Below are 144,179 nucleotides of genomic sequence, written 5' to 3'. Positions count from 1 at the left end.
ACGCATTAATCTGACCTGTAATTTCAACCATCCACCTTGCAAAAATCATCGTAGAAATTAGGGTTTCCTTCGCATGACTTTTGGTACGTTCAGTCAACTTTCTGGTAGACGCCGCAAACCACTGTTATCCAGCGGCGGGCCGAATATGCGCAAATACCCCAACTCGCTCCATACTTACCAAGAATGCACCCCATTGTAAGCTAATTTACACCTTAATATGGGTGTAATTTTCTATAACTCGCCCCCTTACATCAAGGGAGTGTGGGTGTAAGTTGTAGAGTAATTTACACTCATCATAAGGGTGTACATTTTGTCTAACTCTTTCCCTTATGTTAAGGGTGTATAGGTGGAAGATGTAAACTGATTTACACTCTTCCCAAGGGTGTAAATTTTCTATAACTCACTCTCTTACATCAAGGGAGTGTGGGTATGAGTTGTAGGCCGATTTATAACCCTTATTCACTTTTAAGGGTGTAAATTAGTTTACAGTGCGGGGCACTCTCTTCTCAACGCGTTTTAGTTAGCCCAGACAACCCGCTCTGCCGTCCCGACCCCTGGAAGAGCTCCTCCGCAAGGCCTGCTTTGTAGACAATGGCCACTGCTAGGGGTTCGCATTAAAAAAAAACGTCAATAGGTCCAGGCAAACGGAGTCATCACCAATAATGTGGACCCAGCTGGACATTGACAGCGATGACTGGGACTGAGAGTTATTGAGAAACAAAGTTTCTCTACAGCAGTTGTTTCTTTCTTTGAGAGGAAGCTTTAGCTCTGGCCCAGCTCTGATACGCCGTCTATACAAATATGTGTAAAACGCAGAAGTGTTTTTTTAAAATAAGCTCTGGCCCTCTGTTTTAAGGAAATTCGTTGCATTTGAGAGAGAAAGTTATGTTCTAGCGACTGTTAGAATCAAAATTTTGATTTAGGACGTGATTTTTTTTTTACAGTTATAGCCACAAATCCGTAAGTTCAAAAGAAAAATCCGTAACTCAGCACGAATCAAAGATATCGCAGTTCTGTAAACTTCATCACTTCGAACATCTAAAGCAGACAAATTTCATACAATAATTTATATCGTACAAGATTTCACTACAACTTTTACGAGGGTTTTGCAATATTCCTAGTCGCATATCAGGGACATATTTAGGAGCCATGTATTATACTTCAATTTGGTCCGCTTTAGATGTTGTATTAGGTTCAACTTACAAAATTGATATAGCATTGTTGATTGCTGCATTACAGCGTTACATACTTTATAGATTTGCTTTCTGAAGAATTTGCGATTTTCAACAATTTTTATTTTCTTAAAAATGACTCCCTAAATCAAAAACATGCTTTCACGAGTCGCTAGACTCAAACGTTCTTTTCTTTTAAAAGCAAAACACTTCATCAAATGTGGTGCTCTGCTTGCCTTGAAAAAAAAATGATTTCTCTTTTACCATGCATTTGGATAGGAGTGCTCCAGCTAAATCTTCCTTTAAGCAGGACGACCCACGAGCCTTCACAGAAGACTATGACACAATGCACTCGACCGTCAGCCACCCAGAAAGCCACGAAAGCCATCAGAACGGCATCATAACTTCCAGAGGAATGGGCGGGGGGCGGGGGGAGCTCATTACAACGTTAAATGAGATAATTGTTATGTCGCGGACTGTGCGAACTCCCGAATGCACTCGCTGTGGCTTCGACTACGGACCTGTCTACCTCGATGAGAGGCGGCTTTATTGTACCGTCTGTGGCTGAGCGTTGCTTTTGCAAACAATAATAAGTAGGCGTAGCATAGAAAATTACCAGAACCAACACAGTAAGACATGGAGAAAGACACCAAGAGGGGCGCCGCCTACGCTTCTGCACATCTCTCGCTGAAGTTCGACATGGGGAGCCCTATTTATTTTTATTGCTATTTTTGTGATAGGATGCAACGTTATGTGCTGAGGGCCTATGACGGTGCGCTTGCGCAACAAATGTTTAGAATGCCGTGCTTCATCAGAGATTATAAGCCAGTACTCCGCGTGATAAATTTGGAGTACTCCCGCTACTTCATTTCTCCGTCGGTCATATGCACCTGTTCGTACTCTGCGTTCTTTTTTTCAAACTGGAGCCCGACGTTGAGTTGAAAATAGCTAGGCCGTAACAAGCGTGTCATAAACAACTTCGCTGCGTTTGTCTTCTGCTGCCCACTTCTCCATGTATTATTGTCCTTTTTTTCTCTACACCTGCAGTACGAATGACGATGCGTGTACGGAGTGACGTAAGTAGTACGGCCTAGAATAAATAGAAACTTCGCGGACAAGTTAGTGAAAGAAATATGGCTTTTTCCGGAACATCAGACACGGACCGATATGTATGCACTGCACGCAGCGCGTCACCTGCCCGCGATAGCAGTTATTGGAAATGGTCTCACCCTCATCCTCCTCGTCCGCCATTTGGAAAAGAAAAGTGACCAATAAATAAATAATATGGAATAAGCGAAATACATTAATTAACTCCTGCTCGCTGCTCCTAATTTTTCGAATTCTCCATGTCTACTTGTCCTGCTGTGAGTCACAACCCCCCCCCCCCCGCGCCTCACTCTAGATTTTAGTAATAACGACATGGGGTCGTCCAACTCGTGCTATCCTCCTTCAACGAGAGCGAGCTTCTACGCCAACCTCCCCCCCCCCCTACCCTTTCGACATGCTATCCTGGATCAGCGCCTCGTCACCCTGCCACGCAAGCACTATGCTCAAATTCAGTTCCTTTATGCAGTGATCCAATCCGCTACCGTATTTGAAGATATTAAAAAACTGAAATAAAGAAAAGACACAGCATGTTCAATTGCTATTTTTTATTTCTTTTTACCCGAAAGTACACCAACGACAGTATAACGGCGTTCTCGATTATTGCTATCATCGACATCGACACCTTGAACAATGCCGCAGCTGATGTATGCCGTGAAAGATACTTCCTTCATACAGAACCTCTGAAGAAGCGCGAAAATAAACAGTTAAGAAGGGGAAAAAGACAGATAAAAAAAAATAAACGCGCTGGAACGCCGGGGCGCCCTTAAAGCACGCGGCAGGCTCTCGGCCGCGCGTGCTCGCATCTCGCTCGCTTGTCTCTCGCCGGGGGTCCTGACTCGTGTCTCCCTCGTAGGCGGACAGCCGCGTGTCGCTGAGGAAATCCAGATCCACCGCCGAGTCGGACGGCGTGGCCCGCCGGTCTCTCCCCCTCGCGGCGACACCAGGAGGAACATCGCCACACTGAAGCACGCGCACAAATACTCTCTCTCTCTCTCTATCTCTGTCTGTCTGCCTCTCCCCATCTCCCCTTCACCCTTCCTCCTTCACCTCGCTTACCAGTTCCGTGCAGCGCAACGAAGCCTCCCCTATTAGTTTAGTTCCGCACATGTTCGACTAAGTTAAATATTGTTTTTTTTTTTGCAAATATGTTTTTGTTTATATCGTCGAACGTATGGTTGAACGAGATCGAGAGTGTAGGGCTCGCGTCACTTGAAGGGCACTGACACAATATTTCCGAGTCATTTTCTTTGTTTTTTTTTTCTTGTTGCTTTGATTGAAAATCTGGCACCTGTAAACCCCAGAAGATACGGTCACGAGCTTCGCAGCATGCTAAATAATTTGTTACAGCGTAGTTGTTAGCGTCTCGGGGGTCGGCATCGTTCGTGTCCGTCCGTGAACAAAAATTATCTCCATCAGCAATGGCTCGAAACCCCCTCAACGAGAAAAATTCACATGACTCATCCCCCTCCTATTGCAGAAGCTACGAGCACTCGGCAAAGTGAAGCGAACAGTGGATACGTGCATTGCAATCACGCGTACAACGTACAGAACAGCGTACATTTCAATAAAGGAGCTCAAAACGAGCATCCGAACCTTCAAAAAAGCATTGCATACCCGCCTAAGAATTCTAGTGGTGGTTTTGCAACAAACAGGTGCGCTTGACATCCAGTCTGATAAGGACCGAGAAGAGTTGATAAGGGTTGGATCGTGTTTGCCAAGGTTGATAACGGCCGATGAGGGTCGATAAGAGTTTATGCTGGTCGAATCAAGTATCATAACGTTGACAATGACACCGGGCCGCGCGGAGATGACCAAGTGGCACAATGCTTACTCATACTTAAAGGGTCACTAAAGTGAAAAATGATTTCTTCTGCATCAGTAAATTACCCTTCTACAACACCAAAAAAACCACTCTTACAACGATAAGACGTTTGGTAAGCCAGAAAAAGCGCAAGAACGAAGTACGGGTGGCGACGCCTACTTAAGTTCCCGCACCTGGGGGCTGTGACGTCTTGGATTTTGACGGCATCTTCTAGGGCCTACTAAATGTATATAGTGGTGCAGACTGACTACATTACATTGTGTTCTAAAGGAACGAAATATTAAACATCGCAAGTTTCGGGAACCTTTATTCAGCCAACGCGGCCCAAACGCGAAAACGTACTTTGGAATCCCTGACGTCACGCTGACGTACCGGCGCTGGGGTTTCGGCGCGAAATTCAAATACTGATACTTGGACCTTCATTTTCTCATCTGATAATCAAAGTATCTTTTTTTTAAATGAATGCCTGCAGGGTTCTCAAACAATGCTTCATTAGTCTAAACTGATTTCTTGTTTCGCTTTAGTGTCCCTTTAAACAACTCCCGGACCAGTTTCTGCGTGATTTTTTTTTATGGTAGCGTTTCTACAGCCAGTTTCGGCTTCGTTTCCACGCTGTCCAGACGTAGTGTGTGGTCACTTCCAAGGGAACAGGACATTGCGACGTTTCGACAATTACTCCGGCTCGCTCAGTCGCCTCGTGGAATGCTATACATCGGACCCCACAGTGAGCAGCAGGATACTTTTTATTTAGCGGAACCTTTTATTTGGGGCCTTAATTTTTTTTACAAAAATTGCTCTGCATAGGTAACCAAAAATAATAAACCTAAACCAAAAAACTTTGGAAATCCCGAACTATGTACCAACAACAGAAATCGCTGTTTAAGCTTCTGTTTAAAATCTGCTTAAGCTTCTCAAGCGGGAAAAATTTATGCTTAATTTTAGAGCTTACGCGAAATCACCAGATTGCTTATGAGGTTTAAGAGCGCTGTGTGATACGTCAGTCTTATCCAGTTTATACGTTTCAATAAGTGCAGTGATTTTAAATTCTGGGGTCGTTTTTCATTGGTCAGGTACCGGGTGACAAACTTGATACTTCAGTCCGTTTTTTTCTCATTTTGCAACTATAAAGATTTTTTTCCCTTGAAGTTGATGTCCGAAATCAAAAATGCACTCCTACAGTCGGTGGACTTTACCTTTAGCTTTTAAACGCAACGAGCGTGATAACATATCGGTGCAATGAATGCCTGTAGAGAGAGAGGAATGGGATGGGAAAGGAATGGATGTTAACCGGAAGAGCTTCTCTACTCGGCTAAGAGGAAGGGAGAAAGAAAGAAGGAAGATATTGCGGGGAAGTAAAGCAAACGTGTGAACAAGGAAAGAGAAGGTGGGAAACGTCTAAGAGAAGTACAGTCTCCCTGATGGGCCACTCAAACGTAAAAGCTTCCAAGACCTATATACTTGGAGTGTGAAGACTGTATCCGCCGGCGTTCCAGGACTGTCCGCTCCGAAAGCGGCTTGCGTTTCTGCTTCATTGGCGCGAGACCCACCCTTGCAATAAAAATGCTTGGTATTCGATTGCATTTCAATAGAAAGTCCGTTGAATGCAATAAGAAGTTCATCACTAAAAAAAATCTACACAATACCTAAGACGGCATTTTTTTAAAGGCACAGTTTTCGCTGAACTGCACGGATTGGTTAAGTTGGAGCATACAGCCTACTCTTCGAGTCTTCGCTGTCTATTCGCTTACGAGCGTGTTTGTGACTTTGTTTCTTGTGGACTCTAGCAGCAGTAGCACGAACAGCTACAGGATGTGCACGATTCATCGTCGCCCCTCGACCGTATCAGCGTCCATTCTAACCACCCGCGACTGATGTGGCGGCCCCCCGTGTGCGTTTCCTGTGTCTCTCTTTACGCTGAGCACAAGGTCGCAGGTTCGTTTACCAACTGCCTCAGCCACATTGCGATGGGCTGTTACCGAGTCGTGACGGCTAGTTAAAGAAAAACGTCAGGCGGGCGCAACTTGTCCGAAGTTGCCATGAACCTTAATCGAGAAGGCAAAAGTCGCTGGAGACGCCTTGTGAAGGTTTCAAACGGTGTTCATGTTACGTATATATGAGTGAACCGTACATCGTTTTATATTGAAGTGAACTCATATCAAGGAAATGAAAGACAAAATGCTGACTAAAGGGGTGTGAACCAAGCGGTTAGGAAAGGTTCCGGCTTGCACACGGAAGCCTTGTTCATGACGCCTGCAGTATATACGGTATACCATGCGTTCCACGTAAATTGTGCCAAAACGTTCACATATGCAAGTGCCACGTAGCTGGACAGAATCAAGCTAATGTTGGGTGCCGTCGCTTGGAGCAAGTCGCACTAATTTTTATATTTCGCCTACCTAGTTAATGAGTGATCAACTGCTCATATATTATATTCTGATCAAAAGTATCCATGCCAAAATTGTAGACCGTATTGAAAAATTACCGATTCAACTTTCCGTTGCCCAATACGTGCTGCATAAAGTGTTTTCCGAGCCTGAAAAAAAAAAAAAAAAAGCCCGCGGAACACATGACTTACGTGGGTAACATTGCATATATGGCGTGACGAGATGTAATTCTGTCGGTTTCTAGGGCGATAGGGATGACTGAGAATACACACTTTAGTAGCTCTAGGAAAACTCTTAGTACAGCCATCGAACAAAAGCAGAATCAGCTGATAGGGAAGCGCTAAACGAGCTCAAATGTTGAGGAATGCAATCGTTAGCTGGTGCTGGAGCCTTGAGCAAGACAACTCTTGTCAACAGAAGGTATATAAATTCCCCATACGTATTAAGGAAAGGACTCTGAGTGCCTACCCAAGTAGTGTGGACAAATGTATTAGAAGACGTTTCGGCTTCTTTCATTCCTTCTTTCTTTGTTTGCTTTTCTTTCTTTCCTTAATATATGCGTCTTCATTTAACTCCCACTGAAAGGGTGACTTTGGTTAAGGCTCCAGTACCAACTAAAACTTCCATCTGTCAATACTTCGTGTTATTTAGGGCTCTCAGATGACTCTGCTTTTCGCGTATAGCTGTGATAAGAACTTCCCTCGATCTGCTAAAGGGCTTACTGCCTAAGTTTCCCCATTGCCCGCCCTAGAAACGGTCCAAACGGTGGATCGTCACGCCATGTTGCGGTCGTCATGAACTCCTCTTCTGAACGCCGCGTCACATCAAAAAAAAAAAGAAGCTACACAAAAAACTTTCGGAGTGCTAACGGTGCAGGAAAATGTCGATCCAGCGGCCTCAGTGGGGGGCGCAATACGCCGTCGCAACATTCGCGCGGGAAAAAAAAAAAAATCGCGGACACGGTGTACGCATAGCCTGCACTACACGGTCGCACGTGTACAAAAAGCTCCCCTACCACGAACGAGCAGCTGAAAGGGCCGCGTCTGATCGTCGCATATCGAAGTCTCTCTAGCTGTCGTTCCACTATACGTATGCCTATCTTTTCTTTCTCATTTCGTTCTCCCGCATTTGTATATACGGCGGGATAAGCGTTTGCTCACGCCTCCCCAATCGCCCTCTGCCCGCACGCCCGCCTTCGTTTGGCTCTTGTGTAGCTGCAACCGCCCACCACACGTTTGCACGGTTTGTCATCGCGCGTGCGCGCTGTGCCCCCCCCCTCCCCCTCCTGCCCCTTGTCGCATTCACGCTGACTGCTCACTTCCCCCTCCTGCAGCGCCTCCGCTGCTCGCGCCCAGTGTACACAGTCCCTGTGCTCGCGGGAGAACGCCGTAAAACCGTGCAGCGTCTGCAAAGCTACACGAGGCGTGCGTGCAGAAGCACCGACAGTGATGCGCTCGAGAATATAGTGCCGAGTTCTCGGCAGAAAACATCTGTGAACCTTTCAAATTAGAGCTCCGTGGGCGCCGCAATCCGCGTTTGTCAGTTGCAAGAGTCCGTGACTGCCTGTTTTAGAGCACTATAGCGAGGGCCACATTGGACCCGCCTTTAGCACCTCTGCAATGCTTACAGCAGTCTGAAACGCGTGTGTTCTCGCGTCAGACGGTGAGTGGTGGAAAGGCTTGTATATACTTCACGCGGTGCTCGGATGTGTCCGACAGTGCCGGATTTGAGTTACAAAGTTTAACGGGTGTTCCATTCGAATCGAACGCTCAAATGTACGCGAGCTTTACTATACTGAAAGCTGTACATAGATAATCGCAGTCAATGCACTACGCCCTTCTCTGTGCAATGGTTGGTCCTTTTATTACTTTGGCCCCTACACGAGCATTCGGCTGTCACTTGTAAGAGTTTGCCCTCCAAAAGTCCCTTGTCCAATGTATGGCACGTTGACTACAATATTTCTAAAGAAATGAAAGTTAACGCAGAAGCTAATACCTCAAATACTCATTCTGGATATGAATTCCGGAGCAGGTGGAACTGTACAGAAGTGGTTTACTCATATTCTTGTGGCCCGCTTTGGAGAAATTCGACACTTAATTGATCTAGACCTCTGTGTTGTCGCAGATGGCTGAAAGCAACCTTGAAGTGTGTTTCGAATTCTTCGAGATTGCCTGAAGCTCGATGATGTAGCAGCACGACAATATACTGCAGGTGGTTTCATCTTCATATCTGTGTTCAGGCTGTGTTTGGGTCTCAGGAGGTTACGGACAAGCAGAAACAAAAAAAAAAAATTAAATGCGGCACCAGGGTTTGCTTCAATGTGTATCTCGTGCAACATAGCCGCGCAGTCGGCTTCTGAATAGAGTGTATCCTCTGTACCCTTTGTTAAAGACTTCATCGCGTTACTATCACAAACGCTGGACAATATGAAAACGCAAAGGTAGTTTGTAGTCGGGTATACGTATGGCTCTGCGGGCCTGGCAATCTATACTAGTGGTTATCGTCGGCTATCGTTCGAAGCAGACACTCACCAAATTAGTACTTCCGTACGTCGCCGCGACATTTGCAAAACTCCGTACGTTTTCCCCAACACGCGGCGACGCGACGTGGCATCGAATGCCTATATCACCGCGCGGAGGAATATGCGCGCCATCGCGAACAGAATACGTATAGCTACCTATGCTTGCACCGCGGAGTAATACGTTGCTCGCGAGGTTTTCGCTCGGCCGTTCTGCACCTATTCTTACTGCACGGTATTAGCGAGGCTATAGAGCGTGTGGACGAGGCCGCGCGAAGGTGCGATTTCCCGAGTGTTACGCGCCATTGAATTCGCGTATATGGCCGTGGAATTGCGCACTTACAGAGAGACCATACGCGCGTGAAGTTGCGCCGGGGTGCGAGGAATATATATCGAGCCCGTGTCTGTGTGTCGTTTGGGCGGCCTTTTTTCGAGCGCAGATTGGACCCATTGACGGCTTCATAACACGCGCTTTCCGCGTCAATTTTCCCCGTCCCATTCCGCAGTCGCTCTGGGAGTCCTCACCGCACCGTCATTGAGCTCGGTGCTCCATCCGACTGCAGGGCCAGAAGAATTCTATAGCTGAGCTCTAGGCTCGTGCATGTATTCCATGTTCCCCCCTTTTCTTTCTTTTTGCTTCTTCAACGTTGGCATTTTGTATAAACCCGAGCGTTGCGATTGCTCGTGTGGCTAAAATGTGATAAAAATTTACCCATAAGAATCTAACCATGCGTGAGTTCGTCGTCACGGTCAGCTGACGTGAGGACGCTATATAACGGGTAGTCGGGGCCCGCATATTGTTTTTGCGTCTTTTCTTATTTAAAAAAGAAAAAAAAATACTTACTGTTTTCGTAGTTTGGAAGGACAAATAACTCACTAATCCAGCTCACCTTATTCTATTTAGTGCCCCTTTAACTTGGAACGAAAGGCAGCCGGTCTCATGGAGAGCGTTCTCCATTGAGTCGTAACAATCGATTGCTCTTGATTACCTTTGGCTCGTAACATTCGCAGCACGTGTAGACAAATATATGTAGCATTCGTGCTGCAAATGCGAGCAGCATGTGCCTCGCCACAGTCGTCGTCGTTCGCTTAGCATAATCTATGGCCGCACGGCGCCCGACGAGACCCGACGCGCATCGACTCGGCGATCTTGAGGCACCGAACCAGAGCGAGCGCGGTCGTTATCCGGCGCCAGGCGGCCTGGCAAGAACGCGAGCCGCCGTGCCAAAACAGCCCCTGACGCGATGTGATAATCAATTCCGCCCATCGACCGAGACCCACCTCCGTATGGGTGGGTTATAGACGCGCTTGGCCGAGCAGGTTCGAGGGAACGCGGCAACGGATTTCGCGCTGAGAATGCGCTCGAGTGAGTGAGTGAGTGAGTAAGTGAGTGAGGGAGGGAGGGAGGGAGGGAGGGAGTGAGTGACGTGGGAGTGGGTGAGAGAGTGAGTGAGGATGACGAGAGTTGGTATAAATGGCTTTGAGCGACTGAGTAACGGGCGACTGTTGATTCAGTGGTCACTCATATATCGGCAACCTCTGTTTACATACGCAGAGCGCGGCTTCTCAGCATTGCAAACCACTTTACATGCCCTGGAATCAACGACATTTTCTGTGTTAGGAAAGGCGCATATAGGGTGCTAGTTGGAACATAGTGAACTTGTGTCTATATACGCAAATATTTGTACTGATTCTCATCACCGCGTAACGTCCACTTTTCAGCTTCGCCCTACTGGCAAACAAAGGCTTCTTCGGTCATCCTGCCCCGCCTTGTTTTGATTAATTAGTAAAGGAAATGATATAAAATCGACATTTTTGTATTGACCACTGCTTTGAAGGTAGGAGACGTGTGCGCCAACAAGCGTACGTCTAAGGCTAAATCATCAATTGGCGGAGTTTGCTCTTGTTTGTTGGTTCGTCTCCGGCGTAGCGAATAATATGCAATTGAGTGGGTTGCATTTTGAAACGTACTTATCATAGGTTTCACAGCTATGAGCGCCAGGAAAAAGTCCCGTGCATTGGGGGCACGTTAAGATCCCCATGTGGTCAAAACTAATCCGGAGTCTCCAACTACGGCCTTCCGCATAATCAAATCGTGGTTATCGCCACATAAAACCCTACAATTCAGTGCCAGGGAAAGTGGGAACGCTTGCAGGTGGTGTAACAATATTAGGAGGTTTGCAGGCATAGTACCGAATTACGTTTCCCACCATATACACGTGACATTAAACTGCCGCAGTTAGAGAATCGCTAGGAGTTGGGGGGGGGGGGGAGGGGGGGTTCGCCTTGCCATGCAGTGGACATGAAATAGACCGAGGATGATCATGACAAAGGAATTAACGCAACCCTAAGAGGAATACACTCACTACTCTCTCTCTCTCTCTCTCTCTCTCTCTATATATATATATATATATATATATATATATATATATATATATATATATATATATATATATATATATATATATATATATATATATATATTCCTCTCACTGCCATTTTTTTGTCCTCATCCTTGACTTCTATTCTGCGCTTCTCGTTTCGGAAAAAAAAAATCCGTCGTATAAGGCTCCCCACTAACAATGCACCGGCCGCGCGGTCTTTCCGCATAAAGAAGACAGTTTCGCAGTGCTGAGCAACGAACACTTCACCCGCGCGCAACAATGCTCCCTACTTCAAGAAACGACGTTAGGTTCCTATTTGCGTTCTCCCAAAAGAAACGTCTATACCACAGCACACCGCATATAGCAGACATGCTGTCCGATCGAGCGAGTGCCACGGCCACCAATATATGCAATGTTCCTATACGGCCGGGTGACGGGACGCACACTGTGGTGCGTTGACGGCTCGCCCATACACGAGCCCGGCCGCCGCATGCACGTATGTTCCGCTGCGCTGTTCGCTCGACATATGGCGGGCACGGGGCTTCTCCCCGAACGCATCGTCGTGGGTGCGCGAGCCCGCTGTGGACTTTTCTTCTGCCTCCGACACGACCGACCCCGAAAGCGACTGTGGGTGCCGTCGACACGGGTGGCCTGTCTCGTCACGCCTGCCATCTCCCGGTTCCATCTAGAAGAGAGAATGACGTATAGGAAGGGAAGGGAGGGGCGCATCTGGGTGATGACGTAGAAAGAAGGATGGGAACAAAAATGAGCAGCAACCTGCCGGGTGCATCCTTGCATTGAACGCGTAATCGCTATTGAATCGCTAAATTCGCCTTTTCGCTTCGCTTTTTCACAATCTTTCTCTCTCTCATACTTTGCCGTCTATAAGGAAACTGTGGCGTACGCTTGAACGTCAGTAAAACTTCTGTAAGGGTGAGTTGGCGAGTCCAGTAAAAGAGGGAGAATAGCTTGAAACCGGGACGACCACAAAAAGTCAGAGGGACACGCACGCTTCTGTGTGTGTCGCTCTCACTTTTTATGGTCGTCCTGGGTTGAGCTATTCTCTCTTTTACTAAGCTTGAATGGGCTACGGCCACGCAATAGAAAGTGGCAGTGTACGGTATATGCTAAGTCTTCACCCAAAGTTTCGAATTCTGTACTAACTAGTTATAAATGGAACAGCCTAACTGGAACCATTAGTATCGGAACAGTGAAACTACATACTTAGTTACGTAGTTTCTATACCCATTCAAGTATCGTTTTAGAAAAGTTTGACTTGTCGTTCTCGCCGATTAGTCGCTTGTAAAATTTCTGTCCCACTTCTGTTGCGGTTTTGCGGGGGCTTTTGGGCGACCGAGGTTCATTTATCCGATTAGAGTTGTTTTGATCTGTACTGCTTATTACGGACGCTTTACGCTTTCTTAACTATTAATGACCGCAATGAGAATGGGGTGACTGCTTCGAGTTTTATTGCTGCACATGTCACATTAGTCGGTGAACGTGATTTACTGTATACGTTCATTATAAAATATGAAGACGCCAAATAAACGGACACACACAAGAGAAGAGAACGGGACAGGGCGCCACTCACAACGGTTTTATTTACAGAACGCAGGCACATATATACCGTGAGTCAACACATGCGAACGGTATATATGTGCCTGCGTTCTGTGAATAAAACAGTTGTGAGTGGCGCCCTGTCCCGTTCTCTTCTCTTGTGTGTGTCCGTTTATTTGGCGCCTTCATATTTTATAATGAACAGCTACCAACTAGCCCAACAGGAAGTGCTTTTTATTACTGTATACGCTTGTGCAGCGATACTGTTAGGCGCCTACGAAGGGGAGGAGGTGCGGATATCTGAATGATCAGTTCGCGTATCGATTTGCATCGATAGTATGAACAAAGAAACACGTATGGATTACACAAGAATGCTCAGACGTACAATTGCAACCACAGACTCCACCTTTCGGGGCATTCCGGTTGGTCTTGAATATTATAGCCTGGATAGCGACGCAGATAAAATATATGGGTAAATATGCAAACACAAGCTGGTTTGAACGCGCGTGACCCTTGCAAAAGAGTAACCTATTAGTTGTCTATTCAAGCTCATGTACGTTCCAGATCGCGCAGCAACGACCTACCTGATCTCTTTTTAAATTTACGAAGTTATACCGATATAGTCAGCTTGCGTAACTTGTAGTTTTGCTTCCTTCGCAGTGGTTTTGTTTTGAGATTTTTCTCCCGCGTACGCAGTAATATAATTGGCAGCCTTAAAAGTGAATAAGGGTGTAAATCAAAGTATAACTCACACACTTACACCCAAAAAGGGTGTATGTGAGTGAGTCATATACCAATTTACACCCTCAACCTATAACCCAAGCCCTTACACCCAAAAAGGGTGTAAGTGAGTGTGGTATAGGCCAGTTTACAGCCTTGTTCACTTTTAAAGGGTTTTATTCATTTTAGCGTACGTTCGAGAAAGGTGGAAGCGTGTCTCTCAGCACGAGCTAATTAGCCGGCCTCAGATCATTGTTCGCAAGACGGGCAGAAAGCGCTCGGCGGATCGTAGTTAAGGGACGCAGGCACTTCGAATCATGTATTTAGAGACCTCGAAGCGACGTCTAGAACCCGACACGTGATCACCGCTTGTGTGTGTACATAAGTCCACGAAGATGAAGTCATCGTGCTTCAAGTGGCGTGCACTCCACAAGCAGTCCCCTTCGCCATAATTTTCTCTTGACACCTTTCGACGCGTTTGACAGCTGCTAACGTGCCGTTAAGTTGTATTTTTTTTTTTTACGAGCAACGCGTGAAGAAAATGGTTACCAACAAGCGAACACAAATCGGCATGTTTTCCTTGCTCATAACTGCTCTTCCCAGTAAGACAACTTCATACCCTATACGTTAAGGCTCGGGTAATTGTCATCCTTACATCTTGGATTTCACAACCCGTGTATGGTTGGAAGTGTAGAAGTAGACCTTGGGAAAGTTCAGCTTCACGATATCTATTATAGGTTACAAAAAAAAAAAGAAAAGCATCCTGCGTGTGCCCCTTACAAGGAGGTTTAAAGAAAGTTCTGGAGTGGAGATAATGTCCTGACGGTGAAGCCAATCCACCGCCATCTTACTCGGGGCACGAAGACACATGAGGGAATAGTCGAATACAGCAAACGCCTTCTTTTACACCTCTTTCATGTTTGAGATGGCTAATTTCGCAATAGGGATACTACTAAACGAATATCTTCGTTTCACTGGTTTTAGGAGGCGAAACCTGAATGCCGTGTTACATTTTCTTTTTCTTGTTTTTAGAGTTGTTGATATCAACACTGAGCCAAATATAATATTTTAGCTAGAAACAACGAGCTTTCATTTTCCAGCTACCGTATAGCGTTTACTTTCGAAAAGCAATAGCACTTAAGCTGTGAGCGTCCTGCGCCGCACTCTTTCAGAGGTGAAGTCAGGCCAAGTACTCGCATCACCTCTGCTGGTAAGCAGTAGCGAGCGCTGCCACTCCAGAATCTTTTTTTTTAAGGCTCTTCGGTTCGTTATGAGCACACGGTGGAACTGTCCGGCGCTCGCATTGTGTCCCTGCTACGCAGAAGATCGGTGACGCGATAGGAACCGCGCGGCCCCGCGGTGAAGTGGAAAGGAAGTACGGCACTGGGGAAAAGAGAGAGAGAGAGGGTGACGGTAAGTGGCGAGAAAGGCAATCAGGGAAGGGAGGGAGGAGGGAGGAGTGCTAATCCCACAGGGGGATCCCGGGCTTTCCTGCGCGGCGCGGTTTATCGCGATGAACGGCCCCTGCTCGCGTCTCAGATAGCGATCGTCAAATTGGCACGATGTGACATGCGCCCTTGTCGACGCTTCGGGGCCGCGTCCCGTCAAACTGAGAGCGGCGGTCCGGGCGAAACGGGGCTTTTGCGCTGTCCGGACGGGGGGGACTCGTTCGCGCACCCGGGCGCGCCGCGGAGCTAACAGAAAAAAGTTTGCATTTCCTCTCTGTGGTTGAGTGGAGAGGCCGTGGCGGTGGAGGCCGAGGGCCCGAGCCTGACGTGAGAGAGTGACATCCGGTTCTATACACCAGTTGTGGCCGGTACCTTAAGGTTCTCTACTAAAGTTACTGGAACGAACTCTGGTTGTGCGATCGTTCAACTGCCAGGGTAACATCGATTTCTCTAGATCTTCGTGCTTTCGTGCTTGTGGTTTCAGGCATTCTTGCGGATTCTATTTACTACTCTTTGTCTGCCTTTATTGTCTGCCTTGGCTTGCCAAACGCATAAGGGAATAATAATCGGTGCACGTGCATAATCACTGCGAATCGTGGCTTTTTATGGCGCGATGCCTTCTTGGAAACGAGCAGCTAGGTTGCGTTGTGACAGTGCCGTTTGAGGCCATAAGTGCGAAGTTTAGGCAGGTTATCGCTGAACTTGCGTGCATTGAAATTTGCGTGCGTTTTACTGGAAAACATGCCCGTAGGCACAACAAGCGCCTGAGATGCCAGGCAACCCTAGGCGACGAGACCGGCTAGCAGGGTTCATCACAACCAGGCTATGGCGGTGACACGGCATAAACTGCGACAGCAGTCTTCTTGCGGCTGGCATGTTATGACAAGGAAACAGTACGAAATCAAGTGCTAAGTGGTAGACCATGGCACCTTGCAAAAACAAAAAGAAAGCCACACACCAGAACAACGGAAATCAACACACATCAGTGGCAAGATGATGATGTATAGATGAGGAAGACATCCTCTTCCCATGTCGTAATCAGCTACCAGCCTTCCTAAGTGTCGACGAGTACCTCGACTCGTCGGAGCTCTCGGTGGGACTATAGGAAATTTCTACAAAGACGGATAGCCTAACGGCCATCCCACCAACTCCTATACGGTCTACCTCCTGCCTATATACTTCTCCGGTCGAACCCACGGCCCTCTGATGCTGCTGAGACGACCCTCTACCTTTCTCCCTCCTACCCTGTCTCTCTTTTAATCCCATCTCCACCGCCCTGCTGGCGCTGAGCCGTGCTCCCGCATGGGTTGCAGAAGATAGTGCTAGCCTTTGCTCCTTCCCAAGAAGAACTACTTCTCTCTCTCTCTAAAATTGAGATTCCCTCATTTGAAAACTCTTTGTTTACATAGTATTGATTTAAGAAGTCTTGAATTGGCTATCTATATTATTAAAACTTGACCCACTCATTATAGGAATGCAACTTCGATTACCTCCATTGCAGAACACCCAAAGCCTCCGAAACGATCTGACGAATATGCAATAAATAAACTCTGACAGGAAAATGGCATTGTCTGTTTGCACTTTTATCTCCTCGTGTAACAATACAATACTGTTAACAAGCCGGCATGACAACGGTACCGATGTTTCCCATCATTATTGTCATCATCGCCATATTTTATGCACAAAGCAGAACGAAGGACTTTTCCAGCAGTTTCCGATTACTTTTTCTTGCATCGGTCGAGTTCATTCTGTGCCTGAGCATTTCCTAATCTCATCACGCTATCTAATCTACTGCTGTCCCCAACTGTATTTACCTTCCCTCCTTCCCTCCATTATTTTATTCTATAAGACCACGAAAATCTGCTCTATTCTGCTCTACTTATTTCATAACCCTCCCAGCGGTCAACTTCCTTTCTTTTTTTCATTTGATAGCATATAGGCAAACCTCACCTACTTTGGAGATATCAACAGCATAGCGCCGATACGATGGTTTCAAAATCGAACAAACGTGACCACCAATCGTCTCTTTGGGAAGTTGGTGCCTGACCGGGGAGCTCATTCTTATCGCCTCATATCTCACCGGTCTCGGCTCTTCGTATGAGTGTCATATCTTGTGGAAAAGATTATACAATGACAGTTACCACCATATCTAATATCATCAAATCAATCGGTCGATCAATCAAAGGATGCTTGCTCTTTTATGACGGCACACAATGAAAGTTGGGTCCTCCTCAGCCGTGAAAAGGGTGCTTGTGTCAATTGCGCGTTTTAAACACATGTGGTGCGTTCATTCGTGGTCCATGAGGGTGCCGACGGGCTTGATATTCTTCCGGTTCGTAAAAGTCTGACACAGCGGCGCCTCAGTGGTGAAATAGTACATCGGTGTCTACGGGAAAGGACAATCATTAGCAGACCTGGTCCCGTATTCACAAAGCTTATGCTACGTAAGTACCATCCACGATTGGCCACTGCCGTGGCGATGGTGCTGTTCCCACGCCAGTCGTGTCAAGTGCAATGCAATTGACCATGATAAGCAAGTGATCTTACGTAAGGTAACCTTCTTTATTACGGAACATTGCGCGTTGCCTTGGAACACTAATTATCGTGCCAGTGTGACCGCACGTTAGAGCTCCAGGCATCCTAATGGAAAGACGAAGCTGTCAGAAACACGGCAAACACGTCATAAAATTCCTACGTGTGCCACAATAATGTTTTACGAGATATCAAGGAGTATGAGCGTCTCGTTACAACCTCGTGCTCGGAAACGGAGGGTTTAAGCCATGTAGCAATAGCTTCGTAATTTGGCCGCATGCGGCTGGTGCGGACTGTTTGGCAAACGGCTGTAGTCGGTGAGCCAACACCAGGGACATTTCGCTCTACCTTCGTCTGCTGCGATTTCAAAGGAGCTGTCTATTCGGTGCGCTTCGTGTTCTGTGGTGCCATTTGTGTCCTCTTCATTTAGACGGCATGTATCGTTAGATGCAAAAAGCGAGGATAAGATTTTGCCAACGGTTGGTAGACTGCCGCACGTAAATGCGAAAACGACCAACCGAAGCTTCTCTATTTCCACCGCTGTGCCGCGCGCATACGACCTCACCAAGCGGCGAAGGCAGTTGCTCTTTTTTTGCCGTTCGAAACAAGGCCGGAACATTTGCGGGAGGGGGTTAGAGGGGGTCGGCATCGAGGTAAGCTGAAGAGGTGTCCCCTATTGAAGGAAACAGGCCTTCTCCTTTCTTCACCTCTTGTACCCACAATGTCCCCTAGGGATTGGATTTGTGAAGAGGGGGCTCACGAAGTGGGGCGGAGAGGGACGCACGGTCTATTGTGCTCCACACAGTGTGCGCACCGTTCTCTGTACCATGCGTGTCCGTGAGCAGCTTGTGGGGGAACACCCGTCGCGCCTTTGCCCCGGGGTTAACAAGCCTCCTTTATTTCCCCGTCGGCTAGACATGCACCCCGGGGATTGGCTTATCGCGACTCCTGATCTTCATTGGGGACGCCCTTCCCCTCCGCAGCGCCACCACGCGGCCGCGCGCGCCTCGATCGCGCAGCAGCGCGGCCGCTCTGCGTGCAGCCAGCCAAGCTAGCGCCACCGGGTGTGGAGCGCCAACCTTTGTGTGCCACAAAATAGCGGCGTCGCGCGCCGGGATCGTTCTGCGCAGCCGCAGTGCCTCCCAGTTGACCAACGGGCGTGCGGCCGTGCGCGCGGGGTCAGCCAGACTCGCGCTATGCTTGCACGGCGGAGTACGGGATGGAAGTTTGCGCATTTCCGTGCTTATTTGGATTATCTTGAGCTATTAAGGGCAACTCCGGCTGCTTTTCTATGTCCACTGATCTTAATAAAATTTTGAGTATACGTACTCTTTTACACTATGATTATCTGTGCCAAGCAATATTACTGCAAGTCATTCAGTTTTCCCGAAAATGAATTTTAAAGATTGGTTGCGTTCCCTACTCATGACGATTAACTGGCCACCCTGTGTTTCTGACGTAAGAGACTACACTGCCATTGTCGCTGAAATCGTCGCTGAAATCGCCGCTGTCTAGTTCGCAAAATCTGTAAAAGCTCCCTGTGATGTCAGCAGACATTACCAGCTTCGCCTCTTTGGCGTAAGCGCCAAGTGTACTGCAAGCTTAGCGCGTGTTCTGCGTGTTTACATTATGGTTGTGTAGGATATGACGTCATCGACTGATCGTGACGTCACACAATGAATCTACCCGTTTTGGTTTCGGTATCTCGTTTATTGGTTATTTAACATTACTGATGAATTTCTAAGCAAATTGAACCACCCTACCGGTGACAGTACTGTCAATGCCATTTGAAAATGACAATATCCGAAGATGGTCAAAAATATGCCGGAGTTGACCTGTAAATGGTCCCTGAAACAGTTTTGTTAACATAGTAAGAAACCGTGGCCGATCTGTACACGAGGCTCCTGCGAAAGTGTTAGTCAATTAATATTCCACCACATGCAGCAGGGAACTTATAACGTCGTTTCAAAAACAGTCAAACATCGCTCGCTGTCTACTTCGCAATGTCGTCATGTAGTCACGTCACAAGCACCCAAGCCCGCCGGCAGCTATTTGCACATTTCGTGATCACGACAACGTTCTCAGTAATACCATATTTGCTAATTTTCGCTTAGATAAATGAAAAATACGCATGTCTAGCTGCGATTGAAAAAAAAAAAGTATTTCATCTTTGAACTTCCGGTCTACGCACGCCAGTTGCGAGTACCTGCGTCTGCTGAGTGTGGCCTTCGAGATCGTACCGCCGTGGTGTGTAGCGTAGATACCGCCGCTGCCACGAGGTGGCGCGACGACTCCTCTCATCGGCGAACCTCTATAGTTCACTATAGATGAGGCAATCAGACAGCCGCGTGCGTTGACTGGTCTCTGTAAGTGACGTAGTTCTAGGAACCTGAGCCCTCCTCTCGCGTTGAGAATACGCCGAACCTGTCTGAGCCTGAAGTAGCATCGCAAAGAAAAAAAAAGTAATCGAAAAATCAAATCTTCCGTGCAGGGCCTTGGCCCCTTGTCACCCCCCATCCTCCCTTCCTGTGTAGCTTCCAGAACGCTATAAGAGACGAAAAGAAAGCGGAACGTTAGAGTGATAACTATCTCTATAGCCCCGCTTACACTTGAAGGATACGAAAAATTTTCGCGGCGGGAGGTTCGTGAGGCAACGTTTTTAATAATGAGGATATTCTGTGATTAGTTAGAAACGTGTTTCAGGGCGCCCTTAAAGGCACGCTAGAGAGAGAAAAATGTATTGGACTGTATTGGTAAATTGCCCTTCTACCATACCAGGAAGGGAGAGAGATTCAAATGAGAGCAAGGCAGGGAGGTTAACCAGACTTAAAACGTCCGGTTTGCTACCCTGCACTAGGGGAAGGGAAAGGGGAAGTAAAGACGGAAAGAAGAGCGTAACAAAAATAAAAGCAAAAAAAAAGATGAAAAGGGACGAAATGGGGACATTACAGTCTTTCTAAAAGGCCACTGTCACGTAGAAAAGTCAACAGAGCCTTGACCGACTTTTGCTGTGACGACAGTTCACGTCGGCATTCCAAAACTGACTGTTCTGAAAGTGGCCTGTCGTCAAGGCGTGCCAACGCGGTCGCTAGTAACAGCCGGTGCGCGCTGTATCGAGGACAGTGGCAAAGCACGTGTTCGATAGTCTCTTCGCCACCGCAGTGTCTGCAAGCCGCGCTGTCGTCCATACCGACTCGGAAGGCGAAGGATCTTGTGTAGGCGACACCAAGCCACAGTCGGCAAAGTACTGCTGTTTCGAGTCGAGAGAGTCCAGGTGGGGGTCGCAGTCGAAGGGATGGGTCCAGTCGGTGTAGACGTGTATGTTTTAAGCTGGGTGTGTTCCATAAACTTTTGATGGCTTCATTCATACCAGGAAATTCGCTCTTACCGGAACAGGAGGTTTGTTAAGGCGAGAGCACAAGAAGGAAATGCAGGTGGCGAAGCCGATATTGAAGTTCCCGAACGAACTCGCCGTGAAGTCATGTATTTCAACGGCGTCTGTCGGCCGGCTCAATCAAATTTCACTTGGTAAATGTTCGCTAAATGTTATTCAGAAAGGGGCAAAAATTTAGCTTGCCAAGCTTCAACAACCTTTACTGTACCGCAATGACCCGCGTACAAAAAAGAATTATCACATCATACAAAAGAATAAAAACGGGTTGGAGTGCAAGGGAAGGCTTTACCAAATCCTGACTGGGAGCTTGCCTCTGTCGTTGAAAAGAAATGTGTACAATCATTCCATTCTACGGTGCTAACATACGGGGCGGAAACTTGGAGGTTCACAAAGAAGCTCCAGAACAAGTTAAGGACTGCGCAAAGGGCGACAAGGGAAAAATGTTAGGCGTAACGTTAAAAGAAAAAGAATGGAGCTGCGCAGGCCATTCAATAATTAGGGTAGGTAACCGGTCGACCATTGAAGTTACAGCATGGGTGCCAAGAGAATCGAAGCGCAGTCGAGGATAGCCGAAAATTAGGTAGGGTGATGAAATAGATAGATATTGGAAAGTACTTGTAGCACCCTTTATAGAATGGTAACCGATATATATAAAGCAGGTGCTTTATTTTAATGTGGTTAGCATTCCTAAGGTAATTCATGCACTTTCCGGGGGCTGACTTTCTATCTACTTATCTATCCATGTCTCTAACCGTTTTCCCACCAACCTGGATCACTGAGTAGTCCATAGTCTAATAATTACATCATCGGGCTGCCCTACTAAGGGAACCAGGTGCACCAGACCAATCGTGGGGCCAACTTCAGTCATAGTTTTGTGATATTCGATATGTCCCGCTCATCAGTTGTCACCCGTTTCACGCCAACTTGTGTGACTGGGCATGCTCTATTGCTGATGTGCCGCTCTTCATGAAGCTCTTTTTTTTACCCCAAAATTGGTCACTGGGTATGCGCAACTGGGTATGTACCGATCGTCAAAAAAAAAACCTTTTTTACGACCATGTCTTCGATGGCTGGGTGTGTGCCAATGGGTATGTGCATCAAGGCATGTGCTGCTCTTCAATAAACCTGTTTCGTGCCAATTTGTGTCGCTGGTTGTGCCACATGATTAACGTGCCGCTCCTCGGTGAACGTCCTTTACGCCAACTTGGGGCCACTAATGCAAATGCACATGTGGCGCTCTTCAAGGACAAAAAGTAGATAGCCTTAATTTGCCTAGTGTTGGTCGGTGTCGAATCCACGTCGTACATACATACATACATACATACATACATACATACATACATACATACATACATACATACATACATACATACATATTCTCTGGATATGTCTACACACATGCGCCACGCGGGTCACTTCGCCGCCGTGGCGATAGATGGCGCAGCGTGCCCAGAGAGAAGGGCGAGGGAGGAGCGCGGCTGCCCACGCGCCTCCTACGTGCACGCGTTTCGGCGGCTGCAGCACCATCTGTCGATACATTCATCGTGAGATGGGATCTGCAGGATCTTTTTTTTTATATATATTGACACCCAATTCCCCTTCATTTTTGAGATTTTCGTTCCTTCGTTTACTTTCTTTTAATCATTCGTCGCTCCGAGTTGCCCTTCGAAGAAATAACGGAGGCGCGTCAGCGTCCGAGCCAATGGCGGAGAGCGAAAAGGTTATAAACGGGCGGCAAAACCAGCGAAAAGGTAAAGCACAGAGAGTAGAAGGTTGAAAAAAGGTGACCGATTTCGCCGATTTAGAATGCCTGTTTATGTGCTCGTGTACGTTAGGTAGCTCTATTTCCGTCAATATAGCGGTGGTTAGTTCTCTGTCACAAGAGAAAGCGAAGGTCAACAAGCGTGACAAAGCCGGCTTATAGGTAATAGTTCATTAAAGACAGTTGAGCGCATGGAAACACGTGGGCCAAAGAAGATAGGCTGGTCACGTTGATGCTACTAACAACGTTGGTGTTTATTTCCTTCTCCGAGCCGAGCAAAAGTGCCTTCAGTAAACAACGTCACATATCACGTGAACCTCCTTTTACTAGGCATGACATATCTATAATATTCATTGCCACACGAGGAGTTGTTACGGTGTATTGAGTAATGTACAGATGAATGCGGGAATCTGGAGTTTTCTCGTGTGGCAAAAAGTGTATCAGTAAAAAGCTTTTTGTAATTACTTGGTTTTTGTCTATCTTCGACGTTTATTCAAAGGAACATTCCTTTTTACAAAGAAACCCGCCGTGGTTGCTCAGTGGCTATGGTGTTGGGCTGCTGAGCACGAGTTCGCGGGATTGAATCCCGGCCACGGCGGCCGCATTTCGATGGGGGCGAAATGCGAAAACACCCGTGTGCTTAGATTTAGGTGCACGTTAAAGAACCCCAGGTGGTCAAAATTTCCGGAGTCCTCCACTACGGCGTGCCTCATAATCAGAAAGTGGTTTTGGCACGTAAAACCCCAAATATTATTATTATTATTTTACAAAGAAAAAGTGTGTGTTAGCCTCCTGTCTGGCTCCCATTTTAAGCACTTTATCTTTATCTAAGATTGACCAACATGTCCCAGCGCCTATAGAGGGACATAAGTGCATAAATTTTGTTGAGATATTCGGGCGATTATTGTGTTCATCGATTGTACATTTGAATGTTTCCAACGTGACGGTGATGATAGTGTGTTGATCATACGCATTGGTCTCTGTCCCATCGTTTTTTGGAAATGAAATGCCAGTACATGGAATCAATAGATTCTTAGACGTTAAATCATTGTTCACTGATCGCCTTACCGGCTGGTGTTATGAATAAACTCGTGGCAAATAAGGCACTTCTCGCCTTCCATTTCGGCCATTCAAAGTTGCTTAGAAGGGGCATCACTAACGTGTGCTGTAACAGTGCACCTGACAAGGCTCGCCAGTATTTAAAGGACGCAAGTTTTAAGCAGGAAGCGAAGGCCTCGATAGAAAGCGCATGTTAAAGTGAATAGCTTTCCCTTGCTTCTAAGCCCCGTTTTCGTGGCATTCGGGTTTTCGCCGCGACAGGAAAGCACCAATGCATGCGGGGTCCTGAAATCGACTTGCGGAAGCGTTCGTCGCCGATCGCGAAATTATTAACAGCTCTTTGAGGCGCGTGTCTCAAATGTAGCCCGAATGTCCAGCTAAATGAAATGCCGGATAGCGGGCTTTTAGACTCGTTGGACATTGATCGAGACTCGTTAAGTGTTCCTTCTCAGGTTGATCTTCCGTCTCGCTTGGCATTCGGCGTCGCTGGACATTCCGTCTCGGTTGCACATTACTTCTTGGTTGACGTTCGGTTTCGCCGGTCGTGAGATCCCCTTGCGCATTCTGTCTCGTTGGGCAATCGGTTTCGTTCGTCATTCACGCCCTCAATAGTACTAATGCACGTGCCTGAGTACGTGTTTTTCTCTACCTTTATTTTACTCTCTTAAGAGGACAAATGAAGAGAGCGTCGCAGAAGAATACTTCCCCAATAGACTCGTTTCGTAACGTTCTTTATATTGTTCCTCTAGTGAACCGCCATCTCGCAACTGCACGCGATATCTGCGCCTGCATTCTTTTCCCCGCCGAGTCTCGCGTGTCGAGAGAGCCGCTTGCTCCGTGGTTCGGCGATAAGCATCACCCACTTCGCTGTGTTAACGGAGCGCTTGTTTTCGCGTGCCCCAACCGTATATATGCGTAGAGTGCCGACAGGGACCAGACCCCTCGCACGAAAAGGAATGAGAGAGAATGAGGGTGAGCGGCCGATCGCTTGTCGTCGCCGGGAAACTACGACCCGAAACTCGCATTGTTGTACAAATCGAGAGCCTCCCCATCTCCTCTTCCCCCGTCTTTGTGTCTTTTGTTCTCGCGCGTTTCCTTATCATAAACATGATCGCACAGCGGCGCGGACCGTTTAAAGCCGCCAGCTGTATTAGAAGGCGCACGGGGGCGCTACGGACGGCTCGTGCTTTTGGCCGTCTGGCTGGTGCGCGAAGTGTGGGGGTGCAGCGCGCGCCATCTATCGAATTGCACAGCAGTTCGATCGGCCCCTTTCATCGCCTTTCCCTAAATACCTTCTCTCCTTCTTCCGCCGTTTTTGTGTCTTGAAACCCGAGCTTGCGGCTACGTGTACGAAACCCCGTTAGCCGCACCGATGTTCAGACCACGGCTTGACAGCTTAGCTCGCATCGAATGTCTGCGGAGGGCGTCGTATTCACGGTGGACCGACGCGAGGAAGGGATTTCCAGGTACATGCACCAGACTGTCAAAGCGTTCTTTGCCTCTTGTATTGACGGGAAGAAGTATCACGTTGCATTTTCTTGAATCACATCTGTATCAAGCATCAGGAAGTCATACTAACTGAAGTATAGCCGCCGGTGCTGTATGTGTAACGTAACCGTCGTTTAAATGGACGTTAATAAACAGGCATCTCAGGCTGTGCTTGATCGGTAAATTACACTTCTCGAATTCTGGAACGCTCACGCTATAACACGACCGGAGGCTTCGCATAAGCCAGCAATTCGCAAAAACAGAGGACGCCAACTTGACGCTCTCGCGCTCTCTACTTGTGGCCATCGCTGAGTTATGCTCAACTGTCAACTTCAGATTGTTCAAGTTGTTGGGTTGAGTTTAGTGGTTGTAGGCTACTGGTGGGATTAGCCTTGCAGTTGCTGCCGGCAATTGCTCCACCGTAGCGACACTTAAAATAAATAAATCACCTAAATCAGACACAGACCTCACAATTACAGATAGCCACTCCTAAGGTCACCATGTGGAGGCCAAATCCGTGTCCTGCAGGTAATTTAAAAGAAGGCGAGAAACCTCCTTCCTAAACAACTGGTTCCCGCGCGGGAAAACGGTGTCCTGAAGAGCACTGTGAGGAACTCCTGTCTTCGTGAGGGACCCGAATAAAACGCTCCTTTCTGGGTTATACAAATTGTTCAATTCAACTCTGTTGAAATCAGCTCGATGTTCTAGTACAGCGTTCTGCTCAACTTCGCATTGTCATCGAGTTTGACTCTACAAGTAGTTGTAACGACACGTGATGCGGAGTTACACGAGAGCTGGTAGCTGTGCGAATTGTTGCGGATTGAGTTTAGAAAGGACGCCACAGAAAAAAGAAAAATACGCACACGAAATAGGACCTTGCGCGTACTCGCGCTTCTGTCATCGTGTCAGTTCGTGTCCGTGTTTTTTTTTTTTTTCTGTGGCGCCTTGACTTTACGAGGTCGCTCACATTCGCTATATGACTCATTCCGATTCAGAGTCGCACATAACTATGTACGATTCACTTCCAACCACTCGGACTTACACCCACTCGTACACACTTCGAATCGCCACAAACACAAGCAGGCACTGGTGGCTTCTAAGTCTGAGTGAGTCACCGATAAACAAATATGCTCTCTGTATACAACCGCGTGCGAGGGCCTCACAGAAAAACGTTCGCACACTTTATCATCGGCAAATGGTAAAACGCACCGTGTCCGCGGCTTAACCATTAACCTAACCATTAACGATCGATGTTCTACGTTAATGAGTTAATGTTTGTCTGCACGATTGCTTCTCTTCAATTGGCTGCAATGCGTCTCTCGGGCTTTGCGGAAGGCAGACATATAGAAAACATATATATGGCCCTCATGATCAGTGTGCTTACACGCAGACCTACCGCTGACTAAAATTTCCTTTTTCGAATCGCACGCGCTTTGATTCTGGTTTGCACGATCGGAGGAAGTAACGAAATTACAGTTTCTTTCTTTCACTTAGTTTTGTAGAGACCACGCCCGTAAAGTTTATCTCCTTTGCTTTCTGTTATTTCTCGCGGAGCGCGACTGCACAAATGAAACTGTGAAGCTGTTAGAAAATTGGCGTCCACATAGTTTTTTTTTTTTCGTCACGTATTCTTATCGTACGCCTTTGCGGTTGTGAGGGAAATCGCAGACGAGCGCGGTCACTCGAACCGCCTACAAGCCCGACTGCGCGTATGCGCGAAGGCGCAATTAAACGCAAGGCGAAAATGGGGTCTGCTCCTGCGTTAATCGACTGATTGCGCATGCACTAACAAAAAAAGAAAGAAATGCTACGCTCAGCTCGCCAATAAGCTCGCTTTGATCCGCTTGAGAAGCCGCGCGAAACGCGCCCGTTGCCTTCTCTGTATGCCCTGTATGTATACATCTATATGTACGAGTCTATTACACGTATGATGTATGTTGTATGCACGTACGTTCAGTACGTGCGTGCATGTGGATGTACGCATGCGTGCGTGTACATGTATGTATGTATGTATGTATTTATGTATGTATGTATGTATGTATGTATGTATGTATGTATGTATGTATGTATGTATGTATGTATGTATGTATGTATGTATGTATGTATGTATGTATGTATGTATGTATGTATGTATGTATGTATGTATGGTGTACGCCATGTTCATGCACGCTTAACAAGCACAACTCAGCTATGTTGCGTTCAGCTTCTGTAGCGGATCGGAGCAGAAAATCGGTCCCTCGAATAGTTCGTTTCGTTCGGCGTGATACATGTCATCTAATATGCAAATTATTCTGCTCGTACGCGTGCACAGACACAAACATGCTGAATAGATCTATACAAATACGTGCGTGCACGCATTGCATTCACATAAGCGCACATGCGGCCATGCATGCGTAGAAAAAAAATGCACGCACACTCGCACTCGTGTGCGTAAGCGCAGCCGCGAGTCCTTCTTGCACCTCCAATTTGGGATCTCCTTTATGCAGCCGCTGGGTGGTCGTCATCCCACGTTTCGGTTGGCAGGCTTCCCAACATCCAAGTGGCGCGCGGTTCTAATTACTTTTGAGAGCAGCGTCTCTCTCTAATGGAGTACCCCGAAATGTTCCCCTTCCGAGGTGGCTGTATACGGCTCATTCACGCCTGAAGGTATATACACACCCTATACCAGCAGTGGCAGTTTCGCCAGCGTTACACTTGCCGCGGAACCTATTTGGGCGAGAACATTAGCACAGATGGAGATCCTTTTTAATATACACGACGTGTCCAAGTGGCCACGTCGGTGGATTATCAGTAATGCCAGCAATAAGGACAGCTGGGACAAGGAACGCAAACGCAGAAATATGTCGTAGAAGAGAGTAGGTAGAATAAGAACAGCAGTGAGATTAGCAAGACTAAAAGAAACAAAGAAATAAATAAAAAAGATACAATGTTCCCCATTGAACCTAGGTGTACCGCAAAGTTCCGCGTTCGGCGGTCAGCCTCTCTTGCCTACATCCATAGACGTTCGCGTGTGGTTTGCGCTGGCATCGCTACTAGTAACGCAGCAACGAAAATTTCAGACTCATTGCATTCAGATTATAGCCTCGTTTCTGCCACCCCTGCGTGTCGCCGACAGTGCAGAACGCCGTTATACACTTCCGTGTTTGTCGCGGCTGTCGCCCGTTATATATGTTTGACGCATAGTGAAGTTGCTGTCCTGTCGTGCCTTGCGGGAAGTTCTTGCAAAGTTTCGCACTTCGAAAATTGTCTGAAGAGTTACTGTTCTATATAAATCTCGGACCGCACCGCGCACCTCATGAGGCACACAGCCTCCAGACGCAAAACTTCATCTTTTTGTTCCTCTACTGATTCTGCTACTTAGGTATTTAGTTAGTTAGCTAGTTAGTTAGTTAGTTAGTTAGTTAGTTAGTTAGTGAGTTAGTTAGTTACTACTACTAGTACTACTACTACTACTATTAGTAGTAGCAGTAGTAGTAGTAGTAGTAGTAGTAGTAGTAGTAGTAGTAGTAGTAGTAGTAGTGTCATTGCTAACACTAGTGTGGAAGATAAATCTGGCGCAGCAATTGCTCCGGCTTCATGGGCCATGAGTTTGTCTGTAACATGCCTTTGTCTATAGGTCTTTTTTTGAGCTGCACCAAACTTTGAAAAATTGCCTGTGGCAATAGGGCAATACAAGCCCTTCATAGGAATTACTCGATGAGGCAGTAATTACTCCTTTGAAAAGTCAAGTGTTTAATTGAAAAATTAACACAGCTAGGTACGCTAATTAAAATTTTGTTGATTTACTTTACGGCGCATATTTCAATCTACAAATTGTGGCTAATGAGTTTGCAAGGCATACAGACTTGAAACGACTTCAGAGGATGGCACTCGCTTCGATATACGTGCTATCAAAGTTGCAGTAAAAATGCACTGTTGTCCCACTTTCTTTCTTTAATAAAACGTCGTTTCATGCACTGAAGCACAAATGTGACTGAAATGCCCGTGCATTTCGTTGGACACACCGAAAATTAATGTCTCGAAAATGGCGGAGTCATGAGAATCCGTTCTGAGTGGATATGGCTTGCGAGCTCACCGGCTACGATTCCTGTATTGAAATACGTGCCATGAAGTAAATACCTGTAAAGTTCATTACCGCAATTATGTTACTTATTCAATTGGGCACTTTGATTTCTCGTATAAGTAATGCCCGCCTCACCGAGTAATCTAGGTCAAGGGTGATAACTGTGCTAACTGGCGCAGAAAACTTTCAAAGATTTGGCCCAGCGAAATATATATATATATATATATATATATATATATATATATATATATATATATATAAATAAAGAACACACACACACAGAACCCTGATAACTTACGGGCCACGGAAAGTAAAGAGGATGCTATTAAAGAGAAGGTTTCTTTACCATAATTTCAGCATTGCGTATAATTTTCGTGGTCTTTACATACAAAAGCCATGATACGATTGTTCCAAGTGGTCAACGCTAACATAGCAGAGCGTGGGTGAAGGCCAGTCGGTGATTCATGATTTTGGGAAGTTACCGTCAGCAAAACACGATACTTTATAGAAAGGGACAACACAAACCGCTTCGTCCTGTCCCTTTCTTCAAGTCTCGTGTTTTGCTGGCGGTAACTTCCCAAAATCATCGTTAACTGTGAGGCGAATCTGCCCACGGAAAAGTCCCACATTCGATACCACATTCGTTTGGGGTATCTATCTATCTATCTATCTATCTATCTATCTATCTATCTATCTATCTATCTATCTATCTATCTATCTATCTATCTATCTATCTATCTATCTATCTGTCTATCTATCTATCTATCTATCTATCTACTTTTGTCCATCACATCGATTGCTAATAGCGTTAAAGTCGTCATTCAGCTCTAAAGGATGGATGCACTGCCATTCTTTATTATTATTATTATTATTATTATTATTATTATTATTATTATTATTATTATTATTATTATTATTATTATTCGTCGTTACAAGGTTATGATGATAATTGTCATTTCTTATCGCAGGCAAGCGCATGGTTTTGGATGAGACGCGGCTTGAAAACTTTGTCGCGAAGCGGGCCTTAATTAGCCTTTCGCTGGAAAAGTGGACCAGCTTGCTGCGCTAGATTGAGCTACGGGCCCTGCAGGGGAGATTGAGTGATAATTAAGGCAATAGAGGTGAAAGGCAACACGTCAACACGTGCGTTATAACGACTTAACGTCAACCAATGGAGGATTAAACGCGTCCGCAGAAGTCTCTTGCTCCTAAAGGAGCAGCAATCATGAGTATAATTTAACACATATGCAAAAACAATGTGGCCACCCTTACTTTGATGGGGGCCTTGGAAAGCTAGATAAAACGCACGCAAATATGGAAAAGCGGGTGACGACGCCCCATAGTGTTCCCGCAGCAGCTTGCATTCCGTGACGTCACGGACTTTGGAAGCGTCTCCTTTGTTCTAGCTATAGTTATTTGTTCATCGGTAAAGGATGTGCCACGTAGCATTCAGAAAGAAACAAATAATTATCAAATTGCACGTCGCGAGAGGGCTCTCAGTTATCCAGAACGCTTTAGTGGAGGGATCCGGATTGGTTTCGACCACCTGGGACTTTTTTTTTTTAACGCGCGCCAGAAGCACTGTACACGAGCGTTTCGCGGCGGCGGCGCTAGGGGGCGCCACGCGTTGGTAAAGCACTAGAGAGGAGTCCGGCTACAGTACGTGCCTCATGCATAACTCGTTTCGACGATGTCAATACGTTGTGTTGCCATATCGATTCAATGCTAAACCCATTACCGTCGACAGTCGTCGTGAATTGATTCTGCTGATTTCCTTCTTTTTTTCTTTCTGTGCCAAAACCGTTCCCAGGTTCGAGCTTGAAATACGTGAGCCTGAAGTCCGTGAGGTCGCATGATTCGCTATCATTTCGGTGGGAAGTTCAAGAAACGCAAGTTTGACCCTAGTTTTGGTCAATGATAATGAGCCTCCCGCCGCAAGATGAATGAAAACGGAGTTGTATAAAAATATTTTGCCAATCTAAAATTATTTTTTGTCGCTCTCTGGTGTTATAGCTTAGGATGCGTTGCAGCGCCTTCGTCGCCATCTGCTTTATAACGTACAATGACGCAAGAATAAAAAAAAATTGCTGAAGGTAAGGTACATGTAACATATTAAAGCTATTGTAGGATAACTTACATGCGCGTTTTATCGGTTTTACAGAAAAGTACAGTTAATAAGGAAATCGCATAGCCCCACAGTCCGAGGGTTCCATGCATAGCCATAGGTGTTTTGTAAAGGTTGCAGGTGGTGAAGAAGGGCTAGCAAAGTCGTGCGTGATGGTCAACTCTAATTGAAGCAGCGAGGAGAGCAAGCATGAGTGCCAATTCTTTACCTGAAGCACATCATTTTGTTTTAAAGCGTATAATTTTAGGACTGCACTGAGAAACAAAATGGCAGGTGTAATTTCTATCTTGCGCATGTTGTTTTGTGTGTCGCAACGTTGTCCAAACATTCTGCGCCAGAAATCTAAATCTTAGCATTTCTAACCATCCCCGACCAACGTTTTTATATAAATAAATTTCAATTTTGCTAAATTGCTTATAAAAGAGCAGTGTATCTATATGACGCTATTGAAGGCAATATTGGCGTATTAGCAGGGCTGGTAATTGTCCATTTTTTGTTAGCAGCGTTTATTTTAAATGGCACCTAAGCAGAGAGGCGATGGTTAGCGGATGTGAGGAAAATCCCAGATCATAACTTCCAAGATTTTCAGCGAACTGCGGGTGCAGCCTATAATCTCTGAGGTCATGCCGAGGGATGACACTGTTTGTCAACGTTCTGGATTTTGCGCCATTTCTGGCGAGTGGTAACGGCACCCCATTTTCTGGCGTTGTTTTTTTCCGTTTCGACATCTAAAACGCCTATTCTTACGAACTTCCTGTGACGCGCAACTCGCACGTAGATCTTAAAACATCACGGAGTTCTCTCTATGATTACATTATCTGAAACTAAAGGCTTCTTGCGCGGTCCCAAAATTTTGTTGCAGTTGTCCTTTAATGGATTTTGTCGCTCTTACTTCCTGTAAAGCTGAACAAACAAAGCATTTCCATTAGATAGCCGTATAGGGCTTTTCCGTGTGTACTGCCTCTCTGCGCTCGTACTGGTGGGTCCTTGCGTTAAACTTGTGAACGCGACATAATCTCCCGCGGGCTTGAACTTCTTTACTGGTTCGATGGACGCTTCCAGCAGCCAAAGGGCACACGTACACTTGGAGGTGTGGTCTTCGGTTCGACGCAAATGAGGCGTTTCCTGTCATAACGTAAATACTCTGTATGTCTTCGTGCGGTCGACGCCCTTCTAGGCTCAGCCCGCGCTTGGGGACGCTTAACCCTGCAAGCGTACGTCTTGACGACCTTGACTTCGGTCCGTGCGCCGTTTTGCCGTCTCATTCCGGTGGCGGACGTGAAAAATGAGCTCCGCTAATTGCAACGACGCGGTCGGCGTAGCGCAGTTTATCACCCGACGTGTCGTGCACATCTGCGAGAAATGATTTCGATTCTTATTTCCCCGCCGAATATAATTGTGAGCTCTGTGTGTGTGTGTGTGCTGCTGCTGGCCTTCTGGTATGCGTGTGTAATTAGAGTGAGAAACGTCGCAACGCGATGTTGTGCTACCATTTATTTTCTTTGCGAAAAACAGCTCCGCTGCGACTCATGTTGGTGGTCCTCTCACGTGCACTGCACGTGGTGCGACCCCCCCCCCCCCCGCTTTCGTTATGCGTGCTGCGTTTCGATGTGTTGCAGATGGTGTGCCGATGTCGCAGCATTCATGGTGACTGGTGGTGGCGCTCGTGGTAGCTGTGTTTACATGCACAGCTAAAAGGCCTTGCTACTTAAGGCCTGAGCGGGCTGCCTGAGTATGTAGTCGGCTCGGCGCATTGTTGTGGAATGCCAAGACGTATTCACCCAGCCAGCACCGTAAGCCATGTCCACCTTCCAGAAGCGCTGAAGTCGATAGCCGATAGGAGTGTCAAGCAGTCAGCCGTAGAAATAAGCAAGACACGTTCAGAACGTTGGTGTTGGAAAAGAAAAACAGGGAACAGATGGACTTGGAGGCGTTATCATCGTAGGTAACTTCACAATGAAGAGATCGAGGAAGAACGGCGGACTGGGCGAGTTGGTGGTTTTCCATGGTGTTTAAACACATCGCTAACGACACGGGACGCAGAAAAGATGATGGAAAACAGACATGGTGGGAGCAACTCTGGACCGAAATAAAGTTACTTCACTCACTCACTCACTGTGAAAAGAAAGAGAGGAAGAATAGGAAAGAACACAGCCTGTAAAATAAACCATGATAAGAAGCCCGTTCCCGGTAAGATAGCCGTTGTCCATCAAATCCCTTTGCCCAGCTGTCTTACGGCCATCGGAGCACCAGAATTCCTTAGTCAAGAAATGTACAAACCTGGCAGGAAAGTTTTTACTACTTCATTGGTCTGTCAGCAGCCTGTGATCTTGAATGTATGTTTTGTATATTCACAGCGTTACTCACTGATAAGCTCTCTTTAGCACACATCGCAAAGATGTCCCCCCCGGGCCCGGGAGACATCTCGACCCAAAACGGGTGGGTTTCCACTGGGATTCACGTTGGAACCCAGTACCTCATGCATCCTAGGCGGATATCCAACCACAAGGCCAACGCTTCGGTTACAATGGAGCCTATACCGGTGTCACGGCGGCAATCACCAGCTGGTGGTTGTTGCTGAGCGTCGATGTCCCCACGAAGTGTCCGAACACGAGTAGCGTGCCGCTGCCTATTAGCGCGATAGCGTTAAGGAGCTCGTGTCGCAGAAAAGCCGGTGTCGTCGGCGTCGGTGTCGGCGTCCGCGGCGTTGGCCGTGAGCGATAAATCACGGCAGGCACTTCATAAATAAAAATTGGAGGACGCTTAAGCTTCGCCTTCAAGAGTGGAACGCGACAGCGTTCCCGTCGACCCGCCAAGGGGTGCAAGACAGTGGGCTACGGCGCAGCGACTACGCGCCCCGCATCGGACGCGGTGAGCGTCGAGCAACGCAGCGTTCGGCGCGACAACGAAATGTGCGCCTGAGCAAGCGACGCACGCCTGAGCCTTAGAAACAGCTCGTTTCTAAGGCAACACCGCGTTCACTAGAGGCGCTTTTGTACCGTTTTGAAGCATCGAACTCGTGGCTCAGTGGTAACGCCTCCGTCTCACACTCCGGAGACCCTGGTTCGATTCCCACCCAGCCCATCTTGGAAGTTGCTTTTTATTTATGAAGTGCCTGCCGTGATTTATCGCTCACGGCCAACGCCGCGGACGCCGACAACACCGGCTTTTCTGCGACACGAGCTCCTTAACGCTATCGCGTTAAAAAGCAACTTGCAAGATGGGCTCGGTGGGAATCGAACCAGGGTCTCCGGAGTGTGAGACGGAGACGTTACCACTGAGCCACGAGTTCGATGCTTCAAAGCGGTACAAAAGCGCCTCTAGTGAACGCGGTGTTGCCTTAGAAACGAGCTGTTTCTAAGGCTCAGGCGTGCGTCGCTTGCTCAGGCGCACATTTCGTTGTCGCGCCGAACGCTGCGTTGCTCGACGCTCACCGCGTCCGATGTGGGGCGCGTAGTCGCTGCGCCGTAGCCCATTGTCTTACACCCCTTGGCGGGTCGACGGGAACGCTGTCGCGTTCCACTCTTGAAGGCGAAGCTTAAGCGTCCTCCAATTTTTTTACCGGTACAGGTGCCCGGCGACGATTGCGTCTCAAAGCGCCTCTCATCCGCCCACGGCGGGTGCTCGACCCTAGGCTGTTCGTGGTTGGACAGGAGATTCCCAGCCCGAGCCCATCAAGTGGTCTGTCACCCAGAGACGGAGCCGGTATGGGTCGACAGCAAGACCTGCCGTTTCTGCGAGCGCAGGAAGTGCAGTTCCTGCAGTTGCCGCGCAATTCGTGCCCATAATTGCAACCACGCCCACAACAGGCCCAATTCGGATCAATCCCCAACGCGTTTCGTTCGCATGCGAGAGCTGATTTTCATTGGCCCACCTCGTTCGTTAAAAAAAAGAAAAGAAAAAGAAGTACGTCCAGTATGACGATTCGCTGGCACCTGTTCTCAGGGATAGTCCTAAGAACTCCGCGAATATATGGGCCCAGCAGGTTCTTTATGGCTCCGAGCGTCGTTCCCTCTAGCAATTCGTTCCCCGTTAACGACGTTTTCCCTTGCACGTCCAGTGAGGCTCTCTCAACAGCCTATACACTACACCAAGAGGTTCTCCTGCAGTTATAAGCGGGTTGTGTGTTAATCCGGACGGCGCAGTTTCGTTGTTCTCGTAATGACATTGCGGACCCCGAGACACATCTTTAGTCTGCTGCATAAGGGACATACAGCTAGTGCAAGTCGATTCTCACTCCCGGAGAACGATTCGAAAGCTTGCGCTCACGGGGGTACCGAATGGGGCTGAATGTATAGTGTGTGGCCGTTCCAGCGCGAGCAGGATGCTTTGGACTGCGTTTTCGAGAATTCCGCGAGGACTGACGTGTATATATTGAACGACATGGCGATACATGTGTGAGAGCGAACGCGCGTTTATAGCGCGAGTGATGACTATAACGTCGTCGCGTAAATTATCCGCAGCGGGGCGCATTGTTTCAGTGCAGTCGATGACGATGCTGCCGTAATAACGATCCCATACGCTGGAGAGATAATCGTAACGTAGAGAGCAGTTACGGAGAATGGTTCGGTCGAACGTGCATCGCCTATATAGTGTTTGTTGCTCGTGTATATAGATATGGCCCCAAGCAGCAGGGGCCGACGATGAGATTTATATAACACTACTAAACGAGGCGCTCGCACTTCAAGTGCTAGCATGCAGCGGGAAGTTGCGGGGAGCTTGATAACGTTGCGGCGGGGGCGAAAACGTGCCAGGGGGGTGGGGGTGGGGAGTGTTTCGAAGGCTCGTTAGCTCTGATTTATTTGTTTACCTTGGCGGGACAGCAGGAAATGCGTGTATACGTATAGCTCGCGAGACAATACATTCCGGGGGAAGAGGCATCAACGTTTTAACTGCGTGCAGGGCGGTTTGGGCCTGCGAATTTCTCGTAACGGCGCGTTCATGAATAGCCGAACTTCGTCCCTCCTGCTCAGATCTGCAGCAATGTGGATTCGTTACTTACGCGTACTGGCGTTATGACGACGACGTATAATTCTGGAAGCTACGCAGATATATCAACAAGAAAAAAAAAAACAGTCGTTTGTCTTCTTGTATACGCGAGCAGTACATAAATGTGCAAGAGCGAAAGTACTGATTGCAGTTGTTTCGATGAATGCATATACCCATGCAGCAGACGCAGGGTGGGTTTGAGAGTCTTGCTACATGTAGTGGACTTAAGTTTCAGGCGTTTATTATATTACCGCTGTCCGATGAGTCCGCCTTTGCGTTGGTAGAAAGCGATTCAGCTTACCGCATGAATGTATGTAGGCTTACGGCAGTGTTTTCTTTATTGTGTAATCTTGCTTGCATCGTTCCTAATTGCCCTTATAAGACAAGCTTTTAAGCCCTCCTGGCAGCTGCTTCTGCCTGCCGAATAGCTCAGAGATAGCACTCATATATTGCTCTTACATATAGCTAGCTACCTATACTACCACTGCAGACGTGCTGGATTAACAACTGTTTTCTCCCCGCCATTAACGCAGTGAAACAACAAAAGGTACCTAAATACATTCTGTGGAAGAAATATGGGCCATCAAGTGTGTTTAATTATTTTTTTATTAAAGCATCTATGCCTTTCTTTCCCGGGGCTCGGCGTGTCTGCTTTGCCAGCCACTTGCAGAATAAGGTGGCCCGGTCCTGGAGGTATTCCAATAGTAAACGGCGCTGATCCCGGAGATAGTGTGATGAATTATAGTGAGAATTATAGTGAATTATATATATATATATATATATATATATATATATATATATATATATATATATATATATATATATATATATGTGTGTGTGTGTGTGTGTGTGTGTGTGTGTGTGTGTGTGTGTGTGTGTGTGTGATTTCCCCTCTATTACATTTACGATGTCTACCTGGACCCACCGTGCTTGCTTAGTGGCTGTGGTGTTAAGCTGCTAAGCACGAGGCCGCGGGATCGAATCCCGTTTACGGACGGCTGCGTTTCGATGGGGGCGAAATGCGAGGACACCAGTGTACTAAGATATAGGCGCACGCTTAAGATCCCCAGGTGGTCCAAATCTCTGGACTGCCCTACTACGGCGCGCCTCAAAATGAGATAGTGGTTTTGGCACCTAAAAGCCCATAACGTTTAATGTCTACCCGCAAACGCTGCCTGTATGCTCTATAGGCTTTCGTGCGAACACTAGTGACTGACGCGCGTTAAGCATCATAATCATTCACACCATAATCGACTAACGTGTAGACGGAAAGGAGATATATATAAAAAAAAATCTGAGTGCGCTGCCACTTCAATGCACTACGCACGTTCGTCAATGTATCGGCTTAAATTTACATCTTGCGAGCGAATTCCGTACCGCGCCGCGCCTCTGGCTGGCCGCCAGCTTCTCGACCAACTGATAAATGGCAGGGAATCAACAGTCCGCGTCATTGGAGGTCCCGGGTTTCGAAGGGCGCAGCAGAAAACGGACGGCGCAAGCCAGCGGCCGCACCGGAAGGGGGGCAAGAAAACGAAACAAAGAAACCTCGTTAGCACGTTCTCCGTGCCCTCTCTGCACCAAGAGGCGTCAAAGTGTTCGTTATAATGGAGAGCGACGGGATAGCGCCGTCCATACATTGCCGTCGCCGCTGGGCGGCCGGAGGAACCACCGTGACCCAAAGACACCACCGAACACGGCTACGGAGAAGGCGAGAAAGAGAGAGAGAGGGGTAGTGAGGAGTCGGCCTGTTATACTTCACGCAGCATGCGACGGCCGTATGCCAGCCGCGAACTTGCAAGTTATACGCACACACTATACACTACACACAGAGACACACACACACCCTCGCGCGCGCAGCACGTCTCGCTCATAGACGACTACCCGGGTGGCCGGCCAGCGATACCGGGGACATCCATCTTTGCTGACACACAACACCCAAGACACCCACGCCGACGGCGAGCGCGGTATCCATGGGTGCCTGGCGTGCGCGCAGGCGCAAAGCCGAAGCCGAGCCAAAGAAAGCCGCGAGGCCACACACAAAAAAAAGAAACAGACACGCAGAGACAAAGACTCGAATGTTGGTGCTCGATGAACCGCAAATACCAATAAGCAATTGTATGTGTGCACTCGCAGGGGTGCCTCTTCTTGCAGAGGGGCGACGGACGTCTCGGCGAAAGAAAAATGGCGCCCCAGCCTTCGCTTGTCCATACCAGCCTCTGATTATTGCGCTTGAGAGTCTTGTGTAGGTGCCGGGTGCGGCTCCCCTTTTTTACCCCGCTTTTGTCTGTTCGTTGTTTTCCCCGTCTCCGCGTGTTGCCGAAAGTCGGGACGAGACAGTATACAGTGTGGCAGGTATACGAGGAGATGGGATGCCGAAGCCGTTAGAGCGAGAACGTGTTTAACGGCTGCCAGGTGTGATGTCGTTCCTTTCGGAGCGAGCTCTATTCGCTCCATATGGCGGCGCCGTCTGGCGGCTCGCTCGAGAACTGGCGTCGCGGCGCTCCTGCATAGCCTGGCCGCATCGTGCAGCTCGCTCTGGACGCTTATTGTGGCACGCTGATCGCGCATGGCTTGCGTGATCAGCGCAGGGCTTACTGATCACGCAGAGCTTACCTGATGTGTCCGGTAAAGCGTTCAGTAGTTTTCGATAAAGAAACTGTATACCTGCCTTGTGGGCGTGGCAACAAAGATAGCGATGACAATGATGACGAAAGCAAAATGACAGGAAGGGGTGACGTCACAACCACGATAGCGGAGCGATGACGACCTTTCGGTATCGACGTTGATAGCTTGGCGGAAACAAGGACGACGGCTGGCATGTCACGAACGCAAGAACGAATAGCGACAACTGAAGATATAAGGTTCTGGCGATGTTAGCTAAACCGCGTACGCTGACGTACGTATGTACGAATGAATAAAAAAAATTGTGGCGAAGCTATCGAGGATTGTCAGTGTTAGTGAACAGACCAGCCGACCGACCGACCAGCCGACCGACCGACCGACCGACCGACCGACCGAACGAACGAACGAACGAACGAACGAACGAACGAACGAACGAACGAACGAACGAACGAACGAACGAACGAACGAACGAACGAACGAGCGAGCGAGCGAACGAGCGAACGAACGAGCGAACGAACGAATGAACGAACGAACGAACGAACGAACGAACGATTTCCTTACCGAGTCCGACCATCGGCCATCGACCAATTACGAAAACGGGTGAAAGATATTAAGAAAGCTATTCGCTTTAAAATGTCAGTTACGTCGGACGCAGCGTCGCAACCATAGTAACGTTTTCTATTAGTGCAGAGAGGTCATAACAGCTGGCGATGAAGACCCCATCAAGCCAGTTGCATTGGGGTTAGTTGGATAATAATAGGGAGTTTTAGAAATCGGACACCCAAAGTTAGGGAACAGCTACCGGCGGCACGCACTAAACGCATAAGGAGTGCGCAGTTGGGTCACGCACTGCGCATGCGTATCGCGCCACTGATGTTACTCTTCAGATATGCACAAATTCGCTTAGTATACCCTGTTTCTAAAACTCCCTTTCGAAGAGGCGGCAGTAAATGCTAGGAGAAACGGCGACGTGGCGGTCAGCTTCGGCTTTCTCCGAGATCGTTCGATTGCTCAGCTTTTAGCCGGTGGCACGACGCGGTTCCCTCTTTCGCCCGCTGTGTTAATTGAACCGGCACCCGCGGCACCCTATACGCGTCCCGGGACAAATGAGAAATGAGAGCGTCCTGGCTGCGCCAAGTCGATACCACCTGGCAAGGCCCTCTGTCGTGCGCGTGTGGCCGCCTATAAACATGGGCGCGCTGTCTAAAAGAAGGGCTCGACAGCGGGGAGCTCTCGGATGTCCTTTTTCCAGGGACCACTTCCATTTCCAATCCACCGCCATCGTGAGAAGAATGAAAAGAAGAGCTGGCTCTGCTTCTTATTAACTGCTCTAGACGTGCGGCAGAGCCTAAAGGCTCTCTTCTATATAGTTCTACCCGTATGTATGTGCCGAAGCCAAGTCGACCGTATAAGTACGCTGGTTTTGAAATCGTAGTTCCATGCAGAACCCTCTAAGGTGAGATCGAAAAAGATCAAAGAAAGGAGAAAGGAAATAATGAACTAAGAAAAGAAGGAAGGAACGAAGGAAGGAGGGAATGAGTGAAGGAGAAAGTTGATCAATTAAAAGAACGGAGCCATTTGGAATTAAAGAACGGATGAAGTAAGACAGCGAGTAAGGAGGAAATGAAATGAATGAAGAAGAAAGAAAGGAAGCAAGTAATTTAGAGAAGCAAGCAAGCAGGCAAAGAATGGAGATAGTAAGAAAGCAAGCAGGGAAGGGAGGACGGAAGCAAACCGGTAGCGTGAAATTTTTAGGAACTGTGCCCTAAGTGCGCACGTATGGGTGTACCTACACAACATTATTTACGATGATTTAGGTTTACACGCGACACAGAAGGAGTGGCATACTTGGTACAGCAGAGACTGACAAGCAACATAGCGCTTTTCGATGAGTGCCTTTTTCAGCGAATTTAGTAACGCTGATTTCACCTGCTTCAGGAACTTGTCTGAATAAACTTGCTCGAACCAATGGAGCAGCGTTCGCGTATATGGCGTCTAGCAAGGAGGCGGCGTAGCTACGACCGCAATTATTATTATTTTTGCATGGGTTTCTTACTAGCTCGCACCGGCCCCATCTTTCGAAACCTTTAAACTTTTTTCGTGAATCTAATTTTTTTTCTCGTAAACCATGACGTAAGATTCGTAAAATCGTAGAATGGGCCCGAATTCTTAAAGCTTACCAAAATTTTCGGTGTTGGAAGGGGGCTTGGGAATTATGTAGTACATTTATATCTTAAGAATTGTGAATACAAAGAGGCCACTGCTCCCTGACCTCGCGTTCCTCGTTGATCCTTCCACATTTCGTTGCGTTCGCCAAGAGTCGACCGAATCCGAAACTTCCAGCGCACTCGCCAACACGAAACGCGGTATTACGAAGTAATCGACGAAGGGTACGTTTGAGCGCGACGCATTGCAGTCAACTCGGCCGGGGGCGACGACGCTCTCTCTCCGGGCGCACCTCGTGAGAGAGGCTCGCATTATAGAAGCGAGGCGGTTTCCAGTGTACGGGAACTGCGACACGCTGGCGGCGGCGGCGGTGGTACCGCTCGGCGGCACACACAGTCGTCCCCCCTCCTGTAAGCCAGGCGCAAAGATTGCGAGGCGCTAAACGAGTTGCTAAATCAATAACGACCCCCAACGGGAGACCGCGTGAGAGGCGACTGGGACGCGATGAATTCGACTGCGGCAAACCGCCGGCCGTTTGGTTCTCCCTCCCCCCCTCCTCTCCCTCTCCCTCCCTGCTTCTCTCGCGAGAGTGGTTTTATTAATGAGTCCCAGCGGGGGGTTTTGCTGGGGGTACGCGGCGTCCGCAGGGTCTTCTCCCTCGTTCACTCTACGGGTTGTCTCTACGGGTTGTCTCTCTAGGTTGGTTCGCGCGTGCGGGGAGGGTTTTACACGCGCATGTATACACCGCCACCTCACCTCTATACAATGGATGTGTGGGCAGCCCGCGTGGTGTATCCTATAGTGCGTATATACCTTTTGGAAAAGGAGATGCTTCTGTTGCCCCGGCCCACCCCTGTGTCCCTCTGTCTTGCTGGCTTCGCGCAGCCGTCGTCGGTGTGTCCGCGGGCGACAGCTGCCGAAACATGCGATGTGTGCGTGAGTGTGGATGTTATACATGTTCAGCGGCGCCCGTTTGGTACGCACTTTGCCTCGCGGGCTATCTCGGCATGGCCGAGCGAGAGCAATACGAGCTGGCGAGTTAAAAGGTCGAAAACGTGGTTCCCCGCGTTCGCCCTATATATGGCAGTTCCGCATGCGCGCGCGATGCGAAACCTCGCGTAACGACGGGGGGTCCGGTGCGGTGATAGTTAGTTACTCGGACGCGAGGAATTCGGAAACTGCCGCGCGAACGAGTTGTTTCGACCGCTTATATAGGCCGGAATATATGGGGACACTCTGGTAGTTCGCGTACGGTGCGCACGGATTGTGTGGCAGGTCCTGTGCGAGTATGAACCGGGAGGGAAGGGTCGAGCACGTGATCGCAATACCTATAGTGTGGGACCCCCTCGTGAATTCCGCGGGACAGACTTATGACGGCGGGTTGCCCGGTCCAGACCGAATATTTCAACGTGTGACGGATATAAAGTAAAAAAAAAAAAAGATTACGCGGGTTTTCTTGTTCAGCTCCGGCGTACGTACTTATCTGCCCGACTTCAGGCACGCCCTGGTCGTATACGTTGAATGCGTGCTTCACCTGCGAACTCTCTCAGGGAAGAGTCGCTAGTTCATTCGAATAGATGGATGACAGCGCCTTGCTTTGGTCCAAGGTTGCCCATGAGCATGACATTTCAAAGTTACTTATGAAAAGGCGGAGCCTTAACAAACGCTGTGGAAGCTGACATGTCTGAGGCAGTCTATAGCGATTCTGTTGTGTAGACAAAATCGTGGCCCCTGGCAGTTAACGAGTGTGGACGCCTAGACACTGGTAGGAGGCAAGCGTCCGCTACATGCTCAAAAGGCTGCGTCGTTTGCGTGCGCGCAAGTTTGCGACGACAGACTGCGAATCAGGCACGTGTGCAGTTCGAAAGCCGGTTGCCGCTTGCAGCGAAGTTTCGCGGGATGACCAGTCTGTCCTGCCAGTATGTGGTCCCCCTGCATTAACGGTCGCCGCGTTGTCTATTGTGACGCCTTCAACATTTCGTTCACTTTTGAATTAGTTGCGTGAAAAGATCGTTTGGTGGCGTCAGCGACAGGGCAGCAGGTATTAATTATGAAATTACAGAAAATGAGGACGATTTGTACGTATCAGGTCGTTACTGGAGAACATTTTAATATTGCAGAAATATGAGAGATACCGCGCAAACAGCACTGCTCTGTCCTTGCGGCTTTTGTCTGCCTCGAGTATTTGCATGCGCTATAGTTTTTCAAGCATGTCATAAAACTAACCCGCAGGCGCTCCATAAGAAAACTCACTCCACATACAATGTTGCGCTTTATGAATCTGAAGGTCGTGTTAGCGACATGGCAAAGTTAATGAAAGTTGTACGTAACAGCGACTCCACGTAGTATTTAGACCTGGCTGGGAGAAATATACGCATATCGAGGCGTTTTTTTTTTTATTCATATGATATAAGGAGATGTTGGCGCGCAATTTAAGGCGCCGGCTACTCCTTATCTCTTGGGTGGTTCCGTCATACATCATTCAGGGTGCACGGTTACATATCAAATAGTCTTTTCACACAAGCACACCTATGGCTCCACACCTACGTAGTCAAAAGTCTCAAAAGTACAAACGATACTGTCGCCTAATAACACTGTCGCCTAATAACACTTAGCACACTATGTCTCCACACCTATTGTTTGGATCGCACCGCTGGTACGATCGGTTGTTGGGAACTCGGCGCTGACGCCCGTGGTTGTACCTGGGTCGCAAGCCCCAAGGGTAGCGTTGGCCTGGCGGCCTGGGGTACAACTGGAAGCATCCGAAGGTCCCGGCAAAGCATGAGTCGACTGGTAACAACAAAACAACTTGTTTATTTTAACATCGCAAAGAGTTGGCGGTCAGGTTGACCGAAGTAGAGAGACGGGAGAGCACTTTACTCAACAGAAGAAATCGGAGCCCTCCTTTTGGCGTCCGGGGGCAGCTGTTTTTATACTCTCGCAGTTGAGGGCAAGAAGGAACCCCTCAAAAGACGAGCACGTGAATGTACAATGGGCTAATGGTGACGCACACTGTCGTAGCGCTGCCGTAGCACCATGTCGAGCACGATCTCGTAGCACCCTGTCGTAGCGCTGCCGTAGCACCATGTCGAGCACGATCTCGTAGCACCCTGTCGTAGCGCTGCCGGTCGGGCACAATGACTGTAATGAGAGGATGATCCCTGCTTTCGCATCGCCTGGTTCGGGCACAATGACTGGAATGAGAGGGTGATCCTTTGCGGTCGCATCGCCGCAGTCGCGCCTGGAAACACCTGCCGATGAGCGTTGCGGCGACGACGATCGGGCCAAAATGTCTGCCGCCCCGCCGCAGTCGCGCCGGCAAAACCACGTGTCGCAGGCGAAACGCAACAGACCGCCCCGCCGGGGGAAGGAGATACCGATGGACAGGGGACTGCATCCGCTGTCCGGAGGGATGTCGCTCGATGATGCTCATAACCGAAGTCGGGCGTCCCTCGACGTTTCTTGAGCGCAGCGCACAGAGAAGGCCTCGTTCTCTCGTTCAGGTTCGCACGGGACACTGCAAAGTGACTTCGGGAGAGTTCACATTTTTGTTCTCGTTCCCGGCAAGCGTTAGAACTACGCTGAAACTCAACCGCTCAGTCAGCAAGCACGGCACAACCCTCACTAAGCCCTGCCAGGCTCTTTCCCCTTTTTATACCACTGCCTAGTTCCTTACAGTAGTCTAGCATCACTCAGAACGCGTCCACAAATTGGAAAATTGCACTAGAAAGCATATCATCACTTTGAAACACTAAACAAAAGCAATATGTTAAAAAAAAATCCTGCCTCAGGAAGAAAAACATCAGTAACCAACAATTTTGAGGCTGATTCTTACGTTAGGGGCTTCGACTTAAGCCATCGGCGTTACCGTTGAGACTCCCCTTTTTGTAACGCACCTCAAAGGAATATTGTTGTAAAGCGAGGCTCCAGCGCAGGAGGCGGCCATTTTTGGGAGAGATGGTCTGCAGCCATTGGAGAGGGCAGTGATCCGTCTCAATGATAAACCTCGAGCCGGCTAGATAGCATGACAATTTCTGAACGGCCCACACGAGACACGCACACTCTTTCTCGGTGGCGCTATACGCCTGCTCACGACTGGTCAGCTTACGACTAGCACACAGGACGGGGTGTTCTACTTCTCCATTTTCCCGTTGGCACAGTACAACGCCCATGCCTCGCTCACTAGCATCGCACTGAACAATGAACCCTGTTGTATAGTCTGGCGATCGTAGCACAGGCTGGTTTGTTAGGGCACTCTTTAGGGCGCTAAAAGCTCTTTCCTTTGTCTCGTCCCAGACGACTGTTTGAGGCTCTGTTTTTCTTAGAGCATCCGTCAGGGGAGCCGCGATATCAGAGTACCTAGGGATGTACCTCTGATAGTAGCCGGCGACACCCAAGAACGACCGAATATCGGTCTTGGTGCGCGGTTGCGGAAAGTCTCGCACAGCGGCCACTTTTATTTCAGAGGGGCGGCGACGACCCTGACCAATCACGTGACCGAGGTAGACAACCTCGGCCTGTGCTAACTGGCACTTAGGAGCCTTGACTGTCAAGCCCGCTTCGCGCAGGCGGGTTAGCACTGCCCGCAAGTGTGCCATATGCTCAGACCAGGATGCGGAGAATATCGCTACGTCGTCTAGATACGGTAAAGCGAATTCTTGCTGTCCCCGCAACACTTTATCCATGAGACTTGAAAAACAGTATGGCGCGTTCTTCAAACCAAAACTCAACACTTTAGGACGGAATGTTCCCATTGGTGAAATGAACGCCGCATACCTACTAGCCTCTTCTGTAAGTGGAACCTGCCAATAACCCCTGACAAGATCTAGGGTGGAAATAAACTGAGCGCTACTAACTTTCTCAAGGCGCTCCTCGATGTTAGGGATCGGATAAATTTGATCCTTAGTGATGGAATTAAGCCTGCGGTAGTCGACGCAAGGACGAGGTTCCTTGCCCGGTACCTCAACTAAAATCAAAGGGGAGGTATAATCACTCTCACCTGCCTCAATAACACCGAGCTGTAGCATTTTCTTTACCTCAGCCTCCATAATATCGCTCTGGCGGGGTGACACCCGATACGCCTTGGATCGTACTGGCTCTGTGGAGGTAAGTTCTATATCATGAGTAAGTACAGAAGTCCTACCAGGCCTCTCAGAGAACAGACCTTGAAACTCTTGTAATAGCTGGTGTAGTTCGGTTTTCTGCTCGGGCGACAGCGGTGCTTTACTGATAAGGTCACTAATGACTTGACCGGTGTCTTCCCTGTTCGTCACTGAGCCTAGTCCCGGAAGCTCGACCGGAAGCTCTTCAGGAACGTTTACCATCATGCACACCACTGCTTCCCTTTGTCTATAAGGTTTGAGCAGATTACAGTGGTAAACTTGCTGTGCTTTCCGCTTTCCTGGCAGACTTACCACGTAGTTAACGTCCGACAGTTTCTGAACAATTCGTGCTGGGCCCTCCCACTGCACGTCTAGTTTGTTGTTTAGCGATGTGCGCAATATCATGACCTCATCGCCAACCTCAAAACGACGGGCCCTGGCTGTCCGATCATAATAAACCTTGGCCCTCTGCTGGGCCTTTGTCATTGCTTCACCTGACAACTCCTGTGCCCTTCTTAAGCGTTCGAGGAGCTTAAGCACGTACTCCACCACGACTGGGTCGTCGCCCCTACCTTCCCACGATTCTCGAAGCATGCGAAACGGAGATCGAAGCGAGCGACCGTACACCAGTTCAGCTGGCGAAAACCCCGTAGCCGCATGCGGCGCGGTCCTTAAAGCAAACATCACCCCAGGCAGACACAGCTCCCAGTCAGTTCGATGTTCAAAACACAACGCTCTCAACACGCGCTTCATGACGGAGTGGAGCTTCTCAACGGAATTCGACTGTGGGTGGTACACTGAGCTGTGTAGCAGCTTTACCCCACACCTTTCGAGAAAAGTTGTCGTCAAAGCGCTAGTAAACACTGTGCCCTGATCTGATTGGATTTCCGCAGGGAAACCAACTCGCGCAAATATGGACAGTAGTGCATTAACTATCTCAACTGAGCTGAGTTCTTTAAGCGGCACTGCTTCAGGGAACTTTGTCGCTGGGCAGATCACAGTCAAAATGTGTCTGTACCCCGTGGCTGTTACCGGCAGAGGTCCCACAGTATCAATAACGAGCCGTCTAAAAGGCTCCGTAATGCTAGGTACCAATTTCAACGGCGCCCTCGATTTGTCCCCTGGTTTGCCCACCCGCTGACAAGTGTCACATGTCCTCACGAAATGGTCTGCGTCCCGAAAACACCCTGGCCAATAGTACTCTTGCAAGAGACGGTCCTTAGTTTTCTTAACTCCAAGGTGTCCGGACCACGAACCCCCATGCGTCAAGCGCAACAGATCCTGACGATAGCATTGAGGCACGATCAGCTGATCGAACTCCACTCCTCTGCGGTCTAGATACTTCCGGTACAGGACTCCACCTCTTTCCACAAAACGCGCAGTTTTCCTGGCGATACCTTCTTTGACATTGCAGCGCACGTTTTCCAGGCTGCCATCCTTTTTTTGCTCGGCTATCAAAGCCGACCGGCTGACTTTCAGCAACCTATCAAGTCCGTCTGACGTAGGCGCGATGAGCAAATCAGTAGATAGCTCTTCTAACTTTCCCGTGTCGGGCGTTTCCTCTCCAGTATCTGGCGCCTTTAACGTTACAGACTCAAGTTTATTCAGTTCGGGCGTGCTCTGAATATCAGCTTGCTGCGCCTCTGACCCTTTTTCGTTGTTTGATAACGTCGGCCCCGCAACTACCGCCTTTGCAGCGAGCTCCCGAACCTTCGACCTGGTTAAGGCCTGAACACTAGCTTCACCAAACAAAAGCCCCTTCTCGCGCAGGAGGTGATCGGACCTGTTTGAAAATAGGTACGGGTACTGGGGGGGCAGCATAGATGACACTGCCGCCTCCGTCTCAAGCGCTCCGAAAGGTCCTTCAATAAGCACTTTTGCTACCGGCAGACACACGCTATGAGCTTCCACGGCTTGCTTGATCCATGCGCACTCGCCCGTGAACATATGGGGTTCTACATAAGACGGGTGAACTACATCCATCGTAGCTGCGGAATCGCGAAGCACTCGGCACTCTTTCCCGTTCACGAGGAGGTCTCGCATGTAAGGCTCGAGAAGCTTCATGTTCTCGTCAGTGCTGCCTATTGAAAAAAACACAACTTTTGGTGTTGTTTCCGGACACTGCGCCGAAAAGTGACCCGGCTTCTGGCACGTATAACAAACGCCCGCTCGCCTCATCTCGAACAGCTTTCTGCGTTTGGCTGCCGCCGTCTCTTTACGTCTGGTCGGACTGCTTTCACTCGCATCCGCACTACGCGTGTCCCCCTTTAATCTCATGGGTGTGAACTTCGGCCTCTCAAACTTCGAGCCAAATTCACCCTTTTGACCGTCCTTAGCTCCGCGAGCCCGACGCGTCACAAACTCCTCGGCTAGCTCAGCGGCTTTAGCCACCGTACAAACGTCTGGCCTATCCAAGACCCAGTATCGCACGTTCTCCGGTAACCGACTATAAAACTGTTCTAGCCCGAAACACTGCAGAACTTTATCGTGGTCACCAAACGCTTTCTCTTCTTTGAGCCACTCCTGCATGTTCGACATAAGCCTATACGCAAACTCTGTATATGACTCACTTCTGCCTTTCTCATTTTCCCGAAACTTCCGACGGAACGCCTCCGCAGACAGCCGGTACTTTTTTAGCAGACTCGATTTTACTTTGTCGAAATCCTCTGCTTCCTCTCTATCCAAGCGAGCGACTACGTCGGCCGCCTCGCCGGGTAACAAAGTGAGCAAGCGCTGTGGCCACGTTTCCCGAGAGAACCCCTGCTTCTCGCACGTTCGCTCAAAGTTAACCAGGAACAAACCAATGTCCTCTCCAAGCTTAAACGGCCGCATTAGGTCAGTCATTTTGAACAATACGCGTTCTCCTGCACCGTGTGCCTGACTTCCATTACGAGCGCGTTCCATCTCTACCTCAAGACGCTTCATTTCCAAAGCGTGTTGACGGTCACGCTCTTGTTGCTCTCGCTCTTTCTGTTCTTTACGTTCACGCTCTTCTTTTTCTTTTGCAGTCTCCCTCTCTTCAATGGTCTCAAGGCATTCCGACAGCTCGTCATCCTCAGCCTCTAACTCAAGAATAGCCTTTAGCAGTTCAGGTTTTCTGAGTTTGTCCGAGACATCCAGACCCAACTCTCTTGCAAGCTCCAACAATTTCGGTTTGCGCAACGACTTCAAATCCATGGCTGCTCTGAATGCTGCTTTCTCTACTGCTTACTATTGTCTTGCCGCAAACTAACCCGGCAGCAACGACAACCACAATTACCAGCTCTGTTTCTGACACTAACAAAAGCCTGGCAAAGCTCAGAAGAAGAAAGTCCCGCACTCACCAAACCTCGCAGTCAAGAGTTCAGCGCAGTCGTTCCGCTGCAGGCAACCAGTCATCACACAGGGCTCGTTGCACTGCTCCCGGATCGTCGTTGAGCTGCTCAGCATACAGTCAACTGCATCTCTTTGCTGCTGGCCTCCGTTGTCGCGATCTCACCGCTGGCAGACAGTTATTTGAAGTCGGAGGCGATCTCACCGCTGCCAACCAGATGTTTGGATCGCACCGCTGGTACGATCGGTTGTTGGGAACTCGGCGCTGACGCCCGTGGTTGTACCTGGGTCGCAAGCCCCAAGGGTAGCGTTGGCCTGGCGGCCTGGGGTACAACTGGAAGCATCCGAAGGTCCCGGCAAAGCATGAGTCGACTGGTAACAACAAAACAACTTGTTTATTTTAACATCGCAAAGAGTTGGCGGTCAGGTTGACCGAAGTAGATAGACGGGAGAGCACTTTACTCAACAGAAGAAATCGGAGCCCTCCTTTTGGCGTCCGGGGGCAGCTGTTTTTATACTCTCGCAGTTGAGGGCAAGAAGGAACCCCTCAAAAGACGAGCACGTGAATGTACAATGGGCTAATGGTGACGCACACTGTCGTAGCGCTGCCGTAGCACCATGTCGAGCACGATCTCGTAGCACCCTGTCGTAGCGCTGCCGTAGCACCATGTCGAGCACGATCTCGTAGCACCCTGTCGTAGCGCTGCCGGTCGGGCACAATGACTGTAATGAGAGGATGATCCCTGCTTTCGCATCGCCTGGTTCGGGCACAATGACTGGAATGAGAGGGTGATCCTTTGCGGTCGCATCGCCGCAGTCGCGCCTGGAAACACCTGCCGATGAGCGTTGCGGCGACGACGATCGGGCCAAAATGTCTGCCGCCCCGCCGCAGTCGCGCCGGCAAAACCACGTGTCGCAGGCGAAACGCAACACTATGTAGTCGAAAGTCTCAATAGTACAAACGATACTGTCGCCTAATAGCACATTTTCTAGTCAGCGGGTCAGCGGGTACATACAATATACATGGCAAATGTCTTCACACTTATGTAGTCGAAAGTCTCAAAAGTACAATCGATACTGTCGCCTAATAACACGTTGTCTAGTGAGCGGGTGGTATATACATCGTGTTAAAATATTAGCACATACAGTCACAACAAAGCAGTCAACATAACATAATTCCCAAACTGATGGATATATAGAGTGACATTCAAATGAACAGAACAATGAAAGCACTAATAACGTCCAACGATGCCACTGTCTTTAAAAAAAGTCTTTAGTGCTTTTAAAGCGCTCTTCTGCAAGGCCGTTGTTGGCCAAGGGCCCAAAAGTTTCCTTAAACTGAAAGGTCTGCGGTCTAATTTACTTAGCGCTGATTTAAGTCGGCATCTTGGTGTGTCGTGATGTGGGCAATCTAGAAGGAGGTGATATATATCTTCATCTACAAATCCACAATCACATTCGGGGGTTTCCGCTCGGCCAATTCTGTGTAAGAAATGCTTTGTGTAGGCAGTGCCTAGCCGTAATCGATGAATAAGCGTTTCCATAGTTCTATCTAATGACAATGAAAATTTGAATTCAATAAATGGATCAATATGATATAAGTCAGAGCTCTTAGAATTTTGGTCAAACCAAGTGTTTCTAGACATGGTGACAGACGTTGTCCTTATAATGCAGCGTAATTCATTTTTTGATATTGGGAGCGGAGCCGTATCATCTTTCAGGTGCGCTTGTCGTGCTGCTTCATCGGCTGCTGTGTTGCCAGGAATGTTGCAATGCCCTGGTATCCACTGGAATGCTATTGCATGTTTCGCTTCGCTTGCCTTTGTGAGGTTTTTAAGTGTTTCATAAATTATACTGTCGCTGAATGCTTTCCCCTTTGTGCTGCAGAGTGATGTTAGAGCCGCCTGTGAATCGCTGAAAATCACCCATTTTTGCGCTTCTGTTACTGACAATATAAATTTTACCGCGCATAGGATTGCGAACAGTTAAGCCGTTGTGGACGAAGTCGCACGAGATAACTTAAATGATTCTTGTTTGTTGAGGTGCGGTATAATGAATGATGAAGTTGAAGAGGTTGCTGTACTGGAGCCGTCTGTATAGACGTGTGTGTATCCTGAATACCGCATATATATCTGGTATAGTGCGAGTTGTTGAGCAGCTTGAATGAACATGTCTCTTTTGCTGAATATTCCTTCTACTGACAATTCGATTTTTGGAACTGTAAGCAGCCATGGAGGATATTCGATGTCTGAGTTCCAAAATTCATTTCCTGGCAATATGTGAAGATTTTTTTGAATTTCTATATGAACATAACTTCTATCTCGTTTCATTATGTCTAGAGCCAATGGGTGGTTTTTATGCTGGGTTTGAAGACGGAAATAATGCCGGCATGTTTCTGTAGTTCGCATAACTGGAAATGGTGATTGGCGAGCCTCAGCTATTACAAGAGAACTCGAAGTCGCTCGTGGAACTCCTAGACATAGGCGTAGTCCTCTAGCTAAAAGTCTTTGAAGTCTCTCTTCTGACGTGTGGGAAAGTCCGTGTAAGATGGGCGCGGAATATGCAATTTTTTGTCTTATTAATGCATTGTAAACAGTCAGCATGGACGATACTGATCCGCCCCATGATGTGCCTGCAAGTCTGCGAAGTACAGTCACTGTGGCATTGACCTCGTTTTCGAGTTTTTTTAAGTGGGGTGCCCAGGATAGCTGCCTATCAAGTATTACGCCAAGAAATCGATGCTGTGTGGCGTTCTTTCAGCAGACGGTAGTTTGGGCACCCACTGCTCTTACAGGCGTTCTTGTAAATGTCATAACATCAAGGTCAATTGTGAGCAAGATACATACCTCAGGCATGTAAGGGGTATGCTGCAAGCAACGTATGCGCCTGGAATACGACAATAACTGGCAATGCGATTATTGGAAATGCGAAAAGCCTGATTTCCTGTTCTAGCCTGCGAACTGAATTACGAATTGAAAGGAACATGCCTGCAAGGTCAATGTCTGTGCGCTTCTATGCATTGTATACGTATGTTCCTACGAAATAGACTCTCGTTTTCCGTGATTACCATGTTTGTAAAATATTAAATGTCAGGCTCACGTGCGAAACGACACCGATAATCGCAATAATCATGGCTACGTTACCAAATGAAAAGAATCTGATAACACGACTTCTAATGGGATCTTTATTGATTCAAGCGACAGACTAGAGCATCTACAGAACCGATGGAAATCTGCCAGCTACCTATGCACCTATGCATACACCTATACATATTGGCCTACAAAAACGACACAGGGCTGTAACCTACACAGATACAGTAAGGTGATCCCACATACATATCGCGGCATCTGCCCCTGGTGCGGCGACACACGCCCTACACTCTTTCACATATCGTGGGGGTTCGGGGGCAAATCTCAACACTTAAAGACGCCTAGCATGTCATTTGAGCGGTGGGAGCTACAGCTGACCGGCGATACCCTGGCGGGACAAGAAGCTCTCGTCCAGCAAGTACATCGAGCAGCCATGGACAGTGGAGCCCTGGAATGAAGACACCACCCACTCGACCTCAAGAGTAACCACCTCGATGGTCCGAATAAACGTTTTCTCTCTCTCTCTCTCTCTTGCCCGCTTTATAGTTTGATCAAGGAACCCGTACGGGTACTGAAACTTCTCTGCATGTTTTTTTCCACCTCAATAAGGCTCTGTGTTAAATTTTTCGGCTAATCTATATCGTACGCACAAGACGTGTAAATCCAGCGATCTCGTTTTTTTTTTTTGTGCCCCATCAATGATAGCTACACTACGGATCTCTGATTCTATCCGCAGGCAATCGGGACGTACCTTATCATCGCAGCGTCTCTCCCATGCACTGAGCATCGTATACCTGCGGTGTGATTCGGCTGCGCTGAGCCAGACACGTGATGCTCGGTCGCTCGATCGCGCACTTTTAACGACAACTCACACAAGTGCGTTATTATTAACACTATGCACAGTAATCTCCGAATGCTGTTTCCTGAACGTGCCCGTGGATGTAAGTGAGCGATCATCTCTTATATAATATGCGTCGACGACCACAACAGCAGAAAGGAATGAAACAGTCGGCCATCAGCTCACTCTTGTGCGTGGTTGTCTCGTCCCTACATAATTCTTCTAGATTCCCGCAGAAGAGCTGCTGCGTTTGTTCAGATGCATCAACCTACATATGTGACAGTTTGTGACGAACCAAACGACATACCCTTCATTATGTGTGTATGCGTGTGTATTGTGAACTCTCCAGCTTATACTCATCTTTCAGTCCCCTTTCCCCCGTGCAGAGTAGCTTACCGGGCTCAGCCTGCATAGTTAACCCTTTCTTGTAGAAATAGTAATGTTTTACGCCTGTTGCATTCAGCATTGCACGCGCATGTTTGAATGTAATGGCCAATAGCGCCGAGTGCAGTGCCTGCGATGTCGAGGAGTCTATAGATGAAACCTTCTGTGCTGCGCTGCCCATGTTTTGAACATGAAAGACATGACCCCTGCGAAGCTCTAAATCAGGTGGGTAGAAAATCGTCCGCCTTGAAGAAGATCTTGGCACCATGGGCTCGCATATCGCAGCTACAAGACGTCACAAAACGCACTGCTGCGATTTTTGAAGGCTATCAGATTGAGTGACCGTCTCAGACGCAGATCAGAAAACCGCTACTATACGTCGCGATATCAATGGCGGACTTTCTCTTCTATTCTTAATACTTCCCTCTCCTTTTCCCTTTCCCAAGTCCAGGGTATAGCCAACCTGGCTCGGTCCTGGTTACCTCCCTGCTTTTCATTTATAATTTTCTCTGTCTGTCTGTCCGTCTGTCTATCTGTCTGTCTGTCTGTCTGTCTGTCTGTCTGTCTGTCTGTCTGTCTGTCTGTCTGTCTGTCTGTCTGTCTGCCCTCTCTCTCTCTCTCTCTCTCTCTCTAAGAAATAGTTTACGCGTAGAAAAACAAATGCTCAACCTAATCTAAAAATTCTGAGCGCAATGATCTCTGATTGCATCGCATCGATTTGAGTCGGCGCATAAACATGGTTTTCCCCGGTATTTCACGAATGCCCATGCGACGCTTCACACAGACGATAGGTGCATGCGCTTTATTTTAGGAACCGGCTGTCTATGAGTCATATCACCTGCCTTGGGTGTTGCAAGATTTACAGTCAGCGTATTTGCGACCGAAACTCGCACCATTGTGATTGTGAACTAAGAAATACGAAGAACCATGGGCAACGTCCGAAGCCTTTAGTTGTTGGCAATTCCTAAGTAAAACCTTAGTTACGTTTCCAAAAAATCTACTGGGGAATTGCTGCACTATAGTTCTGCCTATATTTTATCACTCAGATGCACGAAATACGTATATTTTTTCTTACTTCCGTAATAAAATTGGGACCAGAAAATGTTAACCTCCCTACCGTTCCCATATACCACCGATTTCTCATCACGCAGTTATGAATGCCGCATGCATAAGCCGGTGGCGATAAAATTCCAAGACGTACCGTCTTCCATGCGCTCGCCTAATCTACGCGATGAAGACTGCAACACAGGCGACGTTGAACTTTACGGTCGCAACTGCTTTCCGCTCTTGCAAGATAATTAACGCCGCGCAGCTCCGCGCCCATGCCCCAAGGTTCAGCACGCCCTATCGGGTTTCGCAGCGCGTACTACTCAGCTCTCCCGCCACTCCCTGTTGTGCTCCTCGCCGGTCCCGTAAAAAGCAATCGACCACGGTGCGGCCACGGCGAACGCGTGGTTCTCCCATCTAACCTCGGTGTACTATAGTGTTTAATGACGGACGCGCGTGCCAGCGAAAATGAACGCGTTCTGTGTGAACGGTGCCCGGCGAAATGAGGGAGGAAAACTTCTCAATCTTCTGAAACCCGAGCAGTCCACGCTGTCTCCCTCCTTCATCTTCTCGCGGGGCGGACACACACACACGTGCGCGAAAAGAAAATCCAGTGCAAACTAGCAGGCGCACAAAAAAAAAAAGAAAATTATGTGCTCGGCCGTCAATGTGCGACCGCCTTTCTCTGCGTTCATGCAATAAAATAATGTACACAACAAAAAAAAAGAACGAAAGAACACCGTTTTTGGCGTGTATTCCGCGCTCTCGGACTCCCTTGTGCCATCGTAGAAGACAATACCAGCGCCTTCAGTCACACCTGAAAGAAGGAAGGAAGGAAGAACAAAGGAAAGAAAGAATTCGCACTGAGCGAATCTGCTCGCCCGCATTGCGAAGGTCGCGTTGCTGGCGCCTCCATGACTGTATCCCGCCTTGTGCAAAGCATTTGGTGGAACAGAACACGGCAGAGGTTCGAAGATTGATTTGTGAAGTCGAAATGAGGCAATGAGACCGTGTTACTGCCTGCATGTCATCCTAATGTATGTGAATGGTAGAATACAGAATGACATCCTGCCAAAGGTGCTAAATGCCTTCGTGCAAACGTCACGTGACTTCCGGTATTGCCTGCCTCGTGCTAGGCACTTTTCAGTTAGCGGGTACAGACAATTCACTTGTGAATTTCGTCAAGAACTAAGGCGCAAGTCTTCGAGCTATATGAGCACTAACAGAAACTTACTCGTAGGTATGTATGTAAAAGCTAAGGTATGACGAGTAGTTGCGATTTTTTGTAGATCTAAATGAAAATACTTAAATTTCAGTGCAAGCCAGTTACAATATGGAGGTCGTTCTGAACTTAACTGGAGCTGTGCAAAAGTTCGTCCGAGTCCCATTCCGCTGTATTGGTTTTTTTTTTAGCAAACGCCAATGCAGTGCGCCGTTCTGCCCGCGCCAGCGCGTGGACAACCTCTCGTCGCGGGAGCAATAACCGCCTAAATTGCCTGCCTTCTTATATTAACACAGCCTCGAAGCACTTTGTTACATCCATTATCTCCGCTCCTGCGAACCCGCGTTACGACGGGGTGTCAACCACGCGCGCGCGCGGCTCGCGGAAGCAAAAATGGCGGTCAGGCCCGCGCGCGGAGTGGCCCTGCTCATATGGCGTGGTCCCGCAGCGTGCGAGAACACGCGCTCCCCCTGGCGGTCGCGCCCTGTCACGCCTTCCTATCACGCGTTCGTTGCAGCGGCGGCGGCAGCGGCAAATAGCCTGCGAGGTGTGGCCGCGGCCATTGCTGCCGCGAGATAGAATGGCAAACTATATCATCGCTGACCGCGCGTACAAAGCGTAAGGCACACAGGCCCGCTCGCGCGCGTATACGTATATGGCAGCGGAGGCTATGCCTGCTTTGCCCGTGTTATGCAGTGCAGTATAAGATAGGAGCGCCGCCTTGTGTTCCTCGAGGTAATTTGAGACACTCCCTCCCACGGGTTTTCTTTCTCGGCGACGGATTCTTTTTCTCTTTTTTCTTTTTTTCGCAGAGATTGCCCCAACGCTGACCAGTCGCCTGCCGACAGAAACAAAGTGCGCGCGGACCTGCGAGCCGAGTCTCGCTTTCATTAGGCGCTGTCCGTGACTCGATCGCGGTAATGGTCCTCGGTCGTTCGGGCAGCCCGCTAATGCGGATTCCTGGAGTTTCTCGCGCTGCGTTCTGTATTAGGTGCCCCGAGAAAGGTGCTTGCACGTGTCTCGACGAGGCGCGGTGAAGTGCGGTGTGCTATTGCCCGGCTTATCATCAGTGGCGCTGTGGACGCCCCTTTACAAGTTACCCGCCCACGCTGTCACTCTGTCACTTTTTCTGTCTCTCTACTTTCATTCCCAGCTACACACCGAAGCGACCTGCCCTATCACATCGGCGAAATCGCCTGCCCATGCGCGTTTGCAGATACCATGGATATTCGTTGTCATGCCATAAAGAATATGGTGTATTCATGTGTATTCGTGCAAATTTATATGTTCATGTATCCTTTTTCGGTGTAGCTTCGGGTCCTTTATATAGGGGTACATATGTAGACCCCACCACTTATGTAATACCCCTCCAATCAAGACTAAAGAAGAAGAAAAAGAAAGAAGCCGTGGAACGGAAAGTAATATGGGCATCCAAGACGTCACGTAAATTGAACTGTGAGTCTCTGGGATTCGTGCCGGCATGTTGTGACGGCTATGACACGAGAAAGTGCAGCGTCACTTTAATCCCACTTACTTCGCTCCTGATGGTCAGAGTTTTTGTTGACGCGGAGACAGTGTAGTCAACGATAGCCTAAAGGATGCTCACAATGGCTTTCTGGCCCTATAAGCACGAGGTAGCGGGCTCGATTCCAAGCTACGGCGAGAGCATTGCGATGGATGTGATTGCAAAACGCACTCGTGCACTTTAGTGTCAACGCTTGTTCGCGACACCCAACTTTTTAGAGCGCAGCTCTTTGGCGTCCGTTCCTGGGTTTCGCGTCGTCGTCGTCGTCGGCCTCGTAACCAGCTCCGCCCCCCTTTCATCCCCCCAGCGCTAGCAGCGACCGACTGATACCGCTGGATGCCGCTGACGCCGCTAGAGAGTCAAGATAACGTGACTGCATAGAACACCGTCGCCGCCATGCAGAAAGAGGAGGAAAGGGTCCACCCCCCCTGTTCTTGTGTGGCGGATAGGGTGCTCTTCAGTTGCCGACGCGCCGGTTATTCGTTGTCCCTGAAACCAACTCCGCAGCTGGGGTTGACTCACTATCGGCGTCAGCGGCATCAGTCAGTCGCTGCTATCTCTTCCCTCCTCCCTTTATCGTGTTGTCCGCTTACTGCGCGCGCTTCTGCCCCCATCGTTTGCCGCTGGGTGTACACGCCGCCCCCCTCCCCCCTCTTCCTGCGAGTCTCCGGTTGTCAAAGCGCCGGCTCGAACTTAATTCCTTTCTTCGCTCCTCCTCCAATGCAACCCCTGTGCGGTGGCAATCAGAGAGCCAGATCGGTGGCGGCGGATCTGTATATGTGCACCGCCCGAGCCGAAATTGCCGCTGCCGTTCGCCCTGTGTGGTGGCAATCAGAGAGCCAGATCGGTGGCGGCTTGACATAAAGACAAACAGCAATTTCCTAACACTTATGCGGGAGAACATCCCGTTCCTCTCGCTCGTAACGCGTCCCACGGCTGTGACAACCTCGCGAGGCACTTGTATACATCTCGTCTTTGAGAATCAAGCATTGGTGTACCAAGTCGAACATACATCAGTCTATTTCTCCGACCACAAAGCTTCCTTCATGACTGTCAAGAACTGTTAGTGGAGTCTTTGTTAAAGGAATACGTGTGAAAAATAAAAAAAAAATTCTGTGATAGCGCATACATGTGTTGCTCGATTTCTTTGCCTCAATCTATCGAAAAGGTGAAACAGCTTATTTGCTGCGCTCAAACTTCGCATTAGGAAGTAACGTAATCGTCGGTAATTTTTTTTTAAGTTAACGAGAGACGAGCAGGCGCCTCAGATTCTACAGCCCAGGCTCTTGAGGCTCTTTTACGGTTACGTTTACGAGACACGGCCTCTGGGGCGACGTCTGACCGAAGACACAGGCACTCTGCACACTGACTTGTCCAATCGACGTCCATTGAAATTTATACCAAGGAAAGTAACCGACCGAGAACACGGTCTGTTCAGGGCCAACAAACTGTCGTTACCAATGTAGATACATGTCCCCAAATTAAGGGACTTCACTATTACATTTTATCTACTAGGGACATCCTAAGGCAAGGTGTAGGAACCTCACAGCGTCTGGCATCGTTGACATAATATACTCGGTTTAGTGGCTTTCGAAAATCATATAGCCATTGATTAATTTTTAGTAGCTATTGCTTACCTAATGGCAGCGCAAGTTGTTCTCCATTTGAGGACTCCATTTGTTGACAAAAATGTTGCGCGGTTACATCTCTGGCGCCTGTAATGCGCCAAGAACTTGAAGTGAGATGAGCTCATCATTCATCATGAGTAATATAAGAAGTTGATCAAATCATTTTGTTCAAGACAATCTCACGGATGTCCTCCCCATATTATTGTCATTGCTGTATTGCAGTGCACAATTCGTTTCTTTCGTGAAAAAGCATGGAGGTCGGCCGAGACATTTCTTTATAAGTTATTCGCTAGCACTGCATGGTGACTATTTAGGAATGGTGGGCCGGTTTGTGGCAAAAGTAATGGTGCGCATTTCCGTTTGTTATATTCATTTTCTCCCAGAACTATCATGATTTACGAACGGAAACCCGTGATGGCAAGTGTCATTGTGGTGTTCTAGTTCACAGAAAAAGTCAGTATTTATAGAGAGCCTATCCTTGTTACTTTCGTTGTTCCATAAATTATCGCTTCCTCAATGCGGGTCGGAGGCCCAAAAACTAATGGCTCTGGGTGTTTTGTTTAATGAAGAAGCCTCGCACAAAGCAATACCAGCTGCTCCGAATTTCCCAGTACCACATAGCATTGGCGCAGGCAGCAATAAATTGCAGCGTGCAGCTGCTGGAGCGTGAATTACGACTGTCAGACCGGTACGCAATAGATAATTTTGAATTAAAACGCCGACACTGCTTTAGGTGGGAAATGCACAGCTTTAGAGCACCTATGTGCTGTGTGGTCACACAAACGCGCTGTATCACGTGTGACAAGGGCGGCGCGAAAGTCGCGATGCCTGACTATATCTAAAGCTGGTTTATCGCAGTTAAGCGAGCCCAGCTACTCGCCGGTGTACGACACGTCGCCAGCTTGCATATATAGCTGAAACTCGTCGTCAGTGCATTGCTTCGTCAGGCAACGTTGACGCTCGAGCGCACGACGAGATTGATGAAAACTTTGCCTCCAGACTTAGAAAGCCCTTTTCATCTTATAGGGTGGTTGCTTAGCACAGATCCAGCTATCGTTGGATTCGGGCAACGAGGTGCTTCCGGCATTTGGCGATGTCGCTTGGGGCCAGCCAACCCCGCCAGGCCAATCAGGCCCCATGTCAGTCAACTGTACGGACGTTAGCTATACGCAACCACATCGAGCGTATTAGCGCCGCGTTTTTCTACGTCAGGGCAACAGTATCGCGCTTCGCGTAGTGACAGGCCTGTTATCGTGACCGAGTAAAACGTATATAAGAGTGGCTTGCGCATGCTTTCCCGTAACATCGCAGTGCCGATTTCTTCAAGTACGTCGCAGACGCGTTCCATATATTTGGCATTTGAGGGTCTCGTCGCGGAAGAGACTTGTGCTGCACCCAACTCGCCAGGAGGAAAGAAATGCCAACATCGTAAGCAATAAAATTAAAAGCAATGCTAAGATCCGATTTCCCAGCAGAAAATTTTGGAACAGCATATCGGTACGGTGTGTGTGTGTGTGCGCGCGCACGCGCGCGCACACACACACACACCGTACCGATATGCACACACACACGCACACACACACGCATCGTACCGCGCGCGCGCGCGCGCACACACACACACACACACACACACACACACACACACACACACACACACACACACACACACACACACACACACACACACACACACACACACACACACACACACACACACACACACGCACGCACGCACACACACACACACACACACACACACACACACACACACACACACACACACACACACACACACACACACACACACACACACACGCACGCACGCACGCACACACACACACACACACACACACACACACACACACACTAAGCCCTTCACGCTGACCGACAGAGCATTGCCAGTTAGCACACTTACGCTCTGCGTAGTTCTCACGTAAAACCTGCCATGCCAGCTTATCTCTAAAGCACTCCTACCTCTTAATGCGATAGCGCATTATATTGAACAGATTCTTTGATTTACTTGATTTTATGTTATTTAGCCGTTTGAGATATGCCGTTATCGGCGTGTGCGCCCATTCTTGGGCAATCTCATGCAGAATGAATATATGCGCCTCTGTGACGGAAGTGGCACAGAATCCTTAAACGTCGCACCGGTCCCATTGGCCCTATAAATCTCTCATAAATTCCATTCCTCATAAATCCCCATTCCTCGTCATGTCTCGGCGTATAGGTGTCTCACTCTGTGGCCTGATTTGTTGCTTGAAATTTCGACATCGCTATATGAGCAGCGTAGTGCATAAACACAAATGTCGCACGTAATCAAAGCATTGGCGTTTGCGCTGGATTACGCTGATACACTTAAGGAAAATACACATTCCATAGGATGCAAGTAAACGCAGTTGTACACATTGGCATTCGTTGCATAGAGTTTAATTCACCGCTTCGATAAACCTTTGCTTCACATCGATTCCGACGTAGGCGTTAGATGTAGATATTTTTTTATCACGCTTTCCTCGCTTCACTCCAACCCTTGCCGCACTGTATGGACGGTTCCGTGTGTACTGCTTGTAACTGACGGCTACGTTATTACAGTATTACTGTACATTATTACCCGAAGCTTATCCGAAGGTTCGTAGGTTCGTGGTCAAGTTGGTTGATATCTTAGCGCTATATGACACATGGCTACTTACGTAAGCAATAACAACACTCGATACAGCAGCAACACTCACAAGTTTTGAGCCTACCAGGGGGAGCTTTAGCTCGGGTGCTCCTATCTAAATACACGTAAGAGGAGAATACATTTTTCTCGGCAACCACCGCACGAAATTTGACGAGGTTTGTTACATTTAAAAGAAAAACTTAAAATCTAGTGACTGCTGGTTTCGAATGTTTTTTAGGTAGTCAGTTTTTTATTAGGAACTGGCAAAATCTGAAATTTTCAGAAGACGGAACTATAAATTTTACAACTCTGTAACTCGACAATGACAAGTGATATCATAGTTATACGAATTGCTTCTAATAGTAAATCTAAAGCGGACAAAATTGATCTGTTACACATCAATATAAAGAAGTAGTAATATGAAAACACAGCTCTTGCATGATCCTTGATGAGTCCAGTTTACAGAACCGTGATATCTGTTCTTGTTGCAGAGCTATTAATTTGTAAACTTCGTGCTTCTATTTTTTCAAACTCTCGAATGCGTAATTTTTTTTTAACAAAATGCACGCCCTTAATCGAAATTCCGCTTCCAACAGTCAATAAAAATTTAACTTTTTCTCTCAAGTGTAACAAATTTCATTAATATAGGTCCAAGGGATTATCTCAGAAAAGCGTTTCTGCGTTTTACATGTATTTGAGTAGGCCGCGTCGGCTTATTCAGAAAACAGAAAACAAATGCAAGACAGGTCTCGTATTGTTAGTTTCAGTCTTCCTTCATTTTTTTTTCTTTTTTAACTTCTGCAAATCACCTTGAATCTCGCGTCCAAATATTTGGAGTGGTCTCGCCCTATTTAGGCGCAAATAGGTCTTGCCAACTTTACTTGTACCGTGCAATCCACTGTAAAAGGGAACACGTGACTGCAGAGCGCGTGCAAAACTTTCCCTCCTGAAATTGCACTGTCAGCAGGCTTTGCAGCAGGTCACTCATGCTTGGTGGCGCAGACCACTTTCTTCTGCTCGCCCGTGGAGTGCATTTACCTATGGCGTCCGCGGGCACTTGGTGATAGGACATCAACAAAGTGAGAGTCGCACGTTGCAGTGTTTTCTTCAGCAGCAGGCGACACTGTGCGTCTGACTTGGCTGTATCTTCCTCGTGCTCAATCGCCGACTCCAGGCCGTAATACAACGAAATGGCGAAAACGAAACTACCCAAATCTTGCACATAGCAAAAGCTATAGGTGGACCTTATTTATGCGTATCCGTGCCATCGCCACGGGAGGCCTTTCGTAGACGTCTTGATCTAATTAGACCAAGAAGGAGCACTTCTGTGTTGATAACATAACCTGTGGGATTTTCCGAAGTCGTAATACCCAATTTTCCGTGAACGCTCCTTTCGCTGCGGCAGACTTGAGCCCCCCTTTTGCAGATGATCGCTCTAGCTTCAGAAACACTATAAAATAACACATGGTCTGGCTTTTTACATCGAATAAGTTGTCCTTACATTAGCAGCTTAGTGTTATGTTTTTGGTGTAGTGAGAATTTTCCTAAACCAACAGTCTGAAGTTCTGACTATTTATATTCTTTGCTACCCGTATTGGGTTCCTTATACGATTTTTAGAGTCCGGGCTTCAAAATCACTCATTTACTCATTTTTCTCAGTAACATAATTTTCCTGTTCTTTCGCGGTAACTAAATAACGAACAGCACACACGCACCCACAGAAGCAAGCAAACAAACAAACAAATACCAGGGTTCGTTTTCACCCATCCATTTATTTATACTATCGTTTCCCTATTTACAAAAAGGAAAAAAAAGGTATGGAGAAAGAGGCATGTACACTGTTTTGACAGAGACGTGTTGGCACACACGCAAACTCCATATATAACTCTCGTAAGTCTATTTATAATATTCGCGCGTACACACTCATCGCGTACGCTTTATTCACCGACCGTACAACATGGCCGCCACGCCTCCTATCTTGTCACTTTCCTCCTAACCAGCTAATGAAAGAAATGAAAGCGCACTTTCGTACCCTTATTACAGTGTGAGAGCTTCGTAATGCGCTTTCCGTAGCCTGCAAAGTGGACATATCACGTGCATTTCCTGGGACACTAAGGATAAACACTAAACCGGTATAGACAGACCGGCGGATTATCCTTTCAGAGCTATACCAACAGTTTCTAGGCCAGACAAAGCCGAAAAGCATATTTTTTTACAAGTGCAGAAAACTAACGGAAATCTTCTTCAATTTCGCGTTCAGACTTCGGTCACAATGACGTAAGTGTGACGTCACGTGCTTCTGGCAATATCTACCCGGGTTCCTACCGCCTTCGAGCAGGAAAACAATTGCCAAAAAGTTGGTCGGCTTTACTTTCGTGAGCAACCTAATCTTCCTTAGTGAACGAACCTTGTCCCGAGCTTACAATAACAGAATTTGTTATGTCAAGGCAAATTGCCGTGGGAATTGTGGTATGGCGGTGCTTCTGCGTGCTTTCTTCCTTATTAAAGCTTCCGCTGCGATCGCAATAAGTTTACTAATTTCCTGTTCTATAGATATAGGCTACGAATCTAGCAGTAACTCAATTATTCTTTCTCATTATTATCCATTCAATGGTTTTGTGTGCTGTTATCTTGCTATCTCTATGTTCTTTCTCCGCGTTTACCCAGCATGAATAATTTAACCCTGAAAGACCCTGTTTATTAAGTAACATTAACACTCTTCTATTGGGAAATTTCGATCAGTGGTTACGTAACCATTATTAGACAGGTGAACCGTGCGCTGTCATTCGCCTGCAAATAAATTTCTATTTCAATAAAGCTTTTCGAGCTTATAGTAAACCTTCATTTGGGCCTAGTTGGAACATAATTCTGAACTTAAACTTGCAGCGCAAACACCTAAGATGGACCACAAAAGGAAGATACGACATACACTGGCGCTGACTAACTTCTTTATTTCTTCGTCGTCGAGTGTGTCGTATCTTCCTTTTGTGGTCAGTCTTAGGTGTTTGCGCTGTAAGTTTAAGTTCAGAGCTTAGAGTATTCGAATGGTGCGCTAATCCCAATGCTGATATCATTGCGACGAAAAAGATTAGGCAACTCGCACGCTCTTTGATCTTAACAACGCAAAACCGTTTGCTGCCGCAACGTAGGCAGCAGTCGAATATTACTCTCGCAGTCTAGCACGCGCAACGCGACCAATGCGCGCGTTCGAGCGAGCCCGCAAACAAAAAAGGACAGATAAAAAAAAAACGTTGTGCCTTGGAATATTACTTTACACCGCTATCACAACAGCTGGAAACCTGAAAGTGCGACGAAAATGAAGAAAAGATTCGAGAAATGAAAGCGCAAGAGAGAGAGAGAGAGAGATAAAAGAAAACAACAGCACAAAAATATTGTGATCGCTTGCACGCGTCGAGATTTTTTTTTTTTTTGCCGAAAAACAAAATGGTGTGAAAGTGACGTCATGAAACACGAAACAACCAAAACGTTCGACAGCGACTACATAGCGAGCTTTTCCTTCTGCACACAGGATTGTAGAAAAAAAGTTTTTTCCCTCGGTATCGCTATACAGTGGAATTGCAATATAAAAACCGTTGGTATAACGAACTATTTCATAAAATCAACTGAATGTAAAATTTCATTGCATAATGCATGGATAGCCTTCAGCAGCTGTAATTGAATTGAAAATATAAGGCTCCATAAAGTACAGTGAAGTAAATTTTTCTGTCTAGCAGTTTGGGATGCATCAGATGGCTGCCGAAGTTATTCATTATAAGTGTCTCAACAACTGCGTCGGCTTCACTGATCGAGTTCTCAAGGTATCTACCTTAGGTTATGGCACGCTTTGTTTTCTGCCACTATAGTGGTAGAAAACACCCTGCGTGACACCCTGCAAAACACCCTGCAAAACACCCTGCAAAACACCCTGCAAAACACCCTGCAAACTGCGTGACCACGCAACGCTTTGCCTTCAAGTTTCTTCAGCGAGAGCGTTTCAACTAGATTTGTTCAGCCAACTCATGTGTTTACCTTTATAACGAATATTGGATACAGCGAAACAATTATATGCTACGTTTATAACGAATATTGGATACAGCGAAACAAATCTATGCCTACAATGCGACTTTGTTATGGTCAGGTTCAGCTGCATTTGGACAAACTGTCATCAGACACTCGTTAAAACTGACGCTATTGAGGCTCGTTCTGTCACGACAGAGATTTTGGTCACTAACGCAGAAAAAGAAAAGAACCGGAAAGAAAAGAAAGAAAGCCTGTTTATACCTGCCAGCAGTTGCGTGCTACAGGGCGACGTCGTATACGTTCCAGCACTGGCGGCACCAAAGTCAACGCTGTGGTGATCGTACGAAACAATAAAAATAAGTGTATTTCATTCGTGCGCTTGCCGTCAGCGCTGACTGGTGCTGGTTTCGCGCTGACCTGAACAACTAGATTCGGCTATTGCTTCGGGTCGCCACTCGCATTCTTTCTTGTTTTTTTTTCCGTGTCGAGTGAAAGTGTTGTTCAAGAATCTGCGCAGATGCCTTGCACGTGACGTCACAACGAAACCTGCACAGGTTACGGCCGAGTCGTGAGAAATTCCCATTGATCTTCGCAATATTCTAGATATCTGCATGGAGTAGTGAATAGCGCGCAATCATTTCATTGTAGTAGCTTAGCTTGTTTCAAGATCCTTTAATTTCTAAAAGCAATCACTAATATTGCGGCGCTGACGATGAGGCGCGGCTAAATTGAACCTTTGTGGACAGTCTAAACTGCATCATCACGGTGACATCTACGGAGGGCCCATAAGTACCGGCCTCGGAGATCTCCGGTGGTGAGCAAAACAGTTGGCCAGGGAGCTCAGAGGCGCTGTAGCAGTAAAGCTGTACGAATTGTAGAGTTTCCCGACAAACATAGGTACCATTACAGTAGAGTGCTCCTCTCCCAGGTTGTAATGCTGACTGGAGTGGCGCTTCTCACTGTGCAGGCCACACCGTGTGAATGAATAAACGCGGAATAAGCAGGTACTGTTTAAAATATAAATGGGGGGGGGGGGCAGCTATAACCATAAAAGACATGGCTGGGAACTAGCGTTTGCCATTTGTAATCTTTACCTACGGAGCCTAAACTCATGTTACGTAGCATGAACGAAAGTTCATAATGCTCGTTTCCGTATCTCTAGGTGGCAGACGGGCGAGAATTCTTTGAGGAGTCCCTCGTATTTGAGTAGAAGTCGTCGTGACGTCAGTGAGAGGCATCTGCACGCGATTGGTGGCGCACGCGTTCGCGATGTCTTAGACAGACAAGCGGCAAAAGCGACGTGCTGTCATTGCACGTGACGTGATCTCTCGTCTGAGAGAGCGAAAGACTAGAATCTATACACGGAACGAAGGTGGGAAAAAGGGAGGAGGAGGCTTGCTGTGAGCCATATGTCAATAATAACCACATTTTCGTGCAAAAGCGTTCCAAGTCGAGAGTCCAAATTCTCTCCTGCTGCCCCGCACAAACGCGTACATGCACACATAAAACACTGGGCAGAGTGTCCAATATCTTTTCTGGAACGATGAAAGGAAACGGTCCAGGGTTGTCGTCGTCAGAATGATGGTCAAATCTGTACACCGTCTCTCTCTACGTGGTCCTGCTATCGTTATTCCCGTAGAGTTGGCTTTGGGAAGAACCTCCTGGTCCTCGCTGACGACGCCGGGACATCTGTGTTTTGCTGTGAGGCGCGCAAGTTCCCTCGCCTCTTTGGTTCCGCACGTCAGCGCACATCACCGCAAACCACCACAACACCACTGATTTCTGTTCCGGAGCACATAGCACCGCGTCGAAGCCATCTGCTTGAAGTGAACGTTTTGTTAGCGCAGCCTCGTTTCCAACGCAAGGGTCCTTTTTTTTTGCCGGTTTTGAAGCAATCGTTGTCGCTGAGCTCACAATGTAGACACACCGAACGCAATGCTAACTGTCCCCTTGCTTGCACACTCCTCGCAAAATTACATGGGTCAGGAACAACCACAAGAGTGTTAAGAGCAGTGTGCTGGATGAGTGAGCATGAATGTCCCGACACAGCTTGCGGGGCACTCACACAAAACCACACAATGTCTCTTCGCTTCAAAGCACAGCTGTCGATTGATTTGCATCCACCGCCACACTTCTGTCAATCATTCGCGCACAATCACACATTCATCCACAACGGTGCACACACAATGTCGTTTCCCATGGACGACTCACCTTGGCAAACCTCCGAGCTTAACACTTAAAGACTAGCATGCTCGGGAACGGCTGAACAATCCACCCAACGTTTCAATGCTGGAGTCACTCCAATTTCTGGCTTACGTAGTGGCAGGCAAGCTTTCACTGTACACTGGCAGGTATGTCACGGAGGCAGCCCGCTAGAGGCGATGGCAAAGCTGGCAGGTTGTTGTGGACATTGCTTGCTCTCGTAAACCTCCTGATCGTCTGAACCTTTTTATCCCACAATTATATCTTGATTCGGCAAGTGAGATTGTAAGAAGTGGAAACCACGAAGCCGAATTCGTTATTGCGTGAACGAAAACAGATTTTGATTTCTTTTTTTAAAAGAAAATGGGCATTTTCATTGCCTTTAAGCTAGCGTAGGTGGTGCCCCGGAAGGGCCATTCCTAGGTCAGGAGTAGTTTGTTCTGTGAACATGGGTATGCGTTGCAATGTAGCACGCTTTGACGAAGGGAGTTTTCTTGACCGCATATAGAAGCGGCTATTCTTACGGTTCTGAAACTTGCGATTGTCGCCGTGGGCATTTCTCCACCGTCTTGACACACCTCGCAGTCGTCGATACCGTTTCTCAACTGAATATCGCACAAGCAAGTCCAGCGCATACCCCTTTTCACTGTTTACTGGGTTTTTAGTACCCAGCGTCGTAGTCATACCGGTGACCACACAAAAGACGTGCACCGTCACATCTGGCAAAGCGCCTGTCTCCATTGTCGCTGTTGCGCCTTTCTTCCAAACACCGTCGCTAGGCGAGCGACATGTGAGCGGTTTCAAGAATCTGCCCACGAGTAGCCTTTCCTGCTGCATAAGGCCGGTGTCATCCCGATTGCGCTACGGCGAGGGCAAAGTCGTGGTCCTTTGCACAGGGCCTCCGTGAGCTCCAGGACGTGGGGGGGGGGGGTGCGTTCCCTTGTCCAGTAGCTGCGCGTTGTTCATATAGACGACTGCACGAGTCTGGCCTGGTTACGTGCAGAACATGGATTCGGTCCTGGCCGCAGCCGCAGCGGCCGCGGCTCCCCTGGACTGCGCCGCCATCAGGTGCGGTTCCGGGGGGAGCAGGCAAAGCGGGGACCACGCCGACTCTCCGGCGGCGGTCCCCGCGACTGATTGTCATAAGGCCTGGTAGTCGGGCGTCAGGCCCAGGCTGAGGTCGCTCAACGCCGCGGCCGAAACCAGCGGATGCCCGAGCCGAAAGCCACTCGCCCCGGTGCCCGGCAGCACGGAACTGGGGTCCCCTCCTCCGGAAGCTGCCGCGGCCGCCGCTGCGGCGGCGGCTGCCGTCAGCGTGGACGTTGGGTGCACCGAAGGCGCGAGAACTGGAGCGCCCGTCGAAGAAGAGCTCTTGAGGTCCGAGCCGAAGAGGCCGTTCATGCTGTGCGGGTGGTGCAGTGACAGTTCGGTGGTGGGCGTGACGGGGCTGCCCGGAAGCCCGCCCAAGTGCAAGTGGTGGGGCACGCCGCCGGAAGTGACGATGGAGGAAGGAGGCGGAGGAGAAGCCTTGTTGCTTCCGCCGTGATGCCGGTCCGACTTGAGCAAGGTGCTGCTGTCCGGGGGACTCATGCAGCCGCCGGAGTCCGAGCCCGACTTGCTCGAGTGGTTGCTGTTGCCCGAACCTTTGGTGGGCAGCTTGTCGTTAGGGTCCCTGCGCAGACAGGAAAAGAAAGCGAAGGGGCGGAGCCCTTTGTCAGAATGGAGTGTATAACGGGAATTATAAGATAAATGCTTAGCTCTAGCGACGTGTCTGCGTGCAGGAATGCTTCTAGGAAGGAGGGAAGGAAAACAAGCGGTGAAAGGGCAGACAGGTTAACCAGATTAAGTGTCCGGTTGGCTACTCTGCACAGGGGGATAGTATAAGGGGCAGAAAAAGTTTAAAAGAGATGATTAAAAAAAAGGAAAGCGTCAGTTAGCACATTTAGGTTTTTCAATGAATCCCGTTTCCTTTAAAAAGCACAGTAGCTCTTTTGAAGCACATTCAAATGAGGAGAAAGCTGATAATTCTTTCTCTTCATTGACTAGTAAGTACTAAGTAAGTACTAGTACCTCTATTACTAGTAAGCAACCTAATAAATTGAAGCTCACCGTATATATATATATATATATATATATATATATATATATATATATATATATATATATATATCAAACCGTTCCCTCTTTCACATACCACTTATTTTATGTACAAGAGTGTAGCTGCTGCCTGTGTCTTGTAATTGCAGAACAAAAAAAAAATAGATTTTGCGCCAGCGTTTACAAAATAGCAAGTAGGAGCTCGGAGAGCTGCGAACGACCACATCTATTCGCCCTAGAATACGTGTGCATGAAGACACGCAGGGAACAGAAGCTATTACTTATCGCAAGGCTCTATGAAGCTTGGGACATGCAACACATTATTGTTATTATTACTGTTACTTTATTATTATTATTATTATTATTATTATTATTATTATTATTATTATTATTATTATTATTATTATTATTATTCATTTTGCGCGCAACATCCAACAGCGGGCCTTGAGAACTTCTTCGTGATAGCACTGCTGGCCGGATGTCTGCGCTGTCGCCTGACAAGTCGTACGTTCAATCGGGAACACCCGGCGTAAAAAAAAAAAAAGGAAAGGAAAAGATATACGCTACACGTTTTCTGCGCTAGCGTATACGTTAAATCCTCGAGCACGCCCTCTTTCGGATACGGCCGCCAGGTCAGGCTTAGCTGCGGGAGCCCCGCGCCTCCGGTTCATCCCTACACCAACGAGCGACCCGAACGAACCAAAAGGCAAATACAGACGCGGAAATAAACCAGTGGAACACTCGTATATACTAGCCTTCTGCTCCGTCTGGCGTGTGCGTCCGTTCTCTCGTATGCACCACGCCTCTCGCTTCGTCTACGAGACTTTCTTCGCTTCGCCCCCTTCGTCTGCTGCGGTTCTGCCCATTCGGCGAGATATCCTCGACGGCCGCTTCGCCGCCTCAATCGCCACTTCTTTCCGGCATGATTTATTTACGGCGCCCTCCTGCGGCCTTTATAACGCGCGCTGCCCCCACTTCTCGCCTTCGCTCCTTCTAGCCTCCTCTCCTTTCTAGGCTTCCCGCGCCCTCTCCTTGCTCTCTTCCTCTGTTAGCGTGGTCTCATCAGGCCCTCTTCCTAAACGTCCTCTCTCTCCTCCCTTCGCTCCTCCTCCCCCGTTTTCTGACAGTTGCCTCCCCAGCGCCCCCTGTTCTGCCCCGCGCCTTTGATTCATTCAAGGATTCGCGCCGGCTCGGTGCGACGGCGATATAGCGTTCGCCCTTGTCTCGAGGCGCGCCTGTGCCACATCGCCGAGTTCATATTTGCCGTTGCTTTGCGCTTCGTTCGGTCACCCTTTTCTTTGCTTTTTTTTTTCTTTGCCCGGTCGGCTTTCCCGCTTCCCGCGTAGTACTTCCCCCCTCCCCTCGCCCCATCGTCGCCCGTAGTGCGTTTGGGCGCCGTCTCGAACGCATCCGTGCAGCGCCACCGAAGTCTGAGGTGAAGACCGCGGTCGAGCCCTGCTGCTCTTCCGCATATTACCGCGACGAGCTAACATATTCACTAAGTTATACATTTACTAAGACAACTAAACCTAAATACTAAGCAACCTAAGGATGTCAGAATATTGCTACAAAGTTCTATACGGATTTCGTTGGTGCGAAAGTGGGTGGTTATTGGCGGCAAAAATGACGGCCATGTCGCAGAACGCTTAGCTGGCCAATCTTCCCGCTCTTTCATGCAAACTGCGGAACCGATGAGCTCGTCAGGCTGACGCCACGGATTGTTGTGTTGGGTGACTTTACGTACGCAAGTTTAAATTATTTCTTGGGCACGCGTGTAATGTGTATGCTGCAAGGTACGATGTGAAAAATAAATTGTGCTTGCGTATTCCACACTTTCCAACTCCGATATAGGCTTATACATTCTGCAGGATTCAGCAATAAACGTCAACTGATAACCACCGCTCTGTCTTCTCTTGGTGATTTGACTGTCTCGTTTCTGCGCTAGAATATAGCATGGATATCGAGTATTTTCTTGCATTTGGTACTGTTTTACGCGGAAAGAGTTCCTTAAAGCTATTACGATGAGTCTTAGATTACACAAATACGCAGTGCAACGATATTTATTTCTAGTAAATTATCGTGAAACGGACGTTGCGAACATTTGTGACGTCACCGGATGACGCTGCGGCAATATTGATCCATTGACGTGGTGTAATTTGTTTTAATTTTTTGTGTTCCATAACTGGTTTATGAAGCTTTCACCAATATAACATCTCGCTTAATCACAATTCAGAAAGTGCAGACGGCCACACTTGTGTCTAGAGCGCCGAAACGGTACGAATCGGTACGCAACTCAGAGATATCGATATCTCTGAGTTGTTAACTGGTTTGAAAAACGATGCCTGCGATTAGTTGAAGTAACAATGACACCCTGGCAACGCATTATTCACCCCGGTACCTTGAACCTGGCAGCTGTTGTGTCATTGCTGTACTTTCCCACGGCAGCTCAGCGCTCGAGCGCTCCAGGCAGAAGTGTGGGCGACAATACAACCGAAAATTCATCTTGAGTTGATGTTTTCACTTAGTATCTCTTTCAAGGAACACTAAGGCTAAAGTAATACGAGCCGTATGATTGAATTACCCTCCTACAGGCTCGATAAGTGAGAAAACTTCCAAGTTCCTGCAGCAGAGAGCCGTGATGTCATGCGGTATGAGAGTGTGAGTTCAGACGTAGTTCAGGTGGACTACAGTAAAACATCGTTATAACGAAGTTGCAAGAGCAAGAATTACTACGTTATATCGTTTATTGCATGGACCGCACTACGAATCCAAACGAGCATTTCAAGGAGAATTTCGCTTCTTGATATCTATTATTTTGTTATAGCTCGTTTCGTTATAAAGAGGTTTGGCTCACATTGTATCCCAAAGGCCTGCCGCGGACGCCCTGTGCGTATGGCGTTCTGTACCTGTGTACGAGGTCGCGGGTTCAATTTCCGACGGCTGGGGCCGCATTGTGAAGTTCGAACGCGAAATTAAAAAAAAAATGAGATGTTGACCGTGACTTTAACAACCTGTTACTGCGGAATCAAGAAGACATATCTTCGAAACAATACTTTATAAAGCACTATATTAGCATCAGCCTAACCTGATATAACATATCTCCTTAGTCTCTGTTTAAGGACACTGTGAGGGAGTCCCTTTCATTTTGAACGAGTACCTCTGTTTGAAAGATGGCTGGTATTGAACAGAGTCACCGTCCATGAAAGGTAGCCAAATAGGGGGCTCTGTCGCCGGGCGTAAGCAGCAGCACTGCTGTAGTTCTCGCAGCGTGGGTTTTCGGCACGCTGCACCGAACTGTTTCGACGGATAAAGCCACGGGTGCGTCGTATTTTGCTCAGGGATGACGTCTTCGTGAACGCAGACGCCACCGCTTCGCCCATGTCTCGCGTTTTCGCCTGCTCAGCTAACCCCTGCTGCACCGCGTCTCTTCCTATCTGTTTTGCGTATGCACTATAACCGTGATGCTTTGTTTTTTTCGCCATAATCTCTTGCCGGGAACGCAAAAGGAAACGCTGCTAATATCGTGACGGAATTGCTCGTAGACTGTGTACCACATTTAGACATTATTATAGTAGCAGAGGCTGTGTCTTTTTTTGAAGGTCATATCTTGGCAACGTTTAGGACACATTCGCGATTGATATATATATATATATATATATATATGTTTGTGTGTGTATATAGTGTAACTGACGGTGGTCCGGAGCAGACCAGCGTCAGCTGCATTTCGCTCCTCGACGTATGTCGAGTGAGCTCTTGAAAACGCTTTGCAGTGTCCTGAACGTGTTTTCAATCGTGGATCCGGGACATCAAAGAGCTGCGACGTAATGCTACCGCATTTCTCTCGCGTTCTGCGGCTAAATCACCAGTCAATGTTCTTTTTTCATCATGTGACAACACATGGACTGGTCGCCTTCCCGAAGGCACCTGCACACAAATCCCTTACCGAATACCTTCAATAACAACACGTCAGCAATTGCGTCACACTCTCAGATTAAGATTAACTTGGCTTTCATTCGTCGTTATGCATACCTTAATAGCAGCGCTGTCGTGTTCATTCCTTAATGCGAGGAGTGAACACTTTGAGAGGCCAGGGAACGTGGTATCGATTCAGTTTGCGTTTACGAAACAGGACGACACCTCGCACTAACTTTTGCTGCGTGTCCGCCACCGCATGCACCGTTAGAAAAATTTCATATTATATACTATTTCTGCAGAGTTTCTATAGCCTTCAATAGACACGTTTTAGAAAATTCAGTTGAATTTCAGTTCGGAGGTTTGTTCATACTGAGACTTTTGTTCCGGACTAGACTATTGTTGAGCTTAGGTTCAAACGTCACTCCTCTGCGCAACTTTGCAAGCGCGTCGAGCTGCTTAGAGGAATAACTTCTGAACTTCAGGAACAGTTTGCACGTATGGCTTAATCGTACAGGACAACAACGCAAGAAATGGGACCCGAAAGAGCAAACCGGTATTCATAATCATTTCCCCTTGCTGGCGCTGTTTCGCAGGCATAAGTTTTAGCCTGAGCGTGTTTTGAACGCATAGTGCCTTCTAGCTTCCCGCTTGAAAATGATCTTGACTTCCCTTTAAGCGATATAGCGTTCGGACGGATGCCAGCAGTGTATACCTCTTCTCTCATTAAGCGCCTTCGTAATCTAGTCCCACCCGTAAATGCATCAGACGGCTAAGATCTTGCAGAACTGCGTAATCTTAACAAAAGACTAACGTGTCCTCATTCGGCCCCTGGCACCCGTGCACGTGATCACATATTGAAAGTGCGCGCATGTATAACACGTGTGTTTCATTAATCCCCAGCTGTCAGGACAGACTCCACCGGAATTGTGCGAAGGAAAGCCGGAAATGCTCTCCGTCTGACCGCCACGCCGATTACCCCGTGCATCCTCTCGGATTTAGATACGGGCTCGGCCCACCTGTCGGCCTCGCCGTGTCCGCGTGATGCTACGGTGGAGAGTTCGCGAAGCGCGCCACTGTTGGCGATGTAACGTGGTCGGGCCAATGTCGAGAATTCGCGGTTACTAAAGGCGCTGTCCTGTAATTCGAAACCTTAAAAGAAGCCACTTCGTGCGTGAAGCACACACTCCAATATCGACTCCCGGGAAGAATTCGAACTCGCTGTTGTTCATCTTTTCCCTCAGTAAGTGATCTAAATCTATATCTAAATCTATATCAACGTCCACACGGTGTTCCTGGCAGAAAAGCAGTGAGCGCCATGCGGTAAATGGAGGATGTGCGCGCAAGATTAAAGATGATTAATTTTGGGCGTCGAGTTAAGCCGGATACAAAGGGTGTAAAAGTTTTCTAGAGCACCCGTTACTATTAAAGAAAATGCAAGATTATAAAAGTGCTCAATATGATAGGGTGCTTTTGTTGAGCTGCTCCAAATTAAAACAAAAGTTGTCTGCGAGAGATAGCAGAATTCTAACTAACCCTTGGGCTAAATTACTCGATGAGGCGGCCATTACTTCTACGAGAAATCAGAATGCTTAACTGAATAATTAGCATAATTGGACGACCTAGCTTTTCATTGGTTACATTAGGGCACGTATTTAAATTGGTTACATTAGGGCACGTGCTGTATTTAATTGTACAATTCATAGCCGGTCCGTTCGCAAGGCGTATCCATGTGGAACGAGTTCTCAACACTGCAAAAGTTTCGAGGTATTAATTTCCAAAATTTCCACCAAAATGCCTTGGCGTTCCAGTTACTTTTCTTGAGAAAACGCTATTTATGCATTGGAGCACATAGGATACGCCTTGCGAACTTACCGGCTATAATCGGCAGATTGAAATTTGTACGGTAATGTAATTAATTAAATACTTAATTAGCCTAATTATGATACTTGTTCACTTATATAGTATGATTCGTAGAAGTAACCGTCGCCTCATCGATTAATATAGATCAAGGGCTAAAATTGTGCTCTCTGCCACGTGCAATATTTAAAGATGTGGAGGAGCTAAAGAAAGAACGTCCTGCATATATTACGTGTGAGACAAATTTATATATATATATATATATATATATATATATATATATATATATATATATTATATGCTGTGACACTCTACAGAAAATATTACATTTTCTTGGCAAGTTCTGTAAATGGTGTATAGTTAGTCTGCGCATGAGTTGCTTTACACATTCTTCCCGTCTAATATATGTGCACTTGTGCAGGCAAGCAGTTCATACACATCTGTGGACCACAGCATACCAAAGTAAGTGAATTTTTATCGACTCGTCACTGCAAAGAGTGCGTGAACCTTAAATAATCAAAAATGAGATGTTTGTAAGGCGAAGTGGCTTACAAGAAAGAAAGATGGAAATTTAACCAGAAGCTTGTCTTCGATATGGTGTATGTAGAGCCGATGGAAGGAGCAATACGCGTATAAACTCCTGTATGAACGCAAGGGAGTGCTGGCTATTCCGCCTGCTGGAGTAGTGGCATGTGCGTCATTTGACTCCCTTCCATCTAGATGTTTAGTACCTCCCGATGGAGTGCGTTTACTCCTTTTCATAAGCACACGGGAACCTACTCCATAGAGGAGTGTGAAAACTCTCGTAAGTGGAGTTAAACTCAGCAGTCAATTATTTACACCAAGAATCACATTTTAAGTTACATTATATATATATATATATATATATATATATATATATATATATATATATATATATATATACACACAATGACAGAGAGCGAAAATAAATTCAGGTTGGCTAAAGGAAAACTCGTCTCAATGTTTGCTCGATGAATCTCAGCCAGTGTAAAACAAACGACGGCGGCAGAGTCAAAACGATATTATACGGTGCATTGATGGTAGACATTAATATGACAGAGAATGCGTGCCAGTAGTGTTAACACGAAATGGCTTTCATAGCTAATGCTTATACTAAGTAATACAATCAGAAACAATAGCCAGAATGAAAAACATAATGGTCAGTGTAGATTGCGTGGCAGGTCAATGTATTATGACAACGCTTGCAAGTGTGTCAAGACCATCGAGGAAGCGAAAATGCAGTGCAAGTGCTATAAGATGGAACAGCGCGACGCCGACGCTATAGACTGCCATACAGCATAACAGAGTACAATCGATGTATGTAATGTAACTTTGTTGAGAGGCACTTAAGAAGTAACAAAGAAGATTACCCACCAAGTGAACTTGTGTTATAGTCTACAAATGCCTCACCTAATTCATGCAACAGGCTTTCATTTTAACTCTTGGCGCAGAAACAGCTGAGGGCTCTGTAAATCGTCGCTTAGCATGTGAGAACCATGACCCATTTCAGAATATACCGTTTCTTGTAACTGTGACCTAACTAGTCTCTTCCGGTCCTCATTTTCTCATTCACGCCAGAGTTATGTGTGCTCGAGTGGAGCGACATGCACGCTGCAACACTTTACTAAGCGTACTCGCGCGATGGTAATGATGCATCACGGAATCGTCCCTCGCAAGTGGTTATGTGCACATCGCGTGGCGAGTATCAATCGACTGGGAAGGGCTGCTCGCTTTGCGAAATAAGCGAAAAGAAGGAACAAAAGAAATTAATTATGGGGTTTTACGTACCAAAACGACTTTCTGGTTATGAGGCACGCCGTAGTGGGGGACTCCGGAAATTTCGACCACCTGGAGTTCTTCAACGTGCACCTAAATCTAAGTACACGGGCGTTTTCGCATTCCGCCCCCACCGAAATGCGGTCGCCGTGGCCGGGAGTCGATCGCGCGACCTCGTGCTCAGCAGCCTAACACCATATATGGTGTTAGCTTAGGTTAGGTTAGCCACTGAGCAACCACGGCGGGTAAAGAAGGAACAAAGGAAAAGGAAAATACAACGTCGAGTCATGCCATCGTTAGAGCACGATGCGTAATGGCATTCCGATTAAGCTTCGGACGATATCGTCTACCTTCGTGCCTCCCGCAAAGCAGAGACGACGCTCGTACACACAACGCGTCCGCCCATGCGTTTACATCGGAACACGATATCGGATCCTCGAATTCCGTGCCGATATCTACGCGTGATCCCGCGTGAAAGACGTGCCTCTCCTTATTTTTGATTTTCCCGCTCGTTGCAGGGCCCTGGCCGTATACCGCGTACGCCTTTGAATTCCGTTATTATAATGTCTTTTTCTAAGTGCTTCCTTTTTTTTTATTTTCGATTCCGTTCCCTCCGCATATATATCCTGTTTCATGAGGACGCTTCTCGCGCATGGCGCCGTCCGCCAAGGCCTTGGGCAATATCGCCATCGCGTGAAAAAAGACGAGCTGTACACTCGTACGGGATGGAGCACACGATCGCTTCAATGTACGCGTACTGAGTGTACGTCTTCTCTATAGTAAAGAAAAAAAAAAAGGTCCGTACAAAATCGAGTCCGGACACGACGTCCTTACGTGAATCGCTTGGAGGCCGGCACCTCGGCGCGCCTTTCTTTTTTTTTTTTTTTTGTCTTTTGTTCGGCCGGAGATGCACGAGCGTGCACGTCTCCTGAAAGACGAGCCCAACGGGCGAAATGCCTGCGCGAAGGGATATCGGCTTACCTCCATCTACATCCATTAGAAAACCGCTCCTGTTCGAGGGACTCTAGGAAGTAGCCAGCAGGCCTTTCAAGTTCTGAATCGTGATCGATCGCCGCTGCTCTGTAGCGTATTTTTTTTTTTCCAATTTAGTCGCGACCTATAGCAGCAGGCTTACAGGTCTCCTTATAAGGATATCCAGCAGAGAAGCATCGTCTTATTTCTATTTTTTTTTTACAATTTCCGCTGACGATCGAGCTTAGATGAACCGATGACGCCCCATAGTGTGGTATTATAGATCTTCCCGAAGTGGGGGATCGCCAGGGGGCGCCGAGAAGTGCGGACGCGCAAACATCGGCTCCCGTTTCCTCAAATGTTTTCGGTGGTACAGTCCGCGAAAACGCCTGAACATTGTGCATCATTCGACGCAGTTTGTTGCGGGGATCAAGCCGATACCGGAATTATATCGGTAGGTGCTTTTCTCGAACTTTTAAACGACCTTGAACTTTTCGCGACGCCGGGCGGTTTTAACCCTAACGGGTTAACGCTGGTGAGGAGTGCGGGCTAGGCCTTGGCCTAACTCCGGTGTGGTGGGGCATCATGCCCGAAATCGAGATGGTGGAGGGGGTAGAAATCACCCCCGAAGAAGCAAGGTGCCCCGGCTGGACCACGGCAACGGGCAAGACTAAGAAGGCAAGGCAAGAAACTTCCAAGTCGACGCCGAGCCCGGTAAAGCAGGGAGGCGGCAGGGGCGGCCGCCGCACGGCAGCCCCGCGGAACGCGCTGAAGAAGCTGGCCGCAGCCTCAAGGCTCCCGAGACTGCCACGGGACCATATTAGAATCATCGTTAGGCCAAGGGGTGGTCTCGACGTGAAAAAGATCAGCACTATTAGAGTGGCACAAGCGCTGGCTATGGCGGCGGCGCTTTCACCCGACGAGGTTGGCGAAGACATCGTCTGCCCAAACAACGTGCAAAACATATACGTCGTCTCAACGCCAGAAGAAAGAAACGCGCGTGCTTACGCGATGGTTCAGCAGATCCACCTGCGCGAAGGGGTCTTTGAAGTGGCCGCGTACATGGCCGCCTCGGACAATACATGCAAGGGTGTTGTGAGGGGAGTCGACATCGAGTTCAACGACGCTCAGCTCCGCGCCATGATCGTACACCAGCGGAACCCCACCGCGTTGGAGGTGCGTCGCATCAAGACCACCACCACGGTTATCGTCCTGTTCGACGGACTGAGGGTGCCGAACTTTGTCATTTGTGGAGCGGGCATGCTGCCCTGCTCTTTATACAGAAGGCAAGTTGATGTGTGCTACGGTTGTGGGGAACTGGGCCACAGAGCCGATGTATGTCCGACCCCGAGTGTGAAGAAGTGCAGAGGATGCGGAGCCGCGTCCCCCACTGAAGGCCACCAGTGTGAGGCGAAATGCGGCATATGCGGCGGCCCTCATCCAACGGCTGATCGTAAGTGCGAGCAACGCTTCCAAACGCCGTATGTCGTCAGGCAGAGACGCCGAAGGCGTCGGCGGAAGAAAATTGGCGACGCCAAGAAGGGCGCCAACGCGGCACGTGAGGTGAGCCAGGCACTGACGTCAGCGCTACGGAAGAGGAGCTCTTCGAGGGGACGCTCCCGCTCGCGCAGTCTTTCCCGCTCTAGAACGCGCTCCCGCTCACGTGGGCGCTCCGTGCAACGAGGGCGCTCTCAATCTAGGGGCCGCTCGAAGTCCCAGGTGCGCATCGCAGGAGGTCCCACCTGGGCCGACAGAGTGAAACAGACGAAGCAGACGGGCCGGACGCAACACGCCGCCGCACAGGAGAGCGAGCGGGCGCACGATCCCAGGATCGCGCAGTTGATGAGCGAAAACGCCAGTCTCAAGGAGGAAATTCAGAGAATGAAGGCCGACTTTGAGGCCTTCCGAAACGCCAGCGCCATCCAAGCGGCCGCGGCAAGGCAAACGTCTACGGAAGATGGGGCCACAGCAAGGGCGGTCAAGCGCAGAGCCACCTCCTCCCACGGTACGGTTGAAGATGTGAGCACGGCGGAGGCTGCCATGCAGAGGTCCTTGGACCGCATGCAAAAATCTTTTGCCGAGTTGGTACAGAGTAACCAGACCCTTCTACTCAGAGTGCAACTGCTTGAGAACGAGCTTGCCAAGCGATGTGACTTACACTACGGCGACGCCGCCAGGCCGGAGGCGGTGTCCAGCGAAATGATACAGGACAATCAGCTGTCGGGGGCTGACGAGCAAGATGGCACCCCAGCCCACCTCCGGTCCAACATGCCCAACCATGGCCAGACCGGATAGTAAGCTCATCGTGTGGCAGTGGAACTGCGCCAGCTTCCGGAGGCGCAGGCCTCAGCTGGTGCAGTTCATCAAGGCCCGGGAGCCGCAAGAGAGGCCCCACGTCATTTTACTACAGGAAACAGGAATGGAAACTATTTCCCTCCAGGGATACCGAGCTGTCTCCTCGTTGGCGGAGAGCGGGCTCGGCATCGCGATACTTATTGCAAAGAAGTGCGCCTTCCAGCAGCACGATCTCCGTCTTGGCAACACCAAACTGGAAGCGTTGCTCGTCGAGATCATACCCAACAGTTGGCTGAAGAACAGCGTCTACGTTACCAATGTGTACTGCTCTCCTAGGGACAACCGGCAGACCTTCTACAGCCTAACAACCAAGGCATCGTCTAAGGCGAGAGAGACGCCGCTTGTTATGGCTGGAGATTTCAACGCGCCGCACGAAGCCTGGGGCTATGTGAGAAGCATCCCCAAAGGCTGCAGACTCCTGCAGGCAGTGACTGACAGCTCCCTGGAACTGATAACCGACCCCCATTACCCCACGCGCATGGGAAACTCGGTATCGAGAGACACCACCCCAGACCTGGCCTTCGTCAAGAACGCGCCGGGAGCGGAGTGGCACAACTTACAAGAGAACCTGGGCAGTGACCACTACATCGTGGAAATCTCCCTACCGGTCAGCGCGGCCCCGCAGAGGGCTTTCGAAATAGTCGACTGGGACGCCTTCCGAAAGAGAAGGCAGGATGACCACGAAAATTACGAGTCGTTTGCGGACCTCGCAGCGCAGCTCAAGAAGGACGTAGCTGCGGTCACCAGGACCGTTGAAACGGACCTCAAGGTCGACCGCATGGACGCTCGATTGGCGCACCTGCTCGAAGCCAAGAATTCCCTCACGGCCAGATGGAAGACGCAGAAGCTGAATCGCAACCTCCGGAGGAGGATCACGGCCCTCAACCGCGAGATCGAATCGCACTGCAAGGAGCTCGGCCAGCAGCAGTGGAACGAAGTTTGCGCGTCGGTCGACGGCCAGATGCGTGCGGGAGGCAAGTGGAACCTCCTCAAGCAGTTATTGGACGACACACAGTCCAAGAGAAACCACACTCTGGCCATCGATAGGCTGGTCCACAAGCTCAATAGCGAAGGCGCATCTAAGAACGAAGTGATGGACGAAGTGGCGCGTCGCTACCTCCCCATTGGGCAGTCCGGACCAGAAGATTACCCGGCCTATGGCGGCAAGGCGGACGAGGAGCTCGACTCCCCCTTCTCCGTCTCGGAGGTCAGAGCGGCCCTTCAAGGCCTCAACGGAAGATCGGCGCCCGGGCCGGATGGAATCTCGAACAGACTCCTTCGAAATCTGGACGACGGCTCGATCGAACTGCTCACTAAGGAAATCAACGACGTCTGGGAGTCGGGCATCGTACCGGATGCCTGGAAGGAAGCCACGGTGATCCTAATTCAGAAGCCGGGCAAGACACCAGCCATAGACAGTCTGCGACCCATTTCGCTCACGTCTTGCGTGGGCAAGGTGGCGGAGCATGTCATCCACAACAGAATATCGAGACATGTCGAGGAACGACACCTCCTCCCACCGAATATGGTCGGGTTCAGACCCTCGCTGTCCACTCAAGAGGTCATGCTGCTGATCAAGAGGCAGATAGTCGACGTGGTCACGAGAGACGTCCGAGGCATCTTGGCGCTGGACATCGCCAAGGCCTTCGACACGGTCAAACACAAGCACCTCCTCGACTCTGTGACGAGACTGAACCTTGGCGAACGCTTCCATGCGTACGTGAGCTCTTTCCTAAGAGATCGCAAGGCCACGATCAAGTTGGGCCAGATCAAGTCGGACGGATACGCGCTGGGAGCCTGCGGCACGCCGCAGGGTGCGGTGTTATCTCCACTGCTCTTCAACATCGCCATGAGAGACCTATCAGTCCGACTCGACCGAATCGGGGCCGCCAATCTTAATCACGCTCTCTACGCGGACGACATCACCGTCTGGTGCGGCGGTGGGTCGGACGCAGCGGTGGAGCGGGCCCTGCAAGAGGCCTTGCACGTCACGGAAGAATTCCTCGAGGGCACGGGACTGGTCCTCTCGCCGACCAAGTCGGAACTCTTGCTGTATCGGCCCGACAGAAAAGGCCGCAAGTTCGACACGACGCTGGACCAAGTACCGATTGAACTCAGAACGAAGACGGGTCAGCGCATCCAGAGGGTGGATTCTCTCAGGGTGCTCGGACTGGTCCTCAATGCAAAGGGCAGCAACGCGCAAACGATCGCGCGCCTGAGCGCGAAGACGGAGAACATGCTCAGACTCGTTTCGCGAGTGACGAGCAGGAAGGGGGGCATCAGCGAAGCCAACCTCATAAGGATCTACCACGCCTTCCTCATGAGCCATATCAACTACGTGGCTTCTGCGCTAAGCTGGTCGCGGTCGGAGGAGAACAAGATCGACGCACTCATGAGGAAGAGCATTAAACGAGTCCTCGGCATCCCCGTGACGACTAGCACGGAGAAGCTGATGCAACTCGGGGTCCACAACACCCTGAGCGAAGTGATCGAAGCACAGAAAACGGCACAGATTGTTCGCCTCTCTACCACCAAGGCCGGCCGTCGAATACTCGAGATGGCGGGTCTGGCAGCCATGGCCGAGGAGTCGTGCGCAGTCCCGCTCTGCGAGGGTGAAAGGGACGCCTTTCGAGTCTCCCCCTTCCCGAGGAACGTTCATCCACAGCACAACGAGGCCCGGCGCGCAGCCAGAGCCCGAGCACTCATCAAGACTGCCCTGCAGAACCCAGAGCTCGCGTCCTTTGTCGACGCGGCGCGGTATCCCGGATCAAACTCCTACCTGGCTGCGGTGGTTGACCCCCAGGGCAAGATCCTGAATGCGGCGTCTATACAACGTTCGACGGCGTCCGTCGCAGAGCAAGTCGCAGTGGCGCTGGCTCTGTGCGAACCCGGGCGCACGCAGATCTTCACGGACTCCAGGTCGGCGGCGATGGCCTTTCTCGCCGGCTCGGTCTCGGCCGAGGCTGCAGCAGTGCTGAGGACCCGCAAGACAGGCACGGCCCGTCACGTCATCACTTGGTTCCCGGCTCACATGGGCCGGGACGTCTCCCCTGGCTCGATCAACCCGAATGAGCTGGCCCACGACCAGGCGCGAGGTCTCATCAACCGCGTCGGTCCGAGGGGCCCAGCTTCGCAGGGGATCGACCGAACCACGGACCCGCTGCTAACTTTCCACGAGATAACTGCTCACTACCAGCTGGGACGCAGACAGTTTCCGGCTCCTCACCCGAAGCTAGGCAGACCCCAGGCGTCGGTGCTGAGAATGCTGCAGACGGGCTCCTTTCCGTCTCGCTCAAGGCTGAGCCACTACACTCCGGGTGTGGATCCCCGCTGCCCAGACTGCGGCGAGGAACGATCCACTTTGAACCACATGCTGTGGCAATGTTCTGTGTTGCGCCACTCGCCTTTCAACAGGCAAGAAGATTGGGATGAAGCCGTCAAGAGCGACAAGCTTCAAGTCCAACTTCGGGCTGTCCAAAGGGCCTGCGCCAGGGCTGAAGATCACGGTCTTCCGCCCCCGGCGCGGGTGCGGCCCGCGACTACGACAACGTAGTCCCTTCGGACCAATTAAAGTTTCTTGTCTGTCTGTCTGTCCCGAAGTGCAAGATTTTTTCATGTTTTCTTTCTCTCTCACACTCTCTCGTTTCGGAGCGTCCAGCCGTGGGATTCACTTGAGCGTTTTTCGCGTGTATCGCTCAAATTCCAAGCGCGCAGCGTAGATTTGCAGAGCCGCATTTCTTCGAAGCCACACTCAAGTGCGCACAGCCGATACCACAGTATTTGTTGTGTTCATGCTCCCGTATGTACTAGTGACCTGTCGCCAATGCTTTACAGCTGTTGGCAGGCAGTGAGAAAAAAAAAACGCACTTTCACGCACTTTCAAGTAATCGTGACAAGAGCCTATAATTCAGAAGCATTCCTTAATAAAGGGCTCCTGCTCAGTTTGTGGACGAGAATTCTAGAGCCGAACGTTCAGACAATGGGCACAGCTATCAATCCCCCTTTTAGTAACCGCTGCGAAAGCTTAGAGTGGGTTTGGAAAGGCACACAAAAATACACCGCATAATCTATACGTTCGCCCTGGTCGCGATCAGAGACCGTAGTTCAGTTGTCGCTTTAACGTGACCTCTATGCGTTTCTTGTAAGCACTCCGGGCGAACAGCCTCCAGGAAGAAGATGGGACAAGTTGAAAGCCACGTGAATGATGGTAAATGAATCACCGTTGTACCTAGCCTATGATACTGCTCAGGGGGGGATCCATGTGGAAAATTTCGAGCAAGTATAGATAACTGAGCGTCAACCTTTTACCTTTCTCTTACGCGTATTCAAAATTAGCCGTCGATATGCTAGCGACCCTCCGTGGCAACGACAGTTGACGCCTTGTCATCGGTTGGTGTTACGAGATGAGGCAGCGCGCGCCTCATCTCGGATGATATGATATCATCTCGGAGGATGATATGACGTATGACGTAGATTCTATATGGTCCCGTATGACGTATATAGGATCAGAGAACGCTTTCACACGGATGCGTGTAACGCCTTATCCCTGAGGCGGAAACGGCCAACGTGGCAGGATCAAACCGTGTCTAATGATATACGCGCCGCCAGGCGTCGCATAGTCATCGCGTGTGCACAGTGTTGCGCGCATAATGATGGGAAGCATAGAGACTGCTCCATCCCCACCGACTGCCCAACTCCCGCATGCGCGGGAACTCACGTGAGGTACGCGAGTCGTTCGAGGGTGGTGTAATGGGCGGTCATTAAATAATTTATGCCGGCTGCTTCGTTGCGCGACCTTCGAGCATAAAACCACGAGGAGCCACGCGTGAGCGATCTACCCCCCCCCCCCCCCCCCCAAGAAAAGTGAACAGTATAGGAGAAAAAGACAGATGTAAAAAAAAGAACACAGTAGAACGGCAGCCCTCTGGGAAGAAAACAACAATACCGCCCCCCCCCCTCCCGTAACGATACGTCATCATCTTACTTGCGTTATTTTCACCCACCGAGAAAAAGGTGAACGCTGCGTGCATGGTGGCGTGGGGGAGGGGGGAGGGCAGCTGTTTCCTTTCCCATTGTCACGCGCGGTGTGTGCACTCCTCCGAAGCACGAAAGCGTAAATGCGATAAACACCACCGACACCCTTCCCCCCATTTCTTTTTCTATTCATGCGCTTGCTTTAGCCAATCTCCTTTCCACATGCATCTTTCTTCCTTTCCTTTCGTTTCTTTTTTATTTCAATCTATCGTTTCCTTCCTCTATTCTTAAGACGCGCAATTCCTGTATGTAGCCTTCGTTGTACCGCCACGAACAAGCACCGCCCATTCGTTATAGCGAGATAGAGAGAGAGAGGGCCTGGGAACCACGAGCGTGGCGACGGCGTCTGGTGGACTCGTTCTTACAGTTGCGTGCATCGTGACTCGGTGAAATACGCAGCTTTCTTCATTGTGACGCATAATGTATAAGGTAGTTCTTCATTGTTGCATTTCTTGCAATCGTATAGTAGCATTTCGTGACAGGCAAGCCGCGAAAAAAAATGCGCCGCACTCTTGAAAACCGGGTGTAGCTTTCATTCTCTCGGGGCAGTCCGCCAAATGCTCAATGCGCCGGGAGCCCGCATATAGGAACTGTGAATAATGGCGGTCAACGATGCGTCAACAAAGCCGCACTGGTTATTCTGCCCCGGGAAATGACGATGGTACTTCTCTTGCTGTGTTTCTTATATGTGTACACAGCGAGATTTTGAAAAAAAAAGTATATAAGGCGTCCTTTTGTTGTTGTTCGTTGGTTGGTTTCTTTCTGCTGTTCCCTTCATTGTAATACCGTTTTACGTTAGGCTCGTTGGCTCTGTGATTTCGCGCTATTATGCGAAAAATTTCGCAACATTAAGCGTACTTACCTCGCACTCTCGGGTTCATGAAACACATTACTGTGCGTCGGTTCTTAAAATGACAATACGCCCCAGTGTACAGTTACGATAGAAGCACAGCAGTAATGGCAAAGCTCACCATGACTGACAACGGGCTCGTTTACCTACGATTTAACGGTGTAGACAGATTGTAGAATTTAATCGGCTTGCAATATACTGGCGTAAGGACCCCGGATAAATCGCGCTTTAGCGATCAAGCAGCTAAACTCACATAAAGAAAGCTGCTATTTCATGCGAACGTATGAACTCAACTATGCTCGGCGACAACTTAAGAATTCAGTACGAGCTTCAACCCACAAAAGTGCACTCTCGCCCGCAGCTTTCACCTGAATAGGTCTCGTGCGACCGCTCTTCAATACCTATCCCCGAGAGACACCGACACTGACAAAGATTTGTACCCCGCAGTGACGTCACGGAAATGTATGAGCGTGTTTGGCTGCTGCACGCGTACACATTCTCCTTGCTTTGACAGTGGTGCAAATCTTCACTGCATTATTACGTTGTCAAAGTTATCATTTCATATTTTTCTGTTTTGAAATCTCTCTGATACGGCGGTAATCGGTCGCGGTATCTGCTTGGGTGCGGATATCTGAGGCTCTAGAAATACTGCTTCAAATATTAATGAGATAGCGTTAAGGGCACCGCGTCACAGAAAATCCGGCGTCGTCGTCCCGCGCCTAGCGTAGGCCGTCGTTAGGAAATAATAATCTCGAACCACGCATACCCAATCAAGCAGGCCCTCCGTGTAGCGCAAGGAAGCTACTGAACTAATTGAATTTCTCGAAGTAAAATTTGTCTCAAAAATCGTAAAGTGCGACTTACACACAAGCTACACACATGATAGCGTCGCATTGTAATCTGAATATACGAGAAAACATAATTCTGTTACGCGGAAACTGAAACAGAAACCCCTTTTAACGCGATAGCGTTTTCCAGCTGCGGTTTGAAGTCTGTCTTAGTAGGAGTGGCGCGGCCCCCTCAGTTCACACCACCAAAAAAATAAAAAAAAAGGACCCATTCAACCCTTTGAAAGTGGTTGGACAGCGAAGCTGTGGGTGGACCACCACTTACGATATGGCAACGAGACAAACAGTAAACATTGGCAAACGTTCTTCGTATTACTGTGACTATACTCATTACTGTGATATACACTATGATATGCTACACTATACGGGGCTATGATCCATTACATTTCTTGCTTGCTTACGGGGGCCATTGCTTCTGCGGGTATGAGCCATTTATGATCACAGTTTTTGACATGTTGTTCTCTGTGATGCTTTTTTTTTTTTTTTTTTTTTGCTTGCTTAGCGGGGTATGAGCTATCGGTCATGATGGCAGTTTTCGCTCGCACTTTTTTTGCACGCGAACACGATTGTGCCGTTGGCGGGTAGCGGTAAACAGCTTCGCTGTAGAGAGAACCACAACGCTCGGCTTCGTGCATAGTGATCGGCGCCAGCGTTTCCCGGTAAACATTACGGTTTCATAAGCTGCGCTTCCCGGGAAACGTGGGAAGCACTCAGCGATCTTTGAATGCTATATCGCGTTCCATTCTTAAAGGCGAAGTTTAAGCGTCCCCCATATTTTTTTCCGTATGACCGGTAATTTCTATAAGGTACTTGACGTTCTGATTAAATGGCTTCTTTTTAACATTTTAACGACTAGACCGGAAATTTGAACTAGGTTCAAATTGAGCTATGCATTTCTAAATTCAGGTCTGAAATAGACCTCAAGCTAGCGCCACTGTCTGTCCTCAGAACATGTGTTCAGGCTTAGCGCCTATACAACATCCCGAAGTTTCCGAAATCCTAGCATTTTCTTTTATTTTTTTCTTTTATTTTTCTTAAAAATATTGTAGGGCTAGCTTTATCGAAACCAGTTCAGCGGCCATCGGACAAGAGCATTTCACCATTTCACGTGTTTCTAAATAACGAAATCGGAGTTGTGACTCATCCATCGCCTTATGCCTAAATTCCGCGAAGTGAAGGAGATTCCTTCCAGCTTTCACTTTCTCGAAGAGTCTATCTACCTCGTATTTCGTATTTGTGACCTTCAGTTCATACCACCGTGAACGTTCCTATAAATTTTAACGCAGTCCCCGACTCCCACGCCGCGCTCACTGCACGCAACTACGCAAGTAAGTGCGCGCGTGCGCGTCCGCGCAGAAAGAAGCTCCGTGCGCACATCCAACAATCGAAACGCGTGCCCTCTCTATCTCTCTCTCTCCCTCGACTATACGCCACCACCAATGTCTCTCCCTCTCCTCTTCTAGCTCCCTCCGCTTTCGCGTTAAAGTGTCCGCGCATGCGGCGAATCGTGACCCTGGCCAAGCGAGTTGGGAGCGTTTAGGTCCTCCGTCTTGATTCGTGGCTGTCCCTCTCGCTGCCTTTTCGCTTCGACCCGCCGCTCCCTCGCCCACGAAACAATCTTCGAGGCAAGAATCCAGCCGCCGGCGGAGACGTTACGGTGTCTTGCGTTGTTCTCTCTTTCCGCCTCTCTTCCCTTTCCGACTCACTCTTGGCTAAGTGTTACGCGAACAAAAAAAAAAAAAAGAGAGAAAAAAAACGAAATCTTTCACCTCTGCTCTCTCCCGGGCGCTTGTTTCAGCTATACTTCTGCGCTACTAATGAAAGCAGAACGCTTAAAGGCGCCCTCCCTAACGAGGCGCGCACTTACGGCCTCGTACATATCGCATACACAAAAGACGTAATGAGAGACCAAATAATGAGGCTCATCGCGTATACGCGCGTGACCGAAGTAATGAATGCCGAGCGCTCATTAATGGGGCTTAGTGAAAGCCGATTTCACCAATTCCTCCGCGCAGCGTTCAAAGTCCAAACATGGCCTCTGATAAACGTTTATTATCTCTCCTATATGCAACGAATATATGACGGAACACTCAATCTTGGCTGTGTTGCCGAAACGGACTCTCATCTCAACAAATAAACTATGCACGTCTTCGTTCCGCCAGCCTTTGAGTGTACACGAAGCCTTTCAGGAAAGCCTTTTCTTTCTCTCCTGCTTTTAGTACATCTTAATGGACGTTTAGGAAAAGCCTAACACTTTAATTTGTCCGCTTGTAGTCTACTGAACACCTCTGCGCTATGGTTCCCTATAGGTGTTTCCTACGTGCAGAGGACGCGTTGTGTCTGTCTACCCGAAATTCGTTATCGGGAAAGCGGGCCTACGGTACCTCGATTTCAGTAAGGGGCACTGCGCCGACACAGCATTCCAGACCGTTCGTGACTTCGCGAAGGAGCTCAATTTCCCCTGTCCAATATAATGTTCATAGCGACTCTGTATTGAAGCTGGAAGACGATACTGGAGGAGCATTCAGCACATCCATTCGTTCACGTACTCTTCAGCACCAGCACAAAGCCATTCTGCTGAACAGGCCGAGAACTGGCTGGTATTATGATGATAAAATATAAATTCAGATACGAAAGAAGCCAAACATAAATCAAATAATGCGTAATGGTGTAGGCAGCCTTGCAAGGAGAACTAAAAAAAATAATAATAGATTAGGGTAAAGGAAAATAATTAGGTCAAGAGATGATAGGTCAGATCTAGGGCTCAATTATTATTATTCGTGCCTTTGGCTCTGTACCCGGCTTCCTTTTCCTCTTCTAGTTTCCCCCTGGCACCACGATTCAGCTAAGAGCCTTCGTGCGAGTCTGTCCCCAGGGATTTCCTCTTCTATAGTCACTTCCTCAAACTACAAAACAACAACAAACACAGTTGTGTTCTGTCGAGGCAAAAATGTCGTCTGCATGCATGTCCTACGTGCACTTAACGCAGCACTCTTCACTAAAGGAGTAGTGACGCGGCCCTTTCGCGTTGTCACCTTTCTGCGGGAATAATAATAATATATGAGGTTTTACGTGCCAAAACCACTTTCTGATTATGAGGCACGCCGTAGTGGGGGACTCCGGAAATTTTGACCACCTGGGGTTCTTTAACGTGCATCTAAATCTAAGTACACGGGTGTTTTCGCATTTCGCCGCCATCGAAATGCGGCCGCCGTGGCCGGGATTCGATCCTGCGACCTCGTGCTCAGCAGCCTAACACCATAGCCACTGAGCAACCACGGCGGGTATTTCTGCGGGAAATGACGATCCAAACACTTTGAAACTAGAGGTATACAGAGTCCAAACCTTTTAAATTATACAGATAGCGCACTCCAAAAAGCATCAGTGTCCAAAATAATTTGCTATAATACTTGTTTCTACGAACCAGGTTCGCTTTCGATGTGAAGGAAGTGTATGCGTTGTGACGTCATGAGATACTGGCTCGCTCTGCGCCTGTCATCACTACAGCTGCCACAGGCAAGCACTAAAATTGTGCCAGATTTGACAGGATGACAAACATTCGAGGAGCGTGGTCCGAAACTTGCGAAATACGCGGAGCACCTGTACCAAAAGTAATGCGAACAGCACTCCTGCTGATTTTCTATGATCGTCATTGTCATACCTAGCCTCATTGATACACCACGTCGGCAAATTACGCTCTTTGGCATGACGTCACGATGATGACGACGACGACGTCAGATCCGGCATGCGGAGAACAAAAGTACGAAATTAAAATTTCTGAAAACTGTCTCCCAATTTTCATACTTGCTATGTTATCCTACGTGTGTGGGAGAAGCGTGTGGCAAAGTTCCTACACCTTCGAAAATATGCGCCAGTGCTCTTTTATAGCGGTACATGTCAACCTCCCGCTGGCTATCTTCATCCGGGACCAGGGATGACGTCGAACGTTCATTTCGTCATCCTTTCACATTATGTACGCTCTGCAGTGTACAGAAGCAGGCACAAATTTTGAGGGGGTCTGCTGAGTTGGACTGTGAGCTGCGGTTGCAGCGCTTATTGAAATTTAAAGGAAAGAAAAAAAAACAAGTAGGGGGGGGGAGTGCAACGGAGTAGGCGGGTCGTTAAACAGCGCTGCACGAGAGGGCGTTGGGGGCTGGAGGCCAAATAAGTTTTGTGGGAGGACCGCAACGGGGCAACACTTGTTGGCGGTGGGAGAGCGAGGGGGAAGAATATGTGCGACGGCTGTGACTCGACGACGATTCATTACGGAAATTATAGGGTGCTAGGTATGCCTCCTCGAAGAGGCAGACGCGCTTGCAGAGCTTAGAGGCTCTCGCAGAAAGCTTCCTTTCTTTCTTTCTTTCTTTCTTTCTTTCTTTCTTTCTTTCTTTCTTTCTTTCTTTCTTTCTTTCTTTCTTTCTTTCTTTCTTTCTTTCTGTTAATGCTTTTTGCGTCCGTGCGGAGTCTTGTTTCATTTTGTTTATTTCATTGTCTTGCGCTCGCGCTGCCTGTTGTTCTCCGCTCGGTCGCCCGCAGCAGAGCTTTGTATGAAGAAGTTCTCGCCGTTTGCGGTTGGGGAAAGCGCTTCGGGTTTTTCGGTTAGCTGAAACGGCGCCGCACAAGAGGCGTGGGAAAAAGAAAGAGAGAGAAGCTATACGGGGTCTGGTTCGGAAGCGTTTCGCAGCTTTGAGAAATTGCGCTTCTCAACTCGCGCGGCAGTGCTTGTGGGAGGTGATTTGTTTGTTGGCCCTTAATTGCAAAGGCGCGATCGCGTTTTGCTGTGCGCGGTTCTGTTCTCGTTATTATTTTTTTTGTTAATTACGCAAATAAACTGTGCAGTATTTTCCTTGCTCCGTGCGAAGCACGACGGTAGGAACTTATTTCTTTTGTCCTAATGCCTTTAGGCGAGTTCAGGTTATGTTAGATTAGGTTTACGCGGGTTTTCTGCAAGGAAGAAATATCTCGAACGTTTATGGGGTTTTGCTGATTCTGTTTGTCTAAAAGGCTGTCAAGGCTGTCCACACTCTTCTGATTGCCGAAGTAAACAATCAAGATATAGAGTTCCCTTAGGCTGCAGCAAATTATTACGTGCTAAGCGAGCTAGCATAGGAAAAAAAAAAAGATATAGAAAAAATACAAAGGCTCGAATTCTGTCACCGTGCGTATATATAGGAGGACTCGCGTCTAGGACAACTGCATGCGCTGGTAATTTGTCGAGATAGATTACAACGTCCTCCGTTTCAATAACATTTCCATCCCATACAAACGATAAGAGAGAACGCGATATATAATTCTCCGTCACTGGCAGTTACGGTGACGCCAAACATAACCGCACTGACGAGAGGCTGGAAGGGGCGACGTGTTGCGTAAGTTCCAATTAACTCAAAGCGCGCACTTGCTGGCAGCGGACGTGGTTGTTTTTCCTCCGTCACCTTATTTACTGTCGTTACGGCACCACTGTTTCTCGACAAATAAGTCTCAACCCGGGACAGTATAAATAGCAAGTTGGCCACGATACGTAAAGGGCGCGCGCCTGTGTGTGTGTGTGTGTGTGTGTGTGTGTGTGTGTGTGTGTGTGTGTGTGTGTGTGTGTGTGTGTGTGTGTGTGTGTGTGTGTGTGTGTGTGTGTGTGTGTGTGTGTGTGTGTGTGTGTGTGTGCGTGCGTGCGTGCGTGCGTGCGCGCGCGCGCGAACCACGTGCCTGGTCTGCCACTGCCGTCACACCAGAATGCGAAGATGCTCTGTGCATTACTACATCGTAGAAATGACACGCTCCGCCCACGAAGTGCAGGCGGATCGCGCAGTATATGACACCTATAGTCGGATACAGCTTTAGAAAAAAGGGGAGGCCCCGCCCAGATGACCGAAGCGGCGGGGTCACCGGCCGTCCGGCGCATGACGTCGGTCCAGAGTGCGCGCCCATTGGTGGATGCTCGTGTGCATCCGCCTCGGAGGAGTAAACGCCCCCTTTTTTCTAAAGTTGTATCCGACTATAGCTACCGAGATGTGCCATCGTTCGTCGCGTCTTCCGTACTCCGAAACATTTGCGATCGTCCGTAACCTTCGCTTGCAGTGAATAATAGGAGGTTTTGGTTGGTACACAAACACATTGCCATTCGCAGAAGACCGGAACACCAGAGAGAGAGAGAGAGAGAGAGAGAGAGAGAGAGAGATGTGCTCGCCGGTGCCACCGTATGGCGCTGACGTCAACAACAGGGCACACAGACAGTACGTACTACACAATTGCAGGCACCGTGCCGACCTATTCTTTGCTAGAATAAATGTGTGGGCAGCTGCGTTAGAGCGTAGCTGATAGTCATCCACTGGTGACATCTCCGTAGTTCCGGCATTCCCTTAACTACAATGCGTTTATGGGCCCCCTACGACCAACAACCAGATACCGCATTCACAAACTATTTCTTTCGTTTAGTGATATTTGACAATGGTCGGCCGCCTGTGCTAACAATCCCCATTTTCAGGATTTGCTGGCATTTGTCCTGAGGAACGGTTATAACGTAAAAGCTTTTTTTTGTGTGTGGATTCGGGCCCTGTTTTCTACCATAGTTGCCTGCCAGGACCTCTTCCTTGCGCTGAAAGTCGTCAAATTGACACACAACACAGTGACGCACTGAGAACAATATATTACAAGAAAAAAAGCATACTGAAGTGCCAAAAGCCCAGCAGCAGCAACATCTTCCGGCCCCATCCTCTTGCTTTCTCTCCAACCCCACCCCTTCCTGTTACAAGCGCTCACCGATGCCTTCCCTCTCCCCCTCCCCTTGCGTTCAGCGTCTTTAGACCACGAGCATAGCGCGTCAGCGTGGCCTCTACCCACCTCCCTTCTTAGACACTTGGAAGAAACCCTGACTTCCGGCGTAGAGAGAGAGAGGGAGAGAGAGAGAGAAACAAGAACATGCTCGCCCTCGCAGCAAGGCTAAAAATAAGTCGCTCCGGAGCCAGCCGACATGCATGCATCTACAGAGAAAGCAGCGGCTCTCAAGGGGGGGCCCCACTAAGCGCACTCCATAGCCCGCGAGCACGCGGCCCTCCGAGTCTACAAGATCCGAGTCTTTCTTGCGCCACGCGCGTATTTCCCGTGAACGTGGTTGGTTCATCGAGAAGCGACCGCGCGCTTTGGTCGTCCTCGTATTCCTTGGAAAGTGGGCCCCTGTAGCCGCGTGCCAGTGTCGGAGAAACCATATAACGGCAGAAATATGCAAGAAAAAGAAAAAAAAACGAACTTGAATATACACCGAAACAGCGAGCGCGAAACACTGAGCCTATACGAGAAACGACGCGATACGATCGAACGCTGATTCGCGGCGTTTTGGTGTGAGAGCACTCTTTGCCTATATACGTGCACGCACGCCCGCCCCGCTTTGGCATGGCTGGAAGTCGTCTCGATGCGATGGCCACGTAAAAACAGAAGGAACGTAAGAAAGTTAAGGGTCTTGCCGGGGCCCGTGCCGCTTTGGCATGGCTAGGTCTTGCCTCGAAGCGATGACCGCGTTAAAAAAAAAAAAAAGAGTAAGATAGTTTAGTGCCTTGCCAAGAATCAAATCCGGGCGTCTGCAGCATGGTAAGCGAGTAGCTATCATCGGTGCCACGCTAACAGATAACTTACTGCAAGGGGTGCTGAATCAACACGGACCGCCCGTGATAACCGTCTTTGGGCGCGACAGATATGAAATGCGCAATTAGGTAATGGAGGTTGAATAAACCGCACGTGTGTGTCGCGCGAATGCGCCCGCATCGCTTAGACAATCGTCGTAGACTGTAAAAAAAAAAAAAATTACACCCTCAAGGGTGTTTTCTTGTCGCGCGGGTAACAACCCCTACCGTTAGGGCCTAGCAAAAATTTATGGAGGCGGAAGACAACGGAGCCCTAACTATAGACGCGCGGCGACAAAAGACTTAGTCGGAAACTATGTAATCCTTCGGACAGACTTGGACGCACAGAAATATCCGACAGGAGCATTTCACACGGACAGATATATGAAACTCTCTTGTCGAATATTTCTGTGCGCCCAGCTAGGGCTACCACGGCTGTGTCGGGCTGCTGCGCGCATGATCTATATATGATGCTGGTGATGCAAGCGACGTGTTGAAATTATATCCTCAATCGACGAATTTTAAATAACGTCGCTGACAGTGTATATATATATGATTAAAAGGATACTCTCCCGAAGCCTCCGTGGCCTGGACGCAGGGTTCCGCAGCGAAATTGCATACACGCTCAGGCGAGAAGACAAGCTCCCGGCACGCACTCTTTTCAACAGTGGCTTCTTTTTCCGTCCGTATCAGCGTCGCAATGTTTCTTCCCCTCCCCGCGACGGCGACAGTTTGGGACACCATGCGCGCTATACGGCGAGCCGCCGTGCTTCGGGTAGCGGTTTCATTTTATCAGCGGCGCGCCGGTCGGCTCGGGTGTTGCCGGCAGCGGCCCGTCGGGGTTTCGAATGTCGCTGACGGTTGCGGTCCTCCGCCGTCGCAGATTAACGCGTCCGCGTGCGACGAGCCCGTCAGCGTTCTATTGGGCGCCCACGAGGGGTGCACGCGGTCGGTTTGGTCGGTCCGTACGTGGAGGCAGTGCGCATGCGCGAGAATTTCCTGGCGTGCGCGCCCGAATTAACAGCCGCCTCTTGAAATATATGCAGGCTCCAACTACTTGACCTTCGCAGTATATAGAGTCTGTTGTCGGTAAGCTCTCGTTGGAGTTCGTGGTGCCAGCACCACGTGACACACGGGAGACACGTCGAGCTTGCACAAGCTTAGACGACGTGCGCTTAAAAGAGGCAAACATTTGGTCAATCTGATACCATCTCCCTCGAGTGACGTTCAATGAGATACTGCGGCAATAGGTGAATCTTGCGGTGTGTGAAAACACGGTATAAGTTGCGAAGGTTGGGGAAAAAAGAAGAAAAGAAAGAAAGAAAAGAAGCAGGTATCCACGCCACCCGGAAAGTCTCGCAACAAGTACCAGTGACGTCATCAGTTCCTGACAGCGTCTTTTTCTGTTTATCCTTCTTTGTAAATAAGGAATGTATTGCATTCTAAATGAGTCAATGTCATCCCGCGGGGAGCTCTGGGATCTTCTCATAATCTAATACCGCCCTACATATGCGAAGAAAGAAGAAGAAAAAAAAAAGCTATTGACGGTGAGGAAAGCTTGGGCTTCGTTCTGTACACTAATAATCACCAGTTTCTCTCCAAGTTACTGAAAATTCAATTGATGCTAGTGATGTGTTTCAAAAAGTCGAACTCGCCTATCAAACGTTCGGTATAGTGGTGTTAAAAGTGCTGGTTACGTGCTTCAAGCGACGGTTAACAAGGAAGTAAAAAGAACAGCTGCAGAGTCTCTGAAACGTAAACACGAGACACAGTGATCAGACCGAATACCTTGAGTCGCTTCACGAGCCTTGCGCCGTGTCTGTCACGATGGTGTATACTCACTTCAACTTCCGGAAATAACTATATTTATTTATACTCTATCCTGATCTCCTCCTGTACGCCGTACAGCACTGGCGACCTGTACAAGTTTCAGTGCATTGAAACTTCTACGACCTGAAATACCTCCCGTTATCTGCCGTATATACTGTACACTGAATTGATATCAATAAGAAATCCTCGCAGTTTCCGTATTAACGCGGCGGAACCATGTGCAAAGTAATGGAGAATCATATTTGACTGCTTGCGGAAACACTTCAGGATAGGGCAGAGCGTTTAACGTCACAGTTAGTGGCCCGGTATAGCACAATGTCGCCGCAGCATTTGAGATCGCACGGACGTGGGTGGCTTTCACGAGGCTCCATTCATGTACCCGACAGTATGTCGACTGTGTCGTAACACGTTTGAAGTGGTACCTGCTGCTCGGTGTCATTTCGGATCGTTGTGGATGCTTACCGTCGCTATTCCAAATGTCTGGCTCATTAGCATCTTTGCCATTCGCACTTTGGCGACCACGGTACACCACACTGGCACGCCCCTGTACGCGTAATGTATGTGTACATGAATACTAACTATCGCCATGAAACCGCATGCTGGCAGTATATCGCACCAATAGCCCTATTAGCAACGTTGCTAATTAGCGCAGTTGCGGCGTTAGACTTGAGATGCTTTGTACTCACACCGCATTAAGAACAAAACAGTGAGAAGCAGTGATCTCTCGCTTTTAAACTGAGATCTCCTGTTTTGTTCTTTTCTCTGAACTTTCTGGAACATAAAGCGAATTGACTTAAACTGAACCCATCAACAGCGGCCACGCACTGGCAGTATTCCGTGTGAACATCCGGACTAGGGTCATTGTGAGCAAACGGTATTGCGTAATCTGTTGGCACACCACACCACTTTTTGAAATAGAAATAGCATCGTCCCTTCTCGGCCCTTGAAAAGTGACGCCGAAAGGTGAAAGAGAAATCGGTGTAGTCGCTTCTTAGCTAAAGCTAGCGTGCCACCATTGATATGAATTAACAATCTGGAGATTTCCAACGAATATTTCAGAGGCTGAGCATTGCCATCTCATAGACATGTCCTCTTCTCTACACTTATACAACATACACGTAGTGTCCCTAGGTAAACTATATTGGCTACTTTCTCGTTCCTAAATTATTGCTCTCGATGAGGCTCCGAGCGCTTTGTTCTCAGAAAACTATGTAAACATTAGTTCATATAAGAAAATTTGTATGCACTAGACAGACATTGGTTAATCTGTAGTCAAAAGTCATCAACGAGTATATTTTCTTTATATACCAGATCTTTCTTTTCCTTTTTTTTTGTGGTACATTTTAGTCTGATAGTAACTGTACATGTAAGGCCCCCTACGTTCTTTCAGTAGGCTACGCGGCTAGAAGAACATTAGATTCAAAAGAATTTCCACGATATTTTCTACCAATTACCTAAAATATTCTAATTATATTTTAATTGTTCATTTTAGTGCGCATGTTGTAACTGAGAAGTTGAAGCCCAGTACTCTGCTAAAATAAATGTCTCAGCGTTCCTCCTACGATCGTTCCGAACTGCTAGAGGCTCTTATGGGAAACATTAAACTGGAGCCCCAACGTATATTTCTTACCACATTTTGAGGTTGCATGCATATGTCGGAAGTGGTGCTCTTGATATGTTCGTCTAGCAGACAATTTCACTACTCTTAGGCTTCAGTTTCTGAGTTACACACGTGTCCTAAAGTGGTTATATTTAAACAGCTTGTTAAAAGCATATTTCAAATAGTTAGCCAAACAATCATCGAAACTTTTTGTTCTGCCAATGTCTGCCTAGCCACGCGTATAACCCATATCAAAAAAAAAAAAACGCCAGAAGCCTAGTAATGACAGTTTCCTTTAAAAAAAGGATTCTTTGGCACAACAGAAACGCCTGGTATACTGTGCGCCATATCTGCTTCCGAAAGGCTTGCCCGCACAGAGTGCGCAGACGTTAGCCGACAGAAACTGCGATGCCCACTACGCAGGTCGTCCAAAGACCACCTGTAGAGGTCACAGAAAGACGTCTATAGTCTGTCTACGGAACGTCTAAACAAATTTGCGTTTTACTCAGCGCCGCGCATAAGAGCTTATCTTCTGCAGCATAGGTTCAAGAAGGAAAAAGAAATAAAGGAAGAGCGAGAGAGAGAGAGAGAGAGAGCTAGGCCTCGCGAGCATATTACGCTATCTCGGGGAGCCCTATGCGTGATTAATATTCCGCGAGCGCATCGCTAAGCCCCTGTGTGCAAGCGAGCGCGAGCGCTCGTCTCCTGACCGTTTGTTGACCTGAGCGCGTGTGTGTGCCCTGTTTACTGCGTCCAGAGCGCCGCGCCTGCTGTGGAGTTTGCAGCGCAGACAAATATTTTTTTTTCTTTCTCCCTCTATTTTTTTTTTATTTCGTTGTCGTCATTCTGTTTTCTCTACTTCTCTTTTCTTTTTCCGCAGAAGGCGTTATATAGTTTCAAAAGATGCTCCTTATACATGTATTCTTTTTTTTTTCTCTCTCTTTTTTAGAGGTATACATTCTGCAGTGTGCTGCCATTTGCTCTTGGGCGTTTAACGTGCTCCCGTGTTTTATTGCTCTCTTTAAATCGGATTTCTATATTCTACTTCTTTCGTTTTTGCCGCCTTGTTGGAAATCTGCAAAGCAGTCAGGTTTTTCTTTACGCTCATTATATTTCTTCTTTTTCGCAGTAACTTCCTCATGTGGATGTTAAAGTTCCAAGCGGTTTGTTTAGTTTTTGTTTCTAACACTTTAAACTGAAACTGTGATTTGCGTTCCGGTATTTCACACAGCTTATTTCTTTGCTGTGTTTCTGTCTTTCTGTTTTATAATCACGCTCGGTTCGTTTCTTCACTTTTTTTTTCGCTTGCACCGATGTTACATTTGAGCCGGGATTCGCGTTTCGCCCATTTTCGCAGTGATGACGTCATTTTTGTTGCCGCCCTCGCCTGACACCCCGTATATAACGCTGAGTCATTAGTTACTGCCACGCACGACTTTTCACCTTCTTTTTTTTTTTGCATTGTCATCGCTGCTGGCATGGACTTCTTGCAAGCAATGCGTGCGAGAAATCTGCGGAAAAGCAAGAACAGGGCCCTCTTTCCGGAAGTTACATTAGCGAGGGCAGGTTTCTGTAACTTCCCCACCCCACACTTGCCACTTAAAAAAAAAAAAGAAGCCATACATTTTCTCTCTTGCTTTCTTCCCCTGCCAAGTTTTTCTGCTATTGCGTTAGAGATGCCGGCGCCGGTTTAATCGTTCTCTCAGTTTCATTTATTCTGCTTGGTTTTGAATACTATTTGTCGAGTCATGATCTTTTTCGCTTCCTGAGGTGCGTATCATTCATCTTTTCTTGCTTAACTGTCTTAGTAACTCCACATTCATCACCTCGGTTTTAAAATTTTGCGCTGTGTCAGTATCCCGACTACTGGACCCTTTTTTTTTTTCTCTGTGACTAATACAGTATTCATCTTCACCTGGTATCATAAGCCCAGGGCGGTGAATTCCGAAGACGGATCTCATCAAATCAGCTCGATCACACAGCAGCTTACGGTAATTCGGGTGTAAATTTGTCGTTATTTCATTGACCACAATCTTCAATAAACATAAACAATTGCGAAATCAGCCGCTCGGCGCATTATCTTCTTTTCTGTCCGTTCGCGCAATAGCGTTACGTTGCATTTAAGTAACGTATGAAACAGCTTGAAATGTGTCGTAAATGCGATAAGCATTAAACAAATTAAGTGCATGAAAGGTCACCATGCATCATCGAAAAGGAAACTGCCATTGGTGTACGACCAGGTAATGGTATGGTATGGTATGGTATGGTATGGTATGGTATGAAGAACTTTATTTAGGTCCTGAGGGATCAGTCTGGGACTGATGCAGGCCGCTCCCACGTCGGTACAGATAGGCCGAATGTCGGTCGTAAGATTGCAAGCGCTCACATCTTGCTAACAATTCCGGAACACAAAACAAGATTTCTCATTTTCCCGTCATGAAATCAATAAATATATACTCAAAACGTTGATGACAGTCAGCACCTCGCTGAATTTCGACAACATTTCACGCTTCGCCGTGATTTTCGAATGTGAAAGGGAATGGGAACTGTAAATGCATCGTTGTATGCAAATGTATTCAAATGAAGCAGCTGGAAGACTCATTTAAGCTCATTTTAGTCGTGGGGGGCATTTCCGCGATGAAAAGCGAAAATATGTCCCTCGCATGCGTTCCATCGTTTCAACTTTCACACACGCTTGCTTGGCTGCGGTTTAACGTTCTACTTCTTTCAATCTCTCCATCTTGTTTCTTCTTTTTTCTCATGTCCATCCATTAAACCGGGTCTTTAGCCCCTTCTGAAACCTCCGGGATGGTCCGAATCACGCAACCGCCCGGGGATGGCAGCGCGGGTAGTGCCATCACGTGACACACCTCCGTCACGTGGCCGCCACCGTCTCTGGTACTAAAACCACTGAAGCTTTCCCTCCTCTCTCTCTGTGTGTCTTTGTTTTACCATTGGTTGTCGTTTTCCGCGCATTTCTAATCATCTGTTCGTCGCGTGCAATCTGAGGTACGTTGCACAAGAAAGGAAACACGGAAATTCTCGTCCGCAGCTACCCCTAGCGAGCGCTAGGCACGCCGCTATAGCGGATGTGATCAAATAATCATTGCTCTACTGAGCGCCGCTCGTATGGAAACGTACGCGTTCACGCGATGAGAGGCGAGGCGCAGGGTATATGCAGCGCGGGTCGTTTGTGGGCGCTTCAAAATGGCGTGAGGGCGTTTCGCCGTCTGCAAACGTGCGGCGTGCTTTTCGTCCCCCCGACTGGTTGTCTGCTCTTTTTAATTCGCCGGCGTTCGCCTCGCCCCTGGAAGCAGATTGCGTGCCACGGCATTGCGGTTTAAAAGAGGAGGGTGCTGGAATAATAAAAAAGAGGGAATAGTGGGGTGCTTTGGTTCGGGGTGGCGACGAGGCGGGTGGCGTCGTGATGATGAGGTCGTTAGTGCGCATGCGCTAAGAGAGAGAGAGTGAAAGAGAGGGAGGCGTTCGTCGTCTGCTCTCCGTTCGGCTCGCTGGCTGAGAACAATGGCGGCGCGGGCAGGTGTTGACGCGAGCAGGGTGGTTCGCCTGCTTCATCTCTCCATCACTGAATCTCCCTCTTGCCATCTCTAGCTCTTTATTTATCACGGCCCCTCTCCCTGTCGCGCCTCTCCGGCTTTTGATTGGTCGATTGTTTAAGACCCCCATACCCCCTACGGTAAGGAGGTTAGGGTCAGATCCGTGTAGATTGAAGGATTAGCGGGTCCCGCAAAGGCACGAAACGAGGCCATATGCACATCATTGTCGACTTTGTGTATCACGTTGTGGCAGCGGATAGCGTTTTTGTGAAGGAGTATACTACGTAAATGCACGTGACGACGCCAACTGGCTCAAAGGTTCAGACTCAAGCTGCAAGGCACTCCGCTTTCTGGTATTCATTGAAAGACCAAAACAAAAAAGACGACTTTTATGCGTTTGGTAGACGTATACCCGCGCCCCAAGAACGGGCCTGTTGGGCTGCCTCGCCGAATTCTGACAACAGCAAAAGTGTCTGTCGCTGCTCTCATTTCACAACAGTGATGTTAGACAGAAAACAGAACGGGCGACGGCGTATTCAACATTGAAAAGTCAAGAATGTAATAATCATAAATAAAGAAGTGCCCGAGCGATTTGTCGCAAAACAATGCCTTTGCTCGAATAAAAATGGGCGATAATCGCTCGTTCACCATCTTTATTTTTATTGTCTCATTTCTTTTTTGTCTACGTATATACCTTCTAGTATTTTTATGTATGTATCCATGGTGCTACGGATCCAGATGCTCCTTGTGTGTATTTCCCTCGGCTAATAAACTTTAACATAATTCAGTCTAACCTTTGTCTGCCTTCTCTTCACCCCCTCCACCCGTCAATCAATTCCTAGTGAAGAAAAATGCGGCTGTTTCATCTTGCAAGAAATTCAGCCCAACGCAGGAAGCCTATGACGAAGGAAAAACTGTAGTTCAGAGAAAAGGGGGCCAGGCTGCTTCAGACGGATGTGCGCTAAACAACCGATTGCGAATAAACAGCCATCGGGAAAGTGTTTTCAATCGCTTCTGAACCGCATCTGCAACGTTCTTTAAACCGGCGCGCATTGTTGACTGACGTTTGCAATGGCGCACGCAAATAAACGCACCGCACATTGTAAGCTGAGGAGAGAGATCTTGGCCACCCCGCGCCCCCCTCCCCGTTCGCGTTATTCCATCGGGCTGAGTCAGACGGCGCGCTTCGTCAACGGATGCCGCGCTCTGCGCTTCTTCGCGCGCGCACAAGACAGGGCGGAAAAATGGCGCATACTTTCCCACGCGCGGGTCCACTGAAGACGAGTTCTGGAGCAACGCGCATACGCGAGCCACCTACAGAGGGCGCCGCAAACGACCGCGCTGGGACGCCGCTTGCGACGAGCGACGCAAGTTACTTTCGCGCTTATACGCCGAATGAGTGAAAGGATCCTGCCACGCAAACGCGGTATAGCCTGCAATTATAGCGATTGATGGATCGCCGGCTACGTGTTCCATACGTTTGTTCGTGCTTTGGTTCTTTGTGCGTGCGTGTGTGTGTGTGTTTGTGTGTGTGTGTGTGTGTGTGTGTGTGTGTGTGTGTGTGTGTGTGTGTGTGTGTGTGTGTGTGTGTGTGTGTGTGTGTGTGTGTGTGTGTGTGTGTGTGTGTGTGTGTGTGTGTGTGTGTGTGTGTGTGTGTGTGTGTGTGTGTCGTCAGAGCATTCGAAGTCGGTGACGAGGAGTGCTCCTGGTCGTTCCTGAAGACTGACGCACATTCTTACGCTATGTATAATTCAGCAGCAGCTTTAGGAAATTGCGAACTGAGTAGAGCTATTGGATGCATGAAAGAGCATGTTTATATACCAAGGCTGTGTAGTAGTAGCCGACTGGTTTCTTGAGAAAGAGAACTGTGGTCGAACAAGAACGGATCGGTGCGCATTTGACGGGCTGCCTGAAGTCGAGAAACAGGAGCTCGCCGACATACGTTGTGAAAATAAACGTATATAATCAATGTACTTTGAGCGTACCATTCGATGGGTATGCCTTTGCGAAACGCTCATAGAGACCTCTTGAATTGTTCCTATTAGCATGCCTAAACTTTTGGCGGTACCTTGCTTTACTGAGCTTTCTAGACATCATCAGTTGTCACGTGTACTGCCGTGCACATAATCCAGAAAATTTTTAATTTAGGACTCGTCAGGTAGGTGGACCGCATAAGAGCTGTGCAAACTGGCCCAGCGGATTATCCTGTCTCAGGAACACCTTCGACACAGGGGATCGGCCCAAACTGCGACTTTTCATTGCTACACGACTGCAACTCCACACCATCAGTATGGAGCTAGTTCTCTTTCTACGCGATATGAGCACGCATCATCAAACAATGCACAAAGCAACCAACGCGTGACAACACGCTACTGCAGCGTTAGTGTCCGCCCTCGCCAAACTTTCCTTCCGTTTCCTTCACTCAAAAGTTTGATTGCGAACCGACGTTGCTTCGTCAAGCAGCTCGGCTACGTCTCTCTCTCTCTTCTTTCACACGCATCCGTCACCGCTTGAGTGACACACCTCGTCGCGCACCATCGGTCACGAAGCGCTGACGTCTCATTGGCCTTCTCCACGCTCTCGCGGAAGCCAATCGGGCGCCGGTCACGCTTCGTCGCCTTCGCGCCTGATTGGCCCGTCGCTTTCTACGCGTTGCGATCACTGTGCAGCTCGCCGACCACTTCGGAAAACAATTGGTCGGCATGACGGCACGGTACGGCACGGCGACGGATAACGAAACAATCGCACTCCGCTACGTCTCTGTCTCTGTCTGTCTCTCTCTCTGTCTCTCTCTCTCTCTCTCTCTCTCTCTCTCTCTCTCTCTCTCTCTCTCTCTCTCTCGCGGGCGCGCATTAGTTTGTCCTTTTGTTTCAAGCTCGCACAACCCGCCATTGTCTCGCGTGCTACGGGGAGTCCTGCGTACGCATGGAGATGTCACGTTACAGGTGGCTTCTCACCGCGACACGGTATTGTTAGGCGGAGGTCGAACTCTATAAGCACGTCTATACGACAGAGAGAGAGAGAGAGAGAGAGAGAGAGAGTCGTTTGTTTTTCAATCGGCCATCCATGGGACATGCTGGGCGTCACTCAGACGCGCTCGCGTCTCTTTCCTGCATTTGCTATCCGGCTGCCATTGTGGCTTCTTCGTCGCGCCGAAGACGTGGGAACGAAAATAAAAGCCGCGGAGTCGGCGATGTGACGATCTGCTGACGAGTGATGACGGGACAATGGGGACCTGTCAGTCACTTCGCGCGCTCGAGGTGTGCGCGCCACACCGCTATAGAGTGTGTAACCTCGCCTTCCTTGCTTCGCGCTACGTTCGCTCCAGCCCCAGAGACGGTCTGACGGCTGTCACTCAAAAAAAGAGAGAAGCTCCGTATAGCGATTGTTTACGGAGGCTCGTGACGGCGACACCAGCATCCCGCGAGCTTCGTTAGTGGGACCTGGGCGGATCGTTATAGGGACGTCTTTCTTTCGAGACCTCCCGCGCTCTCGGTTCCTATAGGGGCCTGCATGCTGTGCGTAGGTGGCGCTGTTTGTCGCGCTCTAGAACAACGGACCTTGCTGTTTGAGGCTATGGTTGGTTGGCTGAGAACAAAAAAAGAAAAACATACCGGAGCAAATATTCGCTACAAGATGAGGCATGTGTCTGATGCTGCGAAAATGCGGAGACCACTCAGCACATCCTAACGTAATGCAAGGGTACTCACCAAATTAGACCCGTATAGGTAACGTGCGCATTACAGAAAGGCTTAAATTGCAAGTGCATGGAAGCATAAACCTGTCGGCAGTCGATATATGCAAGAGTATCGGTGGTAAAAGAAGCAGGAACGCGATACGACCGGATGCGTTCGGGCTCATCGCTTTGTTTGAAAGGGGATGCCAGTTAATCATCATCCTAATCGTGAGGCGGCAATCCACCCTCAACCTTTGCTATATGACGATATTATTTTCCATGCGCGGGCACCGCCATCTCTGACTGTTCGACGAATAATTTCTCGGTTTTCTGGGAAGTGACTTCAAATTACCGTGGTCACGAGACACCCGACGCATCCGTACAACAATTTTTTTTTTATATATCTGCTAATAGTTTAGTATACCTTGTCTTTGGTTGTTACAAATAGAAAACGGTAGCATAAACAGCAAAAGATGGCGGCCGCCATGGCGGCTCCGTGAAACTCTCTAGGCTTCCCGCAGACGACTCTTCACTGCATGATGGCTTCACACTAGCTGCCGAAGACTAGTTCAAGTATTCCGTTTTAAATAAAATCTCCGCCACTGCGTTGAGTGCGTAAAGTTTTCTTGCGGCAAAGTTTGAAATCGCGGACTCATTTCCGACCGTGGCGGCCGTATTTAGACGGAAGCTAAATGCAAAAATGCTCGTGCACTTATACTTAGGAGCACGTTAAGGAAGTCCAGGTGGTGCAAATAAATCAGGAGCCCTCCTTTACGGCGTTACTCGTAACCGCAGTGCTGCTTCAGGACTATACGCCCCACAAATCAATCAACATTCTGAACAGACTGACCCAATCTCACAAAGTGTATATAAGTCTAAAATATAGCTTGTGCGAGCATATAATGTAAAAAAAGAAACCTATATTTTCTCATGCTCGCCGACAGGTGGTGAATTAATCTTGAAGTTTCGCGAAGTAATGGTACGTCTTACAATGTCTGCTTCGGCGCCAATACGTCACTTAGAATTTTGCAATCTCGATAGGAACACACTCACATAAAAGAAAACAAGCCACTAGAAAGTTGAAAACAATGCGTTTCTGAACAGTAGCTGCTTCGGCAGCCATTCTATAGAACCAATTTTCTATCCATGCTGAGTCCGTATCTAAACCGTCCCACCAGACTATTGTTGCCGTTTACATGACGCGCACAATGGTCTTAAATGTACTGGTTGCAAAGAAGTTGCACAGGTGTTTATAAAGGAGATATACACACCGTGAATTATATCTCAGGGTAATGTTACGCAGTCACGGAAACGTCTTTCTGTGAGCCACAAGGGCTCGTAGCCACAGCTGTCTATATTGCGACGATGTTGTGACGTTACGTATATAATCTCTCGTCTCACAAGTACTGGTGGCCGCTCGAGCAAGACGCAGTTGACTCGCATAGCGCGCCTCAAGCCTCACCACCATCGATCCTCCGATTGAAGCGCCTAGTAGGCATCGTCTGCGAACGGGTAAATGAAGCGAAGGAAGGCAGAAGGTGGAAAACGAAGTTGTACTACACGGCGAGCGTCTTTGTACACGGCCTACCTCGAGTTACCATCTCCAATGCTGCAAATAAACTCGACCCATCGTCACAATATACGTGCTCATCTTTGCGCTTCTTGGTGGTCCATTCCGAGTATACCTGTTCTCGCCAGTGTTAGGCGCGTATCCTATGAACCGTGTTGCCATACAAAGTTCTTTGAAGGAGTTAAAATATAAAGTGTGCGCATGTCTCGCTATAAACGTATAGTGTGCGACTGCTTCTACGATTATCGCCTTACACGCTTGGCCAATTTCTGTCTGTGCCTTATTGTACCAACCACCATGTCCCGTACTGCCGATATCCATAATCTAGAACAGCTATATCAGATACTTGTTCTAAGTAACCCGTATGTATATGTATAAATACATATGATCAAAAGATGTGATATAGGGCATGTGGGTATAGATCTGTTGGCTAGACTTCTGAAAAAGAAACACTTAATGAAACGTGCAGACCACAATAGACAAAAGCAAACTTGCTTGGCGTTTCGTTAGTTTCTGGAACGTCTGTATGCTTGTTTTTGTCAAATAAACTGGTCTATAATAATCAAGGTGGCACACTTAGCACGTACAGACAATCCTGATAACTTTGATTCTCTATAGACTTTTCTTTGAAACAACCAATTTTGATGGCTATATATGCATCATAGCGATCATATGGTAATATGCTTTATAGCGATTCCTCTTTTGAAAACTATGTGCTCTTTTAGGAGTAAATGTACATATTTATATACGTATTTAGACAAAGAGGTGAACTTCGGGTTCTAAGCTGTCCACGTTCCTTTTCTTTTTTTTTTTTTTTTTTAACCGGTCGTGTGATTGTGAAGCTCGTTCACTGAGCTGCTGAGCTCGTTCTTGTCATCTTAAGCAGCTAAAAACTGTGCTCTCTCATCCCAACGTTCCATTGCTCCGGCGGGCCCCACTCCGAAGATTATTAAAGTGTCAAGGCTCGGTAATTGACGAAAAGTACGATGCTCTTTCTCGGGAATGGTTTCGCAAATGCTCTAGGATGCACCTCCAGAGCGTTGATTCGTTCCGGCGATTCAAAAAGAAAAAAAGACGACGCGTCGTATAATCGCTGTCCTTTATCGAGGACACGTGATTTGCCATAATTGTTTTTTTATCTGTTTAAAACAACTTGTCGCCTTCTTTCCTAGCTCTCGTTGTTTTTCTAGTTAGCCGCACAGTGTACACGCCCACATTTAGATCACGTTGGCCTCACACTTGCCACTGCTGGCGTTGCAGTGGACAGGCATCCGTCACGCTTCCAGTCATGATTTGTTTCGTGGCCATAAACATTCAGTGCGCTCGAGCAGTATGTAGTCTTCCAAATCTCATTGCTCATGCTCTCCGTAACACCCTATAGACGAGCTGGTTCCATAGTTGGCTGCACAAGCAGCCCAGCGTTGGGTCACATTAACCCTTCACTCGGCAACGCTGGCAAACATTGGCTCTCGAGTTCATGTCCTAGCTTCAATGGATTGTGGACGCGAAAAGTCTATATAGTCTTCCAAAACCCATTGCTCAAACCCACGGCTCTCACCACCTTAACACCTTAGGCGGGCTGGTTCCCCGGTTAGCAGCACAAGACTAAAAGTTAATGTATAGGTCCAACATTGAGTCACACTAACCCTTCACTCGGCGAAGTTCGCACTGCAGCTGGCGAACATTCGCTACAAATGCTATATACCCTTCAATCCAGAGTGCACAGGAGCAGTCGTACGTTCTCACCCAAACTTAGTGCTCAAGCCCACGGCCCTCACGCCGACACACTCTGGGCGGAGCAGGTTCCCTAGTTAAACAGCACAAGCCTGAAGGTTAACGTGTGCAGTTCCATCGTTGCGCCGCATCACCCCTAATACTTGGGGAATGCCGGCTTTGCAGCGGGCAGACCTTGGGCACGCTTTCAGTGCTTCTTGGACTCGGGGTGTTTAAACGCTGAGTGCACGATAGCAGCCTTCCAACGAAACTCGTTGCCCAAGCCCGCGACTCTCGCCCGAACTCGCGAGAAAACGCACGCACAGGCGATGCTGCGCGCGGCCGTTGCTCGGCGTGGGGAGGGGGGGGGGGGAGGGGACAGATTTTCCGCGGTGTGGCCGCCGCTTTCGAAATAGCGTCGCCGGCCTCTCCGTCGCTGTCTTCGTCGCCGTCGACGCCGCCGCCGCCGCTTGCTCGCTCGGCGATGGCGGCCGCGCGGTCGCGTTCTCTGGTCTGAACAGCTTTCCCAGAATAACAGGCGAGGAAAAGAGCGGGGCGTGTTACCCTCCTCCCCCAAACCGCCGGCGTGCCCACGCGTTGCCAACGCTGCCGCGCTAGAGGGACCTTACGCCGCGCCGCTGCCTCTGCGTTTTCTCGCGGTGCGCCCTGTGGCTGGAGTGCGTGTACCGACCGCGTGGAGGTCCCGTGCTCCGGTGCCCGCGCTCGGAGATTTCGCCCGAGCCGTCGCCGAATGAGTCGCTTGCGCGCACTCTCGTTCGTCGCTGTATACACGGTGTGATTTCGTTGTTGTTGATCGTGTAACAGAATTGTCGAAGATCTCATTCTGGCAAGCAGTGCTGTCACGTCAGCTGAAAGCGCATATGCGTTACTTGCACGACAAATCGCAGCGTGGTATTCATTTATTTATTTGAATACCCTCAAGGCCACAATGCGTTACAGAGGGGGTGGGCTACATTGCAATGAAATAGTATAACAAACAAAACAGAAAGAATGCATGCATCCCACTATACATCCTAATATGCGTCGTAATATACACGAAAGATTTGAACAAACAGTCAGATAGTAGAATAAACAAAACAAAAACAACAAAGAAATACAAAACCAGCTAATTACATCTATGCACAGTACAGAAGTGATGGAAGAAAAAAAGGAAAAGTTAGGTACATCTAATTACAGAAGAGAAGTGCGATTGCACTCTTGAAATACTTGATATCTTCTTTACCAGCAACGGAGGCGGAAAAGTGATTCCAGTCTTTGAGTGTCTTCAGTAAGAACAAATAACACAGAAAGTTAGTGCGAAAAAAAAAAAGGAAAGACAAAAATGAAAGGAAAGCGGTGTTGGCCATATATTTAAGAAAGTGAACAGACTGGTGGAATAGTTGGCATCGTATTGAGCGCCCTGTATACCTCTGCGCATGCGAATGTGAAGAACGCTGCGCAGTAACGACGCGACTGCGATGAGAAAACGTTGAGAACAGCTTGAATACTGCATGCGAGGAACAGTTCACTTCTTTATCGTGCGGGAAATAATATATTGATATAATATATTGATATAATATATATACTCCGCCGATGCTGCGCCAGCGGAGAATACCGATGCGTGGAGAGCGCGATCGCACCAGCAGCGGCCATGATTGGCTAACGCCCGATCGACATTTGTGAACTGCAGGATATAGACCTGGTGTCCACGTCTCCTTCGTGTTCTGTAGCACGCTTTATTTCCCCGTTGCGGAGGCGGTCCCAAATTAAGTTTTCTCATTCTACACGTAAGCAATGTGATTATAGGTGCGTCTGCTTGGTCTTCGCTAGTGTATGCTTCATCGAGCGCTACAGGCTTCTTCTCGCGTCTACTAGATGGCGCTGACGTCGTCTCGCGTTCTTCAGGAATGTAGCGCGAGAACCATTAGTGAAGTATAGCCCAAATATACATTTGACAAAAGCCGAACGAATCCGGCAGCGAAGAAGCCAAGAAGGTTGTTTGAGTACACAGAGACAAGTGGCTATAAGTTCAGATAAGTAAGAGAAGGATATATAGAAAAGCCAAATGTTACCACTGCACACATTAAAAGCCACTTACTACTACTTACCACTGCAAAAGCGGAAGGCGCAACTTCCACAAACCAATGCGATTGAAGCTCCTTTCACTTCTCTCAAGGATTACTGTTCGCTCGGACAGAGCACGAAACAGTCTGAGGCTTACTGCGCATTAAGCTTTGCCAGCTATCATAACCACTGCTCCGCATTATACAGGCGAGTCCGTGACTTACATTTCTTTTTTCTATCATTTTCTCGCTTTTTAGTTCTTGCTTTTACAAATCATTGCCCCTTCAAATCGAACGCCGCGATCCATGATTACCAATTGTGTAAGCAGGAATGCGTAGCAAGAAAAGACGGTACTTTCAATTTTCGTTTAGACTGTATATTCCAATTTAGGGTACCTGTACATGCCACGGTATGCTGAGACGCCGGCAGATCGCTTCCTGTTCGCAAGAAGAAGCACGGATAGGAACTGGAGCCCACCCGGCGGGCCACGCGAGCTGTGTTTACGTCTCTTGTATCTCTCCTCTGCAGCCCGCGCATGGCTTCGATGGAGGGAGCGGCGCGCCGGTTCGGAAGGGTGCGCGGGGGGAGGGGGGTGTTGGGTGAGCGTTTGACGTCGGGGCAAGGAAGAAGCCCAAGATGAAGCCCGAGAGTTGGTGCGTGTTTATGCGCGCATACGAAGAGACAAACAGAGGCTCTCTTCAACCTTGCGGCGCGAAGAACGCGCGCAGAGACGTCGTGCGTGCGCGAGGGTCCGGGTGTGTGCCGTGCGTAGGCAACGTTCACTTTCGTTTTCAGGCCCCATTTTTTTTTTTTCCTTTCGTGTCTTCGCTCGAACCTACTTCTTCCTTTATTTCGAAATATCTATCCGACAACCGCCACGTCTTTATCTCTAGCTTTCTATTTATCTATCGTTCTGCCTATACATGCATCGCTCTTTATGACGTTCTATCATTCTATTTATTTATCCATCTCCCTTCCGTTCATTCGTTCTTCTTCAAGTTGCTCGCATGAATCTCGGCTGTATCAGCAACTCATATAGCATGCGTGGCTCGTTATTTCTCACGTCTCTCTCTCTCTCGCCAATTTTTAAACAGCCTGCGTGAACTTATATATACACACAGACGGCCACTTGGCTGCTATCCTGAGAGCGAGAGTGCATGCAAACACCGACGTGGTATAAGCAGCTGACTGCACGTCTTGGAATCCGCAAACACATCGCAGCGAAGAAGAGGGCAACCATTCAAGCGACGCGTCAACATGCAAAGGCCTTTGTTTTGGCCCGAAATCGGTTCGTCCGTGGGATCCGGAAAGTACGAGATGGCGATTTTTTTTTCGAATAGAGGTCACGTGCATGTGTATACAATACTGTCCGAGTTGAGACTGTGACGCACGCGAAGAGTGATACACGTCTTGCATGCTTCGCTCGAGCGATCGACCGTAAGGTGAAGGCATGACGAAATCATGCCTTTTCGATAATTATGTGCATCCGCATTCGTGTGACCTCTCCTGTACCTCGTGGGGAATCTGTGATGCTTCGTGATGTGGCGGTCAACTACAGCTGCTACACTACGTGACGCCACAACTATATCGCTATGCAGTACGCGTAACGTAGAACGAAGCTGTCGTAATAGAACTCGATGAGTGAACGCTGCACCTCGGTTGTCGTTATGCGAATCACAGTTGTCGTTTTATCACAACCATCTCCATGAGCGCAATCGGGTGGGGAAGGTGGAGGAAATAATTTTATTGAGTATTAGATAAAGGAAGAAGAAGAAGTAGGAAGTGTTGCGCAACTCAGCGCGCCCGCCGCAAGCCGCACGCCCAAATGCCACAGCTCCCCCTGTCACGTGCCTTTCTACGTCACACCACTCCGTTGCTCACCCTTGCTCGATCCGTTGCTCCGCCACCGATCAGATGCTTTCCCCACGCCGCCAAAGGCAACGTGTCTATCTGTATGATGCGATCGTATTAAAAACTGTAAGCATCGAGCCGTGCGCGCTCGCATCAGACATATACTTATACATGTATACGGGAATGCACCTATTACGCCTCTGCGATAGCCACGCTTCCATGACTGCCTCAGCGGCTATTTTCGCGCGAGAGAAGATAACGATTTCGCGTTGTGAACGCCACTGCACACTGCGGATTCTCGCAGCCCGCGCTACGCCCCACAGCACGACAGCCTGCGCACCACTATCGTGCAGAAAAATAAAAAAAAGAAAGAAAGAAAGAAAACAACTGCGCCAGTGCAAGCGACGGCTTAGGTCCGAAAGGTGTCCGTGGGTACCGAGTTAATTGGCTGGAAGAAGAGACGCGCGCCGTTGCATGAAGCGCTGATTTCGCATCGCGGTTCCCCTTCCTCCACCGACCCCTCTCTCTCTCTCCCTCCCTTTCCCGACGCCACCCAGAACGTTGCACTGGCAAAGGCAACAAGAGCGCGCCTGAGGGCCGCCGCTCACGTTCGTTTTGCCGCGGCTGTTTTGCAGGCGGCCGAGGTGCGGCTTGCGCGCTAATCCCCCGGTAACGACGTCGACGCTAAGAGATAACGCCGGCGGTGCTAGGTGGCGGTGGCGGTGCGGCAGAGCGCTCGGCGGCTCGCATGGCAGCCGTGCGGAGCCGTCGACGTGCCTGCGTAGCTGCGGCCTGCCTGAACGTGAACTTTCGGGACGCCTGGTTGCTAGCTGCCGTGGCTGCAGTGCGTGATGGTCCATAGGGATAACGTGCGCGGTTAATTAGGCGTACGGCAACGAGAGGGAGAGGGAGAATCCGCGCGCGGCACAGGACGGTGCGGCACGTGGTGCTGGTTGGAACCGGTGGGGCTTACGTGTGGTCCGTTTGTGTAGGTCAACGATCCCTGTACGAGCCTTATAATAATAATAAAAAAAAATTAATTTGGACGGACCGTCTCGCAACTGGACCCCATGCGAGGAGTTGTTCGTATAAAGCTCGGTGGACTTGGTGGTTAATGAAGCCGTAACCCGTGTAAGGTGGCCGCGATTGTGCATGCGTATACGAGCGAACGAGGGCCAGCTAGAGAAAATGAGGTGGAGAAAAATACGAGCGCGATGATTAACTGAACCGCAACGAGAGATACCCGACAGCGGCAGAATGCTAAGACGTGTGCGTGTGTGTGTGTGTGTGTGTGTGTGTGTGTGTGTGTGTGTGTGTGTGTGTGTGTGTGTGTGTGTGTGTGTGTGTGTGTGTGTGTGTGTGTGTGTGTGTGTGTGTGTGTGTGTGTGTGTGTGTGTGTGTGTGTGTGGTTCGTACGCGTGCATGCGTGTGTGTGCTGTGTGCATAAAGAACGTAGTACAGGGCACATGTAGTTTACCATGGCACATGCAAGTGCACATCTAATTCCTTCTCTCTTCCTGTTCAGCAAAAGAGCGTGATGTCAAAGAAAAGAGCTGGTGATGAGGATCTGGGGAATTCAACAATGTATAACAGAAGAACAAAAATACGGACACGGTTATTTTAGCGGAAGTGTAAAACCATTGCTATAGCTCAACTCTAGCTCGACCGATGTGCAATCGTGCATACACTAAATGCATATATAACAACGCAAAGGAGGCTTGTGAGGCAATAAAAAAAAAAAAGAAACAGTTTTCCCTCTCCATTTGGCATGCATTATTACAGCCGCAAACTTGGAACCGCGTATACTCCGCTTACTACCCGCACGTGTAACTAAACGCAGCTGTCTACAATGCGGTGAATGGCTGCCATTACCTTGAGGCGCCAATTTTGATGAACAATGCGATGAATATGTCAAATTTACGCGACTTCATTCCAAGGAGCTCACCACTCCAGTGCAAGGATAACGAGATGGTAGGATGCTGCATGTTGAGTTTCATTTGTTGCATTTCGTATTTTGCATTATCTAGTGAGTACTTTAGAATACTGCTCGTGCATGCAATCATTCATGCTGCCTTTCTTTTTGCTTAAAAATGATTTGATAACAGGCTCGAAGTATACAAGCTTGAATTTAATTACTGGCTGCATGCATTACGAGAAGAGAAATATTATTCTTACGACACAGTTGGCTGCGGAAAGCGCCACGCTAGCACGTCCCGTGAAACATGATAGTGTATACACTAGGCAAATCGGTCGCGTCTCTACAGCAACACGCAGCACATGGAAGTGAAGTGAATAAGCCATATTGATTATGCAGAGGATCGAGATGAACCGAAGGTCAATGTCCGTGGGTTCTTTCGACCCGGCCCCGAACTCGACTTGCAGTAAACAATTTGCGTCCACCGTGGCTGAACTATATATATATATATATATATATATATATATATATATATATATATATATATATATATATATATATATATATATATATATATATATACACACACACACATATATATATATATATATATATATATATATATATATATATATATATATATATATATATGTATGCCACCACCATGGTTGCTCAGTGGCTATGGTGTTAGGCTGTTGAGCGCGAGGTCGCAGGTTCGAATCCTGGCCACGGCGGCCGCATTTCGATGGGGGCGAAATACGGAAACACCCGTGTGCTTAGATTTAGGTGAACGTTAAGGAACCCCAGTTAGTCGAAATTTCCGGAGTCCTCCACTACGGCGTGCCTCATAATCAGAAAGTTGTTTTGGCACGTAAAACCCCATAATTTAATAGACATATATATATATATATATATATATATATATATATATATATATATATATATATATATATATATATATATATATATATATATATATATATATATTTTCAACCACGGTGGGCGCAAATTGTTTACTGCAAGTCGAGTTTTTTTGTTTGTTTTTTTCCTTTTTGTGCGTCTTACCATTTGACCACTAGAAATCACTGGATCCGAGGACACGCCTGACTTCATATGTATGGGTATGCGGCTCCACATGAAGTTAGTGAGGTTCTACTTATCTGGAGTAAAAAAAGGGGGTAGAAAAAATCGTGAGCCATTCCGCTCTGTGAAGGTGATTGACCAGCGAAGCTGTTTAGCACACGGCACGGAGGTGAGACATAATTTGGACAAAGGTACAAACTCATTTATTGTCTTGATGGGTGGTCATCGTGACTAAAGGTACGCACACTCATTCATTGTCTTGATCGGTGGTCATTATGTCACTCGCAACTCACAATCATATTTTTTGATAACATCAAATAGATGCACGTACGCTGCCGGGTGGTCCATTAGGCCGAATCGGTGTGGCATTGCAAGGGATAAAACGGAACGCGTAAACCGCTCCTTTTTCGATACCGACACATACATAGTGAAATCACCGACAACGACTAAAGGGGTGACCTCGTCGCAGATAATTCATGCAGTGAGTAGCCGCGAACCTCATCGAACTATGAGTCATTGGATTTTTTGCTTGCTTACGGGGGTATGAGCCATTGCTCACGGGGGTATGAGCTGTTGCTCACGGGGGCATGAGCCATTGATGATGACAGTTTTCGACATGCTGTTCTATGCGTCGTATATGTGTGATTAGAAAGAATTTAAGCCCTGTTCGCTTCACTTTGCTGAGTGCGTGTAGCCTGTGCCTTACGGAGCTATGAGCCATTACATTCTTTCCTTGATTACGGGCAGCATGAATGCATGCTTTTGGTGGTATGAGCCATTGATGCTGACAGTTTTTGTCATGCTGTTCTACATGTTGTATGCGTGATTAGAAATAATTTGAGCACTGTTCGCTTCACTTTGCCAAGTGCTTGTAACCTCTACATGTTTCGCTTGCTTACAGGAGTATGAATGCTTACGGGGGTATGAGCCATTGATGATGATAGTTTAGTTCACGGAGAACAAAGGTGCACGGAACCCTAGCCATATACAGCTTCGCTGTAAAAGGTTAAAGGAGTGGAACCTTTGTTTTTTTCCTATGCACGCATAGAAACAGTGACCCTTATACAGCTGCGCCTTCCCGACACTGCTTCCTTTCTGCAGCGTGCCGTTCTCTTCGGTCGCGAACGTGAATCGCAGGCGTATAACGAGTCTACTCGCGTAGCGCGAAAGGGTTGCTCATAGTCCGGAACGAACTATAACGAAACGGAGCCGCGGGGGACAAAAGGGTGTCGGGTCGTTTACACCAGCCGCAGGTGTGAAGACCGCTGCGCGCATTATCCACCGCGGACAGGTGCTGCTCTCTCTTTCGCTCGCAAATTACTCCGTGTACGTGTTGTCGTTGCGAAAAAAACAAAACAAATAAAGGGCGTGAGAGATAATAACGAAACTACGGCGCGCCACCAAGCTCCTTCTTTACCAGCGCATACCTTTTCGAAAAAAAGGACCGAGCGCCATGCGAGGAGCTATTGTTCCCAAAACGTAGCCTTTCCATCCTACTCAGCTTATTTGAGATTTCGTTGTTCTATTTCTTTTTCCTTTCTTCCTTCTTTCTTTCGTGGTGTACATTCTCTAACAGCTTTAGTAAACGCGCTTTCGAGTGCTTCCTTCATTAGCGAACGACGCGCTCGCAAGCCGCGGACGCATACCGCTCTCGCATGTATACGTGTGGCATACAGCACGACGAGCCCACGCCAAAGCTTCCTCCTCTCGCCGCGCGGGGTCGCGGCGCGCTAATTGGCCGCGCCGGCGTGCCGGATATCCATTGGTCACTACGGGGCGTGTTTCGGGCCGAGCCGGACGCTGTTGGCGCTTGCACACAGCCAAGCCAAGCCAAGGCGCGTGCGAAGCTGGAGCCGCGTACGTGCAACACACCCCGCATCGAGTATACGGGGAGAGCGAAGGCCAAGCCATATAGCCCGCGACCTGGGTGGAGGGGGAGGGTGGATTGGCCCGGTGCGTATTAACAACAAATAAGAAGAACGTTCCGGACACAACACCCGAGCGCTGCTTGCACGTGCCGCGGCTGATATTGGATAAGGCGCGGCGGCGCGGCGGTTGTTCTCTTAAATATCGTTTGAGCTACGAACAGCTATCGAGTGCGCGGCGGCGTGCTATGCAGTGAGACGACGCTAATGAGCATGGCTTAATATGTAGCTCGGAGCCTCATACTTCTTTTTTTCTGCGGCCTTACCCTCGTCTACACACACACACACGCATGCGCATAGACTACATCGTCTACCCCCCCCCCCTCTCTCTCTCATTCTCGCTCTAGCCGCCATTTTGTTGCTCTGGTCAAGCGCACACTCTCCTCCTGCAGCTGTTATCTTGTTTCTCAATCCTGGCTCGTTGTGTTTGGTTGGCGGTATGTAAGCGCGGATCCGGTGGGCAGTCCTGCTTTTGTTTTTGTTTGTGTGTTTTTGTTTTTCGCCGATGCGGATATACGTGGGCGCGTGTTGGCGAAAAAGCGCGCCTCGTAAGATGTTTGGCTTAGCTTGGGATCTTATTATAGGCCGGTTAATTTGCGCCACCAAGATTTCGCCGCTTCCTTCGATGTCGTTGTTTGTTCTTCTTGCCGAAGCGTGTTCGGGTTACGCGATGAAAGAGAAGAAGACGAGAGATATACAGTGTTCTCGTAGGCTCCCGCAAAAAATCAGGTTTCGTACATTATCGCGGCGGGAAGGAAACATGCGGTATCTTTCAGGCGCTCTCCTTCCTTACTTAATCAATGAATCAGCGTAATCGATCTCTCTAATCAATGGGCAAATGAACAAACTTCAGATTACAAGGTCACACTCTGTCCAAACGCTGGCTGACTGCATTGCCGATTATGTGAATCGGGTTTGTTAATTAGAGAACGTTGTTTCTAAACCAACGTAGAGCGCGTCGCATGTGAGAAAATAAATGGCACCTTTGAAAACATTTATTTGGACAGCCTATATAGAATGTATAGATGTTCTCTTTTTCTCTGTCAAGTCTACATGCAGATAGCCCGCCGATTCATGACTTTGCATTTTGTCTGGTGTAACATCCGCTGACTTTCAGCCGACGATACCTTCGCAAGTACGTTCTTGGGCCGCAATAGCCCAAGCGAAATATAAAAGTTAATGCCTTTCCTCTGTCGACCATACATAAAGACATTATATAGCCGTTAACAAGTTCAATGGAAGACGATCGAAGCGGGCCACGACATACCTTTAGGCAGTTCAAATTTGTTGTCCTAGTGATAGGAGTCTTGCTTCGCACCGTACTTGCAGCAACTCCATTCACACACGCAAGGGTGTCTTATCAATAAACTTGTATACATCTCCTCACGTTAGTGCGAAATTTCCGCATTTCTGCTAGACTGATAGTGGTATATCCCAACTAACTACGTGCACAGCATGCACATCTGCATGCTGCATTTTCTTTGGTTTAAAAACATATGCAAATGAATCGCTCTCACGTCTAATGGCGGTGACGTATGTGAGTTTTGGTGCGCGCTGATGCTCCAGTACCGGGAGAGGCCAGCCAGTGGAAAATTTCCTGACGCCGACGCACATTGCATTGTAAAACGAATCACATTAATGCGTCTAGAAAGCTTTCAGAAATCATAATGGCGCTCGCTCGAATATAATCCCACTCGCTATACACTCCCCAACGCCTGATGTTGTCCGTTAACCAAACTTCGCGGCCACCAATCTAGCTGCAACCTTTCTGCTGTTACAGGCACGTTTACACCGTTAAGTGAAACCCTCAAACGGTGAAGGTTCCGGGCTCGCGTCCCGAATCAATTACTTCCTGCGCAAGTTACCGTCCTTGCAAACACGGTTAAGTGTATAAGGAAGCTTAACTTACAAATTGTTTTTCACGGTCGTCCGGGGGGGGTGTTCATTCCCGAAATAAAGATTTCCCGCATAATACGCCAGTTATAGGGCCCCCCGCATAATACGCCAGTTATAGGGCCGCACGGCCGTGCGAAACTATTAACCATTCGGTGCGTTACATTCTACGCCGCTTCGGCACCGCGCGGGTCTGGGTGGGTGCCACGTAAGTTGATAAAGCCGCTCGCCGCCGCCTCATTTGCATACGCGGGCACGCACTCGCGATATATGGGTGGTGCAGCGTGCCGAATGGGCGCCAGGCGCAATCCTTAATTGCTATCCGTAATTAGGCGCAAGGCCTATTTGCCGGCTGCTGGCATGCCCACGCCGCCGTGGCATAATCAGGTTCGTTTGTATGTAGCGTGCGCATACGTGTACCTCAACGGCTCGCACGCAGACGTCGTCAACGAAGGGTTCTGCAGGGACTCTCGTCCTGGTCGCCTTTCTTTTTTTTTGGTACATGCTACGTGCCGTCTAATGCGTTACGGGCCGGTTTCGGCGCTCACGGGTCGTGAAACATAAACGTGCATCGCGGTCGAGTTCAGAGGCCCCGAGCAGGTCCCCAATGCCCCGCGCGTGGCTGTTTCGACCAGTGAGTGACCTTTTTCGTGCGAGCCTGAGGAGCCGAGGCACCCGGCAGAGGCGTGGAGGTGGAGAGGATTGTAAGGAGAGTGTGTGTACGGGCAATATCTGCGATCACCGCCTTATAGCAGCATCGAATACAGTGCCAGTGTCGACCCTATATACGTCGGGCCAACATTGGTGCTACATCGGGTATATTGGCGCAGCGCTGGGCATGTTGAAAAAAGCGGGGCCGATGTGCGCAATGAGTGTGTCCGATGAGACACCAGCGCTTCTCACAAGGCGCAGTACAACACTTTTAGTGTGCAACTGAAATGTTGTGACTTTGCCAAGTACGCAGTCCTCCAAAATGGCCCATTTTATGTGCGCGGTAAGCAAACGCGCGCCTGTGTCAAGAGAGAGAGAGAGGAATATAGGAAGGCAGGGATGTTGACCAGTCAAAAGCCTTGTTGGCTACACTACGCTGGTGGAAGGGAGAAGGGGAAGAGAAAAGTTTGCTTTAACTCGATGCGTCCAGCCGAGCTCTACCGATAGTCACACGCATTGCTAGAAGCGAATGGGCTCCTGAGTTCTGGCACGCCAATGCCCCCCTCAGGTCACAAACTGAACACATGCCCCTCCATAGATAAGTTGTGAATTAACTGACGCCATATTGCGGCATGTGCTATGCTGAAAACTGTTTCCTCCGCTCGTTTATAAGCCGCTGGTGGATCAAGACGCTGGTGTGTTGGCACGCAAAGTCTCAGCGCCGGTTGCCTATACACTGTAAAATAATGCACACCCTTAAATGTGAAAAAGGGTGTAAATGTGTCTATAACTCACGCCCTTAGGGTGTGATTTATATAAGTGACACCCTAACAGTGTGAGTGGTAGACACGTTTACACCCTTTTTCACTTTGAAGTGTGTACATTATTTTACAGTGTAGCGTTGATTTCAGGGGTGAATGGCTTGGGGTGCTTTTGCTTGATGTTTCAACAGTGAATAGCGCCTAATTCCCCGAAGGTGTGCTGACACCAAAACACTCTTGGACGCGCCCTTCCCCCTTCCTCCCCTTCTTTCTCCCGCCAAACCTGGCGGTATAGTTTGGCCACTGGCCTCTGTTTTCAACCGCGGTTTGACATCGACTGCAGGCTGCGAGCTGCAGCTTGCTTTTGTGCCGTCTCACGGAGGCCGCAATCGAAACAACTCGTGCGCAGAACCGCGGTCTGTTAACGCGCTTATTGGCGGCGAGGGTACGCGGCTGGCATGTGCCGATTTACGACTACGAATGGACGTATTTTTTATCACCGTCAATTAAAATTCTACTGTCGATCTTATCTTTTTATTGGACCTTTATCCAAGGATACGTGCACTTATCTTCAGGCGACGCAGGACTGCCCTATAGCGCCGTGGAAACATCTGTTCTCAACGTCCGGCATGAATCACACTTCGACACATACCGAACCTGTCTTCCGCAGCTGTAAATAAATAAAATTAAAAAAAAAAGTTAGCTGCTGCCCTAAATTTCCTCTCATCGTTTTTATGTGTTTGTTGCCCACCGCGCTGGGGGCACAGATGATGTGGGCGTTCTCATTCTGCGCGCGAAGTTAGAGGTTCAATTCCTGTCTATGACTTGTCTTTCTTTTTCTTTCTTTTAAATCCGGCCAGAATGCAAAGACGCCACCGCTTCTCGATACGCCCCCTTGAGGGCGGCAGCGCATGCTTCACGGACACTTCGTAGAGGGAAACACTTTAAAAACCTGCGGTTTGGTTTCACAACACCTTTCATTCGTAATCCCAGGTGATTCAAATCAATTTGTATCGGGCGACAGTTGTATCTACTGCTTGTAGTTCCGGGACGCTAAACCGCACTCTGCATAGACCGATATGGCAATGAGTTTCACGCTATACGCCACAGCTTCCGCAAAGCGTGCCAGTACTATATAGTAGTCCTTATAGCGTGTTCGAGGGTGGTAACAGATGCGTTGTGTCTGGAACGTGACTAGTCACTTAGTCGCGTGAAGAACAAAACGCTAGAGGGAGGTGAAAAATAAGCAAATTCTACACTGGGAACGGAGTTGAAGAGACTCACTCCCCTGAAGAGTTGAAGAGTTCAGCGGGGAAAATTCACATTTTTCATCCACATTTCCATCGATGTTGCTTTGAAGCCACGATATATGGCGCTACTCCGTGAGGCACTTAGAGCCGCCAAAGATGCAGCCAGGTCCTATAGCGTGCAGGTGCCTTCCCATCAATCTGTTGTCACAGCACCGCTCGCGGTCCATGCGGTCCATGAACCGTTTCCAGTCATAAGTGTGTTTGGACGAGAGCACCATACCCCGAGAAGCAAGCAAAACGCGCAAAATGTACGCCCGACGTAACGTATACGAGGCCAGTTTAGGCCTATATACCTTGGGCCTGCATTGGGGGTCCGCTTCCTGTGGTGACGCAGGGACATAATAATACGCCAGTGCGAAAATGACGCGAACGCGAGCTCCATCAACTTGCGCAGACGCTCGCGAATGCGAATAGCCTTCGGTATCGCGAAATTGAGAGTCAAGACCTCAACCGAAGACTCCGTGCCACCATTATGCAGTCGTCCTGAACTGCTTGACGCGGGACACCGAAACGCGGTTGCTTGAATGCACCATGCACAGTTCCGTATACCAGTGGACAGTGCGCAGAAACTCTTCAAACATTTTCCGGACACATGGAATGTCATTTTACTTTTTTCTTTCTTGCTATGTAATGTCCGTATACACTGTCCACAGCTAAACCACTATAGTAAGCCTGTGGAACAAAAACCACAAGTAGACTTGTAAGCAATTTTCGTCCATAGACACTATCGAGACATTATCTAGACATATCTACAAAGATTACGTAGATGTAATAGACATCGAGACGTCTATTGGCACTATCTAGACATTTGCCCACCGAGACATTACACGGCCAAATTGGCAAGTTTCTGACGAGGCAAATCGGTCCGCGTATACAGGTCTGCACAGGGTCGGCCGATTATCTGCACATTCGCCTCTTACCGGGGAGACGCGATAGAGACGCGCGTCTGCCGCCTTCCACATACGTTCACACGAGCGCGAATCGAGACCCCCTTCGGTACGACGTTCACGAGGAGAGGCGCGACCTGCACACGAGCACCAACTTAGGCCTGTAGGCTCCGCCGAGGCGACCCTCTCGTGGTCGGATCGGAACGCTCTCCGAAAGAAGGAGTCCGGGAGGCCCCGCGCAGACAGCGTAAACATCCGGAGCGCTCGCCGCATGCCTCCATCTCGCAGCGAGTCAGCCACCGCCGTCGATGCCGCGACCGGGGAGCCAGCCCCCCCTCTTTGCTCACCAGCTGTTTCACCCGGGGCAGCTAGCTCACTGCATGCACGTGTGCATGCCAAGCGTGCAGTGAGTGCTTCGATGTCGCACTAATGCAGTAATTCCATATAGTCGTCTGTGGGGTTGACGACTCCTTCGCGATTGCGGCCGTTGGATCGCTGTTGATATTGTTGGAGCGCGGAATTAATGCCCGGGGATTCTGCAGCTGCATTCGATCGCATCGCCGCATTTGTCGCCGTAGGCGATTGCTTTTATAGTTATGTGAACGCCAACAACACTGTCTATTTGTTTCCTCGTTTGGCGTGACACGCGTCCACAAGCGACTTGCGTTTGTATGGGAACAAAACGTGGCACATTTATTTTTTTTTAACTGCAGGAATAGACTACGTGTTTATGAGAGTATTTATATATGAGTGTACTTACGACACCCACAGCGCCCGTAGGGGAATTTCTGTGTACACGAAAGCCCCAACAGCATTCGAAATGATCCACCGTGCTACCTGTAGTAGCTGCATACGGCGCTGCGCTGTCAAAGCCCGAGGTCGCTACGGCGCCAAGCTGAGCTATTGATGCGCAGCCGCCTTTGCGAGCCCTCGCATGCATTAGGTGACTGAAGCTGCAGCTGGTGCTGCTGCTACCGCCATTTTGCCCAAGTGCTCACACGTGGAGAATGTCTCTGGTGGACGGGACATGATGGAACCTTGTATCTCGGCCTCGCGACCACAGCAGCCCGACGCTGCGACCGTTGTGGGGCACAATCGCACGCATGCTTCAATCGGACTAGTGGCATACTATGCATAGCTCTTTGACGCGATTGGCGCATGCCTCACGTCGTGCATCACGTGGGGCAGAACGCGAGCGAGCGAGCGAGGGAGTAAGCTGTGCATAAAGGTAAACATCGCACGAGATTGCATGTCACGTTGGTTGTAATAAAAGCACCTGTATACACATCGCATTTGTAGCTTTGCATGGTATTCTTTCCTTCCGCCCTCCCTCTCTCTATCTTATCTTTATGCTCCCTCTTTGTCGTCCCCCAGAGTAGGGTAGCCAACCAGACGCATTTCTGGTTACCAGCCCTGCCTTCTCTCTTTCTTTTCCCCTCTTCCTCCTCCTCCTTGCATGACATTTAATCGACCGCTTCACAAAACCTCCGCTTTCATGTGAATTATATATAAAATGGGCGTTGTATCTTCACAGTTTCTATAGTGAATATTAATTGCTATGTCAGCAGTCGCATTTGGTACTGAAAAAAATTTCGCGAAATCAATTGTTAAGCGATAAGTTTGACAGATAGGTTACTTAACTGGAAGCGGCCATATATAGCCGCATCTGCACGCACACAGGCAACATTGTACGCTGGACAGTTCACGGTGCAAACACTTCTCCGCTCAATAAGCAATGACATAAGATACTAGAAGTTAAAACGGTGTGTATTATGACACTTAATCGAGAAACGATACCCCTGTCATTTCCAATATCCCTTCTATTATAACTGTATTCGTGCTGCATAATCATTCGATCGAAAAATGAGGTTTTCAAGATATGCAGTCAGCTTGGCGTTGCAAACTGCTCGACGTCCATGTTTCTGGGCTCATAAATGAGTATTTCTGACGTTTGGTACGTATAGTAATGTGTGCACAAGCATCGCACTGTGTTCAACCAATTCGTCGTAAAAATTTGATACGGTCTACCGGTAGCGTACGTCTTTGCAACGCTATACAAGGTGTCATTGACAACATTACATCGTCGACCGGACGGACGGAATCGTGAAACAGAAATTTCAAAAGGCGCCGGTTATATACCGGACGTTTAAATCATATAGAAGGTAAGGGTGATGTGACTGAGGTATAAACAGGCAAACAGGCACAGGATACTGAAGCACGTCGAATTTGCAGGGCGCAGTTCGAACGTTCACTATGGTTTTTCACTGCCGTCCGTTTTTCTTTCCCCTGTTTTTCGTCGAGAAACAGCCTGGCAGAATAAACGAACGTACAAAGTCCTTCTTTATACTGACTCGAATTTAACTTTGAGCTATAAATAAACGTGTGACATTCGCACTTGATTGCGACGCTACCTTTTACCGCTGACAAACGCTTCGTACACCGATAAAGCAAGTGAGAAACCTGTAACGTACGCGTATCTTGGATTAATAACCAGCTGCAGGATTGTAAACAAAGGAAGCGACAAACGAACAAAAACTATAACGAAACGCAGCTGTATCTGGTTAGGTGTAGCAAAATTACGTGCAAAAAAATAAGAGAGGTCGAATGCCACTCTGCACTTCTCTTTCTTCAACCAGAAATTTGTCACGGAAAACGTTTGAAAACTTGAATTGCATGTACCACCTCGAAAACTGACGTGAGAACAGTTCGTCCTGATTTTTTAACCTAACACGTGAAAACCAATGCATATATATATATATATATATATATATATATATATATATATATATATATATATATATATATATATATATATATATATATATATATATATATATATATAGATTGACGTCTCATCTGCATATAAACCATACGAAAGTGATAGCTGCGCCGTCGAAATATTCGCGACGTCACACGCTGTAGCCCATGTTGTCCGAATACGCGCTCAATCTTTCCCAGTTCTACCACGTACAATGCATTGGCACGGAAAGTGCGAAAGGATAGATTCAAAATTCATGCAGGCTCATGAACGCTGTGAAGTACAGTAAAGTGAGGATTTGCGACGTTTCCACATCATGAAACTACCACAAATACTGCGGTAGTTTCACATTCAGCAGGATCTATCAACGAAACCTGTAGAAATGCTCACACAAATTATAAATTCTATATTGCCTTGACAATGCATTCACGAAATATGATTTGCTGCGGGAACTACCACAATTTGTGCAGTATATATTAGTGGAAAACTACCAGAAATACTGCGGCAGTTTTCATGTTCCGCAAGGCTCATTACTGTATGATGTTGCGAAACGTGTAGAAAGGTTCACAAAAATTAAAGCTCCTATATTGCCTTGACATTGCGTTAGCGAAATTTTATTTGCTGGAAGGAACCTCAAGATCTTCATAGATAGCACGGAGAATTCAAACATTAATCCTCAATGTTTACCAGGTCCTTTGACATTTCACCTCAATGAAAACATACATGCTGTAGCGTAGAACACAATCATTGTATTATTGTGAATCCCAAATGCTACGACCATTGCGAATTTGACTGGTAGTCGACCACGGCAGTATTGTGATAGCCACAAACGCTCACAAAACATCGATATATATTTACAATAATAAATATCACTGCCTTGCATCATGTCGACTACAATCGACTATAGCTAGCTGGAAAGTCGCACTTCGTTTTTTTTTTTTTCCTGACATGACTCGTGCACGCATCCCAGTCTGCTTATAACTTCTTGACATCTCTCAATTCCAAATACAGTAAAAAACCGCGGTGTACGGAACTGTGCTTCGAAATTTCCCAGCGTTACCATGTATTCAAGTAGCCTGTCGCATTGTATGACCATCACTTACATTCCATCACTTTATTGTACGGTTACCTCCTCTTACCATCGAAAGAGTTTGTGTTGATTTCTCCCACCCTATATACGCCGGTGATTCTTGTAAGGTTTTTAACTGCGGTGGAACCAGTTTGGGCGTCTAACGTATCTTAAGTTCTGTGTTCCCGACTACATTATAGGAAATCAAGAAAAGTATACAGAATCAGTACGCTTGGCCAAGGGGTTCCTGCACTGTATTTTTTAAGGCCACCACTAAGGAGATGACCATATCGCTCCAAAGCGGCTACAACTCACACAAGTTTCAGACCGTATATAACATCCCTCTACTGCCCGTGATTCGTGCTATAAGACAAGCTGATCCAATTTTCCAAGGACAGGCAGACGCTTAAGTTCTTGGAAACTGCCTATAGTATGGCAAAAGCTAGCGCGACGCGTCACGCATACATTGATAGAAACGGACAGTTATCAGTTCCCGGCTGAACACCTACATATCTGCAAACCGCAAGACCCAAGACCGCGGATAAGTGCCGTGCGCGCTTGCTGAGCCACAGTTCGGCCACCATACGCGGTGCGTATATAGAAGGTGCTAGCACGTAGAATCGTATGCAAATAGCACGCACGTATCATACGCTAATCCATTACCCGTTCAATTCCCCCGTGACCAAAACTTGCCCAAAGCATGTCGTTGACCTCACGGTAATGACGAGACGCGTCTCTGTTTATGGGGCCACGGGGTCAACCGCAACAGTGCCCTCTTTTGACCGGCACGACCGGCATCGAATCCCAAATCGAGTGATTATTTCTTCACGCCTCCCGCCCCCCTATCCTTGTATGCGCGCACTAAAGGCCATATATATCCGTACTTCGTTTGCAATAGGATCAGCGGTCAATGGCTGAGTGGGCGAGTGATTCATGACGCTCTAAGACGTGCCAAAGTATATGCTGCCACCTGCATATATAATAACATGATACTTCTATGACAAATCTAGAAGTATACAGACCCAGATAACCAGATTCAACGACTGCGCTAAGCATCACCATTAAACCGTACTCCTTCAACCGAACATAGCAACTCCAGTCATGCAGTCTAAGAATTTACGCACAACCCGTGCTCGGGAACGGTCTTCACTTGAACGTCACAGTGCGCTGCTGTCATCATGTGCCCGTTCAGGCGGGCAAATAGGTGGTGTCCAAATTCAGCGCTACAGCGACCTCTTCATTAGAATGACATGCACTGGTCTTGAAGGCGATGCTTGTGCGGATTGGATGCGCCAAAAGCAACTGGAAAGCACGTCATAGCCGCCATATAATGGACATCACCTGAACATGCTCAGCTTCATTTTGCTTTTCGAGGCTTCGAGCGCGTGATGTTACAAAGAGCCGTGATGCTGTAATGAACCGTGAGGTTTTCGATGACATCCTGGAATGCGGGGCAATAGCTGCTGCACTACGCAGACTGAAGACATTGCCTCCAAAAAATGGGGTCCTCCTTACGGGCTCAAAGGGCGCGTTGCAACAACTCTCCCGTGGCCTACCGTCCATCAAGTTCCCACGCATATAGCCCTCGTGAAAGAACTGGGCAACAAAGGCTTCACAGGAAAGTTTCAGTGGATTCCCTCCCACATTGGCATTGCTGGAAACGAAAAAGCTGGTGCTCTTGCGTACGCAGCGCTCCATCATCCTCCCAAAGTCAAGGGCCCAAAGAGCAATGCAGTTAAGATATCTGACATTCGAAAGAACTTTGGGTCTCCGTGGGTTCCACCGCATCTGCCATTCGTAACCAAGAGAGTTCGTCGAGAGAAAGCCTGACTTCTACATCAAATAAGGACAGGATCTGCTAGTACACCAGCATGGTTATTCAAGACGGGGTGCATCAATTCTACGAACTGTACGACATGCGACGAGATAGGAGACATCGAATACTTTCTGTGGCCGTGCCCACAATTCTGAGACGAAAGGGACGCTCTCCTGAAAAGTCTGCAACAAAAGGACCTTCCACATACATGCCTGCAGCAACTGGTGTTCCCCGTAGGATCACTTATAGCCCCGCAAAGAAACTTCACGTCTCCACATCGGATTCTTAAGAGAGACAGGTCTGATGGCCATGTGGTAAAACACCAGAGCGATCTTATAACAGACACTCGGGCAGAGCAATTCCCGGCCTTGATCGCCAGGCAAAACCCGGCTGCTGCTACAACTCATCACCACCGCCACCATCAATGACATCGCGATAGCTATCTCACAGCAACTTAGCACAGTGAAAAAATGCGCGTGTGCGATGAATATATGTCGTGCAGGTCCCTCTTCTGATTTCATTTCGTAAGTGTAAGAACGTTTAAGTGCGCCGTCTTGTTTACTGAAGATATCCACATGTTCCTACGTTTTCGCTGCGACTAAGGCACAAACGGTACAGAGTTTGAATTGAGATGCCCAACTGCGCATTGACACAAGGCCAGAGGGGCAGTTCGCTATATGCGCTTCTGCAATATCAGACAACCACTCTTATACGCCGCGGCCGGAGGTTTGGCATAAGCCACAAAAGACGCGAAAGCGTGACGATGCAACTCTCAGATGGTGTTCCTAGACCGCGGCTCACTGTGATGTCATAGATTTTGACAGCGTCTACGTGATTCGCTGATGGAAAAGGTCTATACAGTGCACAGTCTGAATGAACCAAAGGCTCAACCTTACAGGATGTTTGAAAAACTTTGACAGCGTCACAACAGGCTATATATATATAAAGATGCTTTAGAAACCGTGACGTCAACGTCACGCATAGATGCCTGTATCACTTAACAGTATAGTGACGTGCTTTCCTTTTTCGGGGTGTCTAAAATCAAATCGGGATCATCGCATATCCGCCGGAACGACATGGAAATCACGATGACAGGATGGCGGCCGATGCCCGTGTCGCTGCAATGCTGCCGTGTATACCATCTGCCGGTATACGCATGCAGTGACTACGTGTGTATGTATGTATACGTGGTGTCGGGCCTGCGCATTACACAAAACGAGCAGTCGAAAGGGAGAGATAATTAGGAGTTAGGCGGAAGCCGGTCGTCCGGCTCCCCTCTAGGGCGGCTATAGAATTGCTCGTTGACCGCGCGAGAGCGACAGCGTGATCCATCATCGGCCGATTCCTATCTCTGGAAGTGAAAACGCATCCCCTGCACCTATGCCTCCGCTGCCCGCCTCTCCCGCACTCCGCAGTCCTCCTAAAGGCAAAGGCAACAAATGTTTGTGTATGATTCGAATACGTTAAATGAATGAGGTTGACCCAGATTTTTTTTAAGGGCCAGCGTTTTTTTTGCGTGCCTCTATAAAAGAATATTTAATTAGAGGTGACCACGTACCAGTCCTCTGATGTGTGTATGCAAAAGCAAATCGACGCATAAGAACAACACTTTTTATTTTCGTTACATTATTTTGATTATTAATCGCCGCGAGCCATCTCTGCCGATAAGTTTTGTCATTAATATTCGCGGCCTGTACGTCCTGCCTTCATCCACGTTGCGTGCGTTTCACGCTTTCAAGCGATCTCGCCTTTGTCCCCCCCTTCCCCCCCCCCCCCCGCAAGGACGTCCTTTCAGTAGGATGTTCTACATGAAACGCGATTCGACAGCGGTGAGTGCAAATGTCGGGTATCGTTATTCTCTGTGGCCATCATACATCGTAGCCGATATATGCACACCATTATACGTGGGAAAATACGTTGTCTCCGCTCTGTGAAAAAAGAAAAGTTACGTTTCGGCCACTCAACTAAACGAGGCGCGTACGTATAGCGCTCGAACCAATACGCACAGCGGTAAAAACAACAAGCACAGAGTTAAACTGCCGCAGTCCCTTTACAACGACCGGACAATCATCGACAAAATAAAATACCTCAAATCTGCTCCCCTACATCTCAGGTAATACGAACCACAGCCCAAAGATTCGTCATTACGAATCCGGGAAAACTATGCGCAATGTCCTTTCATAAAAAGTATCTCAGGCCACGGGAAGCCTGAAAAAGCGCCATGCGGAAATTGCTTTCTTCTCCCGCCTAACGAATTGTGAAAATGCCCTTTCGTGCGCGCGTTTAATTGGTTTAGGCGTATTGTTGTTTAGTGCATCTTATCCTAAGCTCGAACGTGTGTTGTTGATTCGCTTGGTTTTATACTTGTATACCAACCCATGTTGCATTGCCTCTACGCCGTCGGGTATTGTGTAAATAAATTAAGGATGGAAAACGGCAGCAAGCCCCCCTCTGTTCAGGAGTAAGCGTTGTGTAGCTATAGTACTTTTATAGTATTTTCAGCGCGATGTCCTTAAGGTAAGAGAAATGACATGCGTGATGCTAAACCAGACTATGTAGCATTAGACCGTACCCATTTTTCATCCGCTATGTGGTATCCTACGGGCGTTCATGGGCAAGCACATTTGCTGTACGGTGATTGTCGTGAAAGAAAGAAAGAAAGAAAGAAAGAAAGAAAGAAAGAAAGAAAGAAAGAAAGAAAGAAAGAGAAAGGCTGCCAGATATCTTTCAAGAATTTCTCGTTACGGTGTAACAATTTGTATCGAGATGGGCACCATGCGCGCAGCGTCTGCAGAAGTGACGGAGATATGAAATGTTTCGCAAGCGAGCTACACTGACCACGGGTGAAAAGTGGGACCAAAAAAAAAATATTAAAGAGGAAGAAAGAAGTGACCCCGGGGGGGTTTCGCAGCGCGGCGTCTCGTTACCACTGCACTTGGGCAACGTGCAACGCGCGCAATCTCGCTGAATGGCTTATCCTCCATTGCAACAGAGTGGCAACAAGATCTCCGAACTGTTTCCGCAAACGTACCCCCTTCAGTACGCCGCCATGTGGCGGACGTCTTTATACGCGCGTACACGTTGGCACGTTGGGCGTGACGCCGTGTATACACGTGACCCATGTGTGTGTGAGGCATGTGTACATGTGTGACGCCGTGTGACGCCTTATACAGCGTCACAAGTGAAGACGTGTATAGACATTTCGCTGGGAATCTCGCGAATAATCTTTCGAATGTGCCCCGCGGCTACAGCGAGGCAGTCTGCCCTCGTGCGACTCCGTCTACATTCCAAAACATATTGCCCTTAATAATTTTTGTTTAATGCGATAGCATTTTTAGCTTCTTCTTCCCCCCCACATTGTTGTCCCTGTTTTTCTTTCCTTCTAGTCTAGCTCTATCGACTCGCTGCCAGCGCACTCCAGAGGCGCTCGTCGGACCGATAAAAGCGAGAACTATAGCACTTCTGACATTGAACATGAAGGTTTTACCCCCGGAATAGATCCCGATGAAATCTCGCCGTAGGTCATTCGAAGTCAGATATGCTTAACCATCAGAGAGAGAGAGAGAGAGCGCAGATAGGTTAACCAGAGGCGATTTTCCGGTTTGCTACCCTTCACTGGGGTGGGGGATATAGGGGTTGTATAAAGACGATCAATTGTGCATGTGCCAGCGGGACAAAAAAAAAACGGCTGCTGTTGGGACGACGCGTTTAGGGAAGCTTTCTCTGAGGCGCCCGAAGGTGCGGTCGCTGTCGTCTGCGATGGCGCTGTGACTTATGAGTGCTCATAGTGTTCATGTATATGCGAGCATATACAGGAACACTCTGGTGGTTAGTACTATATTTTTAGGCTGCTTCACACATTGTAAATTGTCAATAAAGGTGCGTTAAGCAATACGGTGCGCCGCTACATTGCTTCAATCGCATTAACGTCAACAGTCATCGTGAGATGGGTCTTGCAAGAATCCTTTTTCAGTTAACTCCAATGCGACTGCGTAAAATACCGTTCCAAGCATAAAGCCCGTAACAATGAATTAAATGCGGTAAGGAAGTTGTTGAACCGCATCTATGCCGCCGGATTCTGGGGAATATTGACAGCAATTTGTCCTAAACTCTCTGCTCGTCACAGAAGCAGGGAAGCACCCGTGATAGCGCGTTTAGAATGCCGCGAGTTGAAGTAGCGTCAAGATGCCAGCCGTAGGCACAACGTTGCTACCTGGTCTCAGTGTTTATATAGGCACGGAAAGGCAATTTTTACGAGAACATACGCGAGGAGACGGTCGCGGGCGGTTACCTTCAGCTTCTCTACGTGGTATTTAAACAAACAATACAAATGAAAACCAGAGGGTGAGTGGGATGGGGGGGGGATTCACATTTGTAACATACCATAGTCGGTAATAAGAATCCATTTGAGAAGCGATTATGCTCCCGAGGTGTAAAATGGTCTCAGCAGGACATGAGTACAGACGTGTAATCGTCCACACAACTCAGGTTAGAAACGGGGGCTCGCTTCCTGCGGCTTCCCTTGCAAGAATGTGAGGTCTGTATGCTAGCGAATACGGTACAGTTAAAAAAAAAAAGAAAAAGAAAAAAAGACAGAGTGAGCCGTTGCATGCGTGGCACACTGTCAACGGGAAACTATTTAACGCTTTTGTTATTCTTCATCTCTTTTCTCTTTTCGTCGTATGCTTCTAATTTATGTGTGCTAGAGTTGTAATATCCTCTTTTGTCGCTCTGTTTGCGCAGCTTTCCCGTGAGCTTTCTCTAATTTTTCTCCCTTTCTCTTTCTGCTCTCGTAAAGTTCAATGGTCGTCTACACATTCCTGTTCTTCAATGATCCGCTGTTTCCTTAGCATTTCGTTAGTGTTCCAATCATCTGTACAGTGGTTGTGTGTCATTCCCTGTGAACAAGAAGCATAACAATTTACACAATCCGATTGCAGAATGAAAAGAAAATGTTTTAACTTGCATTTGTGTGAATAGTGCGAACAAGCATATAACTATGTATTGCCATCAACTGCACGAATACTCCGCTCAGTACTCGTTTATGATCTCTCTCTCTCTCTCTCTCTCTCTCTCTATATATATATATATATATATATATATATATCCTTTTTTTCTTTCCTTTTTTTTTCCGACTTCCGCGTTCAGAAGGTTCGATGGAAACGCCGAGCAATCCTGGCAGTTTCGAGCATGCATTGTACGATACAACACATGCGGCTGATAAGTGCTGTGTGTGGAAGATATCGCCCAGGTCGTGTCTTTATAGATAGCTTGGTAAGTGAGACGAGAGGTCCATAAACTCAGTGCAGACCATGACTCAGCAGCTGAGTCTGCAGCATTTCGCTCAACCTGCATGTAGCAAAAACGTTGAGCATGGTCGCGTTCTTCACCGCGGATGGCCCCAATTCCATTTATACACCCTCGGTAAATGTGCGTTGTCGTTCCAGTCTATAGGCCTCTGTTGCAACTTAATTTGTACTGTTACTCTCCGAAGTATGATGAATACCTTATTTTATATATTGTAGCGTAAACGAAATGCTGTCCATGCCACGTAACGGTAGCCTAGGCCTCCGTGTGCCTGTTTAATTACACCTTTTAGCCCAGCTCAGCCATCCGGACCGTTTCAGGCGAACTAAGACGAATTCGTAATTTGATTAGCCCTTACACAACAACGTGCTTCAGCAGAGCCGGTCATGTAAGAGCAAATATAGGTTGCAGCGTGAGTGGGCTGACAGCTGTCGATCAGTTATCAGTGTGTTTAACAGATTTAATATCATATCCGGTTGCATTTGTGCCTATACAGAGACAATATAAAACAAAAATAGAAATGCGTTCATTCATTCTTATTTTGTTTCCCTAGTACAGAGAGCTATGATCATCAGCCAAGTTGAAATAGTCAGTGGGCTAGATTAGGATACAAACAGTGGGATGGAGACGTCGCGTGTCACAAGATCCCTGGAATCAGCCCATCTTATTTATGGCCACCCCTTTCCAGTTGCTCTGTTGCCCCTTGCGGACCCGATAGAGAAAGTCACATCACGAACAATTATGCATAAATGCCCAGAACACGGCATCAGTTGTGTAGAGCATCCAAGACACAGCGATCAAAAATAGAATGGAGTAACTTGGGCCCTCAAGCCCTGTACACGTCATCAATGACAAGAAACAACCATAGCGTCGCGTTTACACAAGGAACACTTGAACGCAATAAACCACACGTTTCTCCGGAGCACAGTCGATCCCCAACCATGAGTTAAGTTTCATATTAGGAGCACGCACTACACCAGGCCTTACGACCCGTCAGTGTCAAGAGCACAATGCCAAAAGTTGACTGTTCGCCATTAGTTCATATATATATATATATATGTATATATATATATATATATATATATTGCACACCAACGCAACGCCAGTGTATTAGAGGTATCAATGCCTCGCTTCGTAACAATACACCGGAGCATATATAGCGCCCCAAGTCCAAGAGCAAAGTGTAGCGCCATAGGCACACTTAATTTTCTTTTTTTTTTTTTTTTTTTTGCGGTACAGTGCACACACTCATAATTAGTTGTCTGCCCAGCACTTTGAGTAAAGGGGCAAAATCCAGCGCGCCATGTAAACACGTAGCATTCGACTCAAATGTGAACACCGATGCCGTGTATACCGAAATGCATCTGCATGTTACATCTGTGCGGCGACTTCGCCATGTTCTGCGTATACAGCGCTTCCATGAAACACGTATGTACGCACGAGGGCCAACCCAGCGGTCACTTGTTAATAGCGAAAACGTCGTTCTTTGCCCGAACGTGAACAGCGCTCACATGTCCAAAGGTATCGGTTTTCTATTATAGGCAGTCAATGCCCGAGAGGAGCGTCGACTCCCATACAAGTCAAACTCAAACTGAGCGACGTGGTACACAAAGGTGTCCTCGTAGTGTCTATTCGCAGTATCTGAACACACCACTATACGTCCTAATACGCAAGATTATCGTTGCATGTATACGTGCAACCCGCTACGCATATCATATCATCACAGTGTCGATTTGTACCAATCGTATCGCGACGTAAGCACCCGTGTACGCGACCAAAAAGAAACGTCGCCGCATATAGAACGCTACATGTATTCGTTCATGTCTGACTGCGTCGATGCATATACGACGTGTCTGTTGTGAAAAATAACGCAAAAAAACAAAGAAAGGAAAAAGACAGTCACAGTATCCCACGCTACAACTCGGAGATTGTAAAGCGATAACATTTTTCGAGATTGGCCCACCCCCCACGCCTTTATTGCACTATAGCGCTCCCGGGACCAGCCCTGTGTTGGCATACGCATTTAGACCTCTGCGAGAACGGACATCATGCGCCGACATCATGACGGATATAATGTAAGGAAATATTGCTTTCATTCGACGCCATTCATTTCTGATCCAGCATTCGTGGCCGATTTACTCCAGCGATAACGTATACAGGCGGAGCACCGCTCGCACCGCTCTGACCCAGCATTGAAATATAGAATCGTTACATCACACCGGCCCAGGATTGGCCCCAGGCTTAAGACGTCCACTGCCTTGGAAATCAGCCGGCATTATTTTGCGCCGGCACCATCAACGACCGCCAGTGCGGGTTTCGTATAACGTTATCGAAAAGCATCGTATCGTAGAGAACAACTCGCTATACAAAGTCAAGCGCTCAGAGCGAGAGAACTGTAGAGAGTGCGCCTCACTATATTTAAAAGAAATCAATAGTGCACCACGTGAAAATTTCTTTCCCTCTGGCAAGTAAGTGCATACGATCACGCAAACTCCCAGCAACTTACTCGTGTTTTCGAGAGTTGACACCCTTCTGCGCACTCGTATACATTCCTTGCACACAGCCACAGCCTGCACTTGCAGGCAGTTATAAGGAGCCATCAAAGTGAGAGCCGCACGTTATAGTGTCCCTTCAAGCGCAGTCCGTACCGTATACACGCATGCGACTACTGTACGAAAATGAAAACCATGTATACTATAGGCCCGAGAAAAAAAAAAGGGGGGGGGGGAACTGGTATCGTTCCACAACAAAGCCCAGCACGCCTTTCTCACTCGCGCACTTCACACACACACACACAGAAGCGTCGTCGTTGCCCAGTATAGTGACTCACCTGTCCTTAGCCTCGGCGGCCCGGTCTCGCTGCCTGCGGTTCTTGAACCAGTTGCTCACTTGCGTCGTGGTCAGCCCCGTCGCCTCGGCGAGCTCTCGCTTCTCCCGGGGCGACGGGTACGGGTTGTGCGCGTACCACTCCCGCAGGATGTTTCGCGACTTCTCCTTGAAGCAGTAGCTGGTCTCCTCGCCGTCCCATATGGTTCGGGGCAGAGGGAACTTCCTGCGAATCCGATACTTCCCAACTGCGCCCAGCGGCCGGCCTCGGAGCCGCTCGGCCTCGATGTAGTGCGCCTTGAGCCAGAGCGCCTGCAGCTTGGGGTGCGAGGCAGCGGAGAAGTGATGGGATTCCAGGATTCGGTACAGTTCCTTGAAGTTGCCCCGGTGGAAGGCCACTAGGGCCTTGGCCTTCAGCACGCTCTCGTTCTTCTGCAGGTGCTCGCAGGCGGGCAGCGACCACAGGAAGCGGCCCAGCCGCTCGATGTTGCCCGACTGCTGCAGCACCTCGCACACGCACGCCACCTGCTCCTGGGTGAAGCCGAACGAGGGGAGCATGCTCGCCGATGAGACCGCGCCGGCCGTGGGACCGAACTGCATGGACATGCACAGATCCCGAAGACTAAGTCCCTCGCTCTCGAATAAAAGCTTCGTCCGCCGCGCTTTTTCTTTAGAGACACGCAGACTCGTAGAATGATGGCCCGACGCTGTCTCGCTTCAGCAGCGAACGCCCGAAGACGTCGACGACGTCTTGTCTTTCAGCGTTCCAATTCTTCCGAGTCAACCCCCCGGTGGGCCTCTCGCAGCGAAGCACAGCCGGGAGGGAGAATCGCGGCACCGACTGGTCGGTCGGGGACACCCGCGAAGACGTCGACACGGCGCCGTCGCCGCCGCTGTCGACGACGACCTCTTCTCACTGGTCGCGCGTAGTAGTAGCGGTGGTAGTAGTCCGTGGTCGCCGGTGTCGCGGTGCGGCCACATTCACGACAGCTGCGGTCGTCGTCGCAGTCGCAGAGCTGGAGCAACCCGAAGCAGGGCCAACGGGTCGCCACGGTTGCCGGTTTCACCGATCCGGCTGTGGCCGTTGTTCCGACGTCGTTGGTCCCGATGCTGTCGCTGCCGCGACGTTGCCGCACAACACATCACTCCCACCTATTCTTATTTTTCTCTCTCGTCACCCCTCCACTCGTGATCACTATCTTTCCGGGCACCCTCCCCCCGTCCTCTCTTTCACCACACACACCCGAGGTCCTCTATCTCTCAGCTTCTGCGGCTTTTCGAACAGCAGAAGAGTCGACCGAGCGCCTAGTCTTCTAGGCGCCTAGCCGGCCGTGGTGGTGGCGTGGCGGTCCACGAGTCTTGTGCCACGACGAAGCGGGGTGCCTGCCTGCTGCGCTGCCACCAACTGACGCGGCCCTTTCGCGGCGCGAACGGCTTCCCCACTGCCAGCCCTGCGAGAGCGGGGCTGGTCTGGCGTGCGGCTGGCTGGGCAGTCAACCCTGGCACACACACACAAAAAAACACAAAATGGCGTCGCCTCCCCCTCTTTTCGACGTCAGCGTTCTTCCTCCCCGAGTAGCTGCCGCCGCTTCTGCCCTCCGCGGAGGGTTTCGTGGGTCGGCCGGTAGGGGAGCAAAAGGCGGTACCTTCGCGGGCCGGCGGGCGGTGACGATGCGGTTGGGGCGGGTTTTCCGCCGCTATCCCGTTCGTGCGTTACGTACATACATCGAGCCTGCCCGACACTGAAGTGGTGGCCGTTCGATCGCTTTCCTTATGCGCCTCATTTTTTTTTTCTTTTTCCCACTCCTGTCGGCGAATCGACGATGCTTCCCCTCGCCACCTCGCCTCACCGCCGTTTCATTTCTTTCTTCTCTTTTTTCGCAACTACTCTATCAGTACTCCTGCCACCCTTGCCGTCTCCCCTCTTGAACGCTCTCCTCCCCACATCACTTCTCCCTTTGTCGTTCGTTGTGACTATCACGCACGTACGCCAAAAAGAAAAGAGGTCCTTCTCTACGTCGTCAGCCCTGTCGATCGGACCGGCTGTCCCGCCGCTTGTTTCCTTTTTTCGTATCCACGTCAATGTGCGGCCGTGGCGAGAATTGCGTGCTAGCAGGGGGAAGGGGAGGGGGGGGGAGGCGACGAGACGCGCAACGGGTGACATTATTGCGATGCGGTTTTCGCTACCCGATGGTTTCGGTGCCGGGAGCTCCGATTGGCTGTCGCCATGGGAACGGAGCGACGCCCGGTGCTTGGGGGGCTCCGCCCGCTCCACCTCCCCTGCGCTTCGCCTGCCTCCGCGTCAGCTGCAGCGAATTTTTTTTTTTTTTTCGCCGTTCATTTCATTTTCTCTTTCCGCTCTTTCGGAAGCGGCATCGTTCTCGCGGTGGCGCGAGAGGCGATTTCCTTCGCGTAGCTCTGTATTTTTGTCGGTCTGTCACCTCTCACATCTGTTTTTCTTTTTTTTTTCACTTTCGGTATTTGCGTTTCCTCATAACCGTATACCCGAATTATGAGTTGCCTGTTTGGCATGCGCGCCGTTGACAGGCGTCGAGAGTGCCTCTGTCCGTGAGCAAAAAAAAAAAAAAAAAAGGGTGAGAGAAAGAAAAATGTAATACATATCTGCTGGCTCCCGAATCCGTAGCCCGTGCTGCTCTTTCGGTGGTTGTGGTGGCTGCGGGAAGGTTTGAAGCGAACGACGAGTGTTCTTTTGTTGCCAAGACCGCTTGGGGGAAGGGGGGGATAGCTTAGCGGCGTGGTAAGGGGGGGGGATAAGATTTCGTTGGGTGCTGAATGAAGTTGCATTTCGCAGCCTGGTTTTGCCGCTACTAGGTATCATATGTACCGATGATTATAGAAGTGATACTCCCCTTTCTTCGGCGCCCATTCCATTATGTTTAAACGGCGCATACGATATCACTTCCTCTCTCTCGTTCCCCTTTGTGACGTCTGTAGAACCGATCTTATCACGCATGAAGCAGGCTCAACCATTGGGTAGCATGTTATTCACTGGCTATTCTTCTCATTATAATTGCTTTTCTTTATTTTTGCAGAGATAACTCTTTGAAAGGATGCTGCGTCCACGCGTTTGTTGTGTCTGTAGCTCGCATTCTCGTGCTTGCTTCATGGTCTTGCGTCCTGCGCAGTTGGAACCACAAGATTAGAAAACCTTCTCTCTCTCGTCTCGCAGTAATCGCTCCTGGGTCCGCTAGCTACTTGAAGAATCTGTCGTGACGTCAGAATCACAAAATATGCGGGACGATGTTTCACATACTGCAACGTGGTTCCACTTTCACATGTTGTGGAATAACGTTCTGTAGGTAATAGGTGCAGATTTGCGGAACATTGTTTCGGATAACAGGGATTATGTTACCTGTAGTTCGACGTACACCCGGCCACAAAAGTTTGCGGATCACGGGAGCTCAGAAAACGTTCAATTCCCGAGCAGCGTATAGCAGTAGCCTGTGGAGCTGTATACGACAGTGTTGTTAGCAAATTCTAGTCGAGGCCCAAAATGTAAATACCAGGCTGCGTTGTGCGGTTCTGGAGATGTTCAGCTTTTTCACAGACTTCATGGTCCGTAATATTTTGTGGCCGGATGTACATATAGCTATGTGCAGCTGGAAAATATAAGAAAGCTTAAATATGTGCAACACTGTTTCGTATATTTTGTGTGCTTACGTGAAACACCGCCCCATTCGAGTAAGTGGGCAATATTTGCTAAAAATTTCCGCTTATAACTGGAACCTAAGTGTAACGACATCAAAAGTGTTTAGTGGTGCGCTCAGAGGCAGCAATGTCCTCTATACTTGATAGGCCACTTTCTTTATTTCTTATATGTATATTTTTTTCGTGCAGTTTAAGAAGCACCGCTTGTCACACAGCAGAAAACATTCCGATTGCCTGAAAAAATAAAAATAAAAATAAAACGTTAGCTCAACGTTGACTCAAGGATTGGTTCCAGTATGCACCGCCACAGCGGATGTGTATTCTCCTTGCGTGTTCTTTTAATGATAAGCACTCAGTTCAATAAAGAGGGTCATTAGGTAGGGGCTAGCGAATATTGGAAATTTCCAATACAATTTAACTGTCTTGGCTATTGAATTCGTATTCCAGTCGAGAATACACTATTCGGAATTGACGAGTATTCGCTTCTCTTTTTAATAAAAGGAAGAGCACCACTTATTGAAACCTCGTTTCAGAAAGACCGATGTAAGTAGTCACTGCTCGGAGATATTCTGCCACGGAAGAGGCCGCCACTGTTCCGGAACGAATGGGTACGAGGCAGATAACTCCTGCCGAACGATTTTCACTCATATATATTATGAGGTTGCTTGGCTGTCAACGCAGACTACGAGTCTGTGTCTGTTTATGCAAACCAAAATAGGGTTTGTGTATAATTATTTGTGCCGAGCCAGCAAGCAACTATAGCCCGTGCGAAGTCTCCTAATCAAATTATTATTGCTTGGCTTCACCATCCTTGCATCAATTAAAACAATGCGCAGTGCTGCGGTAATATTACACTATAATCTCCTTCAGCGGAAGCATAAGGTGAGGTCCTGTCCCCCTTGTTCCATTACTGTAGCAGTGTGGTGCACGAAATAACTTGTCTAGGGCTGATGGGCTACGAAGCTGACGGGCTTGTCTGTGATCGATTATGTTGGCGAAGCAGCGCCCTTGGAAAGAACGTTCCCACACACATGAAGCCGACATGTACGTAGAGAGCAAATTCTGCGGGGTTTTGTGGATGGAGCTCGTATATAAAATTATCCGGTTGTCCCTGAAATATAGTGCTCCTCTTAGCGTCCGTTTTAAACTTGCCAAGCTTGGCACAAATGGGAGCCGCCGTGAAAAGAAAGACAGCTTCCATTCACAGTGTGCCTTTCAGAGTTATGCGAGAACGGAAAACGAGAGTATGCGCGTTTACGGCGGGGAAGAAAAAAAAAAGGAAATATAATGCTAAACGGGGCGGCCAAGGAAACGGAAAAAAATAAAACCTAACGCCACGCTATGGTCTCCTCAAACTCTGGAGAGCACCCGCTGCCGAGCTCCAGGGGTGCGCTTGCGGTGCGTTTACGTACGTGCGGCGTTGGCAGCGGCGGCTGTGCGGTGTCATCTTGTTACCGCATCCGCAAACGCCGCCGCTAGGCGGCGCACGCTTTCCCCGAATTTGTGTTTTCCTTCCAGCGAACACGTTTCGTTTTGAGTAATCCGAGTACGCGGTGGAGCCGAAAACCGGCACCGCCATCTTTCTGCAACTTCACTCTCGGTCCCCCGGTTCGGGCGGCATGTCTGTGCACGCGCACAGACGAGGGAACGTAGAAGAAAGCAAGAAAGAAATGAAGGAAGAAATTGGGAACGTAGTTTCTAACGGCCGCTGAGTGGCATGTCTTCACCGCTCGCGGTCTCCCGGGTCTTCTCGCCACGAACTTCGGGGGCTCATTGTCGCCGCAGTCACAGGACTAGCGCGTCCCGCAGTCACGTGGTGTTGTTTTGGTGGGCCAGTGGGTCTCGCAGCTTACCGCATTAGTGTTAGCGAAGTGGTGAGAGGGCGAGGAGAAGTTTGTACACGAGTCCCGTTGGGCTGCAATCCTGGGGGGTGTGCGTGCGCAAAAGTGTCGGGTGTTGGGAAGTCGAAGACGAGACCCTCCTGGGTTTCTTCTCTCCGCCTCGGGTTTCCTTCCCTCTCTGCTGTCTCGAACTGCTTCAACCTCCTCCTCTCTCTTTCTCTCTTTCTTTTCGGCGCCTTGAGTCTTGGGCGGCACCGTGGTCTTGGGGTTTCTCTCACCACTGACCTCTCTCCCTTTCTGAGAGTTCGCTCGCTCGCTCGCATGCGTGTCGTCGTCGTCTCCTCGCTTTCTTGATTGCTTTATCGCTCGTTAGCTCGCGGCCCTTTCGCCGGCCTGAGGTCCGCTGCTTCTCGGCATGGCACGAACTTGCGTCGCACCGAAGGCGAGCGCACTGGTGGTAGACTGGCGGGAAGGACGGAAGACATCTGCGGTGGTTCATTGCTGCCGCCAATGGGTTCCGAGCCTCGAGCTGTCCCCTGTGGGTTTGCGTCTCGTCGTCCTCTTACACACACACACTCTCTCTCTCTCGCTAACTGGGCCTTTCGGCTCTGTTTTGTTTCCTGCTTGGCAAAACGCCTTTCCTCGACACTTCGCGGAAGGTCTCTTGAGGACGGCCGCCGGTTTACAGTTTCTCTCCAGCGCGTTGTCGCCATGTCTCGCTTGTCCCCTTATACCCCTCCCTTCCCCGGGTCATCTGTTCTTGTGTGCTTTTAGGCTGCCGCTCAGGTCTCCGCGCAAGAGTGGCTTTTCTTTAGATTTGTCATCACCATAATTTTATTTCGAAGCTACTGTATAGGATGAAGGCCTTGTCCTGGCCTGTAATCGACGTCTAATCGTGAATGCAATTGAGCCTGTTTTAATTGTATTAACTC

General features: G+C 48.6%; 1 protein-coding gene across 1 annotated transcript; it reads right to left on the bottom strand.

Moving 5' to 3' along the window:
* Positions 1-63,870: 63,870 nt before the first annotated feature.
* Positions 63,871-139,330, bottom strand: LOC142588119 (homeobox protein SIX6-like). Its single transcript, XM_075699601.1, has 2 exons — positions 137,742-139,330; positions 63,871-70,012 (listed from the first exon to the last, which is right to left on the bottom strand). Exons 1-2 carry the CDS (start codon positions 138,341-138,343, stop codon positions 69,481-69,483), a joined length of 1,134 nt encoding a protein of 377 aa, XP_075555716.1. The 5' UTR covers positions 138,344-139,330; the 3' UTR covers positions 63,871-69,480.
* Positions 139,331-144,179: the final 4,849 nt, after the last annotated feature.

The sequence above is a fragment of the Dermacentor variabilis genome, chromosome 7 (genome assembly GCF_050947875.1).
Source record: "Dermacentor variabilis isolate Ectoservices chromosome 7, ASM5094787v1, whole genome shotgun sequence".
Taxonomy (NCBI): Eukaryota; Metazoa; Arthropoda; class Arachnida; order Ixodida; family Ixodidae; genus Dermacentor; species Dermacentor variabilis.
Note: the sequence above shows the minus strand (reverse complement) of the source record. Positions and strands in the feature narration are given on the sequence as shown.

Coding starts and splice junctions, on each gene's coding strand:
- LOC142588119 (XM_075699601.1), bottom strand. CDS start 138,343: ATGTCCATGCAGTTCGGTCCCACGGCCGGCGCGGTCTCATCGGCGAGC. Junction 70,013..137,741: donor GCCGCCGAGGCTAAGGACAG/GTGAGTCACTAT, acceptor CTGTCTGCGCAG/GGACCCTAACGACAAGCTGC.